General features: G+C 53.8%; 10 protein-coding genes and 1 long non-coding RNA gene across 13 annotated transcripts; 5 read left to right on the top strand and 6 right to left on the bottom strand.

Annotated features, from left to right (window-relative positions):
• Positions 1-521: 521 nt before the first annotated feature.
• MATN4 (matrilin 4) lies at positions 522-13,723 on the bottom strand. The gene is made up of 11 exons (XM_065754176.1): positions 13,696-13,723; positions 6,077-6,154; positions 4,512-5,081; positions 3,632-3,754; positions 3,329-3,451; positions 2,911-3,033; positions 2,694-2,816; positions 1,769-2,182; positions 1,408-1,560; positions 991-1,095; positions 522-734 (listed from the first exon to the last, which is right to left on the bottom strand). Exons 2-11 carry the CDS (start codon positions 6,147-6,149, stop codon positions 676-678), a joined length of 1,866 nt encoding a protein of 621 aa, XP_065610248.1. The 5' UTR covers positions 6,150-6,154; positions 13,696-13,723; the 3' UTR covers positions 522-675.
• Positions 7,982-20,697, top strand: RBPJL (recombination signal binding protein for immunoglobulin kappa J region like). The gene is made up of 12 exons (XM_065754175.1): positions 7,982-8,189; positions 13,673-13,739; positions 16,065-16,190; positions 17,262-17,332; positions 17,540-17,655; positions 18,284-18,458; positions 18,847-18,984; positions 19,125-19,234; positions 19,463-19,603; positions 19,790-19,945; positions 20,051-20,154; positions 20,329-20,697. The coding sequence occupies exons 1-12, from the start codon at positions 8,168-8,170 to the stop codon at positions 20,600-20,602; spliced, it is 1,500 nt and encodes a 499-aa protein (XP_065610247.1). The 5' UTR covers positions 7,982-8,167; the 3' UTR covers positions 20,603-20,697.
• Positions 20,698-26,529: 5,832 nt separating this feature from the next.
• Positions 26,530-41,075, bottom strand: SDC4 (syndecan 4). Its single transcript, XM_065754323.1, has 5 exons — positions 40,926-41,075; positions 29,285-29,426; positions 28,353-28,405; positions 27,935-28,118; positions 26,530-26,899 (listed from the first exon to the last, which is right to left on the bottom strand). Exons 1-5 carry the CDS (start codon positions 40,986-40,988, stop codon positions 26,748-26,750), a joined length of 594 nt encoding a protein of 197 aa, XP_065610395.1. The 5' UTR covers positions 40,989-41,075; the 3' UTR covers positions 26,530-26,747.
• Positions 41,076-45,068: 3,993 nt separating this feature from the next.
• SYS1 (SYS1 golgi trafficking protein) lies at positions 45,069-47,339 on the top strand. The gene is made up of 3 exons (XM_065754252.1): positions 45,069-45,230; positions 45,728-45,795; positions 46,481-47,339. Exons 1-3 carry the CDS (start codon positions 45,069-45,071, stop codon positions 46,719-46,721), a joined length of 471 nt encoding a protein of 156 aa, XP_065610324.1. The 3' UTR covers positions 46,722-47,339.
• A 3,894-nt stretch (positions 47,340-51,233) lies between these two features.
• LOC136060254 (neuritin-like) lies at positions 51,234-56,757 on the bottom strand. 2 transcript variants are annotated; one of them, XM_065754632.1, is made up of 4 exons: positions 56,718-56,757; positions 56,379-56,444; positions 54,139-54,289; positions 51,234-52,159 (listed from the first exon to the last, which is right to left on the bottom strand). In XM_065754632.1, exons 2-4 carry the CDS (start codon positions 56,383-56,385, stop codon positions 51,937-51,939), a joined length of 381 nt encoding a protein of 126 aa, XP_065610704.1. In that variant the 5' UTR covers positions 56,386-56,444; positions 56,718-56,757; the 3' UTR covers positions 51,234-51,936. The 2 variants fall into 2 exon arrangements, with proteins under 2 accessions (XP_065610704.1, XP_065610705.1); XM_065754633.1 differs by having other exon boundaries at positions 54,139-54,286.
• A 24-nt stretch (positions 56,758-56,781) lies between these two features.
• Positions 56,782-58,507, bottom strand: LOC136060253 (uncharacterized). Its single transcript, XR_010623338.1, has 3 exons — positions 58,004-58,507; positions 57,033-57,369; positions 56,782-56,903 (listed from the first exon to the last, which is right to left on the bottom strand). It is a non-coding gene; the product is annotated as an uncharacterized LOC136060253 (long non-coding RNA).
• A 682-nt stretch (positions 58,508-59,189) lies between these two features.
• On the top strand, positions 59,190-65,583 carry DBNDD2 (dysbindin domain containing 2). The gene is made up of 4 exons (XM_065754631.1): positions 59,190-59,287; positions 63,527-63,682; positions 64,129-64,272; positions 64,994-65,583. The coding sequence occupies exons 1-4, from the start codon at positions 59,245-59,247 to the stop codon at positions 65,197-65,199; spliced, it is 549 nt and encodes a 182-aa protein (XP_065610703.1). The 5' UTR covers positions 59,190-59,244; the 3' UTR covers positions 65,200-65,583.
• Positions 65,584-66,747: 1,164 nt separating this feature from the next.
• Positions 66,748-72,477, top strand: PIGT (phosphatidylinositol glycan anchor biosynthesis class T). The gene is made up of 12 exons (XM_065754130.1): positions 66,748-66,931; positions 67,121-67,298; positions 68,100-68,227; positions 69,257-69,357; positions 69,490-69,576; positions 69,885-69,972; positions 70,048-70,145; positions 70,367-70,532; positions 70,637-70,837; positions 71,303-71,468; positions 71,602-71,685; positions 71,993-72,477. The coding sequence occupies exons 1-12, from the start codon at positions 66,748-66,750 to the stop codon at positions 72,243-72,245; spliced, it is 1,734 nt and encodes a 577-aa protein (XP_065610202.1). The 3' UTR covers positions 72,246-72,477.
• Positions 72,478-73,292: 815 nt separating this feature from the next.
• On the top strand, positions 73,293-80,865 carry BLCAP (BLCAP apoptosis inducing factor). Of its 2 annotated transcripts, XM_065754326.1 has the most exons (3): positions 73,293-73,317; positions 73,422-73,476; positions 79,574-80,865. In XM_065754326.1, the coding sequence occupies exon 3, from the start codon at positions 79,642-79,644 to the stop codon at positions 79,903-79,905; it is 264 nt and encodes an 87-aa protein (XP_065610398.1). In that variant the 5' UTR covers positions 73,293-73,317; positions 73,422-73,476; positions 79,574-79,641; the 3' UTR covers positions 79,906-80,865. The 2 variants fall into 2 exon arrangements, with proteins under 2 accessions (XP_065610398.1, XP_065610396.1); XM_065754324.1 differs by lacking the exon at positions 73,293-73,317 and having other exon boundaries at positions 73,370-73,476.
• Positions 80,866-84,131: 3,266 nt separating this feature from the next.
• Positions 84,132-85,064, bottom strand: LOC136060156 (uncharacterized). The gene is given in 6 exon segments (XM_065754491.1): positions 84,132-84,589; positions 84,592-84,658; positions 84,661-84,872; positions 84,875-84,977; positions 84,980-85,028; positions 85,030-85,064. Coding segments are annotated over 6 exon segments (924 nt in total).
• Positions 85,065-85,163: 99 nt separating this feature from the next.
• SRC (SRC proto-oncogene, non-receptor tyrosine kinase) lies at positions 85,164-92,671 on the bottom strand. The gene is made up of 12 exons (XM_065754322.1): positions 92,604-92,671; positions 91,326-91,575; positions 91,081-91,180; positions 88,589-88,687; positions 88,009-88,112; positions 86,904-87,053; positions 86,455-86,610; positions 86,152-86,331; positions 86,000-86,076; positions 85,707-85,860; positions 85,457-85,588; positions 85,164-85,378 (listed from the first exon to the last, which is right to left on the bottom strand). Exons 2-12 carry the CDS (start codon positions 91,564-91,566, stop codon positions 85,170-85,172), a joined length of 1,602 nt encoding a protein of 533 aa, XP_065610394.1. The 5' UTR covers positions 91,567-91,575; positions 92,604-92,671; the 3' UTR covers positions 85,164-85,169.
• Between the last annotated feature and the right edge of the window lie 23,040 nt (positions 92,672-115,711).

Genomic DNA, 115,711 nt, shown 5'->3' with positions numbered 1-115,711 from the left:
TTAAAAATAGCACTACCCTGTTTTCACAATGAAATATATATATATATACACACACATAGATATTTATAGGGAGAATAATTACCATTTTTGCTACATGATTAAAAAAACAAAAAACAACCCAATAAAACAAGATAATGACCGATTCTGGAATAATTCTGCCCAAACGGGGACGAGGGGATCCTGCTGCCTGCTCTCCCATGGGCTGCATCCCCATGGCTGTGGGGTCGGGGAGCACACAGCCCACACACTGTCCCGCTGCACAGGCTCATCCTGCCCTCAGCAGCTCTCTGGGTGCTGCCATCACCTGATTTCCTCGTGCAAAGCAGCACAGGGAGCGGTGCAGGGGTTCCTGCCCATCCCAGCTGCATCAGGAGCTGTGTCAGGACTCCTTTTCCAAACCCTGCCCACCTTGTTCCAGACCAGTCAGGCTGGAGGGACGAGGCAACAGCAAAGTCTGAACCCATTTGCTTTGCAGCAGGGCTTTTGCTCGAGTTCTTATTCCCCTTTTTTTTTTTTTGTTTTTTTTTTTTTAAGATTTTTTTTTAAAACACACTCCACATCCCCTTGGGATTTTGTGATACAAGAACAAGCAACGATGCTTTACATAATCTATCAATTAACAATGCCACGTAGCTACCGTAGGTTCCCTCTGAGCCCTGTGGCCTGCTGCGAGCATCACTTCTTGAGGGCAATCTGCTTCTCCAGGGCTTCCAGTCTGACTGTCATCTGAGCAAGTGGGTGTGCTAAGAAAACTGCGAGCTGAGCAAAGAGTGAGAGATGTGCCCAAAGCAAGCATGGGGAGCATGGAGTGAGCCTTACCTGTGCCTGCTGGCCTCTCACCTTGGAGAACTCAGGTGGGGCTGAGCTCCCAGAACAGAGCCCATCCTCACTGCCAGCTCCCATGCCTCCTCCAGCTTGGATTTAGAAGCAGACACACCTCCCCCACCCCGCCACCCCCCACCATGAGCCCATACAGCACCCAAAGGATATTTCTCTCGGTCAGGCTCTGCAGGATGGCCACGGTGTTTGTCTGGAACTGCACCAGTGCCTCGCACTCGCATGGGCTGCGGATCTCCGTCTCCCCTCTGCCCTCCTCTGTGTTGGAAGGATTTGGGGATGCTCTGTGCACGCTCAGCAGGCCCTGCTCACACCCTCCCTGACACAAGCCCCTTATCCTTGCAGCCCTTTTGCATTAATCCCATCTTCAGCTTCTCTTCCAAATCCCTCCCTGAACCCCACTTCACTATTTACAACAGCGGGATGGGATCAGGGGAGGGTTACACCAGCCGTGGTGGCCCTGGGGCAGCACCCAGCTTAGGCTGGTGCCTCTGATTGCCGTTGCCAGCATCATCCTGATGGATGTGCCATGGGCTGACAACCTCTGTGGGCAGAGGCTGGGACACCCACCTGGGCAGATGTTGAGCTTGAAGTTCTCCACGAGGTGGGTCATGGTGGTGAAGTCCGCCGAGTAGGAGAAGTGCTGCTCCACTGGCTCAGAGGCAATGGCTCTCAGTTCTTCTTCCACTGCCTTGCCAACACCCACGGCAAACATGACAATACCTGCAGGGTAAGGATGGATCCTCAGCACTGTGCCAGGTGCCCTGCACCAAGCAATCCTAAGCCTGGAGCATGCAAAACCGAGCACATCATGGGAGGGGTTTCCACCACACATGGCAGGCACTGGGGCAGACAAAACCCATATCCCAGGAGCCACCCCCCCAAGGAACCATCCTTGGATGCCTGAAGCTCTGTGGGTTGGGCCCCTCACCTGACTCTTTAGCTCTCTGTGCCCACTCTGAGATGTCATCCTGGGAGCGTCCATCCGTGAAGACAAGCCCAATCCTGGGCACATTGTGGGAGAGCGGCCTGGCCCCTTCCAGTTCGGAGAAGCTGTGCTCTACCATGTGCTTGAGGGCCAGGCCTGTCATGGTGCCCTTCTCCATGTACTCCATCTTCATCACTGCTGCCTTGATCTCCTCTGCACTGTGGTACTTGTTGAGGGGGAACTCAGTGCGGACGCGGCTGGAGTACTGCACCAGCCCCACGCGTGTGCCATCAGGGGACACTTCCAGTAGATCCACTATGCGGTTCACAAACTGCTTCACCAGCTCGAAGTTCTGGGGCCGGACACTCTTGGAGCCATCAATCACCATCACGAGGTCGACGTGTCCAGCCCCGCACTCTGTGGGAATATGGGATGGTGAGATGGGACTGGCAGGATCCCACATGGGCTGGGGTGAGGTCTGGAGGTGCCCCAGGGCAGAGCAGAGGGGAGGATCACCTCCCTCACCCTTCTGGCCATAATCATTTCAATGCATCCCCGGGTACCACTGGCTTTCTTGGCCATAAGGGCATGCTGCTGGCTCACAGCCACCCTGTTGGCCACCAGGACGTGCAGGGCCTTCTCAGAGCTCCTTTCCAGCAGGAGAGGTCTGATGCGTGCAGTTATTCCTCCCCAGATGCAGGACCCTACACTTGCTCTTGCTTCACCTCATCAGGTTCCTGCCCACCCAACTCACCAACCTGTCCAGGTCTTGCTGAATGGCAGCACGGCCAAGTGGAGCATCCTCAACCTTTCCCCAAAACCCTGTTTGCTCTTTCTCTGATGACACAAGCCCTCATCCACCCATGCAGAGCCCCTCACAGTGGCCTAGTTCTGGGTAAACCCTTGTGGGGTGAAGCCCGGTACTCACTGCTGCACGTCTTTCCATCAGCCTGGAGCTGCTGACCCTCGGGGCACACGCAATGGAACGAGCCCTCACTGCTCACGCACTTGAACTCACAGCCGTGATCCACCCCGTTGCAGAGGTCAATGGCTGGGACACAAGGCAAGGGGGGGGGTGGTTATCACCATGCAGACGGGGCACACGGACACCCCGGCCGCGTCCCGCAGCCCCGTGCAGCACTCACCGCGGCAGGACTTGCCGTCGTGCTGCAGCACGAAGCCGTGGCGGCAGCGGCAGCGGTGCCCGGTGGGGATGCTCACACAGTCGTGCTGGCAGCTGTGGTTGCCGAAGCTGCAGTAATCAATCACTGGGGAGGGAAGGAATGGAAGGAATCAGAGAATCACAGTCATTAAGGGTGGAGGACTCCCAACCATCGAGCCCTGCCCGTGAGTGCTCCGGACTGTGTCCCTCAGTGCCACATCCATCTTTTGATTGAAAACCTGCAGGGATGGTGACCTCCCTGGGCAGCCTGTGCCAACACCTCACCGTTTCTCCTCATATCCAGCCTGAAAGGAGGCCCAGTGAGGGACTGAGCCACTCTTCCAAGCGAGGAGCAAAGGAGGAACAAAGGGAAGGAGCAAGGAGGGAGATTGGGACCTTACTTGTGCAGGTCCTCTTGTCCTGGTTGAGGTGGTACCCTGCGCGGCAGCGGCAGGAGTACGTCCCAAGGGCACTGATGCAGTGGTGCTCACAGCCGTGCCTGCCGTCAGCACACGCGTCGATGGCTGCGGGGAAGCAGATGCTGTCACCCTTCTGCCTCGGTGCCCCCCAGGAGACAAGAAAGGAAAATCCCAGAGTGCAGCCAACACCACCCTGCCCTCCCTGCACTCAAACACAGCCTGCTGCTGCTGGCCTCGTTGGGCCTGTTCACATGCAACTACCAGAGAATTAAAAAGGGGTTTTACTGGAACAGGTCCTTCCATCCGCGTTGAGCTGGTAGCCAGGGTGGCATTCACAGTAGAAAGAGCCAGGGGTGCTCACGCAGCTGTGCTGGCATCCGTGGTCCCTCTCCATGCACATGTCCACTCCTGCAAGGCAAAGAGGGCATCAGAGCCACCTCATGGGAGACACACAGGGCTGACTGCCATAACATGGACATGGACATGGACATGGGCAGCCTGCACAGGTTCTGAATGCCCTCGGCTTTCAGGTCACCCAAGCACTAGATCAGTGCTCAGTATTAATTAATAGTGTTGACAGCTTGAGCTAAATGAAAACTTGAGCTCAACTGGAACATGCTGTTTATCAGTGCAATGAAGCCCAGGCAGCTACATCTGCACAACCCCCAGCTGGGACATGGGCTCTGGGGCTGGGAGGCAATGGGCAAAGTGCTGCCAGCGAAGACCTGGAGCCACACAGCACACCCTCACCCACATGCCCATACCTGGTTAGCCCTGCCCATAACACAGGCCATGGCACAAGCAGCCTCCCCACTCCCAGCCGAGTGCTGCAGAGCAGTGACACGTTGATTTCATTAAGCACAGATGTACATGGGAAGATAGGAGGGTTTTGTAGGAGGAGATCCCGCTACAACCATGTCAAAAATGCAGTTGCCACTACATCCTGGCTTAGGGCAGAGCTATCAGGTGCAGGTGAGGACAAGAGTGTGCTTGCAACACTTTCAAAGCTTCTAATCCCACTCTAGCACAAGAAAGGTGTCCCAGGGGAGAGCTGCTGGACGAGGCTGCATGATGCCACCCAAAAACACCCATCACCAGGAGGTGACCTTCCAGCCCAGCAAGGAGCAGGCACAAGGGCCACCCCGTAGCTGTGGCTCTCACGCACCGCACAGCTTGTCCTGGAACTGCTTCCCAAACTGCTGGATCAGCTCAAAGGACTCCACCAGGAAGACGTGCTCCTCCAGCGGCGGCGAGGCCATGGCCCGCAGCGAGTTCATGTCTGCCCGCTGGATGCCCACGGCGTAGATCTCGATGCCGGCGTTCCGCGCCTGCGCGGCCACCTCGGAGACGCGGTCCTGGGGCCGCCCGTCCGTCACGATGATGGCGATGCGGGGGATTTTCTTGTGGGGCGGGCGGGCGCCCTCGGACGCGGTGAAGGCCACGTTCATGGCGTACTGGATGGCCAACCCCGTCATGGTGCCCTGGGCCAGCGGCACGATGCTGTTGATGGCTCTCTCCATCTCCGCCCGCGTGAAGAAGGTCTTGAGGGAGAAGATGTTCTGCACCTGGCTGGAGTACTGGATCACCCCCACGCGCGTGGCGTTGGGGCCCACGTCCAGGTTGCCGATGATGTCGATCATGAAGCGCCGCATGGTCTCGAACTCGAAGGGACGCACACTGCGGGAGCTGTCAATCACAAAGACGATGTCCAGGGGACCTGTCCTGCACTTCAGGGCTGCAAAGGGCAAGGAGATGTTTTAGCCTTGTGGTCGTCGGCAGCAATCTGAGGCATCCCATTTGGGGGGCCTTAGGGATCCTTATAGGGGAGGGAGACGGGGGATCTGGGCAGCCCGGCACCTTCGCACTGCCCAATAAACCTACGGAGGCTGCCTGGCAGAGTGGGAATGGGGACAACAGGAAAGGACACATGCAGTGACCCCATCCCCATGGGAAATGTCAGCGTCCCCTCATCCCCAATTGCTTCTGGTGCCCTGCTCCTGCAGAAACACCTTTGTCTGTCCAGATCTACCCTGGCAAGGCTTAGGCACAGGTTCAAGCAGTGGTGTTTTCACCTCTGCAACAATTCTTTTGTTCCTCCTGCAGCGTCAGCCTCCCAGTTTCTGGTTTTTACTGCACTTTGCCAGTTCCTGCCCAAACACAGGAACTTTTCTTCTTTTTTTTTAAGGGTAAAGAATGAGACAGTGAAAAGCCCTGCTACAGGCATGCACATGAGAGCACGGGGCCAAAGAGCCTCTCTTGGATACATGGGTGCAACTTCCAGTGCAAACCGGGAGTGTTTAGCAAGCAAAAAGCCAACGAACATATTTGGCTTGGCTAGTGCACAGCTGAGCCTGGGAGAATTTGGCTGTAACGGTGAGCAAACACTGCGCGTCCCATTGGGACGATGCCCAGCCCAGGGCTGTCAGCTCCGCTGCTCCCCCGTGCCCAGAGGTCCCTGAGACACGGCCACCTCCTCTCTCTCTCTGTGGTGCTGTTTTTGAAGCTGAAACTGATTTGGCCACCTCTGCCCATGGAGGATGGAGCCTGCCACACCCCGGATTTGCTTTGTCCCCCACATGTCCCCGCCTTCACGTTGCAGGTGGAACCCTGCATCCTCCTGGGGATGCCCCGGAGAGCACCGTGTCCCACCACGCCTTCCTCCGGGGACCTCGCTGCCCTGCCACACGCACTCCTCTCTGCTCCAGGCATTTCCCAGCCGCCGCAGCTCACCTGCGGGTTTCGGTCTGGCTTCCAGCGCCGTCAGGACGAGCAGGAGAAGCGCAGAGAGCGGCAGGAGCTTCATCGTTGCTGCGGGAGGAGGAGGAGATGTGCTGTCAGCGCTCAGCCCTCGGGCTCACAGCACCTGATGGCAAGCAGTGGGTGCCCGGGCACCGCCGACAAACCCAGACAGCGGCAGCAGCTATGGGAGCCGTCCCCAGGCTCACCGCGCAGGGACTCTTCAGCACAGCTACATTTCATTACAGCAGTGACAGTTTGCCAAGTGAAAAGCTCTGATTTTCTGCTCTGGGTGGAGCTGGCCACCGGACAAGCCTTATTTTCACTTGCAAACCATGCGGCTGGGATGTTCCGCCAAGCGCTCACTGAGCAGCCAGGGGACGAGGGGAGCCCCATGCTGAGAACAGACGCCCCGAAATTAAGTGCCAGCACAGACAAAACCCACTCAGAAGTGTCTCAGAGCCACTGGCAAAGATCATTTTCTCCAAAAAGCTCCACGAATGTATTCTGCAGATTGCTTCTGGGAGAGCAGAAAGCAAAAAAACTCCACGTGCACAGGTGGCAATGGCTCCTGTGCAAACATGTTTGAAGGGACGTGTGACCTTCAGCTCCTGGGTGAAGGATGGTGCATCTGAGGTGGGATAACTGAGCGATGGAGATTTTGACCAGCTGTCTGAAGGCACTGCTTGTGCTTTCCCCCCCTCCTGCCCATTTCTTGCTTTCAGGTTAGGTGCCAGCGCAGGTCAGAACACTCTGAAAGAAATGGCAAATGCTGCAGGCTGTCAAACAATGCAGCCCTGGTACAATGAGAGCAAAGGCACTGCTTGGGCACTGCTGGGATACTGTGGATCACTGGGGGACCCAGGAACCCCATCCCAGGTGGGAAAACCAATGGGAAACCCAATGGGCACAGGGAACACTGCAGATAGAGATGCTTCCCCTTCCGGAGACTGGGAGCAAGGCTTTTCCAGAAAGCACACTGGAAATTCACTTTATCAGTAGTTATTGGCTGCTATTTGTTTAGCCCCACGAGGTCTCAGTTGTAATTCATCACCAGGGTTTCCACTTAATTGCTGAGCGATTATACGCAGCCCTGAACCCGATGTGTTTGACAGCGGGGATGCTGATAACAGGCTGCACAGCTGTGTCCTAACGTAGTCCCTGGTGTTCACACCTGAAAAAATGACATTGAAGAAATCGGAAGGATAGAAACCAGCTACAAGGGAACCCAGAATATCAGTGTTGCTGTGCAAGACCTGTATTCACCTTTCACTCGGTGCTCCACAGGCTGGGTACTGCTGGTAGCACTCAGGTAAAGCCAAAGCCCCCTCCCAGCTTGGACAGGTCTCACTATTTATCTAGCAGATTCTTTACTGTGCAACACGTTATTTTTTTAGGAGACTGCACTCCCCAACCACAAAATGCTTTCGGGACAGTCGTGCCACCTACAACATTTCTGCAGACTGCTCTCCCTGCAATGGCAGGCTGGCACCCAGCCGTAGCTCACAGCATCCAGTGTGCTTCAAAGCCAGCACGGAGGGAGGAATGAGCTCCCGGGCCAGGAACCAAGGAGGAGAAAACCAGTCCACAACTGATCTATTTTTAACAGCATCTGAGTGTTGGATGAAGCCTTCATGCTCCCCGTGACCAGAGGGGCTGTGGGAGCAGCACGACATGATGGCACTGCTGTGCACCCAGCAGCAATAGGGTGTTGTGGGCAATCCTACACCCAGTGCAGCACCCAGCAGCAAGGCTGAGGGGAAGCACAGAGGGAGGTGGGTGGGAAGCGTGCGGCTGGCAGGCAGGTGCTGCGAGGCAAGGCAAACAGCACAGGGACCTTGAGATAACACCGGGCTATAAAGGAGAAAAGGGCCAGGGGGGTGGGGTGGGGAACAAGCAGTGCCGCAGTGTGACACCCCACAGCATTTCCCCATTTTTCAAAGCAACGCAAGGAGAAAGGCAGCCTGCAGCTCTTCCTCGCAGAAGGGGATGGGGTGACAAAGGGACGAGCCGCACGTAAGGGCTGGCAATGAGCCCAGCCTCACCTCGATCCCCCTCGTGCTGCAGGACAAGGAGAACCAAGGGATGGACCCCCAGAGGCAGGCAGGTAAGGTAGCCCCAAGGTGCTTCCCCCCCCCCCCCCCTCCCTCCCCCGGCACCCCTGCACAGAGCTCTTGCCAAGTGCTGAGCCTCGGGGAAAAAAACAGCCGCCTCAGGTTTCAGCCTGGCCTCCTTGGCAGCACGCTGCTGGCCGCAGGTTCACAGAAATGCTCAGAATATTCCCCTTCTGATTCATCCGTGCAGGTCGGACCTGGGCACATCCTGCCTCAGGCAGGGCAGGGAGCAGAGCTCTGTGCCCTCCTGGCTCCGGGATCGTGGCTCTCTCGGATGGTTTGCAGGGGGGATGAAGCTGGTGGAGAAAGTGGGGGTGAACGGCTCGGAAGAGAGCAGCACTTCCCAGCTTGGGGCAAATCCTGTCCGTGGGAGACCCCATGGTTCTGGGCCTCAGCTTGTTTTGAGGCACAAATCACATTTAAGATGAGCAGAATGGCAGTGGTGCACTGCTGCTGTGTGAGCTGCCAGACAGCAGCATCTATTTCTGTACTGGGAATTTTGGATGATGGCGGAGCAGCACTGGATGCAATGTCCCCACTACTCACAGGACTCTGTGCATCCTCCCTCATTCCATGTCCAATAACAGAGACCCAGTGAGGCAGCTTTGCAGGGCATAATTCAACTCCCATCTAGGTGTGTAAAGGAAATGCTAAGTCATGGCCTGAAGCAGTGATGGGAAGGCAAACACCTGGTGGGAAGGCAAAGCCAACCCAGGGGAGCTGAGGTGTATGCAATGCACCTGAGTGACTGAAGGGGTGGAGGCAGGATCCACCCCTTCCCAGACCTCATTTAAGGGTTGGCAGTGGAGGTAAGGGTGTCCTATTGGTGATCCTGATGTACCTGAGGTCTTCCAAGTGTAAGCAAATTCTTTTCCTTGTTTTTATGGCTGCTTTGTTTGAGCATGTCCTCACTTGCTGCAGTCTGGGACTTTGCTACTACACTGTTGCTGTGCTTTTCATTGTGTTGTGGGTTGTTAGTTGATAAAATGTTGATGAGGTCATAAAATGTGCTCAAGACAACACTACAAAGCTAGTTGGAGATAGAGGATACAGACATAGAGAGGCATCTGCCCTTGGCAGAGCCATCCTCTGGGTTCAAACCCTAAAAAACTGCCCAAAAAGTGCAGATGGAACATGGAAAGCAGAGAAGCATGCGTTGCCCCAGGCATGAAGGATGAAGAAGCAATGAGAACTTGCATCAGCCTGGAGACACCTCCTGATGTCAGGAGCAAACTCTGCTGACCCCTGGCATGTTGTGTGTATATTTGCAAGGCCCTCATGTGGTGCGGATGGCTGAGGCCCAGACTGGCCTTGGAGCTGCATCTGTGTTCTGCTGGAGGGCTGCCTGAAGGTTGGTTTCTCTTTCTTGCTGGAAGGAAGCCCAATTCCAAAGTGGAATAGGGTTTCATAGCTCCCTTCTTTGAAACACCTGTGCTTCTTTAGTGCATAGGACCCACAGAGCAATTCCCCTTATTTCCCAGCAGGGGAATCTGAGGCACAAAGGCAAATCCAAAGCCAGCTGCATTGCTCCCTGTGCTCTCACAGACCAGCCAGGTGCAGCCAAGGGATGCTGGGCTCCACACCTGCCCCCAGCCCATAGCTACCCATGCTGTGAATTACTAGGGACTGTTCTACAGCTGTGACCTTGCACTCAGCTCCAGCATCTCACACACCCTCCACTGGTGCCACAAAACCCTCGAGGGAGGAGAGCCCTGCAGCACTCAGAGCTTGGGAGTACCACCATGTCGAGACCAGAGAGAGAGTGTGAATTCCTACTCCCAAAGCAAGAGAGGATACAATCTTTTTTGTCCCTCTATAATGGCTGGCATGTGTGCTTGGGAAGAACCAAGGACGTGTGGGAGAACAAGAGCAGGCTCTTCCCAGGACATCACAGCACTCTCTGGTTACAGCACCGTGGCAGCTCCTCTGGGCCAAGTGCCACCTGGAAGGACACCTTGTTTGAAAGACAAGGCTATACTCAGCACGTCACAGTTTCAACCCCAACAGGAGCACAGGAACAGGAAAGCTTTGTTGGACGCTGGAGGGAGTTCCCTGAGAAGGCCAGTTCCCATTCTACAGGATCTGGCCAAGAGGATGACAGCAGGTGGTCACCCAGCCCTGCTGCTGCCAGCTATTTCAAGCAAATCTGGATGGTCCTCAGAATACTCCTAGATGTTGATGAAGAACGGTCACTGTGGAAAAAATCTGCCTTGCAGATTCTTTCAAAATCAAGTGCTTCTCTTCTAATGAGTCCCCAGAAGGCAGCTGAATTGAGTCTGGAGATTTCAGGCTTTGGAGGAGAGGAGGTCAGGGCCATCCAGAAGCTGAGACAGCAACCTATGGCCCAAATCCTCATTCTAGGAGGAAGGTGTTAGAGTGCATTTTTTTTTCCCCTAGAAATATGTGTGTTAGACCACAAAGGAAAGAGAAGTGTCCCAGAGCAGCTCATGGGCCGGCACAGAGTTTGTTGGTTGTGTTGTTTCAGCAGCTCAGCACATCTTTAAACAATGAGACCGTTTCTAGGAGAGTATGCACCTCCTGCATCTGCTGGAAGCCCTATCCCCAGCTGACCTGTGCAAGCTCCCAGGGCACAGACAACCACGGCTATTTCAGCCCCACAATCACGGATCCACTGCCTGACCTCCTTCTCTAAATCTTTATATCAGATTTCTCGCTCTGGAGACGTGACTCAATGTGTTGGCATAAGGCAGTATGCCAGAATGCTACTCATGTGCCTCTCCCCTTTATCCTACCCATCCTGCTAAGCGTTTAATTGAAATAGCAGAAAATGAGCAGTGCTTGGCTGCTGCAGAAAAGCAGGCAGAGACTGTGCAGCCCTCCTCAAGACAGAAAAGCAGTGTGGTTGAGATCTTGGTCTAGGTACTTTTCATGTTGGCAATCCCAAATGTAGTGTGGGGGAGCCCTTCCATGTAACTTCACAGCCACCAGTCTGATAGACTTGTCCCAGCTCTCTGCTGGGGCTAATGTCCCCCCAGGGCGGTGACATGCAGAGAGCAAGGGAAAGGCACAGGTAATTTTTCAGCCAAGACACAGATTCCTGCATGGTAGCTAACTCAGACCTGTTCCTGCTGTGGGCCGTGGGTCTACAGAGCTTAGATCAGGATCCTGTCACTATGGGATGGCAATCAGCCAGTGAAGCTGAGATAGGAAGGCTCAGTGCTTGTAGAGGAACTGAGGCACCACCACCTCTCTGCAGGGGACCACAGCAGATCCCTATGGAGCTGTGCACCAGGTTTGTGATGGATTCACACATGCAACTAAGGGGTTGCAAAGTGAGAAATCAAACTCTTGTGCTCAGCCTGGGCAGGAATGGGAACAGAAACCCAACTGCTAAGAATGCTACTTGATATCCGAAGCTGTATCTGTGCTGCAAACACTGACAGAGGGGCAATGTCTGTTCAGTGGAGCACTTATGGCAGTGTGGGCTGTGCCTCAGTGATCAATTTGCCTCTGTTTGGGCTCAAGGTGGAGAAAACATGAAGGCAGGAGGTACTGAGCAGTTGCAGGAGCCACTCAGCCTGCAGCATGGCTGGAGGAGCCTGTGGGGCGCATGGTACAAAGGAGACTTTTTCTGCAGGAGCAGCTGACTTTTATACATCTCTTTATGAGTGCCACTCAATCACTTCTGTAGCGATTTTCCAGGTTTATTCAGTGAAGGTAGGCCCCATCTGTAGCTCATGTGTGCTTATCACTGCCTCCCTCCATGTTTCAGCCCCATTCATCCAGCATTTGTAAATGGTGTTTTATGAGCACTGGATTTTGAATGAGGCAGGCACGCTGCTCGGAAAGCAGACAAAGGGGCCCCTATTGGAAACTTTTAAAATGTTCAAACAAAGGCTTCTCTTGAAAACCCTTAACCCCTCGTACCAACCTCAAGGGAAACACCATGCTATGAGTGCTTGGAGCACACGGGTCTCCTGTGACTGCCAGTTGCCTCCATCAGGAGACACTGTTGGCTGCATCTTCTGGTGGCTATCATCACCTACAGGAGTAATCCCCAAGCCCAACTTGCACTAATCCTGCAACATTTAGTTAATGCTTTAAGAGGAAAAAAAAGTTACAACTCCTGCAAAAATGAACAACAGCTTTCTTCCATTGGATGCAGCAGAACTCTGCTTTGATGGGAAGTGCCATTTTACTACAAGCACAATGGTCTCTTCTCATGCCTTCCAGATGGGAATTTGTCTTTCAGGCGAGCCCAGATTTATCCCAGGAGTTAACTCTGCTTTTTGCATTGCCAAATCCTGGTGGCAAATAGCAGGGCTGAGATCTGAGAGCAGATTTCTCCCCACACACAGGCTTTCTGCCTGGATCGGATGCCAATCTAATGATATTCCCCAAACAGATGGCAAGAATCTGCTTGTGGAATAAGCTTTCTACTTGTTACTGAGAGCCTCCAAGCTGGCTGCCTGCAATTGATGGCTCCTGTTCTCAGGAAAACAACAGATAAGGATGATTTTTTTTGTTATTGTTGGTATCAAGAGATATGCTACAAAGGGTCCCACAGGGAGGACCTCAGAGTAACTCTGTATGCAATCTGGGCTTGACAGAGGCAAAAATCCTGCGTGCTTACGTAGAAGAGGCAGAACTGTGAATGAGCTCCTGTCTTGGAGCCTGCTCCCCCCTCCACCAGTCCCACAAGAGGTGTGGGTTCCTTTCAAGTGGCAGAGCTTCACTTCCTCTCACCCACACCAGCTCCTGCCTGCAGGGCAATCCAGGAGCTCTGCACCCCTCACCCTGCAGCAGAACGAGGGGGAAGCCCCCGACAGAGCACATGCCATCACACTGCATTATGTGCTCGGATGGTTGCATGTCAGTGCAGAATACGCTGCTCTTCTGAACAAGTTTTCCCATGTAATTGCTTGTAGCAAATATGCCCAAAGCTATTTTTTTCCCCTGTGAAACAGTTGGAGTTATAAGGCAAAGGTGGGTGAGTGCTTGCATGGAGGTATTTATGGGTATGCACTAACACATTCGGGGTATCCACAAACCCACCTTTCCATGCAGAAACAGGGCAGAGCCAACTTCAGCCCCACTTTCAAGCTTATCTTTTGGCAGGATTTTGCTCTTCCAGTGCACAGTGTGCTTTGCCCAGGTGTACGAGAGCTTACTACTCACTGCTAAAAGAGATCCTTGCTGGTATAAGCAAGGACCTGCCCAAAAGCTGGGCACTGGTGAGCAGAGCAGGCAGAGGGCGAGCTGCGCTGCCCCGACAGCTGGGCACCAGCACACACTCCCCGTGTGCTCAGGTGGAACAACGAGGGCTGCATTGAAGAGGAGGAAAAGCACACAAGCAGCGGAGCTAAGGGAGCTCGATTTGGGGATAACTCAATACCAGAGGGCTCTCCCTTTGCCTTCCCCTCGTTCCGAGGGGGCGCACCCTACGCCTCCGCTCCTTTTCCCCCCTCCTCCTCGCAGCTCGGGGCTCACCCTCTCCCCTTAACCCTTCCCGTAGGTGCAGCGGAGCCCCTCACTCACCCGTTCCGGCCGCGGAGCCGCTCCCCGCCGCGCTGCTGGCTCAGGTACGTGCGGGGCTCAGCGCTACTGCGCGGCATTTAACGGGGCGGGGGGGGGCGGGGCGGCACGGCCCGGGGCAGCGCGGGAGGGGCTGAAGGACCCCCCTCACCCCCACCCTGCGACCGAGGAACGAAGGCAAGCCGGAGGTGGGCTCAGGTGGAAGTGCATCGCCAAAGGGTGGGTGGGCGCGGAGCTGCGTGGACTGCCGACAGGGTGAGGCTTGCTTGGTTGGATGTGTTTGTTTTTAATTCCCTTCTGTGCTTTGAGTCTCCCATCAACTTCAAGAAAATCGCCCGAGCACCGCGCGTCCTTTTTTCCCTTTGAGCCGCACTGAGCGGGGAGTTTGGGGAGCCGCTGGTGCCAGCAGCATCGAGGGATGTGCTGCGCTGGAGCATCACTCTCAGACACCTGGGAACAGAGCATCCCAGCCCCCCCACCTCTGCACTCACGTTACGTGGTGGTGGTGGGAGCCACCTTTAGTACGGCACTGGGCTTTGTGCTTTAACAGCACTTCCCTCCCTCTTTGTGCTAGCAGAAACGAGAGGCGGGGGACCCCACTGTATCACCCGCGTTATCGGAGCTGTCCGGCAGCGTTACCAAATGGGGCAGACGGGGACCATCCCTCCTGGGCTCCGGTCCCCCACGGAGCTTACCCGCCCTGCTCCTCTGTTTGCTGCTGGCGTGGTCAATAAATCCCCCAAGCCCAGAAAAGGCTGAATTTCACTTGTGTGTGCAGCGCCGAAAATATAGGATTTATAAATACCCGTGCATGTACGAGGGCTTGTGGGTTGGGCTGCTCTGGATTAAAGGAGGTATTGAAAAATGAGGGAAGCCAGAAACTGCAGGCTTCTCATTTCTGTGAATTCTAATGGCTTTTCCTTTTGCATAAACATCGTGTTAACCCGTACCCAGGAGCCCTGCAGGCATTTTCTCCCCTGCTCCATACAAAATATAGCCCAGATCTCTGAAATGGATGTGCTTTATGAGGACATTTGGTTTCTCTGACCACAGGAAAGAACAACGGCACTCTGTGGCAAGCTGCGGGGCAGCTGTGCTCTGAGCAAGGCATGCAGCAGCTCCTAGGCCCGGGGGGGGTGGGTAGAAAACTCAATCTGTGCACTTGAATTCAGTGTTAACTGTGCTTGAGGGTGGTGGTAAAGTTATTGTATGGACAGCACTTGACCCAAACACGAGGTGGTGTGATGGATTCCAGTCCTCAGAGTCGTTTACTTTCATTCTTAGCAGACCCAAAGAAACTGCACCCACTCCTGTAAGTACATCCAAAGCCCAAAGTGAGGGCAAGGCCAGGCTGTGCAGGGAGAGGAGCAGGCTCCCAAAAAGCAGCCTGGGGAGGGTTGTGGCCCGTGGAGCTGAGATGGAGTGCCCCGCTCCGCTCCCACATAATACCTAACTTTGTGTGTTGGATTCCCAGCTGAGAGCTCAGGCTCTGAAAAGGGGGCTTTGAGCATGAGTGGTGCTGCTAACACGACTCTGAACTAACACTGCACTACAATCAAAGCATTTCAATAATTTAATATAATAAATGTCAGAGGGAGTGAATGATTCCCTGTAAGAGGCTGTAGGTGCCAGAAGGAGCTGAGTGGGTAGCTACACCCATTAGCAATGGCCCTTTGACTTGCTGAGGGAAAATGTAAACCAGATGATGGACGCTGGGTGGTCGTCTCCACAGTCAGAGGAGTGAGCACTGCTCAGGAGTGTGTCACAGAGACAGCGTAGCCCCAAAAGTTGGGAGGCAACAGTTGCAGAGTAAGGACAAAGTAAAGAAAAAAAGCCAGTTTCTGGGTAATTCTTCTGACCACTAGACATCAAACTGCAGTCTGCTTACCTGTCTTTGGCGTGCACCTTCCCACTTGAAGCAGAAGGAAGGCAATTAGTGCAGAAGGGGCTCCAACAGGCGCTGTGCAGTCACCCAGCACTGTGCCTCTGCGCTACGCAGGATGGGAGGGAGCAGTGGTACCCGCACAAGCCTGGCCCTGCCCCAAGCTGTTGCTGCAAGAAGCTCTGCACAGCAGGATTTGCTTCTGGCCATGCTGTCAGCACACGTCTTAATTCACATTTTTTGGCCAATTTGCTGCCAAGTGTTCCCTGCCATTGCCTCACCTTGGTACGAGGCTGTTCTGTACCCTGCTAATGGGTGAAGCCACAGACAAAGCTCAGCCGAAGGGCTCTGGAGCAACATCTGTTTGCTCTGTGCAGGGTTGTGGGGCAGAAAACCCGACCTGGGCACAGGCTCTGCTCACCCCACAGCCCAGCAGAAGGCAGTGAGCAGCCCCAGCTGCACTGTGCTCAGCAGGACCTCTGTCTCGTAGGTCCAACCCTTACCAAGCTGACCTGCTGCGGGATGGTGTGCGGAGGTACCTGCAGCTGCCAGCAGAGCAGACGGTGCTCATCCTGCATGCCAAAGTCGCCCAGAAGTCGTATGGCAATGAGAAAAGGTAGGAGCCTGCTCCCCCTTCCCAAAGGAGACACACAGAGCTCAGCCTTGTGAGAGCCCTTTCACCAAAGCTGGTGTGGCAGTGATTTAGAATTATAGATTTAGCATATTCCCTTGCCATCCATTCATGATTTTTTTAGCATTCAAAGCTATTATTTCATCCTCGGTGTCTGAACAATGGGACACACCCTCCTCACTCTCACCGACCTGGAGCTGATGCTCCTCCTGGGCTGCTTCTTCCCAGCAAGGTGGGGGAGATGAGTAAAATGAGAGAAACCATTCAGATCTTGCCCTCTGAGCATGAAGCTGCAAAGAATAAGAGGAGAGGTTGGTGCTTCAAGGTCACACTGGGACTTTTCCATCAGTGGCCATAGTCTTCTAAAAGCTATTTTTTGAAAATCCTCCCCACATCGCAAGAGCACCTTGAGGTTCTGGCTTGAATCTCCAAAATTGCCACTCCTGAGCAGTGGCGTCAGCTGTGGCAATGGAGTATAATTAATCCTGCGTTAGTCCTTGTGATATAAATAATCCCCCCTTATTAGCTCTGCCTTTAAGCCTGAGCTGCCCCCAGGTTAAAGATGAAAGGTGCTGGGCTGGTTTCCTTCATGTCCCTGTGGCCCAGAGCTAGGGGAGGTCTGTTTAAGCAAACCAAGACCCCAGCACTTTAGGGCTCCAAAATACCGCCTCCCCATGCTGCTGGCATTTCACCTAGTATCAATAGAGAATGAATTTGCACCATTCACACGAGTGCAATGACAGTGGAAACCCAAATAAAACACAGGAAAATGGGTTTCCAAAACGGCGGGTATAGATTTATTTGCGTTGGTCTCCAAATCTGGCTGTGAATGCAAACTCTGTTCCCGAGCTGCTGAAGCTCCACATTCCAAGTGGGAAGAGCTCAGGGCTCAGCCTCTGTGGGGTTGGGCTGGGGGGGTTGTGTGGGACCCCCACGCCCTCCTGCTGCTCAGTCCCTGCACTGTACCCACCAGCAGCACCGAGACAGCTCTGGGGTCACCTATCTCTGCCAAGCACCTTCTCTGGGTGCAGTAAGGGTACCCTCTGGTCTCTGCAGGTTTTTTTGCCCCCCACCTTGTGTTTACCTGGGTGGGCCAGGATGGAAGTTAAAGCAGGAGCAGCTAACAGGTACATGCTGAGTGGCAGCCTTCCTTCCCTTTCCCTTTCCCTTTCCCTTTCCCTTTCCCTTTCCCTTTCCCTTTCCCTTTCCCTTTCCCTTTCCCTTTCCCTTTCCCTTTCCCTTTCCCTTTCCCTTTCCCTTTCCCTTTCCCTTTCCCTTTCCCTTTCCCTTTCCCTTTCCCTTTCCCTTTCCCTTTCCCTTCCCATTTCTCCCAGCCAGGGACATGGGTGAGGCAGGGCTCCGTGTGTGGGGGTACATGGGTCTGGACACCATGGGCAGCAGCCTGATGGAGACGCAGAAGCTCAGCTTCGAGGAGCAGCCAGATGCAAAGGTACAGTGCTTGCTGCCCGCTTCCCTCTTGCAGCACAGCTCCACAGCACTATTCCCACACATATCGCACAAAGAAAGCCCATTCCTTCTATTTGTAGGTAAACAGCAGAAGAAAACATCAACTGATCCTGAAGTTCAAGAGCTTGAGATGAGATCTGGCATCTTTTGATAGTGGGAAAAAGAAAGGTGTTGTCTGGGGTCCCCAAAGAGCACGGGGTCTGAGCTGGGCCAGAAACATTACAGAAAGGGCCTTTGTTTGCAGCACTGGAGCTGCTGTTACAGCATGGCCTATCAGCCATCCAGCCTGGATTTGGAAACCCAAACCTGGGGCAATCCCTCATGTGATGTGGGATAAATCACACATGAACATGAATTTCCATGAGGAATTCTCTGCCCCCAGTGTAAATAAAGCCACTGCTGATCCCCAGCTCTTCGCTGCACCTGTAATAACATCTCTGGTCATTTCCCCCTCTAAATGAACCTGGGGATCTTTCAAAGGGCACCATTATGTCCTGGCGGTACGCCGTGCTCGGGCTGGCAGTGAGGAGAGTGAGGAAGTTCAGAGGGACCAGGTCCATCCCTGCTGCCCCCAGCCCATGCCCAGCAGCCATCCCTTCTGCCCTCTGCAGGGGTTTGGCTGTGCCAAGGCTCTGTACATCTCAGATGCTGATAAGCGCAAGCATTTCCGCCTGGTCCTGAAGCTCTTCTTCAGCAATGGGCAGGAGATTGGCACCTTCCACAGCAAGCTGATCAAGGTCATCTCCAAGCCCTCACAGAAGAAGCAGTCACTGAAGAACACGGACCGTGTGTATGGGGTTTGCTCTGCCATGGAGAAAGCAGGCGTGGGGTTGGCAGGGTTGGTTGGGATGGGATGAGTTGGGGTGGCATGAGGGTGGGATGAGGTGAGTTGGAGCACTGAATGTTCACAGCTTGACTCCAAAGGGTGTCAAGGCAAATTCAGAGCCCATGGGTATTCTCAAAAGAGGATGCACTTGGGCAGAGATTATGTCTGCTTCCAAAGGGTTGACCTACTGCAATGTATTGTGCCCTGATGCCATACAGAGAATGGCAGCTGGGAAGCACTGGATCCTGACGTGCTGGTCACACTGGGACCCAGGACTTGTCCTGTCCAGCTGCACCAAGAGCAGCAGGGCTGTGGTTCCAGCCCTAACCCAGCCACCTTCCCCCACAGTGTGCATCTCCTCGGGCTCCAAGGTGTCCCTCTTCAACCGCCTGCGCTCACAGACCGTCAGCACCCGCTACCTGTCCGTGGAGGGGGGAGCCTTCATCGCCAGCGCCAGGCAGTGGGCAGCTTTCACCCTCCACCTGGGTAAGGAGCTGTCCCCGGGCTGCCTCCATCCGACCTTAGCTCTCCCATCCTTTGAAGTCAGTTCCTGGAGTCAGAAGGACTAGGAGTAGCCGGGGGGCACTGCTTGTGGTGGTGACTCTGCCTCTCTCCTTCCTGCAAAGCTGATGAGCGCTGTACCCAAAGTGAGTTCCCCCTGCGGGAAGGGTACATCCGCTATGGCTCTGTGGTCCAGCTCATCTGCACGGCCACCGGCATCACCCTGCCGCCCCTGGTAAGGCTCCACCCCCATGGGGCTGGGTGGGATGGGTCTGAGTGATGGGCACTCCCAGGGATGCTGCTGCGCTGCTGTTCCCCTGAGCTTAGAGGCTCACAGAGGGCCATGTGGGCACTGTCCCTTTTCTTTCTCCTCCTTTGCACGGGGCCGTGAAGCTCCGCATCTATGGGGAAATGGGTGGGGGCATGGCACTCCCCAGCCCTCTGCTGACCATCCACTTTGCAGATCATTCGGAAGGTGAGCAAACAGTATGCCATGCTGGACGTGGACGAGCCCATCTCCCAGCTCCACAAATGTGCCTTCCAGTTCCAGGGCAGCGACCGCATGTACCTGTGTCTGTCCACAGAGAAAGTCATCCAGTTCCAGGTACAGGGGATCAAACACCCCCGAGCGCTCCATGTCCTCTCTCTGAGCTCCTCTGCTTTGCTCCTCACAAAACTTTTTTGCAAAGGTCTCCACTGGGGACTTCCTGGGACTGAATGCCAGGTGTCGTGACACTGGTCACCCTCTGTCCCCACCACGATGCATTCAGTGCTGTGATGCTCTCTGCAGGCATCGCCCTGCCCAAAGGAAGCCAACCGGGAGCTGCTGAACGACGGCTCCTGCTGGACCATCATCGGCACCGAGACGGTGGAGTACAGCTTCAGTGAGAGCCTGGCCTGTGCCCGCGAGCCTGTCAGCCCTGTGCCACTCATCACAGCCCTGCAGGTAGGCATGGTCCATCGCTGACCCCTGGCACCTCTGCTTGGCTTCCCCTGGCTTGGGACATGGGGAGGGAATGCCCTGTGCCCGCCGTGGCTCTGCCCCATGCAGCTCAGTGGCGGAGGGGACGTGGCCATGCTGGAGGTGCAGGGGGAGTATTTCCACGCACACCTCAAGGTCTGGTTCGGGGACGTGGAAGCAGAAACGATGTACAGGTGAGGGGGCAGGGGAGCGGCTCTGGGTTTGGGCATGGCCTGGGGAACTTGGGCTGGTGACAAGTGGGCAGAGAGGAACAGAACCACGGGACAAGAAGGGAGGATGGCCCTTGGCCCCATCTCTGTCATTACGACCCCTTCAGGTGAACTCTTGTTTTACTCCCCTGCTCCCAGGAGCCCCAAATCCCTGGTGTGCGTTGTCCCCGACGTCTCTGCCTTTGGCAGTGACTGGAGATGGCTGCGGTACCCCATCACCATCCCGCTCCTGCTGGTCAGAGATGATGGCCTCATCTACTCCAGCTCATTCACCTTCACCTACACCCCAGAGCAGAGCTTCCTCCCGGGGCAGCAGCTCCCGGCCGACGTCCCGCAGGACTCGGACACGCTGCTCAACAGCATCCACCAGGAGTTCACCAGGACCAACTTCCACCTCTTCATGCAGAGTTAGTGAGCCGGGCAGGCAGCATTCATTGCCAGCAGCCCCGGGGACAGCAGTGTCCCTGGGCCGTGCCCAAGAGTCCCCCGTACACCTGCTGTGTTGTGACATGCTGTCTCTCTAGCAGTAGAGATCTCACATGACAGCACCAATAAATCACACTGCAAGGACTCTACCAATTCAGTGCTGCTTTACTTGCCCTTGAGTTTTATCTCCTGTGATGGCACAGGGTATTCCCTTGCCCCCAGTGCTCCTTGTCCATATGCCTAAAGTCCATAAGGGATGGGGATGGTGAATGAATGAAAATTGTTACTGATCTACACAAGAAATCCCTGCACCACTTCTGTGCTTTTCATCGAATAGAATCTTTACAGTTGGAAGAGATCTCTAATTAAGATCATCTACTCCAATCATCCACTTAGCACCCATGCTGCCCTCTGACCACGTCCCTCAGTGTCACCTCCCCACGGTTCTTGAACACCTCCGCTGTCCCCACTGCCTCCCTGGGCAGTCTGTGCCAGTGCATCACCATCTTTCAGAGAAGTAATTTTCCCTGATACCTGAATCTCCCCTGGTGCAATGTGAGGCCCTCACCTCTCATCCTATCAGTGATGAGGAGCACATTTCCAGCAGATGAATATCAGCACCAGATTATTGTTATTTTTATCCCTGTTAGAGGCCCAAATGGAGTTGTTGCAGAAGGGGAAAAGGGGAGGTGAGAGCTGAGAGCACCTTCAAAAACAGAAGAAAATCAACCCTGGCTCTCTCCGAGCTCTGGGAGAAGAAGGAGTGCGGCTGCCGCCACCTAGCGAGCCGCAGCCGGGCTGGGTGCGATCCGTGCCGCCCGCATCCCCCCAGGTACAGCCCTGGCCACAGAGCTGTGGATGGGGCCGCGAAGTGCCTAGAAAACCTCTGCTGACTTTACCCACAAATAGCCCAGCAGGGTGGAGGGAGGAAGAGCTACAGCAGGGCCAAAAGAAGAGGAGCTGAGCGATGCTGAGGCATTGCAAAACTAGCTGTCCAGAGCCCACCGTGCCCCAGTGCCAGCAGCTCCGGGCTCTCAGCCCTGCCCGTGCAGACAGAGCCCGTGGAAAGTTGGGATCTGACTTATTTGCTTTGCTGTAAAACAGGAGAAGTTTAAAACAAACTCTCTCCTGGCACTCCCTGGACTCCCTGCAGTGCGGGAAGACCGGACCACCATTGGTGTCCATCAGCTCTGTGTCAGGGCACCCTGAGAGCCCAGCCCTGCTGGCCTGGGGTGTCTGGGTGGGAGCCGAGCTCTGCAGGGCAGTGCTGGAAGAGAAGCAGCATTGGGAGGGCTTCAACCCAACAGGACTATGCCCAGCTCCCTACACGAAGGGGAGGTGCTGGCACGGTGAGGATGGCGGGGAGCAGGGATGTCAGTGTGGGCTGAGTGACAAAACAAAAAGAAAATTTTTACTGCTTTGACATTTCAACACAGTTGAATGCACATGTGCTCCCAGAGAAGTGCCTGGCCCTGGGAGCTGGGCTGGGGCTGCAAATTTCTGAGCCAGACTCCACCTGCCCCATTGCAGTCACCACCCCATGAAAAAGCAGGCTCAGTGCAGGGGCAGGGAGAGATTTGCTCCGTGATTTCTGCAGTGAGGATGGACAGACCCCAGAGGACCCAGCCAGGGTTTGTCTCAGCACCATCACCAACGCAGACCCCCATCCCTTCACATCCCACTGAGGGCCGGCACAGGGCTGTGCATGCAGGCAGCTCCAGGGCTGTGCTGGGGGGAGTGGGCAGCTCTGAAGGGCTCTTTGTTCCCCGGTGTAATTATACCTGAGCAGGGAATAGGAACGTGCTGAAAACTCCTCACCGGGCGTTGCAGCAGGGAGACGCACTGCTCAGCCCAACACTGGCACCATTGTTTGCCCCATGCTCTGCGGGGCCGCCGTCCCACCTCGGCCCCCTGCTGCCCTGCCTTTCCTCCAAATAATCAGGAGGTGATTAAAAACCAGCCCTTTCCCCTCGGCAATGTCAATATTGGGACAAACGCCCTGAAACTTCCTCCTGGGAAGGGGATGCTGTGGGGCAGAGGGCTGCACTCGGGGGTGAGTGGTGTTTCTGTACTGGGAGCACCCTGCTCCATGGAGTCAGCTGAAGCCTGGGGGCTGTAGAGACCCCCAGCACCCCCAGCCCTCATGACAGCCCAGCTCTGTCTTTGTGATGAGGCTTCGCCTCTTCCCAAGGCTGCTGGAAGGAGAGCCAGAGCTCACAGCCCTGGGTGAAGGCTCAATGGGAGAAGAGGGGCTTTGACACAAATGGATTTGGAAGATGAACCAGCAAGAAGCCTGGCAGCACTGCTGGTCATGGTGGCTTTGGAGACCCAACTGCATCACATCTCCATGACAGTGCAGTGCTGTACACACAGCATGTACCTGACACTCCTCGGTACGATTGAATCCACATTATTAAATTGACTCTATTTCCAGTACAAATGTGTCTTTTCCCACCTACACATTTCCCAAGCCGTTGGCATTTTAGCAGAGAAATCCACACCTGCCTCTTCTGCTTTCCCTGTCCCTGGTCTGACCCCAAAGCTGCTCCTGGGATGCTCAGCAAAGCCAAGATCAGGCTGACAGGGTGGGAGCCACAGCTGCACCACACTGCCCTTTTGGTGCCTTCCATGGGGAAACAACACTTCTGTGCAGGTCCTGGTCACCTTTCAGAGCAGATCTATAGTCCTGCCATTGAGATAGCCCTGCCATGAGCTTTGGCATGCCATAGCTGATGCTTTGCTGATGTTTATCCCTCTGCTGAGCCCTTCCCACCACGCACACAACTCCAGGCAGACTGGCTGGTAAGCACTTATCCATTACGACGATCTGGGAGCTCTCTGCATCCACAGGTCTGAGGCTGTTACCTTCTGGGGCTCAAAGCTTTATCTAGAGTGATTTTCTTGCAGTGCAATGAGAAAAGAAAAAAAAGAGGGGAGAAGAGGAAGGGGAAAGGGGGTGAAAAGGGTAAATAAGGAAAAGAAAGAAAAAAGTGGAAAAAGGAGAAAAAAAAGAGGAAAAAAAGAGAAAAGAAAACGAAAAAAAAAAGAGAGAGAGAGAGAAAAAAAAGGGAAAAACAAAGAAAAAGCAAATGCTGCGGGGTGCGCGCGGTGCCGGGAGGGGGCAGCAGCCACAAAGAGGAGCGGAGCCCGGGAGAGCCCCGGGGGGGTAATGGGGGTCACCGGGCCCGGGTCGGACCACCGCGGAGGACCCCATCTAAAGCGTCCCATCCCGCAGAGGACAACGGCCGCAGCAGAGGGCGGCAGTGCCCATCCGGTCCTGTGCTCAGCTCTAACTCCAAAGAGGGTTTGGGGGTTCTGGTGTAGAAGCAGAGCTGTGCCAGGAGGAAATGAGACCGAGTGACAGTCGGGGTCGGAGCTGGGGGAGTCAGCAAAGGGCGGTGGGCAGGGAGGAGCAACCGAAATGAAGCCCTGGGGAAAGGAAGAGCAAACAAATGCAGTGCCGAGGAGCAAGGCCAAGAGTCCATCCCAGCTGCTGCAGGCACGAGAACAGAGAGGACACGGGCACACATCACCAAGTCTGGACAGACAGCGGCTGCCAGGAGCCCAGCAACACCCACAGCCCCGACCCCAGGATGGGAACACTGCTCCCAACAACTCAGAGGGGGAGATCCTAGCAGGGAGAGACAGATTTTCTCAAGGACAGTAATCCATTTAAACACAGCACTTCTTTGGAGACTGAGCACTCATCCCTTAGGAGCACCAAAGTGCCAGGGTAGAGGGGCTAGAGAAGCCACAGCCTCTTCCAGGGCTTGCCAAAGAACTGCTCTGGGTTGAGGTGGAACAAAGGCACCTGCTCCCACCTGGAGGCCACACTGGATCCACACTGTTTGACTGAATATTTGACTGAATACCTCAGCATCAGTTTGCTCCAGAAGTGCATCCCTGCTGCTCCTACAGGAGCTGCTCACACAGGGCAGGGAGGATAGTGACAAAGCCCCTCTGAGCTGCAGGTCACCACCACACCACTCCCAGCACGCCTCTCCCTCTGGTAAACCAAGGAGTTACACACACGAGCTCTGTTATCCGGCTCCCAAAAGTAATCCCAGATCAGAAACAGTCCAAGAAGCCAATTTTAGAAAGTATCAGTTTATTTGTGGAAAAAAAATAGAAGTCAGTGAACAGTGGAAAATCCCCGAGAGCAGTTACATGAGAGAATCTAAATACCCAGAGAAGCAGACAGTTTCTGCCTTCCTGGCAGTGCTATCCATGGCAGTGAGTCCTACCTCTCCTCCCCACCCTACAGTGAACTCCGCATAGATTCTGGAGCACCCCAGAGCCCACAGCTTCCAAAAACACGCATGCTGGACCCAAGTGATGGGGACAGCCTGGAGGAGGACCCTTGGGAAAGTCCTCCCACGCTCACATCAACACATCACTGCTCGCTGCCCCAGCACAGCACTGAGGAGCTGCCTCCATCAGCTGTAGCCCCACTTCTTTGTGCTATTGCCTCTAAGAATCCATCCACAAGCCTCAAACAAAGTCCCGCTCTGAAGGCTTGAGGAGCTGTTTGGATCCCCCATCAGCTTCATGCTGCCTAGCCAGGTCAGGTCTCAAACCACACCAAACAGCTGCAATCCCACAACAGCATCAATCCCACAACAGCATCCCAAAGCACAGAGATGGGACACACATTGCACCCCCGCTGGGGATCGCTCTGAGAGGTAGGAGCTACATACAGGGTGTGCAATGGATGAACCACAGCTGGGAGCTGCCACCCAGGCAGCCCTGCATGCCAGGCCAAACAGCAGTACAAAATGGACCACGCCTCACACACAGCAAGGCTGCTGCAGTTACCTCCAGCCTCCACACTGCTAGCTGTATATTTCTCAGTAAAAATATAATATAGAGCTCTATAGGACTGATTATAATATATTACAGGCAAGAAATACTGATCTTCCCCCTACTTCAATCATATAATGAATTCAAATTTGCATACAGATTAATTCCAAAAGTTATTGCCTTGAATTTATAATTAAAATTCACAGAATAAAGCTTAAATAGTTTGCACAGACTCATTATATTAGCGTTTTACATTAAAAGGGATAAAAGTCACCAGATGCAAAGAGCAGCCATCTCAGAAACTATAAATAATTCTATTTAAAAAAATAATAATTAAAAAAAAATCAAAACCTACATTACAGGATAACCATAAATATCTTTACCATCTACAGTAGCTGCTACAGAAGCAGAAGAAACCTGCAACACACTGTAGCTTAGTGCTGCAGCCCAGAACATGGATCATAAAACATCTCCAGAGATATGCCCAAAGGAAACACAAAGGGATTGAAAAAATAAATCTGAGGAAATTAAAAAAGTAGATTTTTTTTTTATTATTTCAAAACAATTTCTACAAAACTTTTATATAAACATTCCGCTATCCTCCTCAACATTGTTATAAAAATCCTACAGGCAATCCTAAAAACAAAAACAAAAAAAAAGAGTGAAGGCAAGGAAAGGGCGTCACCATAGCCAAGAGAAAGGGCTGTCCTGATTGCATGGAGCACTGACCCCTGCCTGGGGCACACAGGACGAGACAGAAGTCTCCTGGGGAAGGCATTCCCATCGGCCCTTATGGCATTGGGGGATTTAGAGCCCCCCAGGCCCTCTACTCCCCAGTAAGGCAACGTGATTGGTAGTGTAAGACATTCATAAATAGTTCTTCACAAAAACGCTTCACATCGACAGCCTGCTGCAAGATGTCTATTAGCAAGGTTTACAAAAAAAAGCCATCTTCTATAGAAGCAGCCAATCTGAGCACAGCACGCTGGCTGCAAACACATGGTGTTTGCTTCCATACAGTCTGTTTTGTATTTATACACCCTCTATAAAAACAAGCAGAAAGTTTGGCATCTTTATTGCTTTTACACTAGCTTTAGAAAAAAAAACAAAAATACACTGAGTTTTTTCCCCCCAGACTCTTTGTATTTCATTGGGCCCTTGTTTAGCTGAGTAGGATGGGAAGGGGCACATAGAAAGTTTGGTGACCCCCCCCCCAAAGTCACTTTGAAATCCAATCCAAAAAGACTGTTTGTTCAGCACGTCTCGTTGGAGGGCACAGTGTTTCCATGCAGTCCATTTGTCCCTCGCGGGGCGCACAGCGTCGCTGAGCTTTAAGCATAGAACTCGTTTGTAGGGGCTTTCTTGTAGATGGGTTTCTTCCCAAGGTCGTAGCTGCCTTCATCCTTCTTCTTCATGCGATACACTAAGAGGAGGATCAGGAAGACAGCAAACAGGAGGCCAACTGCTCCTCCTGCGATGAGAGCTGGAGGGGGAAAGGAAACACGGAATTCAGTCTGAACTCAGAGCCAACTCCAAGTTGTTAGGCTGCAAAGATCCATCAGCAGCACCAGTCCCCATAGCCACGTGCAGAGCCAGCTTTGCACCACAGGTACTGACATCGTCAGCCACAGAAGATGTTATTGGAAAAAAGGCAGAAACTGATTTTCATCTAACTGTAAACTAATCACATCCCACACCAGACTGGGTTAATCTTCCAGTTACGTGCTAAAAAGGACTCCTGATAAGAAGGCAGCCTCCCTGCTCGGAGGCAAAGAGTCATATCCCAATGCACTGACAGCATCAGTTCCAGGAAGGTGGCACAGCCTTCATGTGAATGAGCTGTTAATTGCCTGTGTGAGCACACTCTGGAGACTCCGTACATCTATTATACACCTCCCCACCATCACCAGTAAGGTTTTCCCTTCTCCTTCAATCAACCAATGACCAGGAGGAAGGATGGCTGCGTACCAACACAATGTGCCAAGGTCTGTGCTCAGACCATCACACTCAGCACAGCACAAAGCATGCCTTGAGACAGACCTGGCCCACATGCTACCTAGATTTGTAACTAGGTTCTGCTACCTAGATTTGTAACAGCTTACTAGGTGCTCACATACCTTACAGGAGCTGTTGTGTCCCTGAAAGGGCTCAGGAAACACAAGCCTTGGGCAGAGGTTAGAAGGACAACGCCAGTGTTTGATTTAGAAATTTATGACATTGTTGATCATGGGTAGATACGCCTCTGGCTGGGGCTGGCAGTGCATGGCAGCTGTCACATGACTTGTGGCACTTGTTTAAGCCAACAGTCAGGTGACAGGCTCCAAAACAAGCTATTTACCCAGCAGGGCGAGCAATAGGCTCTTCTGCCATAGACAGACTGGCTACAGGCAGTCACAGTGGTAATGCAGCTCACTCCCCTCGTCAGAAGGGAACTGCTCCCCAGAGAACAATGCAAGCCATTTTGATTTACCATGTGAATAATTTATGGCTAGAGTTTAAGAACAATGTGAATTATTACCTGTGAGAACTTCTGTTCTCTCAAAGATGCTGCTGTTGGCTGTGCTTGCCATGGAGATCTTGTTGGACGGGTTCTCTTCAACAGGTGAAGCTTTGTCTGGAATGATTTCATTGTCCAGCATAGTGTTTTTCTTCTCACCTTCTATCTTTCTCTCTCTATCTCCAGGGATATAATTGTCAGATATCTGCAGAGAACAGACAGACCACGCCCGTCAGCAAGCAGCACCCAGCCTACCTGCAGCTGAAAGTAGGAGGGTGTGCAAGGAAAGGAAAGTTTGCTTAGTGCTTTATAGGTATGCTGCTCCTGCTCATGCAGGTAGATTCGTCTCGATGCCTCATCTTGAAGGGGGAAGGGTATTCAGAAAGCTGCAGAGGCAGGACAGAGTGGCTTAAAAAAAACCTGCAAAGGCAATACCTACCGCAGGAGTATCCACTGTGGTCGGGTACATGGCATCTTCAGAATCTGAATAGTCTGCAGAAGAAGGGAAGAAGAGCACGCTAAGTTTTCTTCACATTATAAGCTGCTTCTCCTCAACTCAACACTTCCAGCAGCTGGAGCCTAACTAGGACTGTAGTTCTCTCCCAGAAATAGTTCCTTTTTATCTACTAGAGCATCTGTCAATTAAGGGTTTTGATTGCACAAGACCAAAAGATGCAAACCCAAGAGCAGCACCTCATGCACAGCAGAGATCTTAAGTCGTATCCATGGGACCCCGCTGCAGATTATCTGGAGTTGCTCTGCCAAGCAGGTCTGTCACAGCTTGCTGAGCTAATGCCAAGGGAGAGCAAAGCTCTCACCACCCACCCCTAGAGGATAGCTTGCTAAACCTCTAGTCACCAGATCTGCCCAAACATGTCAGGTACTGATTTCAGGACTTGTTCTTTTCCATTTAGAGAACAAATACTCTCATATAGGGGACAAGGAGCTGCTGAAACTGGTTTGGGCAGGGAGCTTTGCATGTCACAGAGTTCACTTGCACACCAGTTAGTCCCTTAGTGTCTCAGCTGAGGCCAAACAAGGTAAGCTTTAAGCCTTTTAACACTGCCTCAAGATTAGAATTTTATTTATTTATTTGTTAAGTCTCTCCCAAGTGCTCTGCAGCTCTACAGAGGAGGGTGCAGTGCCTTCCTGCGTGCAGTGAGACACGTTTGGCTGAACTCCATCTGTCCTGCCCGAGTGATTCAACATCACAGTACAGTCACTTTCACTGTTCCCCTCTGTGAGTGCCTCTAAGCCACAGGGCTCTCTTATCTTTGCCTGACATGCTGCAGTTCCCTCTGGAGCTCTGGCTGTACCCCTACTCGGTCATTCCATGGCTGCTGGCACAGGGTTACACACCTCCCCACTCACCTCCAGAACCAGACGTGTCATCTATATCCAACTCATCAGAAGCTAAGTGAACTGTGAATTCACCAATGTCTTCATCATCAGGCAGGTCTCCGGAGCCGGGGTAGTCAAGCCATCGTGCATCCATGGTCTCTGTTTCTCTCACCTGGGGACAGGGGTGGATAAGAGTTAAGTAAGTTTCAGGCAACTGTTCAGAAGAGTTTCAGAAAAGATCAGCAGTTCAGGACTTGTGCTGAGCACACCGTTTCCATCACAAGAACATTAAATGCTGGACTTCCTCTCCAACATGAGCATTATCTTCACTGGAAGCAGCTGAATTCCCCTAGAATTTCTCAGAACAGAAGTGAGAAATCATAGAGGGGAATTTCCTGAGGGCTGCAGATTCAGGAGGTTCACCCAACAACCACGGGATGAAAACAACGCAACAGGATCTTGGTCAGGAGTTTGTAGCAAAAGTATTTGGGAAAAAACAATGCCTTCAGTTTGTCATAAAGGGGGATTTGGAAGAACTTTCTGTTCTGAGAGAAAAAGCCTGGCACCTATCTATAGGTCAGGGTTTGTTTGGTTTTTGTTTTCTTTCTTTTATTTTTTTTTTTTTTTTGCACAGCACTGAAGCTCCCCATTGAGGCAATTCATTGCTTCCCGCACTGGGAACAAGCCTATTTTATTACCCAAGGGTTAAAACTGGTCTGTCAGTTCCCCTGAATTGCAGTGCAATTCAGTGTGATGTTCAAGAGCATTTGCTATCAACAATGACCTGCCCTAAGGAAGAGCTTCCTCTGCCTCACCTAGTGAAACATGTACAAGCAAAAGAGTCTATGAAATGAAGTCCAGGATCCGAGGCTCTAACTGCAGACACACATTAGCAAAACTGCAGTGCAGAAGGGCAGCCTGCCCAGCTTGCAGAGCAGCCAGGCCAGAAGAGCCACTCAGAAAATCAGCTGTTTGGCCACAGCAGCAATTTAGACACCAGAACTGATTTGCACTTGGGTCCTGACGGAGCCACAAGCCCAAACCTCCTGCCCTCGCCAGGGTTGTGCAATTTCCCCAAAGCACTGCTCCCATCCCAGGAGCCTGGGGCCAGGTGAGGGTCCTGCAGATGCAGTTCCATTGCCCAACACCAGCCCACAGATTCCAGCTCAGCTGCCTCCAATTCCACAGCCATGAAGTCACTGGCATGGCTGGGACTTAACCCCTTCCCCGAAGGCAAGGAGCACAACGCAGGCAGACAGGTCCCATAGCTGAGGGCTAGGCTGTCACATTGTTTTTTGTGCTGTCCCCACAGAAATGCTGGGCATGCACTTCTTCAGCATCTCTGTGGTTGAAGTCCTGGAGGTTTATCCCAGGAGAGCATTTTTAAACAGCCACAACACGCACGTGTTTTCCCCACAGCTCTTCAAACCTGAGGGCTTTTCTAAAAGTACATTTTGTGAGCCTAACTGGGGGTGGGAGAGCAGAGACCGTGGGCAGCTGGATCCCAGTGTCAGCCCCCCAGCTCTGCTGCTTTGCTAGGACAGACTCCAGGGCTCAGAGCAGCCTTCCTGCCAGCCCAGCTAGGTATGACATGTCCTCTCGCCCAGCAGTGACACCATCTGACAAACTGTGCCCACTATTGATTTTAGAGGTGAATGCTAACAATCCATCACAAGCCATGTGTCAGCTTCCTCTGCCCACAGCCCCAGCCCAGATTTCCCTCCCATTAGCGTATTTGTTTTGCCACAAATAAGGCCCTGTGGTGAAAGCAGGATGCTTCTCATCCTGCACGAGGAGCAGTGGCTACTCGAGGTGCTTTTCATTAGCTTATTGTGGTATCTTTGGTTTCCCCTGTAACTCTGCTGGACGACAACCAACTGAACAGGGCAGGAAGCACTGAGCTCAGCTCTCTTAGAGCCCTGCTTCTCTCTGCCTCAGCTGGCACGTAGCAATGGGAAGGGGCCTGGGGAGGAAGGACAGCTGGGAAGAAATCCTCCTGCCTCCTGGAACCAGACGTTCCCAACATTGTTGATCACTTGCTCCAAGGCAAATTCATCTCAAGATACATGAAATCCAGCCAAAACCCAACCTGCCACAGGAACTGCTGCCAGCACACAGCCATGATCCCATTACAGCTCATGGCCATCCCATTGAGGTACAGGGAAGAAGAACTCCAGTTTGCCTGAGCTAGGACAGCGGGGCCAAGAGCACGTTTGCTGTGGGTCTGCTCAAGCAGGCTGCCAGGTCAGATAGCCAGGCTGAGCCACACCCCATGCCAGCTCACACCACTGTGAATCACAGTGGTTAAAAGCATGTCCTGGCCAGAGTGGCTCAAGGAAAGCCACATTCAGGCCACCATGAGGCTGGACCGCAGACCGGCCTTATCAGATCAGTCCAGGCATGAGCAAAGCCATGGCAGCCAGCCACAGTGATTAGTAGTACTGTGGAATGCACCAGGTTCGTCTATCAGCAAGCCCTATTTAAATCAGGAGAGACAGCGTTTACAAGCCAGAGGACACAACAAGGAAATTACTGACTCAAAGCATAAGCGAGATTACAGGGGAGCATTCCCCGAACTCACTCTTCATCATCCTCTTGAGCAAGGGCAGGGAAGTTCCTGGAAGCCAGGAGAGGTCCTCGAAGCCCACAGAAAGCTTTTCTTGTGGGCAGGAAGTCTCATTCGCACAGCTTCACCACAAAGCACAGGAAGCTGGAGGGCTGCCGGGCACCTGCCCTGCTCTGCGTGTGCCCTCCAGGCACTGGGACATGCTCTCCCAGGGAGCAGGATCCTGAGCTGGACCGTGGCAGCTCAAGAAGAGCTACAGTGGGTACAGCATGTGCAGCAGGCACATTCCTTGCATACACACCTGGGAGAGGGCACAAGGTGCTTTCACAGATTTGAAAGCAGAGGCTCAGGGCTCCTTCAAGTGCCACAGGGTGCCCTGTGGAACTGCTCAGGAAGTGATGCTCCTTTCTGATAGGGAAGGCTCAGTCCTCCCTAAAACCACAGCATCCCCCAAGCTGCCAGGCCACAGAGCACATGGGACAGCAGCAGGCAGCTCATGCCAAGCCATTTCATGTGTTCAGCTGAACACCCACTGCAGCTGCCAGTTGGAGAAGGGCACAGGCACTGCTCAGAGTCCTGCTGTCTGAGGCTGGAGACCCACTGGGAGCAGCACACTGGTTGCTGGGCCAGCCCATGTTGGTCCTGCAGCCAAAACCAAGCCCTGCTACTGACATGCTTCTTTCCAGGAGATGTCTGAGCACCACTGCAGGAGGCTGCCTCCAGGATTTCTTCCTCATGCTTAGCAGCTCTGATCCCCAGTAAGCACTGAGGGGATTAGCCAATGTGCTAGGGATGGAGCAGCTTTTCCTGCCTGCCACTGGCAAAATAAGTTTATGCCCTGCTAGACATCAGGCACGTGAACTGCAGACACCATCCCTGGAAAAGCCAGCACGGAGACCTCACGTGAGCCCAGGTCAGAATGCACAGCCAGACACGGATGTGCACTGTGTGCCCTGTAGGAGCACAGCTGGCACGCAGACAGGGCTGTAGCACCCAGCTCACCACCATCCCCCTAAAGCAGCAGCACCCATCTGCTGAGGCAGCAGGCAGATCTCTGCCCCATGGGCAGTTCCCCCAGCTGCTGGCTACTTCTGGGAAATACCAAACCCAGGCAGTTGCCTATACCAGCCCACACATCCTCACCACAACTTTCACAAAATCAAGCATTCTGGGGCAGGAACGAGGCTCTTCAGACACTCAACAGCTTTTATGCTGCTCACTGTCTCTGATCAAACACACCAAGGGTTCAACTAAAGGCTTCTTCCAAGGGCCTCCACCAGCAAGCTGCACAGGGAGCAGACCTGCAGAGACCCACGCATGTGGAGCACAGGGAGCTCTTTATCTCCTTTACAACTCCACAACAACGGCCTGGAGGTCTGTGCATGTCCCTTCCCAGCACTGTGTACACACATCCAGGAGTAAACAGGAGCAAGGTGAAAGTCAGCTTTCCTAGACAAAAGCATGTGGAGCTGTGCCAGCCTTGGAGGCTGCAAATGGAGTGGCTGAGGTGCAGACCTGTTAACTCTTCACAGCCTGCTGGGACAGATAAACCTAAGGTTCTCCTGTGGCTTTTTCTGGGTACAAGAGGATGGCAATATTAACTTCCTCATTACACTTCAATGGCCAGGGCTGAGGAACAGCATCTCAGACAACCTTATAAATCCATGAGGTGAGCCCCAGGTGCACACAGGTATGTATGTGTTAGTCAGGACTGAGTCTCCAGTCAAGCAGACCTATGGAAAACTCTCATGTTGAGGGGAGACAGCCACATAAAAGAAACCATCAGGGTTTTAACTTAAAATGGAAGTTATTCAAGGCAGAAGCAGCTCTTTCCAGATCCCAGATAGGTAAGGCAAGAGCATATAAAGCTATGTAATCTTGATCAGTAGCACAGACAAGGAGCAGCACCTTGCTCAGTAAGGCACAGCAGGAGGAACACGTGGGCTGACAAAGTGTCACTCGTTTAAAGTCATTAGGAGGAACACCTCCAGCTCCTGCTGGTAGTGCCACAAGTAGGTGCTGGTAGTGCCACAAGTGCCACAAGCAGGTAGGTACCTGGCCACCCCAGCCCAGCAGACCTTGTGCTACATAGGCCGAGAAGAGCAGCACGTGCCCAGCTCACACGCAGCCCAGCCCGTGTCCCCCTGCCTGCACACCCCCCCGTGATTCTTTAAGCCATACTGCAGCAAGGAGCTCTCCCAGGGCTCACGCTGCAGCCAAGCTATAATCCCTGTGCCGATGACTCCCTAATCCTGGGCTCTGCAGTGTGACCTGCTCTATGGAGTGATCCCTTCCATGCAATAGGGTTGAGCCCTCCTGGGCTCCGCAGGGATGAGGAGCTTGCTAAGTAGGCTTTCCTGCACATACCGAGTCAAATGTGAGCTGCCTTGTTCTGCTCACACACAGCTACTCTCTCCTCAAACCACACTGAAGCAGCAAACAGGAGGACGGACAGATTACAAAGGAATGAATTCTTGTTTAACTGCTCTTGCCTGATTATCAGCCAAGAGCAAAGCCATAAAGATGGTGTCCTCTGCCAGCCAGGCACATGCTAGGAACTGTTTACTGCAACAGTGGCAAAATAACTGCTCGAAAGACTCGGTGCCCACAGAGCCAGGGCAGCAGGGTGGGCAGGAGGCAGCTGCTTGCCTCCAGCCAGAGACAACAGAGCTCAGCAGGACTGCAGATGGCTGTGTGTCAATCACTTGCCCTGAAGCAAATAAAGATAAAGTTCAGAGGAAAACTGCAAGAGGGGAAAGCCAGAGCTCATGTGACCTGAAGAGGAAAACAACTGCAACCAGAGCCATGCTGAGCCCCTGAGGTTCTCCTGGTCAGGGACAGGAATGCAAATCTAGTTCAAATGGGGTTTTATACCGTTGCAAATCTGATTGTAAGTAGTTCATGTACTCCAGTACTGAGGTCTCAGTTCAGGAGAAATCTATCCAAGGCTAAAACGGGTGTTTGTTTTTAGGACTCTCAACTCACTCCCAGTTGCCTACTCAAACACACGAAGCTCCTCTTGGATCCCTGGCCAGGGGGTAGAAAAATCAGAAAGGTTGTAAAGGCTCCAGCACATCAGCTTCACAAGCTTGGGATACTTTGTATATCACACTTCCCCCTCTCCCAGGGCGAGGCCTGCCCTCGCTGCCCTTCCCTAGAATACAACACCCAGTATTTCCCAACACACGTGCAAGCAGAATTTCCACTCAGCAAGAAGCGTGTGACATGCATCTTCAGGCCCTTTGCAGTCCCTCATGCCAGCACGTTAGCAGACTAAGCCGGGCAGACACAGACTTCAAAGGCTCAGGAGCACTGAGCCTTTCCCAGGCAGCTATCAGCTTGTTTGTGCAGCCAAGATTCCCAGCGCTCTGCCCTACAAATGCCTCCATCCCACCACCCATTTTAATCTAATCAGAAGTAGTAGCCCAAAGATTTCAGCTGAGCCCAGGCTGACAAGCTCTGCCTGCACAGTGGGGCTATTTCGGGTTGTGCTGTTGGCAAAGCTGCCAGCCAAGCAGCACACAGCAGAGGAAGCTATCAGTCTGAAAGCACTCAGGATGAAGGAGTGGGACCACTCTGCTATCAGGCTATACCTATGTAAGCATTTGTATGAACAATAAATGTCAACAGCAGGGATTTTCCCTTGTTAAATGCTGTGGTAGGGACTTGTGGTGCGTGGAGATTGTTGTTGTTGTGTTGTTTTGTTTCTTTAACTACAGCCACTGCTGGCTGCTCAGAGGTGGCCCTGGCTTTGGGCCAGCGTGCAGCCAGCAGTGCTGGTGCAGACCACGCAGCCCATCCTGCATCACTACAGAGACCCCTCTGCTCCCAGCAGCGCTCCCTTCTTGCAGAGCTCCGTGCTCCAGGCCCTGTTTCCTGCTCTCTGCAGGGCAGCTGGCAGCATCTTCCCAGCACTCCCTCACCACTCATCACAGCCAGGAGCAGAGGGACCAAGTAATTGCTTTGCTCCCTCTTTCCTCAGCTCTGTGAAGCTTGCACCCAACCAGACGAGCAAGTCATTTAGTAACCAACACACGGTACCAGCTCCTCATACTCAGCCTCAGGAAATTTGGAATTAGCGCCAAGAACAGCCCGCACATAAACAGCCTCCTGCAACAGCCTGGCTCCAGAGTCTGCTCGGTACTGTGGACTTGTAATAAATATTTATCTCACAGGGAACAGGGCCTTCAGAGCCAAAGCTCCTGACATCAGTACTAGCTCCATGTATTTCCATCTGAGGAAGGCGGCCACTAGAAGCTTCTTTGCACTTGCAGGGTGAATCCAGCTCCCCAGAGAAGCAGCTCTGCCACTCTCCTTGCACCACACCAGCCAGGATCCCTCTCCCCACACACAGGAGCCTCACCATTCCCACCTCCCCATTGCTCTCAAGCAAAACCAGACTTGAGACTCATCGAGATCCCCAGCCACTGAGCAATTCAGGTTGTTTTGCAGGGAGTCCAAGGCAGGCATTTTCCCAGTGCAGTCATTAAGTCAGCTCTTTTTATTGCCACAGTTCAACTGTAACTGCAGACAAAGGGCAGGATGCAGGGTCAGCCTTCCAGCAAGGTAAACAAGGCAGGGCCACAGCACTTCGTCTTTGGGGTTTTACAGCAGACAGGTAGCACAGTTCCGCTCACACTGCAACAGAGACACCTCTTCCTCAGCAGCCAAGGCAGGGCAACATCAGAAGGGAAAAATCCTTCCCAAGACTGAATTTGTTTGACCAACAGAATACAATTTGTTTAAGCATGAAGAAACCTGGGTTTTGCTACATGACACTGGCTGCTTGGGTAACGTAGTACGTGCCTAGCAGTCTCCTTCCCACCCCAAGGAGTGTCTCACTGACATTTTAATTAACAGCTTTGATTTTTCAGTTATCCCAATGATTTGTCTAACAAGAACCACTTGGTGCTTTGTAAGCAGAGTCTCAGTCTCAAAGGACTCATGGATACAACCAACACGAGCATGTATTTCTAGCAAAAACAAGGCTTTTACAGTAAGGGAATTTTTGAAGTCAGTCAGCCTTTAGAAATCAAGAATGATTGAGCTATGCCTTATGTGCCTCCCCCTCCTACGCTGACATTTTCTCTAGATTCAGAATTCAGCTCTTAGCCTCCTCTTTACATCTTCCCACTCCTCTGCCTTGCTGTGAACACTTTCGGTCACTTCAGATAACATTGCCCCCCTCTCCCCACCTAGCTGTATGTGCCTGCAAAGATGGCACCCACTGAGCTGCCAGAGCAAGTTAGCAGCTGCTTGAGACAACGCAGGTTTCTCAGAAGCCTTCGCCAACACGAAGTCAGCTAGTGGAGGCAGTAACACGGCAGAGAGCAACAGCTTTTTACCCACTGGAGCAGCAAACAGACAGAGATGGGAAGCAGCAGTCAGACAGCACAGCCTGGCTGCTGAGCAGCACCAGCTCTGAGTTTGCCAGTCTCCTTCCCCCATGAGGGACCCAGCACTGTTCCCCTGTGCCAAGCAAGTCTGAGTCACTACGCTGGGGCCAGGGCAGAGCCGTTACTCACACAGTGACAGCAGTCTCAGGGAGCTGAGTGCCAGAAACCCTGAGTCACACGTTGCTGCAGGGATGGCAGCACACAGCAGAGCTGGACCGAGGTACCATTACCGGCCAACTGAGTATGCGATTAAAGAACAGAAATAGAAATTCAAACTAATCCAGAAGTGCAGCCCTAACAGATCATCACCACGGGACCTTTCAAAGCCCCTCAGCGCAGTAGCTCATTGCATGCCAACTCCAACCAGGCTGCTCTGTCTACCCAGAGCCACCAAGCCCAGCTTCATCACAACAGCCTCATTCTATTGCAGATCATTTGAATCCTTAATCTGAAGTGTTTGCATTCCACCCAGTCTCAACAGTCACACACTCTCCACAACAGCAGCCCAGAGGTCAGATGTGCTGGATCTGTCCGGTTTTAGTGCTTCAGCTGCTTTAGCTTCACATCCGAAGCAACAAAAGCAGCAGGACCACTCTGTCGTCATAGGGCATCAAGGAACAATCTGTACTGAGCTGAGGGGAGAATTCAGCTGCAAGGATTTAAGAGCAATCTGGAAAGGATAAATCTTAACTCGAGAGCAAAGGAGTGCTTCAAAGGATGGATGCTCCATTTTTATCTAGCTTAAGTGCTAAGTGGGGAGTCCTGAGCCATCAGCCAGCCAGAATGCTTCCAGAGTATTTCCCAGCAATGGGAGTCAGAAGGGAAGAATTCTGCTGAAGTCTGCAGTCTGAGCAGCCTCCAGCCTCATGGAAGAGGTGGGACAAGTGCATCAGGAACACAATGGGCTGCTCCAGGAACACCAGGGCAGGGGGACATTGGGTGCCACTGGAAGCATGGTGAGAACAGGGAATAGCCTCCTGACCCCAAACATTCGGGCACACAAGGCAACAGCAAAGGTTCAGAGAGGAAGGGAAAGGTGAAGATGCATAGGAAAAAACATTTCCACAGCTGTTGGACTAGATACAGACCTTAGCAGGACCTTGAAATGAGGCAGCAGCAGGAGGGGCAGGAAAGCAAGCAGTCACATTGTCTAACAGCCATAACTTCAGAGAGCCAACGAGCCTCAAAGTTCAGCCTCAAATCCCCATCCCACCAGCCATTCCCAACAAGGTACAAGGCACTGGAGAGCATGCTGTCTTCCACACCTTCCAGGCATTCATCATGACAACCAGCTCTAGGTTTGGTCACCAAAGTCCATAGGCTCCCTCCCTTCAGGAGCGAGGGACATCACCTCCCACCTCCAATCCTGCTGCTCTCCATTTTAGGGAGGCCAAAGCCAGGATTTGTTGTAGAAGTTCAGCTACCCCGTGGGCTTGCCAAGCCATACAGTAAAATAAAGTAAAACCCACAGATAGCTGTTTCTTGATTTGATTGGGAGGGACAGATGAGAAACTGGGCAAAGAGCAGAAAGAACAGGCCTGGGGGATCAATGGCAGCAGGACAAGCCAAACCGGTTTTAACATTAATAATGCTGTACTACTTTCCAAACATGGCTATCATCAACAAGACACCAGCTTTGCCAATCAGAAGGCCTCCAAGCATGATTACCTTAAACTAGAAACGGAGCCCACAGCCAGCACAGGGCCTCCCCCTCTCCCTGCATGCTCCTCAGCCAGCAGCTTTAAGGATGGATTTCTGCTCAGCTGCACTGCTGGCGATGCACGGGGCCCAGCATTGTGTTTGTGCAAACTTTCTGCTTTCTCTGAGGCAGCAAGGAAGGACAGCTGCACCTTGCAGCCCATTCTCACTGCTGAGCTCACAGCAAAAGCAGTGCTCTTCAGTAGCATTAACAGCAGGAGCAGCCCAAGTCTGCAGCAAAGACACTACTGATGGGAGTACCCTTGCCTCCCCGCACGCTGCCAGGGGACAGCTATATGCCAGAAAGGTAGTCTGAGCGCTGCAATGCCTCCCTGCCCCTCCTCAGCTCCACTCATCCCATACCTTAACTGCACTGCTGGCTTTCCACCTGTCTCCCCAAAGCCCCTTGGACACCCAGCACAGCCCTACCTGGGCAGCCTTTGCTCCCTAAAGCACTTGCCAAGGGAGGGCTGAGGAGCACAGGCAGCTGCCAGGCTCCAGCTGGAAACCCCCCACCCCAGCAGGGATGATGTCCTCAGCCACCCACCACCCCGGCACCAACGTCACACTCGGGCACTTTGCTCGCAGTCCCCACCCTTTTACACATCCAGGATTGCTTCACACCAGCAAATCCCATCCACGCCAACAGGCTGCATGAGGGGAAAGGAGCCAAAGCATTTCTGTTTGTACAGGCTCAGGGAAACATTCAGGCACCAAATCACTCTCAAAAGCCATCCTCTTACGTAAGCACAAGAAACACAATCCCTGTCTTGTGAAGAAACAGCTACCTGCCTTCACCCTGCCCGCACAGAAGGCGCAGAGCCGCACGCTGTGCAGCCCTGCACGTTTTGGCAGGGCTATAAAAATGAAGAGGAGGAGCAGCGGCAGCACTCTCCCAAACCTTGTCATCCTGTCTCCTCCCTGGCAGCCTGAAACACAAACTGTTTGTTTGCACAAGGCTCTGGAGTAGGTCAGCACTGCTGCTGGAGCACGCAGCCCGCCTGACGCAGCCTAGGAGGCACTGACAAGCACCCCATATGGCTCTGCGTAAGGATCTACAGAATCCATCTGTTGAAAATTTGTTGTCTTCGCAGAAATTCGATGCTCGCAGTCCACTCCGTTCCCCAGGGACACCAAATTGCATTTCATACCAAACATGGTCAACGCAGCTTCCAGATGCTGCCTGCCCCAAAAGTTTGCCCTGCTGGTTTGGGCCAGTTCTTGGAGGAGCGGTTCACGTGCTTAAGAGCAGGGATAAAGGCACCAGATTAGAGCAAAGTGGATTGGGGTTGGTTGGCCTCAGCAGAGAGCAGCTGACAGTGGCTGCTGACGCTCTGTGGGACGTTCCTAGTCCACGACCAGCAGCCTCCCACCCTGCCCCCACTGGAAAGCAGTGCCAGTGCTGATCTGCACGCCCAGGTCTACACGGACCACAGCGACGTGGATAACTAAACCTAGTTTTGAGATCCTTACAGTTATGTTAACACCAGCAACTCCTTCAAACAGACACAGAGATCCACTGTGACTGCACTATCAGGAAGAGGGACACAAACACAAAAACGAACAGGGAAGGCAGACCCAAAACCTCTGCTTCACCGGGAGCAGCACACATGTACTCAGCTTGAAGGGTCTGAGCTCCTTTATTTCACTTCCTCGCGTTTGAGGAAAGTCTAACGTTATCCATTCATCCCCTTAGAAAAGCGAGGATGGTCTGAGAGCCACGGGGACACCAGGAACCAGCACAGCCGCGTTCCGGTACGCCAGGAACGCACACCCAGGTGCAGCAACGCACCGCACACCTAAACCACCATAAACCGGCAATAAAAGAGGGATCAAAGGCCGTGACTCCATAACCAGCAGTTGGAGATCAAAGCCGTAATGGAGAGCGGCTCGTTTGTACGACTCACCCCGCGCTAATTCCAGCGCAGCCGACCGGGGGAAGGCAGGAGGGGCGAGCGGGGGGGAGGAGGAGCGGCACGGGGCTGCGGGCACCGGGGGACGCGGCACTCACCGACTCAGCGGCGGCAGCGGCCAGCAGGAGGCCGAGCAGGAGCGCGGTGCGGGGCAGCGGCATGGCCGGGCGGGACGAGGCGGTGCGGGGACGCTGAATCGGAACGGATCCCGGAGCCCGAAGCGGACGGCAGCGGCTCTGCCCGCTCTGCGCTGCAGGGCTGCTTATAGCCGCGGTGCGGCCCCGCGAGGGCGGAGCGTCCGCCCCGCACCGCCCCGCAGGGAATGCCCGCGGCCCACGCCGGGAGAAGGGGGGAAGCGGAGCGATGTGCGCTGCGTGCCCGTTCCCGGCTGGAGCTGTCAGCGGCTGCCGAGCAGTGAGGGAGGGATGAGGGCCGGTGCGGAGGTGCGGAGAAAAGGGGAAAGAGAAGACGGGAGGGGGACGAGGAGAGAGTAGACAGGGGTAGGGGGGGAGAAGAAAGAGAAGGGGGAAAAGTGAACGTGTCAGTTTGGTTTTCGCAGCATTCCAAAAGCGAGGGTGTTGCGCTCGCGGAAAGCGGAGGGGCTTTTCCTGCGCGGCTCTCGCTGTGTCACGAAGCGCTGCGTTACGTCACGCGGTTCAGTTTGGAGGTGGAAAATGAAACTGCTCCGTCTCTTTTCTGGGTAAGTGGAAAGCGTAAAAAAACCACGCGGCCAAAAAATAAAATAAAAAATAAAAAACCCACCATCTTCAGCACGGTGTAAGTGTTTCAAGTGGCTTATTTGTGTTTTTGTTGTTCTGTTTTGTTTTGCCATTTATTTGCCCCATCACAAGTGCTTGTTTGTGTCTGTTGACAGCACTCGTTTCTGCCCTTCCATAGCCCGGGGTGCATCTGAACAAGCACACTGTGTGTCCCTTGTCCCCATGCCTTGTTTGCTGCAGTCACATTGCACTGCACTTGAGCTTCACCTTACTAATAAGGCACTAGATTTGGTTCTCGGCTCATTCCAACTCTGCTAAGCTAACCCATGAGACAATGTAGCTGCTCCCTGTCCCACCTTTACATGCTAATGAGTCATAGAATCAAAGATACATTAGGTTGGAAAGGACCTACAAGATCATCCTGTCCAACCATCCTCCTATCACCATCCCTACCCACTAAGCTACTCAAACAAAGCAATCTCTCAGGTGAAGCAGCCTTTCCAACTGCTCTTGGGAAGACACAAGTACGAAGGGTGCAAGCAGAGGCCAAGAGGGCTCATCAGTTTGTGTCAGCACTGTGCCTGCAGCTGCGGCTGTGCTGGCAGGAGATTCTTCTCACAGCTTCATCCCAGCTGGCACCATATGAACTGACAAGGAGTGCTGCTCTGAGCTTGGTAAAACAAAATCTGAAGAGGGCACTCCTCTAGGTGTAGGAAGCAGGCTGGAGGCAACGGTGGAGTTTCCTTGAATACTAGCCCCTGTGCCCAGCAATTTCTCACTAAACCTCTACTCTGCAGCACACAGGGCCACCAGGACTATGAGGGAGGGCTGCTGGCTGTCAGCTGGATCACTGCCCTTCCATATCACACCCACTTCACCACACAGTAGCTCATGGAAGAGCAGGCAGGGAGCCCTGCTGCAGTCAGCCTCCAGCTCTGGGCTCCTGCACAGCTGGGCAGCAGAAGGTGGAGGGGAACAAGAGCACATGGCACGGGTTGATGTGCATGACATCTGCTAGACAGGAGATAGCCTCAGCAGCACAAGGTGGACAGAAGCAGGGCAGCTCTCCCTAACCTTCTGCGTGACTCCTACACTTGTGTGCTTGTGGCCACAGTCCTTCTACCCCCTTTCTAAGTAAGGCAGTAACCACAAAGGTGCTTTCAAAACCAGCTGTCTGTATTGTGGCTACAAACACTGCTGACTTTCCTGCCTATTTCCTCTAGATACAAGCACAATAGGCACTACACTTCCCGGTTATTATATACCTCAACACTGCTACAAAATCCCTCCATGTGGCACAAAACATCATCAGGAAATTTTGATCATGCTGAGCTTCCCTGCTTCAACAGAATGGGCAGGGCATTGTCCATCATAGCCACACCTGTGTGCATAATCCTGCAAACAAAGTGACAGGAATCTTGGGCTTCTGGAAACAGAAGGGAAAATTAAACTCAATCAGAATGTACTTTCCAGCCTTGATACAAATTTACATAATGCCACCGATGGCATTTTCACAGTGCATCTTGTAGATCCACCCCTCTACCACACACACACACAAACTTTCTGCCACGTTGTCCCAAAAGCAATTATCAGAGAGGAAATGCAGCCACAGAAATCATAACGTGGTTTTTCAAAACCATGACATAACATAGGCGGCTTCATTTTGCCCTTCAAATGTCTCCTCTGAAAACAATGACTTTCTCCTCTCTGGAACAACACAGAAAAATCGTGGGTATATGACATTTACAGAGAGTGACAGCACAAATGGACCCAGACAGAGAAATGCACAGCTGACATGCACTTATTTGAAACCCCACTACATGCACTGAACCTCATATTTGTTCTGGGCAGTGAACGTTCACATTCAAGGTGTATCAGTTCCCTTCTACAGCCAAAATTACAGTTGGCAGAGAATAATGTAGGCTGGCCTCGACTGCTCCTAACCCAGTGTTCCATACCCAACTCTCACCCTGAAAATAAAAACATCTGCTGATTCCCAACACGTGATCCAAACATACTGGAGGTAGCATGCAGTGTCCAACTATAGTTCATTTGAAGGGTGAGACAGCTCTTTAAAAAAGGACACTTAATCAGAAGCCAGGCAAACAACATGTGCTGTGGTGCTCTAGAAGGCATGATCTCTGTTTCAACATCCTTTTCCCTTCTAACACATCTTCCCTCTACAGCTGGCTCCAGCTTTCATTTCAACTAAGAAGAAAAAAAGGGAAATTGAAGAGATACTTATTTTCCCCCAAACATTTCCCTTTCAGGTTCACCTTAACCCTTCCCACAGGGAGGGGATGTGAGGCAAGGCTCCCCTTAGTGAGAATGTCCTCTGCTTCAAGAGGAGGACATGGTTCTCTAAGCAGGGGCAGCAGGAAAGGAGGATGAGCTGGACCAGGGAGTGCAGATGGACAAACACGACCACACAACGTGCTATTGCCAAGCCAGCCAGGAAACGTCTTCACGTTCATGAGATGGAGTGCAACTGAGCCCCGGGACTGAGCACAAACCTTTGCCACAGCACTCTGCTGCCTCTGAGCTGTTACGTTCCCTGTGCAAGAGGCAGTCAGAACCCACGTCTGACATCACTGCCACCTTCAATTACGGGGCAGCAACCAAGCAGGGAGGAGACTCGAGTTTGGAAGGAATTCAGGCCGGTACTTCCCAGAACACCATCTCCTATCTTGTGATTGCAGGGACTAATGGGTAAAGCAGAAACACTGTTGCTGACGACTGTGGTGTGGAAAGACACCCAGAAATTATACCAACAGCCCTGCCAGGATTTCTGTTCATGAGCTTGGAGTTTTAGTCAGCTATGACTAAACAACTCTCATTTTTGCTGGCAGAGGAAATTCAGTCCTACGAAGCTTCAAAAAGAAATAAGGAAGTGGAGGTAAGTACCAAAGCGAGGGCTTGCACTTCTCAGAGATGCAAGCGCAGCAGATTTCAGGAAAGGAAACCAATTTCTACTAAGAGTTAACAGAGGAAGTGTCGAGTCTCACAATCCATGCTCAGCAGCGTGCTGCCAGCGGGCAGCCTTGAGCGGCCCCGGGATTTTCCCACGTTCATTTCTGCCCTCAGCGCGCCGGTAAGCTTCGGCAGAGCCCAGTTCTCTGAAGGCCGAAGTCAGAGCGCGGCGGACACAGCCCACAGCCTTGTGCAATCCCGGCGAGGAGCATCAGCTCTGGGAACAGGGAAGGAAACGCGCCCAGCACGCATCAGCACGGTGACACCCACAGCGCGAGGGAGGAAAAGCACGCAGCGAGGCAGGCTGCGGAACCTCCCAGACCGGGAAACGGAGCGGAACGTCAGCAGAGAACGGCACAGATCGTAATCCGAGTCCCCGCAGCCGGAAATACTCCACAGCCACGGCGGGGCTCGCCTCCCACCGCCCGCAGCTGAACCGCGCCGCCGCAGTGGAGGACCGCACATCCGCCGCCCCGCGAGGGGGCGCTGTGCCGTTCCAGGGCCGTCGCTCCTGAAGGCGTTTCCGCTTCCGCTTCCGCCGCGCTACGGGCGATGGCGGGGCAGTTCCGCAGCTACGTGTGGGACCCGGCGCTGATCGTGGCGCAGATGGTGCTGATGCAGGCCGCCTACTACAGCTCGCTCGGGCTCTGGCTCGCCCTCCTCGGGGCCCTCAGCAGCACCGGGCCCTCCCTCCACCAGATCTTCAGTGACGAGGTGAGGATGCGGGCGGTGGGCCCCGCGCAGCGCCAGGCCCTGTCCGTGTGTCTGTGCGTCCGTGTGCGCGCTTCCCGCCTCGCGGACGGGCCCGTGCGGGGCTGTGTGTGGCCGGCCCGGTGCCGAGGCAGCGCGTCCCTCAGTGTCCCGATGGCATCTGGCTGTGTGAGTGGGACCCTTGCGCGGAGGCGGCCCCTCCAGTGCCCACTCGCTGCAGGGCAGTTGGACTAGATGACTTTTAAAGGTCCCTCTCAACTCAAACGGTTCTGTGATAGAGGTGAGCCCACTCTGTGCATGTACCCTTCACCTCAGGGTCTCTTGGTGTGCAGCCAGCAGCTCTTTCTGTACAGGTGTCCCAGAGAGACAGACCTCCTAGGAGGAGTGCTGTAACTGCTCAGGTTCACTCTAGAGGCTGTAATCTGTGCAGGGCAGTGCTGTCCTGTCCAGGCCCTGCACTGTGATTTGTGCTGTGGTTTCTTACTAATAATGCTGTGTAGATTCTAGGCTTCTCGACTCCGCCTGGGAGGCTCTCCATGATGGCTTTCGTCCTCAATGCACTCACCTGGTAAGTCAGCAACTAGCCACAGCACGCATAGCACTTCTGTCATCCTAACGGTTCTGGTGTCTTGAGCTTGCTCTTTCGTAACTCTGAACTTTAAGAGAATTCAGCATAGTTCACTGTCTCTCCCAAAACATCTGCTGGAAGCCCAGTGCCTGGAGAGCAAGTCTGCTGAGGTCAGGTTATTCCCTGTTCTTGTCTGGAGAGGAGCACAGGTGGGAACTGCTGACTCCAAATGTGACTTTCTAGATACTGGATAAGACATTTTGTCTAGATACTGGATAAGACTGTGACTTTCTAGATACTGGATAAGACATTTTACTTTGCTGTCTCAGTAAGAGATTTTACCAAAAGTTAGAATTAATGAGTCTTAACAAACAGTGATCTATAAACAATAATGTATTTTGCACCTGCCACTGTGCAAGGATTACTGGGGGAGATAGCACAGAGAGACAGTCAGGCTTTTTAAACTGAAAGCTTATTTCCCTGCCATCATGTAATCAAAATGCTGTAAGCCATTTAAATCTTGTGGCAGCATCTGTGAGGATGGTGAGAGACATCCTATCCCTAAAACGGCCAAGAAGTTTTGAAACAGATGAATAAGCAACACCAGTAACTCGTGTTAGCTCTTACTGTATCCCCTTGTCCATGGGCATAGTGCAGTTTGTTCATTTGTGTCTTTACTTTGCAGTGCTCTGGGCTTGCTGTACTTTATCCGGCGAGGAAAACAGTGCTTGGATTTCACAGTCACGGTTCATTTCTTCCATCTTCTGGGCTGCTGGATTTATAACTCGCACTTTCCCTCAACTCTGACGTGGTGGCTGGTGCACATCGTGTGCACAGCACTGATGGCTGCAATTGGGGAGTACCTCTGCATGAGGATAGAACTTAGGGAAATCCCTCTCAATTCTGCTCCCAAATCCAATGTATAACTTGCTCTGGCAACGACATGCTGCACTGCATCATTGTTTCCAGCACAAGTACATCTAATGCCTGAAAGTCATCACTGAAGAAGCACAGCAGGTCTGTTGAGACTTTTTTTTTTAAAGACTGTGTGAGTGTGAGCATCTCCTCTGTCATCATCAGACAACAGAGGAGGAGAAGATGTTTATTTTATTAACACTAAGCATTTAATGACTGTATGGCAAGTGTGCTCTTGAACTCTTCACTCTTGAGACTGTTAAAAGCCAGGTAGCAAAACTTCACAAGGAGGAGCATCTGGAATTTAATAAATGTGAAAGGTCCCTGAATGGGTGCTGCAGTGGTCAGCTCGTTGTGCAGGAGCTGGCACTGTGAGCACTGTGGCTGGGAGCTGCTGTGTCTGGGCTGACACTTTTTTGTGCTTTGGTTGGAAGAAAAATGTCAAGGAAGTGAATGGGTGGGGTAAGAAAGAAAGCAGTTGTACTTACCTGAATCACCAGCTGAGACCCTAAAAACCTTGTAACGTTAGATGGGGTTGTTTGCTCTTTCTATGTTTAATACATAGAGATGTCAGACAGCAGTTTGCTGAAGAAACCTTTTGTAATAATAAAAGTATTATGTTGCTGTGAGCCTGTTACCGTTCTCCTGGGAAGCTGAGCACTTCAATAAAGCACCATGAATGTCTGTATCATGGCAACAGAGGAGGATGCATCCAGAGAACACAGTACGTAGGCTGCCCCGTTTAGGGGACATAAAACTTCCTGCAGTAAATATCCAGTACCTCTCCTCTGTAATCAAGGCATCTTTGAGTGCTGTCTAGAGAAATCAGCCAACGTACTGCTCGCTGCAGGAGGAGTGTCAGCAGTCCAGGGACTCAGTCCTAGGCTGGAGGTGTCTCAGGTAAGCTTGCAAAGGTTTCCAAGAGCTGTTCATATTTGCCTGGTTCTTAGTTCTGACTTGAAAAACAAACCAAAAAACAGTAACAGCAGATCTAATCTATCTGAGATGATGTTTATTCAAGCGAGAAACTGCTACTTGTTTCTCAGAGTGACAGGATGTGCTTTCATTTAGAGGCTGTCCCATAAGCTCACCCACGGGGCAGGCACGAACATCAGCCTCACTGCATTGGGGCCGAGCAGATCCTTCGGGTCCCACAGCCTGCACAAACAGATGTGCATCCTGCAGGGTGGCCACTGAGGGGCGTTGGGTTTGCAAGAACCTGAAAGGGGGCAAAGCAAGTTCTGAAGGAGGGATTCCTCCTGTGCAGCGAGTGGTAACTTGCTTTTGCACGTTAATGTTTGCAAATGTTAATTTGTGCAAATTACTTGCTAATTTGGCTCGTTGAGAATTGGTGGGATGATTTGAGTTGCAGATGAGAAACTGTTTGAAGTTGCTCTTTTGACTTTTGTTACTGGGGGAACTATATTTCAATTCCTGCTTTCATATTCTATGAATTTGGGCAGGTTGACATCCCAGTGCTTCAGATACTTGGCAGGTTTGCTGCAGAGAAGGAGGGGTTGCTGCCAACGTGTTCTTAGGCAGTGCTTCTCATGGTCTGAGATTTCCCCAGGACCTTTTCCTGACCAAAATCCCTTTAAGCCCAATTTTTGTGCTATCACATGCATAGAAGCAGTCTTTCAGAGGAAGAAGTTAATCCAAGTTCAGATGTCATTTGTTACTGCTTCCCCCCTGTCTCTGCTGTGCATTCAGCCAGCTTTTCATCCCTGCTCCAAGCCTTCTGGTTTCTCGTGTCTGGGAATACTTGCTTTCCTTCCAGCCACGTCCAGCCTAGACACAAAGCAGCACTTGGGCTTCCAGTAGGTGCCAGTATCTCCTTCTGAAAAGAGATGTGCGTGCAGGATTGGGATCGGGGCACAGCAGAGGGCATGCTTTGCCTTGGGGCTGCCAAACCCCATCTGGGTATTAGTTGTATTTTAAGGCCCTTTCAGAGTCATTTTGCCCTCTCCTGCTGTTTGCTGTTGGTACTGAGGGGGAACATCTCTGGGAACAGGCAGAAGAAGGAAAGTCACAGCACTCCCATTTCTTAAAGCAAAATGGACAGCTGATCCTGGGATTGTTGTGAGATTGTATTAAAGAGATGCTTCCTCTGTCCTCCTGGAAGAGCAAGGATGAAAACTTCGGACAAAGGAATGCTTCCTTACTTTCTGAATGCATAAGATAGGCTTTGACTGCCTCAACAGCCACCCTTGCAGGGGGGTGTCAAGTTCTGGTGCAGCTGGAGATCCTTAGGCAGAACAGGGCCAAGAGAAGAGTCCTTGGTGCACCTGAATTTAACACTGAGGCTGTGGGATATCCAGCACTCTGCACTGCATTAGCATGAAGCATGCTACTGGAGTAGAAAGACTTTTAAGTCTGCTCCCTTTAAGAATTTAATCTGAATAGTGCCTTTTTTCCTTTAAAACAAAGGAAACTTACTGTACTTGTCCAAGTTACAGGGGAAGTTGTGCTAAAAGTTACACACACTGAGAAGGGAACTTCTGCAATTCATCACTCGCATATTATGAGACCAAGTTTTCACTTGCATACATTCAGTCAGGTCTTACCAGCACCTTTGGCTTTAAGAATTCCTGCTGCTCCACACCTGATTAATGGCAGATGGTCTTTATGTCTTAATGAATCCTTTTTTCATGTGTGCAGCAGAGTTGAAGTATTTGCTCCCAGGGAAGATTTACCCTAACACGAGCTCTTCTCAGAGACAGCAGTCACATCAGCTAGTCGTCCGCATCCAAGGATTTGCAAATGATGACTTCTGCTCAGACTTTCACATTCCCCTTCCCCAAAGCCACCCGAAAGTTGAACATTTTAAGAGAAGATGCCAAATTCAGAGAGAAGCCAAGGAAGGGAAATGTTGAGAGCTGTGCTTTGTTTCCCTAGAGGCATTAAACACCAATTTGAAACAAAGATCAGGTACATGATCTGGGTACAAAACACTCTGGCCTTGGATACCCACCTGCTCACCATTCCCCCACTGTGAACCCCGAACAGAAGAGGAGGCAACAGAGGGAATGGGGAACAGCACTGAACAGCTGTCAGCAGTTTATGGGCAGGTTCAGCCCGGTTCTGTGATGATTGGTGTGGGGGACCCACGCCCCAGGAAAGGAGAAGGGGGAAAGGAGGAAGGGAGATGGGCCTAGAAATGAAACAGCAGCAACGATCTGAGGACAAAAGCTAATTTACTAAATAAGATATTGGAAAGCAAAATAACACAATATAACACGATATAATTGGAATTGAGGCTCACGAATCAAATAAAATGAGCAAGAGAGAGTGTCTGATAAACCGAACGCTAACGCTGAGACGGCAGCGAGCACCCACTGCTGAGTGGGTCCCAAAGGAAAGAGAGCGTCCCATGACTGCAGACAGTTTTTATCTTTCCCTCTGAGCCTAAACACGTAAAAGTGCAAAGCATCACACAGTCCTCTGGAGAATGTAGTTCTTCTCTTCTGAGACAGGTATACCCAGCACTATCAATGATCCATGGAGCTGGAGCTTTAACTCTTAATACACTACATGAAGTTATGATGTGGAATACCAATACCAAAAATCATAAAACCATGACAACAGCACATGCTGTTGTTGGTTCTCCTTCCTGCTCTGCTCCAACACAGCACAGTGGTTCAGTGCAGGCTCTGCAGAGCTCTGCCTCATCTCTTCTCCACTACATGTTGTCAGACATTGTGCCAGAGATGCTGAGTACAAGAATAACTGTCGCCTGCTGAGGGCCTGGGTTCAACCTTGTTCTGGAGTGCTGTGTGAACACTGCTGCTCCTCCCCATCTTATTTCTTGGAATTTGCCTCCATTCATTCCATTCTGCAGCTGCAGGAATTGAATGGGTAAAGGAGAAAGTAGTAAGAGAAAGCATGAGTGCCAGGAGAGGAACGTGAGTGGTCATTAAAAAGCCTTGAACCACTATTCCTGTCCTGAAAACAAAGCAGGTTCCCTGATAAGTGGCCAGTCTGAGAGCAGCCAGAGTGATGTATGACATATTTAGGTAAGTCAGACTGAAAATACCCTGAGAGTTAAACACAGACATTTCAAATCTGATGAAAGACAGATGGTTCTCTTAATTAGAGCATGAAGTTCACAGCCACATCCAGCTGATGAGCACTAATACAGAGCATGATGAAAACCAGCTCCTTCCCCATTCAGCAGTGGCAGCACTCTATGAGGCATGAACTGAAAGCAGTAGAAAAAGCAAGGAAGACTCACAGTGCTTCCTCTTAGTGAGGCATGGCCGCAGGTTGGGCCACTCTGGGTCCCTGGCTCCTTTTCCCTACCCAGTAAGGCAGGGCAGAGCTTTGTTAGCATCCCTACACACTGCATTGCATTCCCAGTATCTGAGTATTTTGTAGCATACCCAAAATTGCATCCAAGCACCTCTCTACTGCAGATACTTTTTGTGCTTGTACTGAAGCAGCAAAACTAACAATGCTCTGAGTTGCAAAGGAGGTGAGAAGAGACTGCACTACAAAGGAGACAGGACAAATGGCTTCAACCTCTGTGACAGAATTTAATACTCTGCAATTACACACAGTCACCCACAGAGCTGCTTTACAAGTACTATTGGGGAAAACTTTAAAGCAAAAGAGTTACCATAAAAAGGTTTTGTTATGGTTGCTTTACATCTTCTCCCCCCCAGAGATATTTTGCCTTTACATTTCCTCAGAAAAATGGTTTACACATAACACAGGAGTTACTCGGGAGCCCCGATGTGTGCTAGGAAAGAGGTCATGCACCTGAGACTATTCTTTAGTGGGGTTTTCAGTGTGTCCTCAAAGAAAGAAGGCCATCACCTCTGTGCTCTTTGCGGGATGTACACCACCCCCTGCACCTCACACATTTTCAGCACCCAAATAAAAAACTGTGGGAACAGGCAGCTGAACAAACAGGCTTTCATCCAACGGCCGTGGAAGAGTCCAAAAAGAATCTGGTGTTCGTGACACACTTGCCATTTTCCCCCAAATCCTCTGCAGACAGAGCTCTGCTTGTGCCTTGACACCAAAGGGGACAAGTGCTGTCCCAAATCACAGAGAAACACCAAAACCCACTAGATGCTGCTGAACTCTTATGGGTCTCATAGTCATGGGACAGAGCTGAGAGTTTGCTGAGCACCGTGCTCCTCAAAGGTCTGGAAAAGCAAACGATCAGAAAGGAGCCCCAGCGTGCTGCCAGCACCTTTGCTGTGGTACTTATGGAGCTGAGGTCTATAAGTTCAGCCAAGTGATGATGAGAGGGATGCTGAGGACTGACACGTTGGGAACACAGGGCCAGGCAAAGCTTTGGGCTGTGCTGGGGCTGCAGAGGTCGAACAGACTGCCTTGGAATTTGATCTTTTGGGACTCCTTCCTTAGCATCTCCCAGATGGCTGCTGCTTCCTGGCACTCCCAGAGTGCCGTCAGGGCACACACATGAAATTCATCCCAGTACCTGCAGCAGAGAACAACACTGTTAGACCCTTTGCTGTATGACAGCACAGTGCAGCAGGCAGTGTCTTGCTGCCCCTGCAAACATCTGCAGCCTCAATATTTTGTGTCAGTTATCTAGCCCAGGGAGCAGCCCAACAGCAAACACCCGCTCTGTTAAGAGGTGCGGCACCCCAACAAGGCTTCCACGTAAGGCCTAAATGGGCGCTGTGCTGGCACACTCCAGCACCAGCCTTGGGCTATGCCTACCCCTCAGCTTCTACTTACCTTTGCTGAGAAGGCCCGCTGGCTCTGGAGAGGCTGCCTTTGAGCTGTTCCCAATGAGCTCTCTGCCCTCAGCTGCTAGATGAGCTCTAGATGAGCTCCAGATGCCCCCAGGTGAGGACAGCAGACACCAGGCTCAGCTGTGCCTCCTTGCCTTGCACCAAGAGGACTGGAGAAGGCATCTCTGCCCGATTGAGTTTGGTATGCTGCCTCGTGGAAGTTTGTTTAGGTTATTTTGGTTACAGAGCATTTGAGGCTAGCAGAGCACTTGACTCAATGCCAGACCCAAAGGCTGATGTAGTGCTGCCCTGTGCTGGGGAGGAGATGATGACATCCTGGGAGGTTGCTGTGTGAACAGCAGCACGACTGCATGTCCCAGCACAGCTGAACTCACAGGCGAGGTCTCTGCTTTGTAGATGGAAACCCACAAAATAAACCAGCAGGAGCCTGAAAGTCTCAGCGAGCGCCATGGCCTGTGCTGAGCTCTGGGGCCGCAGTCCTGCTGACTCCTCCAGCTGGCACAGCTCTCCAGCACCTGCAAGCAAGACCTCAGCATGGTTTGCCAGGGTGGTTTGAACTTGTGGTTTCTCTCAAAATGGACAGATAAGGCTCCAAGCCATGCTTGCTGCTAACCTTCCCCAGGTCTTTCTCCCAAAAGAAGAGCAGTGACTCTGCCCCTCTCCCACCAGGCTTACATCCCAGCCCAGCAGCAGAGCACAGACCCCAGCACCAGAACAGGGCAGCCTGTTTTTGTCTAAGCGCTCTGCACTGGAATTGGCCCCTTCCTCCAGACGTGCAGATGAGAGCTCTTTATTTAGTTTTCTTACCAAGCTTGCGTCAGAATGCCAGCTGTGATCAAGTTCATTAAACAGAGTCACCGTGGCAGAATAAATATCCTGAGATAAGGAGAAAGCCTCCTGCCAGCTGAGGTAGGGGATCAGCCTGGTGTAAAAGATGGCAGGGAAGCAGCACCCAGCCCACTTCTGCTTTCAGTCAGGGATGGCATGTCGCAGTGTTTCACCCCACTCAGCCCCCCATGCTCAGCTGCTGGGCTGTGGTCACAGCTCTTAGGGAAATGAGATGCCCACACTGCTGGCACAATGCTCTCAGCTCCACTTCCACCCCTAAACCATGCTCCCAGAAAGGGAACCACGATGCTGGGGAGGCAGATGGCAGCTGAGGAAGGATGCGGTTAAAGGCCAGTTGTTCAGAAATAGTTCCTGGCAGGAAACTGGGACGTCATCGCCTTTTTCCTCTGGTCACAGCAGGCTTGTCACCCACTGTCACTGCTCCACCAGGGCAAGAAGTGGGCTGTCCATGGAGGTCCTGAGTCCCCTGCCCCACTGGGAAGATCCCTTCCTCCATCCCTCTTATTTAGCCTCCCTGTCCAAAGCCCCCTCCTACATATTTACTTGCCCTGGAGATGGGAATTTCAGCAGAGAGGAATCAGCCCCCAGCAGCCAGATACAGCACACACTGCACTGCATGCCCCGCTGCTCCCAACACCAAGAACCCACATGCTCAGAGACGTGTTACTGAGCAGTTCCCATTGCATCCCAGCGTCCTGCCACCTCCCGGGGTGGCTGCGTACCCTGAGCAGGTTTGTCTGTGTAAATAGGGGAAGAAAGAGCAGGACGCAGCCAGCTCCCATCTGCTCGGTGCCTAGCAAGAGGGCAGGCAAATAAATGTGAAAGCAACGGTTCACACGGCCATACTCACCCACAGACCCTGCGCAGCCCCTGCAGTTCCATGCTGTCCTCCTCCCCATACGTGGCCATGCTCTCTCCCAGCTTCAGGACGCAGTCAGAGACCCTTCGGTACACGTTGGCGCAGGCGGTGCCCGATGGCAGCAGCATGGCCAGGTGCCCTGCTGGCACCAAGGGGTTGACATGAGCATGGGACCTCTGGGGACAGCACCCACCTCCTCCCTGCGGTGGCACAGGCAAGGGATCCCAGCACCCAGACATCCCAGACAGCAGCACAGGATGTTTCCCATGCCCGTATCTCCTGAGCCCGGAGCTGGCAGCATCTCCCTGTCTCTCATACTCAGACCCCAACCCAAATCCCATCCCCATCCTTACCCAGCGCCACGAGCAACACAGCCATGCCCCACTGCCGCTCCATGGCACTGCCTGCACTCCAGCCCTGGTGCCCCCATGGCCTGCAGGATCCCCGCCCACCTCTGTGAGGAGGGCAGCCAGCTCTGGCCACAGCTAATTAGTGGAGTTGGCCATGGTTAATTAACGAGGAGGCTGAGCCACTGCTAATGAGTGCCCACAGGCAGCCCAGTTCTCATATTCCACAGCACAGCCCATCCCCTGCTAAGCTTCCCGGACTCCTGCAACCCCGCTGCTTTCCACAAACTGCTGTCCAGCCCTGCTCCTTCCTAGGATTCCCAGCCTCGTGCAATCCCGTCCCAATCCCTAGTAGTGCAGCCCCAACACTGTGCGATCCGAGTGCCATCTGCTGGACCAGCCCCAGCGTGCAGTGTCTGTGCAGAGCCGAAAGCCACTGTCAGAGCAGGCTGCAGCTCCCACGTGTTACCCCAAATGTGCACGTTGGAGGGCCCTCCAACAGTGGAAATCTGGGCACAGTGAGGGTTGCCCCGGTGCTGCTCTGAGAGCTGTGGGGCTGCAGCCACATTTGTGGGCTGTGCTTTGAGCCCCCCTGGGTAACCCAACGCATCGTGTTGAACAAAGCCTGAAGTGTATGCGGCTTCAAAGCTTTTGACTTTAGCACCTCCAGCTATAAAATGTTCTCTGTTGACTCCGGCACCAGCAGCTCCCATTGCTGTAATATCCCTAAGGGGATTACATGGTACTGTACATCTTTACAGCCCGATCCTGGCTTTTGTCCAATGAGTCACTCTTTGGTTACCCCAGCCCAGATGGGAGCAGCAGGCTTCTGGCACTATGACAGCATCACTCTGGGGGCTGGTGGTGTCTGAGCACCATGGGGGTGTGCACAGCGTGTCCTGGGGTGCCTGGAGGAGAGACCTCCACCCCTCCGTACACATCTATCCCTGTACCTGGGGGGTGCTGCTCTGGCACCCCTAAAGCAGCTCTGAGGCAGTCAGTCAGTGTCGGTAAAGGCACAGGTCCCTCCCTTTATTCACAGAACGGCTGAGTGCAACACACCACAGTTCTGGCAGCTCTCCTCCAGCTCCTCAGGCAGCCCTGAAAAGTGAAACCAGAGGCTGAGGAGCCGTGCTGGGGCTGGGGGAGACGGCCCCAGGGCAGTGCTCATACCGATGGTGTGCACCGGATGGTGAGCGTGTGCTCCAGGCTCACTCCGCAGGAGCGGGTGCAGCAGGGCTTGACCCTGCGCAGGGCTGAAGGGCGGCACAGCACTTTGGGGGCCGGCATGTGGAAGCGCTGGGGCAGGGTCCCCCGTACTCCTGCTTGCCCTCCGCAGCTGCTGGTGGTGCTCCTGTCTCCGGGTGCATTGGTGTATCCATGGTGCTGCTGGTTGAGCTGGTCTCGGGGCTGCCTGCAGCTTTCTCTTTCTCTGGCAGGTGGTGACATTCCCGAAGACCAGACCAAAAAGCATCCTGCATCAGTGTGGGTCGTGGCTCAGCGCACCCCATGGGCTGTCCCTGTCTGCAGACCTCCGTGAATTAAGGCTGAAAGCAGTGCCCCCCCTGCACCAACCCAAACCGCCTCTAATTCACACTCCTGGGCTTTATCCCTTTCCCAGAAGAGCAGCAGTGCTGGGCCATGGGCTCTGCACCCCCACCTACCAGGGGAGCAGTGATGTGATGCTGGGCAGTCCCTGTGCCCTGAGTGAGCGCCAGCACCGCACGGCCATCGCATGCAGCTGCTGCACTCTGCAGTTCGTACTCCTCAGCAGCCGAAGCAGCGCCAGTGACTTCAGTGCCTGTGGGGCAGGAGGGCAGGGGTAGGGGTCAGCACCCATCCTGTGCCCTGCAGCCCCCACAGGGATGCCGTGGGGGCCCTTACTTTCCATAGGTGTCTTTTCTGCTCCATGGTACACAGCAGGCAGGGTTTGTCATTCATGTCTCCAGCCTGAGAGGGGGAGAGAACGGCGATGGGTCAGTGTTAAGGTTAGGGTGGCACCAAGTTCATCCCACCTGGGTGCCCTGGACTCCTCTGGGGATGCAGCACTCCAAGCAGAGGTTCTTAATTTGAGCAAGGGATGGGCAACTCAGTGGGGGATTCTCCCAGCCCACGGTGTTGCCAAAAGCACATGGAGACCCCAACCCCTCTGATGAGGTCCCTTCCCTGTGACGTCCCCATGGTGGTGGCTCAGCAAGTGCAGTGTCATGCCATAGGCTGTACCTCCTGGGGTGTAGATGGCATCATTTTGGGGCCTCAGATGGTAACACAAGACCTTGGGGAGAGGTGCTGGGGGGCTGCTGTCAGCACTGCTGGAGGCCACAGGGTCATGGGCTGTGACCTCACACATCTGTGACACCAGAACTCTGGTCCCAGAATCAAGGTGTCCAAAAAGAACAGGGGACAGCCCTATGATAGAGGAGATGGATCAATGGAGAGAAGACTCAGTGGGAGATCAGTTCAGTGCAGGAAGAGCTCATTGAGGGTACAGGGATGAAACGGCTCAATGGAGAACAGCAGCAGGGTGCTTGTCCTTACCCTGCATGGTGGGAAGGCTCTTCCTCTGCGGTCCTTCTGGACAGCAGCATCTGCACCAGCCCCACACCATCCCCAGCCCTGAGCCAAGCATCCCCTGGCTCCCTGGGGCTGAGGCTGCGTGGTGACATCAGGATGACAAGACCAGTGCTGCAGGGCTCGCAGCGAGCCATGCATTCAGCCAACTCTGGCAGTCCATCCAATGTCCGTGGCTCCGATCTGAGCGCCTGTGCAGCTGTCCCTGCCAGCTGGCTTGAATGGAAATGCAACACATGCTGGTGTGGGAGGAAGTGCAGGGCTATGGCTGAAGCGATCATCCCTGAGGGGAAGTCTGTAGGTCCTGTGGGAGTGAAAAGAGTAAAAAAAGTAGAAAGGAAACCCTCCAACCCAAACACACAGTGTGGTTACTGATGTGAGCAGCCACCCCATGCCCTGTGGCTCTGCCAGCTCTGTGCCACCAGCCAGACATGGGGACATCTGCATGCCATGGACCTGGGGAGGCAGGGACGCAGCACCAGGTCAGAGCTCCCTGGGGCCACCAAACCTGAGGTCATCGGTGTCCCCTTGGGGCACAGCCAAGGTGCCAGACATGGCCCTGCTCCCCTCGCAACTGAGGGAGCCTCGTTTCTCAGCAGCTGCATTCCTACAACTGTGTTTATGGCTTTGCTGTCTCCCCGCTGTCCCGGACTAAAATCTCCCTTTTAAGGAGCCCAGGGAACGCGGCTGCCGCAGCTTCGCAGGCTGCTCCCTCACAATTTATTGCCTCAGAAAAAAAGCCTTGCCTTGTTTTTCTCTTTGCTCCGCAATTTACTGAACGAGCCAAGCTGCGCTTCACTGCCAGCACTGCTTGTGAGGATTATGATCGATTTTCCCCACGGAATGATTCACCTGCCTAGCACCAGCTCACCTTTCGCTGAGCAGCTGCTCCCTCCCCAGCTCCATCCTCGCCTCCCGCCCCGCACGCCCTGACTCACCTCCTGTTTGCTGCAAACCTGTAATAGAAGGGAGAAACCTGACCGGGAGCGGCAGGAGGAACGAGTCACGTTGCATTTTCCCCTGATGACGAACACGCTTTGATGATGGGTACCCCCGGGGACTTTTGGCAGGAGCTGAGCTCTGCGTCCTGGAAAGAAGATGTGTCATTCCCTACCTGGGCCAGGGATCTGATCTCCTGAGGACACCTCGCAGGGACCTGGGCATTGCGGTTAGGCTGAGTGCTGGTGACACAGGACAGTGCCATGAGCCTGCCCCAGCGGCACAAGTGGGGCAGGGATGCTCCATCCCTGTGGGTATCCATCAGAGGTTTGTTCTCAGGGCTTCCTACCTCGAGTGGGAACTCTCTGTCACCTTCAGTGTCCCCTCTTGCCCTTTGGCCAGGGGCAGTCACACTTGGCCACGAGTGAGAATCATTTCGTGGGGCCTTATGCCAATTTAATTGGAATAAAACGAGTGCCCTGCTGAGCGGCAGAGCTTGTGCTGGAGAGATGAGATGACTCAGGCTGCGGGTGGCTGATATCACAGCTCCCAGCCAGGCAGGACAGAGCATGGGGGTGCCCGCATGTGGGGTCCCTCGGTGCTGTGCCCAGAGTGGGGACGTGGGGGACACAGAGCCCCGGGGACCTCGGGGTGCTGCGAGGAATCCTGGGCCAGGGAGCGGCCTCAGTGCATCGCGGTGGGAAGCGGTGCCAGCGGGTGCAGACATCGCACATAGCACAGAGCTGAGCTCATTCTCTGGCCCTACCCGGCGAGGGTCAGCGCGGACGGCTGGCGGGGTGGGCAGGGACCCACATGCACAGCTCACCCCTCGTCACCGGCATCACCTGCACGAGGTGACACCGGCAGCTGTGGGAAGCACGGGCAACAGGTCCCCAGCTCAGCCCAGCTTCAGCAAGCGGGGCAGACAGCAAAAGCAACAGAAGGATGCAAACAACGCCTAGCGATTCCGTTCAGCCAGATTAAAACGGAAAACAACTATGCATTATAAAAGGACGCAGAGGGCACAGCGCGCATCCTCGGCCCTTGCAACGGGGGCTCCGCACGGGAACCGGACCCGCAAAGACCCCGCCGCGCTCCGGCACCCACTCACAGCCCCGAGCCCCGCGCACCGCCCGTTCGCTGGCACCGCCCCGCAGCACCGAGCACCGCCCCGCAGCGCGGCCATGGGCGAGCGGCGGCCCCGCGCTGAAGCCGGCCCGGGCTCAGCAGCCGCCGCCGTATGTCGGGCGCCGGGGCTCGGAGCCGCAGCCGGCGGCTGCCCGGTGAGTGCTGGGCGAGGCGGAGCGCGGGGGAGCGCTCGGAGGGAGGGGGAGTGGGATCGGGAGGGTGGGACCCCTCCCCGCTGCCGTGCAAGGTGCTGTCGGGGCTGCTTGTCAAGCTGCGATGTTCCCCACCTTTCACCCCCCCCCTCCCCCCCCTTCCCCGAAGCCCTACCGCTCCAAATCCTGGCTCGCCCCACTGCTCCAGCCTGCTCATCCAGCTCTTTTGGAAGTGGAAAGCCCCAAGATGGGGATGCGCAGTGGGGGCACCTGCTTGGGCAGCAGTTTTGCTCAGTGACCTGTTGGCCAAAGGACTGGAGCAGGGGTGGCTGTCCCTAATCCCCCCCCCCCCCCCCCCCGGCGCACCAGGTGCCCCCGCACCAGCAGGGTTGAAGGGGAGAAGAGAGCGAGCAGAGCAAAGCACACACAAAGGCGTTGGAGCCGTGCCCCTGCCCGCTGCCCGCACACCGTGCTGCCCTCCCGGAGCCTTCATCCTCCCGCGGCCGCAGGAATTGAATCAGGGCCCCGTAAATAGCAGGGTCTTATGACACTGCCTCTGCTGGGGAGAAGAGCTCTGGGCGGCGAGGATATTTTTAGTGCTGAGACGCAGGGGATTTGGAGATGGCTTGGAGGAGTGCAGGCGATGAAACCGCCGCACAGAGGGGTTATGGAGGAGGGGTTATGGAGTGCCGTGTCCTCCCCGTCTCATCCCCCGTCGCTTTTCCCAGCAAACGGCTCTGCCAAAACCACCGCTTCCCTCGTGCTCTTGTGCTGCATTTCCTCTTACCAAGGCAGTGGTTATTTTTTGCTTTGCTGTAACACGAGGTCAGGAAAGCTGACTAAGAAGGGACTGTGCAGGCAATTCACACTCAGGCGGCCACAGTGTCCGAGTGTCCCATCTCCACGTGCCTGACCCTGCACGCTTACCCACAGCAATCCCAGCTTTCCCCTCCGGCTGCTTCTCCCAAGGCTGATAGAGCACAGAGCCCTTGGGACTCACCCTTGCCCTGCTGTGTTTCTGCTGGGGCAGGGCTGATGAGAAAAGGCCCATGATCTCTGCAGGGTGTCCTGGAGGATACCAAGGCAGCCAAGGAGCTGCATCCTCCCTGCTCCAGTCCCCCTGTGTCCTGCACACCGGGCAGCTGGGGGTGTCCCAGACCTCTTTGGGGGTGCAGGGTCAGGGTTTGGTCCTGGGCAAGTGCAGGAAGAAGGGCTGAGGGAGCTGAGCCAGGCTGCTCCCACTCCTTTGTTCTGTAGGGAACTGGGAACTGGCCTGTGCTTGGCGTGACCCCTCATCTGAACTCCCCACCGCTCCTTTTTTTCCCCCACTTAAAAAAATAATCTCAGCTCCTTAGAAATTTCTGTGAGGAACTGAAGAGCTGAAGAAAAGGCTGTCCCCACCCCCTTTTGGCCTTGTGCCTCTACTAACAAGCCTTCTCCTAGCCCGAAATACACCCCCTTCTATTCACCACACCGGGGGTATGGGGGGGGGAGGGTTGGTACTGAGATCCTGCGAGGAGAAATGCAAAACGCAGCCAGGCAATGGCAGCGTGCTCTGCTCCCAACCTCCCACCTCTCAGCCGCTGCTCCCTCGGACCTCACCCCATGCCAGCAGCATCCCAGGAGCTGCCAGCAGCATCCCAGGAGCTGTCCCATCCCTCCCGCAGCCCAGCGAGCCGTGAGAGCCGGAAGGATCTGCGTGCAGCGGGGTGCTCCCGGTTCAGCCATCGGGGAGGGCATGGCTGTGCATGCAGATAAGCCTCTGGTCTCTTCGCTGAGGGGCTGTAGTAATAACCATGACAATGGTAATGAAAGCCAGGCCACCAGCAGGTACTGACAAACCCCCCGCGGAGCACAGGGGCCGCATTGTGCGTGTGAACGGGTGGGAACATGCCAGCGGGATGAGACAATCCCCACGCTGACAGCCCCGGGAGCATGACCGGCCGTCACATGGGGAAGGGCAGCAGCACGGAACGCTGCTCTCCTTTATGTCTCCAGCCAGGGTTGCCGAGGAGCAGCTACACCAGTGGGGCTGTTTGCTCCCCGCGTGCCCAGAAGAGCCCTGGGAGGTGGGGAAGGATCCGTCCCCGACTCTCACCGCGGTCACGGGTCAGGCAGGGCTGAGCGGCGCAGCTGCCGTGCTGTGTACATAATAGCAGCTCAGTGCTCGTGCCCAGCACCCCAGCGAGAGCTCGAAAACAAGTTCATAAAGAAACAGGTCCTGCTCATTCTTCCCACGAGAGAAATCCCGGCGTGCCTTCCCTGTGCACCACAGGAATGCTGCCACCAGCACCTGTCCTGGCTGTCCCCACTGCGCCCTTGTCCCATGTATGAGTCACGTGCTGGGGTGAGAAGGTGAGCGGCAGGGATCAGCCAAGCTCACGGCACTACAGGCAGCACCTGCTGGCATTTGGTTCATGTTGTATTTGCACTGCAGGAGGATTTAGGAACCCTCCATCTTACCTTGAAATGAGGGTACCTTTGGGAAGATGCTGTGCAGAGAGCTGGTCCATACCTGCAAACTGGGAGCCTGAAATAAAGCAGTGAGGTGGACAGGTGAGGGATTACCTCTTTCTGCCAAGTATAAAGCCAGCACAGTCCAAGCCCCCTGCAGCAGCGTGATGGGCTTCCCCATCCCAGGCTGTCTGCTACAGATGGGGCACAGCTGGGCTGGCTGTGCTTGGCAGAGACAGGACAGGGCGGGCTCCAACAGCTGTGTAGGATCAGCTCTGTAATTAGTGCCATGGTCAGCCACTCCATTCCTTGTCCCTGTCTCCCTTGCTCTTTGCTTAGTCCTACTGCAGGTGGCAAGGCAAAAACCTCCATTGTGCTCCTTGGAGCAGCAGCACTGGGCTGCAGCTATGAAAGCTTAACCTGAACTGTGCTTTTGCCATCACAGCTGTCAGCCTGGGCTCTGCACTTGTATGGGTGTCAGGTCTGACACAGCAAAGCAAAGGCCCCTTCAGGCAGCCAGGATTGCTGCCCTGGGCATTGCCTTGCTGAGAACCATAGCTGCTTCCAGAAAGCTTGTGGTGACCAGACCCGAGTGCTCTGTGCTGCAGGCAGAACGTGGTTCTGATGATGCACTGGAGAATGGCATACACAAGGCACAGAAGCCCTAAAAGAGTTCTGAGATGATGTGACATTTATCCCCAGAACAGCACACCAGGCCCACCACCTCTCTCCAGTCTGGGTCCTGTGCCACTAAGTGTTGCTGCCAGACAGGGAGGGGATGCTGGGTGCTGCCTGCTGCTTGGTTCCCTTCACCCCACCCCGAGGAGTTTGGGCTGTGCTCAGACAGAGCAGGGGATGTTTGTTTGGTTTCCTTAGTTACTGCACTGCCTGCTCCAGTAATCACATTTTCCTTGTGCTGGCTGGGCCAAGAGCTGCAGGGAGGAAATCTGGAACAACTGAGGTCAAACACCAGCCTGGGAACAGGCAGGGCCACTGGCCATGGCTCATCTGTGGCATTTGGGTCCTTGCCATCGTGGGTACCCAACCCGAAAGGCATGTACCAGGTCCTGGGATGCAGCAACAACTCCCTGCTCCTTTCCTTCAACAACTGCCCAAGGGCTTCTTCACTCTGTGTGAGCCAGGGACACAGGCACCGGTGCTGAACTGCGTGAGGAATTACAGGAATGAAAATGTTTGTGCAGGGAGAAGCCAAGCTGGCTGTGCAAGTAGAGGATGTGAGTCGGGGAGCCTGTGAGTGTGGGCGTGGCTGTATTTATGGTGGCAGCAGTGGCAGCGGGGGTGGCAGTGGGGGTGAGCGTGTGCAGGGGTGACAAGGCTGCTAATGCCTTTTATTCCTCATGCATTCCTCAGCCCAGGAAGCCTGGAGCACTAACATTGGATTCTTGTCCCAGGGAGTTTCCCCTGCATGTTAGTGTTTGCAGACAATACTGGTTTAGCAAGAAAGATGAATTTTAAGCATGTGCTTGAGATGACTGATCTCACATCAACACCCTTTACCCCATGATAATTTACTTCAGCAGCAGTGAAAGCAGCATACTTGCTCCTGGCTTCCCAACACTCAGAAGTGAGAGGCGAGGCTCCAGCACAGCAAGTGCTGGTGGCACTGCCACTTGAGCATGTAACATCCATTCATGGTGACCAGATCAATGTGCACCAGCAAAGCAGAGCAGAGACAATCACCCCCGCAGGGCACAGCAGTGCTGAGCGAGCAGGCACGGGCAGAAGGGCTTGTCAGCCTGGCCTGACCCTCCTCACCTTCCTCCCCAGACATGGAGCCAGGGCAGCGCAGCCTGGATGCAGAGCAGATGCAGCAGCAGCAGCAGTTGAAACTACGGGAGAGACAGAAGTTCTTTGAGGAGGTTTTCCAGCATGAAGTGGATTTCTTCTTCCCTGTGTCTCACCTGCAGCTGGAGCATCGGAGACGTAAGTGCTGTGGGCAGTGGTGTGCTTCAGGCACAGGTTAGAGATGGTGGGATGTCCCCAGTTTAAAGGCAGCTGGAGACATGCATGTCCCACACGGATACAGGGCCACACATGCTGTGTGTGGGTGTGCATCCAGATTACTCACTCCACTGAACAAAGGCCCTGAACTGGGGTACCCAGGCTGGCTGCCAGCATAGTCACTGGCTCCTCCAGACAGCAGTTTGGATCTGGAGCAGGGACTGTAGTGACAACAGGGTTTTCCAGGGGATGTTTTAAGCAAACGTGATTCTCACGTGGACCTCTTACCAGCAGGGACAATTTGGTTCTCCACTGCAAGGCTGGCCTCCCACTTTGGGGTTCTTTCTGAAGTCCATGGGCCAGACAGGCTATTGGTGCCCTTTGCCTGACACTAGCACTCACCTTTTTGCTGACCTCTGTCTCTGCAGCCCCCTTGGGGAGCATTTCCTCCATGGAGGTGAATGTGGACGTGCTGGAGCAGATGGACATGATGGACCTGTCAGACCAGGACACTGTGGATGTGTTTCTGGCCTGTGGGACAGAAGAGAGCAGCGTTTCTGGGCCCCTGACAGGTATGAGCAGTGTGAGCCCTTTGTGGTTGAGACTGGGAGCTCTTCCTGCCTGCAGTATCTCCACCAGCTTCTTCTTCAGCCCTGTCCACCCTGACCTGTCCCAGTGCTCTGTGTACATATGTACATATGCACGTATTCTCCATACAAAGACAGTCACTGGGGACTGAAAGATTGGCAAGACCTCACCCTGGGCTGTTCCATGCCACTATCCACCTCCACAGCCCAGAGGTGTAGACCCTGTGAATATATTGCACTGCAGAAGATAGGAGAGACCTGGCACAGACAGCTCTATGAACCAGCAGCAGAGTTGGGTTTAAGTCCCACAGGGAAAGCCCCGCATGCCAACATCTTCCTACCTACGCACATATACTGCAGCGAGTCACCAGGGCCAAGGCAGACATCTCCCCAGCACATCCTGTGACTGCAGCTGATGGCCTCACACAGCATGGCTCTGAGCCGTGCTTCACACGGGACGGGGAAGGCTCTGCTACCAAAATTGGGAAGGAATGCAAGGCACAGCCTGGAGCCAAGCTAGGGGGGGTGAGATGGGGAGCAGCTACAGCAGCCACACAGCTCCCACTGCACCTCGAAGTGGGGTGAAGGAGAAAATATAGCCTACAGAGGAATAATGTGTGTGTGCTGGGGGGCTATCTTTAAGTTCTGGGGGGAAGAAGCCTCCAGAAGCCTATTTTTTTCCTTCTCTTACCTCTCTCATCTCCAGGAGCAGATGCCAGCCAGTGCCAAGAGGAAATCACCCTGCAAGTGCCCAATGCAGCTGAGACCAAGTCACGCATTTCCTCCACGTCCTCTGTCTCCACGGATCCCAACAGCCTGGACACCAGTGAGGAGGGGGCTGAGACCCCTGTCGTGCAGTCAGATGAGGAGGACCTGCAGGAGGACAGTCCTAAAGAGCTAGCAAGAAGCTAGCAGCCAGCTCTGCCCTGCTCCCAGCCTCTTCTGGATGGACCTGCCAGCATGGAGGAAGGAAAGCTGCTGGCACTCAGTAAACTCCATCCTGAACTGCTGCCTTGCAGGAGAGGAGAAATGGTTTTCTCCTCCTCTCCTTCTGCAGGTTCTCCTGGCATCCAAGGGAGAAGCAAAGGGGTATTGTAGGCTCCCAAAATTAACTCTTCAGGCTTTGCTGCTAACACTCCTTGCTTCATTCCCCCCAGACTCTCAGCATCCCACAGCCCCACCATTCCCAGAAACCATCCCCTGTGATCCCAGCTCCCATGATCCCACTGACAAGCATCCCATCCAGGCAAGCATTTAACTAAGACGTACAGAGAAATAACACTCCTATCTAACCAAGCAGTGGGTGTGTGTGTTATTGGGAGATAACAGCACTGGTGTGAAGGTTATGTGAGGACTGCGGGAGGAAAAGAGGTATAAAACTAGTGCGCTGGGAGTGCAACTTGGGAGCAAACTAATGCAGTTCTCCTGCTACACATCCCAGCTCCAACACAGGGAGAAGTCATGCATGCAGGAAACAGGCAGTACAGACCTCTGCTTGCTCTGCAAAGCAGGTTGTGTGTTGATGGGCAGGTCACCGTGCAGTACTGCGTCTGAGGGAAGCAGACAGAGGCTACAGCATGGCACAGCTGACCTCAAGAGGTCTGCCAGTGACCTGTAACTACCGGGATGATTTCCCATGCAAACTGGCTGACTTAGTCCATCAGTACACACAGCATCAGCTGCTGTTGCCCCTCCAGCACAGTACAGGAGTGCCATCCTGGCTGGAGGCTGCTTTGGAGGAGTGCAAGAGGAGCCATTGCAGTGGAGCCCTGTTGCAGCTTGCCTCACTGGCTTCCCGTGAGCCAGGACAAGCAGGGCCTACCACCTCTATGAGCAGCTGCAAGCCAGGAAAGCACTGTCACTGCCCCAGCTGCGTCAGCAGAGCCACAGTCACCCCATGAGGGAAAGAGACTGGAGAGAAGCAACACAGACTTGAGAACGCTGTGTACTCAGTTATTCCCCAGGGGAAAGTTCCTGCCACTCTGCAGGCAGGCAGCCCTGCACAGCAAGCACTGCATCTCTGGGCACGAGGAGCTCCATCACAGCCCGGTCCCAACACCGTCACAGTGCAGCCTTCCTCCTGAGATTAGCAGGTGTGAGCAGTGTGCAGCCGGATGTGCCAACACCCAAAGGAATCCACTGCCTGCAGAACAGCCACACCACAGGGAGAGAGGGAGAAGAGAAAGTGGAGGGGTATTCTGAGGACAGGGCTGGGACGAGAGGGCAGCCCTGGGCGTGGAGGATTGTACTCGCAGAGCCCACGCACGGCAGGAGCAAGGAAACCTTTCAGAGGAGAACCGTGTCTCCTGCCGCGGGGGCCATACGGATGCTCTCGCTGCTGGAGCCGGCACCAGCTCACTGCCCTGTCCCGGCCACGCACGACACGACTGCACCGCACCGACCCACACGCGACCCCGTGGAGACACCGGAAGCGGAAGTGGATGGGCGGGGCGGGCGGCCATGCAGGCGGCGGGGCTGGCGCTGCTGCTGGCGGCGGGGCTGGGGCTGGGGCTGGGGCTGGGGCGGGGGGCTCCGCGGGGCGTGCTGCGGGAGGAGCTGCTGCTGCGGCCGCTGCCCGTGGGGGACGTGGCCGCCGTTTTCCAGTTCCGCACGCGCTGGGACGCCGACCTGCAGCAGGGGGCAGGTAGGGCGGCGCGGTGACGTCGGAGATGCGGGCGTGACGTCACGCGGGAGGGCGTGCGACGTGACACGTGACGTGGTGACGTCACACGGGGTCGAGGGGCGCTTGGTGCTGCTGCCGTCGGGCGTGGTGGCACGGGAACGGGGGTGCGATTACAGGGGCGATGACGTCACGGCACTCACGGCCCCGCAGTCTCTCACTACAGGCTCTTCCCGAAGGCGCTGGGGCAGCTGGTGGCGGCACACGGCGTGAGGGAGCTGCACCTTGCTCTCACGCAGGGCTACTGGAGTACCCAGAGCTGGGGGCAGCCGTCCCTGGCGGCCCCTACTGGCGCTGAGCTCTGGGTCTGGTTCCAGGATACTGTCCCTGAGTACGTACTTCCAGCAACACTGCACCTATGGGAGCGTAGCCTGGGTCGGGTGGGCTGCAGGGCTGCAGCTGGCAGGGGAGGGCAGCACATGTGTCCCTGCAGCATGGTGTCCATCCCACCCATAGCCTTCTCTCCTCAAAGGCCCTGCTTGCTGCGGCTCACCTTCAGCTAGAAAGAGTTTGTCATCAGCTGGAGTGAAGGGCCTATAAGAGAGGAGTGGCTATAAGGAGAAGCAGAGTGGACCTGTGCTCAGTCTGAACGGCAGAGTGGTGCAGAGAGAGAAGGCTCTTTTTCATTCAAGGGACAATTCCCTCTTGTCTGTGTGATGACAGAGCTTTGGCTGTGGTGGCAGGGTTACACCCAAGCTCTCACCCATGAGTCACTTCCTTTGACTCCCATACACTATCTGCCACCATTCCCTGTCACACATTCTCTCTAGCTTGGCTCCAGCAGCTCAGTGTGGGTTCGCAGAACTCTCTCTGTCCTGCCCCCAGCCCTGCCAGCCCACTGAAAGCTGTCTGAGGGTGCCCCATCCACACACCACCACTTGCTCCCTGCTCCCTCAGCTTGTCTCCTTGCATATCACCCACTCCCAGCCCAGGGACTGCCCTTGAACTAAACACCCAGATCTTGTGTGTTAGAACAAAGCACTGGTAGGGCTGGAAAGTGAGTGACCAACAACCTGAAAGCTCCTGAGAGCCAGTGTGGTCACTGCAGTATGTTACTGAATGTTACTGAATTACACCTGTTATTCTGAGGCTCCAAGCTAATGAGTAATCTTTGGTGTCTGTTCTCACGCAGTGTTGACAAAGCCTGGAAAGAACTGAGTAACATCCTCTCAGGAATATTCTGTGCTTCTCTCAACTTCATTGACTCCACCAACACAGTCACCCCAACAGCGTCCTTCAAACCCCTGGGTGTAGCCAATGGTGAGCCTGACCCATGCATGTCCAAAGGGCTGGCTTTGTGCTCTGGCTCATGTCCCTAGCCTTAGTTCTACTACCCCTGTGCCACTCTGGGGCAGCTGGGTACAGGTCCTGCGAGGACTTCTGCACTAGCAGTGTTTTTTCCTGAGTTGATGTCACTGTGATGAGATATCCCTAGAAAGGGAAATCCTGTGTCCATGAGCAAATACCAGAGAGCCTGGTGCTGTGCTAGCTTGCTCAGGAGAACAAGTGTTCCCACAGTTTCCTGTCAGCTAACCTTACTCCAACAGCTGAATACAGACATGTACAGTGGGGATTGTTAACCTGCCTGAAGCATTTCCTCTCCCTACTATTGAAGCTTATGTTTGTGCAGAGGAAACACACTAGAAATATATGGCAGATGCTTGCAAGTCTTGAACTATCTCTGAAAAGTGTTTTAGAAAGCACCCAGTGTGAACTGTGAGATTTAAGGCACTCTGAAAAGAAATCTGCAAAGAGGTTTGCTTACTTAATCTTTCCAAGTTGCTGTGAATAAGTAGCATCTATTCCTGATGGACATTGTGGCATTTTAAACACATTCAGAGAGTGCTGGGCTCTGGGGTACACTAGAGAATGGAACTGCTTCTGCAGTAGAACCATTGAAACATTAAGGTTGGAAAAGACCTCTGAGATCATCTGGTCCAACTGTCCACCTACCACTGATACTGCCCACTAAACTGTGTCTCTAAGTACTACAGTTACACTTTCCTTAAACACCTCAGAGATGGGGACTCCACCACTTCCCAGTGCAACCTGTTCCAATACCTCATCACTCCTTCAGAAAAGAAATTCTTCCTAATAACCAATCTGAACCTCCCCTAGCACAACTCGAGGCCATTTTCTCTTGTCCTATTGCTGTTCCATGGCAGAAGAGGCCGTCCCCCCCGCACTCCTTTCAGGGAGTTGTGAAGGCCTGAGGGAGACATTTTTGCTCTCTACTTCTCCAGGCTAAACAGTCCCAGACTGTTAACTCTCCTCTTCCACTCTCCACAGGGACAGATCACCGTTTCCTGCGATATGCTGTCCTGCCCAGGGAGGTGGTCTGCACAGAGAACCTCACACCTTGGAAGAAGCTGCTGCCATGTGGCTCAAAGGTAGTGGTGAATTTGCTGCTGCATTGGGCTACACTGTGTGGAGCTAGGTGCAGTCCGGTAATGTGGACAAGGAATTCTCAAAGCCTTGCAGAGAGCAGGCCACAGACTGAGTTTTTCCTCTTCCCCTTGCAGGCTGGCCTGGCTGTGCTGCTCAAGGCTGAGAGGTTGTTCCACAGCAGCTACCACTCACAGGCAGTGCACATCCGCCCCATCTGCCGGGTAAGCATCAAGCTCAGTGGCTCCTTCCTTTTCCTCTTTCCTTGTTCCAGCAGCTGGGCAGAGCAGGGTGGCAGTTCAGTGCTCTACGGAAGCTTTTCCCAGTGCTAAGTTTAGGCAGCTCTGTCACCCCCAAGGGAAAACCAGTAGTCTTGCTGTGACTCTGCATGACACGATTTTGCCCATCTCCCCTGCAGTATCTCACACTGTTTTTCTGGTGCCATGTGTGTCCTGATGGGACTCTTACTGTCCTTCTATAGTTCAAATTCCTTCCTTTCCAGAAGGTGTGATCAGAGCTGTCTCTTCCACAGGATGCTTCCTGCCTGGCTGTTTCCTGGGAGCTCAGGCAGACCCTCACTGTGGTCTTTGACAGCTTTACCAGTGGCCAAGGAAAGAAAGGTAAGCTTAGCACCACTGTGCTGTGCTTCCTACAGCCCACCTCATGCCACCTGTCACTGGCTTTGCCTCCCACAGATTGGTCCCTGTTTAAGATGTTCTCTCGCACCCTTACTGATGCGTGTCCTCTGGCATCAGAGAGCAAAGTTTACGTTGACATCTCTCCTAAGAACAAGGTAAGAGCCATGGATGAGGGAGCACCCTACTGTCTCACTTCAGAGGCATTGGAGAATCCTTGTTTCTTGCATCGGGGACTGGGTGCAAGGGTCAGCAAGCATGCTGAACTTGTCGTTGGGTGGGAAAGCTCAGGGCTGGCTACTTCTGAGTGAGGCTTTGCCCAGCACTGCGATTTATTTCAAGGGGCACTTTTCTTTTCGTGGTCCACTTGCTTTCTCAGGAAAAAGAGTTACTGGAAGTGACCCCCACGCCAACATCTGTACACGAAGCAATTGTCCAAGGAGACAAGACAACCTATGCAGTCTATGACTTGCTCAGCCCAGTACTCTTCAATACATCTCGTAGCCTCAACGTGCAACTGAAGTGGAAGCGGCCTGAAGACAGCTGTGAGTGATCACAATGTTATCCCCTCTGCACTGCTGGCCAGGGCTCCAGGCCCCAAAGCACCTGTCATCAGCCTCTCATTCCTCTTTCCTTTTCCTTTATGCAGCAGAACTGTCAACACCCATACTGCACGCTCAGCGCTATGTAAGTGGATACGGGCTGCAGACTGGAGAAATCATCACCCTCATCTACAACACTCACCCGTACCGTGCTTTCCCTGTGATCCTGCTGGAGACTGTGCCATGGTATCTGCGACTTTATGTGCACACTCTGACTATCATAACTAAGGGGAAAGAAAACAAGCCAAGTAAGTAGACCTTTCTGGCAGCATATGCCATATGAATCCCTTGGCGTAAGCAGCACATTCCAGAGATAGTTTAGTTCCCTCCCTTGGACCCAGCAATAACTGGGGAGTAGGCCTGAGAAATGAGTCACATGGATGGTGTTTCATAATCCAGTAGGATGCTGAACCAAAGCAAATTGATTTGGGCAGTAAAGGAATCTTAATTTAAAATTGTTGACTGGATCCTATTTTACATTATTACCTTTATTTTTTCAACATTGACTTTCATGGGTCATCACTGCTGAAGACTAGCCAGATTGAGCTTTAACACATGCTTTTTGTTACCTGTGCATCTTCACTTGCCCAGAAAAACCCTTCCCAGAACAGGGGAAGCAAAATTACCCACCTTGTGGAGATCTCTGAGCAGTGTGAGGCTGGCCATGCACCTCCCCCTCCCCCTATATCACTGATGGATGTCTTTGGGGCTAGGTTATATTCACTACCAGCCAGCCCAGGACCGGAAACGACCTCACCTCCTGGAAATGCTGATTCAGCTTCCAGCCAATTCCGCTACCAAGATTACAATCCAGTTTGAGAGGGCCTTAATGAAATGGACAGAGTACACACCTGACCCTAATCATGGCTTCTACGTCAGGTAAAGACATCTCTCAGCTCTGTGTTCCTTTCTGGGCTATGAGTAGCACTTGCTGCCTGGGTCTCTGAGGGTGGGAAGAACTTTGTTCTCTTTACTGGCAGGGCTGACAACAATTTATCTTTTGTCTTGTTAGTTCATCTGTACTTAGTGCCCTGGTGCCCAGTGTCATTGCAATGAAGGATGTGGATGTGGAGGAGAGCCCACTCTTCATGTCGCTGTGAGTGTGCCTTTCTGCTGGGGAGAGGGAGTGTGCTGCAGGCCTGCTGCAGCTGTCATCTCATCTGAGCTTCACCAGCCTACGAAACCTCACAGGTCCTGGAGGGTGTTTGTGAGGGAGGCAACTACAAGAAGCAACTGCCGGCGTAGGTCCCCACAGCCTCTTCTGTGATCTCCTATGGGATTCAGAGGTCCTGGGGAGAGCCTGACTCTAGGGGCTGCAAGCACCTCGAGAGCCACACAGCCCCAGGGCTGGACAGCACGAAGTCTGTGTTGTGCAGGCTGACTCTTCCACTTCTCCTTTTCAGGCTTCCTTCCTCTGATGGCTCCAGCTATTTTTTGCGCCTGTACACGGAGACACTGCTGGTGAATTTGCCAACACCAGATTTCAGCATGCCCTACAATGTCATTTGCCTGACGTGCACCGTGGTGGCAGTGTGCTACGGCTCCTTCTACAACCTGCTAACTAGGACATTCCACGTGGAGGAGCCCAGCCGTGGAGGGCTGGCCAAGCAGCTGGCCAACATCATCCGCAGGCTCAGGGGAGTGCCGCCCATCTGAGAGCCCGGGGCAGAGCCCTGGGAGGAGCAGAGCCCTGCTGCCTCCTGCCTTTGCTGCCTGCATCCCTCTCCTGGGTCCTACAAGGTGAGGGATCGTTTCTGTAATTAAGGTGGGAAGCTGCTCTAAGCTGATTAACTACTGAACTGCACTTGTACAGGGTTGGGAAATGTGTTAAGTATTCTGTTCAGGAGAAGGGTAACTTATGTGCTGGGAATTGTGCTGAAAGTAAACTTGAGCTGTTTTGTACCTTTGTGCTGCTCCTCATTGGGTTCATTTCTTGACACCACAGGCAGAGGGAGCCCCAGATGTGCTGGGGCTGTAGCACAGTGCTGCATTCAGCGGGAGCAGATGCAGAGAGGCTGTGGAGCAGCATAGTTATTGGAGGTGGTGCCACCTGCTCTGCCACAGTGCCACATTTCAGTGCCCTCCTTCCGTCCTGCAGCACAGCTGAGCCACTTTGCAAGCAAACAAACTGCCTGCTTGTCCCCTCCTTCACCCCGAGGGCTTCCTTCCCATCTCAGAGCATCGAGAGCATCACTTGGTGGATTTTGAACCGCTCCCCCAGTGCTGCAGCACACAATACCTCTCTGCTCCCCCCAGTCTGCAGCGCCCAGCAGCACAGCGCACGCTTCAGCTTGACCGCCGTTGGCACCCTGCAGCAGGACAGGTGCTGCAGCACGGCTTAGGAAAGTACCTCTATCAAAGCACAAGATCTGCGGTACAACGCCAATGTACCTCTCACGGACGCGCAGCGGCTCAGCTCAACCGCGGGAGCCATGCGCGCGTGTGACAACACAGCGCATGCGCAGTGTCCTCCGTTCGCTCGTCCACTCGCCGCGCATGCGCAGCGCTCTCTGCTCACGCGCAGTGCTCTCTGTTCAACCGTCCATCCGCCGCGCATGCGCAGCGCTCTCTGCTCACGCGCAGTGCTCTCTGTTCAACCGTCCATCCGCCGCGCATGCGCAGTGCACGCTCCGCGCGGCGCCGCCTGACGGAGCAGGCGTTGTGCCTCCGCCGCCGCGTGAGCGCGGCCCGCGGCGGAGCTGTTCCGGGGCGGCGGGGCCGGGCCGGGGTAGGCGGGGAGGGAGGGAGGAGTGGGCCCTTGGGCGGGCGGCGGCGGCGGCGGCGGCGGCGGCGCGGATCTGAAGCCGCCTCTCCCCTTCTGTCCCTCCGCAGGGCGCGGCGTGTGGAGGCGGCCCGGGATGGCGGCGTGAGGCGGCGGCACCGCGCCGTGAGTACGGGCTCGGGCCCCGTGTGGGGGAGGGGAGGCGCTGCCGGCGGAGCGCGGCGCCGGAAGCGGCCGTCCGAGGGCGGGAGGGGTGGCGGGGAGCACCGTGACCGCGGCGGCCTCGGGCCGCAGCCGCGCGTTGAGCTTGTGGCCATCGGCGCTGCCCTTCGCTTCCCCCGCCGCTCCCTTCTCAGCCCCGCTCTCAGCCGTCCCTCACGGCTCGGGCAGCCCCCAGCAGCCCCCAGCCCTGCCGTCCACCGCACGTAGAGGCCACCCGGCCCCGTGCCCTCCGGCGGGACGCTGCGAGCCAGCCCCAAGGAGACGGGACAATAAGTTGTGGGGTAGGAGCGCTGCTCGCCGTGTCCTGAGCGCGGTACGATGCGATCGTAGGCTAGAACGCAGTTGTACAATCACCAGCGTTGGAGAAGACCTCCCAGAGCATCCAGTCCAACCTACCACCTCACTAAGTACCACATCTTAGCAGTGTGACACCTGAAGCTCCCAAATGCAGCTCACTACACGGAACTCTTCATGAGTCTGACGCCAAAACGTAACCAATTGTGCAAGTGCTGTCCCAGGGGAATAGCTTCTGTCTTTCTAACCTGTGTGTCACAGCTCCCCAGAGCCCACTCTGGTTTTGCCTTATTTGCTATGGAGAAGTCTGACCCGTCAGGCTGTAAGTACACATCATGATACCAGAGACACAAAAAGTACTGAGGTGATCCAAATGAACAGTAATGATCTTTGGGAACTTGGAATAAATGATTGTTGGCAGTTAAGTAAAGGCCAAGGAGATAGAAAATAACGACCAATGATAATTAAATTAGTACAAAGGAAAATAGCAGTACTTGGCTGTTGTTGATACTTGTTTCTACCATAGAGCTAACTGACTTAAGGTTCTGCTCTTCTGATTTCCCGCTTTGAGAAACAGTCTTGCTGCCCTCTCTCTCATGTCCAGAGGTTTATCAGCCCTTTGTTGGCTTTAATAGTGCTGCTGTCCAAGCAGAACGGTCAGTGCAGTGACTGCACGCTGATCCATTCTGCAGTAGAGTAACAAAGCTCTGAGGGCGGCCCTGGAAACGGTAACAAGTGTCTTTCCATGAAAGGAGAATTGCTTTGAATTGTCTCTAGCTTGAGAAACCAGAACACTTTGTAACCCCTGAGGCTTGATTTATCAAGGATTTGCTGCTCTTTTGGAAAGCCTGTGCAGTTATATTGCGCCATTTCTGAGTCTCCACTGAGTGTTCCCTGAACTTATCAAAGAATGGCGTAAGGCTTTTGCCAGAAATGGAAAGCTCACTTTTTCCAGCTGAGTCATACTGGCAGATAAACTAGAAAGAAAACAAAAAACAATTCCAAAAACCCACAGAAAAACAGTTGGAATTACTAGAATAAAAGCTGACATGAAATCTCTGATACTACAGATAGATCTTAAAAGTTTGAACAGTTATGGTTCTTGGTTGTTCTGTATGTCTGCTTTTACGAGATAGGATGAATAACTGGAAAGCTACACTACTGTTGTTTTTCTTAGCTGAAAATAAATTTAGGAGTAGTCACTTGACAGCTCTTTCACCTCTCTCCCCCTGGTGCTTTGGATACTGTGTGTTTAGCAGCTGTTTTGGACAGACTGCATAGTATTTGAGAGTTGGTTTTAAGCACATGCTGGCAGCAGGGAGCTCTGCCCACACATATAACTTAAGGTTGCATGGCTGCAGCAAGGTTCTGGATTTGAACTGTTTTAAGCAAACTCTGCTATAGGTGAGCATTATGCACAACAAACTCGGTACACAACCCTGAGGCTTGCTTTTAAGTATACACACACTTTAACTTGGGAGATTTTTATCTAGACATGTGGCTTTTAGCTCCCAAGCAGGAACATGAGCTCCTGGGAGAGGGGTAAATGAACTGTTTAAGGAATTAAGATGTTCTTGAGAAAGAGCGATGTGTGTAAAACTTGCTGGGTATCAACACCTCTCAGCCTCACAGTTGCTGGATCAGCTTGTAGGGTACTAAGCTCCCCCCATGGATTTAATACAGAAAGTAAATGATCCACTGCAAAACACTAGACTCGTGCTGGGCTACTCGCCTCTGACTTGTCCTAATTAAAGCTTTGTTTTTCTTTCTGGGTGGGAAAGGTGTGCCAGTACACTTGCATAGGAATCTGAAAGTCCTCCCTATAAACATGCCAACAGGAGCTGCTGGATTTGAATGGTCTTGGGAGAGAGGGAGGATGAGAGAAGGAAGGACTCTGGACGCAGTGGAAACTGATTAATAGGCATGTGAAAAAGCGTCAGTGTTTGCTTACTAATGAAGTGTGCAGGGAACTTCCCCACACTGCTGGAGCAGGTAGGGAGGAGGCTGCAGCAGCACCTGGAGATCAGAGGGGAGCCCAGAGTGCTGGCCATGGGGAGAGCAGCAGGAGCATCACGTGCTGTGCTGCCGAGGGGGCTGAAGCAAGTTGGTGTGGCTCTGATTGCTGCTGAGGAGCCTGAGGTGGTGTGTGAAGAGGAACTGATGGTAAACTCAGTGGCGGCCAAGTCAGATGACTTGAGCACTCCTGAGGATAGCAGGACAGCAGACTGCTAAAGAATGAGATGAGTCACACAGGCAGGGGAAAACAAGAGCAACTGGTTGAGGGAAAGCAGGGCGCTGCTGAGAAACAGGGAGCTGGTAGAAATGCTGTGGGATGACAGGTAATTATTTGTTCTGGGAGCAGTAATCTTTTGCTTGGATCATGAGGAGGGGACAAAGAGAGGTAGGGAATGTCTCATTTGCAAGTTTCACCAGCAGACTGTTGCTTGAGGATCTAGGCAGATCCGCATAATCTGCATGCTGTTACAGCTTCAAGAAGGGACTTCCTATCCTGGGCACTAAGGAGAGTGATACTAACCTGTTCAGTAAAGAGCTGACAATGAGAGGCAGGAAACCCTCAGCAGGATGAGGATTGTTAGCTTGGAAAGAGAGCTTTATCCCACTGCCAGCACCATAAAGGACTGCACTGAAGAGTGGGGAGAAGTATGTGTCTTAATTGTGGAAAATCCCACGAGGAATACAGGGGTGTGAAAGTTTCAAGTAGCAGTTACCTTATCTAGGATCAGCTGTGGGATCACATAGACAGTGTTTTTTCAGCCTTTAACCAGCATATAGTTAAGAGGCACAGGAAAGTAAGAGCAAACCTGACTACAAACAGAGAACTACCTGTTCAAACATCTGCATTTGTCAGAAGTGTAGGAGTTCTGCAGATTGAAGGGCATTTACATAAAACTTCATGGTACAAAAAGACACTACAAAGTGTTTCATTATTCTGCAGAGTTGGCTCTTCCAGGAAGTACCAGTATTTACAATTGTTTAACCTGGTCTGAGACCCGTGTCTGTAGGAAGTCTGCCAGTGTGAGGAGGCCAGACCATGGAGTTAAATGCAGCTACATCTTACATTTTGGTTACCCTCTTTAACTGAAGTCACTTGTGAAGTTTGGGAGCCAGCACCTCAGTAGCTATACATGATATTGTTAACACGAGATATTTATAACTTAAGTCCTAGGAGATTCTAGAGCTCATTCTCTTCTGACAGATGCCTCTTCTAGGTTGGTTTTCTTACCTGTTTCTTTACTTTAGAAAAAGTTTCTTAACTTTAGAAAACCCAAAGCAGTTGTCTGTAGGCACTCAAAACGAAACTTTTAAGAATGGGTGACCTGAAGACTGCAGCACATGTCCAGCAACAGCATCCACACTGATGTGATTTCAGGTCTGGATTTAGCAGAAGTGATGTTTATGTTGCAGTTTGCAGTGTGTTCAAGGCCCTTGGGAAAGAGACCATGGGAATCTAAGGAGAGAATGCTCAGAGGGATGACTGGAGATTGTTGATTTAGTACAGCTTAGTTGTATTCAAGGCAGTGTGGTCTCAGCCTAAGCAGGACAGGATGGAAAAGATGGGGTAGTGGGGGTTCGCCTACCTGTCCAAATCTCCATTAAATCTTTTCTCTGAATAATTCCCAGTTAAGAAGTTACCTGATGATTCAGCAGTACTTTTTCCTCCAGAAGCAGCTAACTGATCACAGAGGACAGCAGACAGCATGTTCTGCTATGGAATGAGTAATCCTTGCTCCCAATTCACAGATGAGGAAAACTGGCATGGGACTAGACTTGCCCTCGAAGATGTGAGGAGATGAGCTGCATAAGATAGGACCAGCACTGAGATTTTATTCCTTCAACTTTACTTTAGCCATATTGCAGTGTAAAGTAACTAACTTCTTCCCTGTTCCTGTGGCTGCCTAATTGAATCCCAGCTGTCCTCTCTGCAGGAGAACACTCTCTTGCAGGACAGCCAGCACTACATACTTCCCCCAAACACTCTTAATCTGTTTGCCCTGGAGATTTTGGCCTGCACTCTTTTTCACTAACATTAAAATAGATCCTGCTGCTAGGTACACAGTGGATGGCAGCATGCTTCCTGCTCCTGACACCAGAGCTGGCTGGTACCAAGGAGCTCACTAAGCTGGAAGACACTGGTCTGACCTCAGTGGGGGTTTGGAAGAGAATCATATGTGGTTTTCTCTTGGCTCTTCTGTGCTTTCCCTCATTCCCTCTCCCTTTGCCAGGAGATCCCTTCTTCTGCCAACAGGAGCCAGAGGAATGCACTGTTTGTTTACTTTCTCACTCTTTCATCCTTCTAACCTTCCCACACCCCCCAGCTCTAATCCAAACAGGCTCAGCTCAGCCCTTCATCCTTCTGACAGTACTGCTCAGCTGAATATTTTCAGATAAAAGGATTGCTAGAAAAAAAGCTTATTGTGACCAGGGTCTGCATGGCTGGAGCAAGGCTGTGGCTTTCCTCTTGCCTTTCCTTCTCTGCCTTGCCTCACAGCTGCTTCGTTCAGTTGGCTGCACGTCACCATGACCTGCCATAGGATAACAGAGAAGAGCCACTTCCCAAGCTCCACTCTCTTTCAACACTCCCCCTTGTATAGTTTTTCCTTTCTAGGGTAGTAAGCTAGGTGTCTGCACATACCCTGTTCTCATTCTTTCCTTCCATCATAAACAGAAGGAAATCTTGTCTGTTATTTTCCCCAAGAGTATCTGTATCTTCTAGTGTTTAATGCTGCTATCCTAGACTGCTGGACTCTGTTCTTTCATCCTCTTTCAACAGTTCTTAGGGTATTTTAATATCTCTAAAGCCCTCTAAAATTCTTGAAAGAATATGTTTGAACTGAATTGCTTAGAAATAAAAACCAAAACAGTGCAGTGTAGTCGATGTAGTTGCTAAAGATAGAAGCGTATTTCCTGGACTTCTGGAGTGCTGCCATCCCTGGTTACCAGCCCTTGAAGCTTTCTGTTTCCACAAGGGTTTATAATAATCCAAGTGAGGAAATCCTGTGTTTACTGCACTTAAGAAAATTGCCATTTTGAGATTGTCCTCTCTGATTCATTTGCATACTTTGTCTTATCTGACTTGAGCTGATTGGCAAGGATTATAAATCCCTTAAGCAGGGACTGTCCTCCCCTTTGTTTTGCAGCACAGATGCTGGCAGGGCTTTCCTGGGCAGCTACATATCTAGATTATTTTTTTCTTTTGCTGTTTTGCTGGAAGGTGTCAGAACGGGTCAGTGCCTGAGGAGGAAGCAGTTCGTGTCCTTAACACTTCCTATAAGCGTGGCTAAGCACCAAACCTGCCATTTTTTCCTTCCTTTGTACCACCTATGAGTTCTGTCCCTCAGCTGCCTGCTTTTCCATCACTTTTAGCCTTTGGGCAGCCTCAGATAAATACATGTGTAGGAAGGGCTGCAGCTTGTTTTCTTTTCTGTTGTCACCCCTTCCACCTTTCTATTCCTGCACTATGCTAAAGAAAAGCATCAACTGTTCACCAGGGTAAAAGCCTAAGAAACAGAGCACAAAGGGATATACTGTGTAGCTGTAGAGAATCACATCCCCAGCAGTGGGCTTCAGCAAGCAGAGTTTCCATCAGCTCTGAGACACACCAGAGTTTAGTACTAGGAGCTGAAGCATCAGCATAAAGTGCTTGGGAACGGGTGAGGTGTAGAAGAGCTCCTGTCAGTGTGTTTGCTGAGTGTTCTTGACTGTCTTTTCAACTTCTCCCTTCCAGGACAGCCCACCTGAGGAGCTGCTGGAGACAGGAGCACCCAGCTGCTAACGCCCTGCCAGCCAGACACCATGTACTGCCTTCAGTGGTTGCTGCCTGTCCTGCTCATCCCCAAGCCCCTTAACCCAGCACTGTGGTTCAGTCACTCGATGTTCATGGGCTTCTACCTGCTCAGTTTCCTCCTGGAACGGAAACCTTGCACGATTTGTGCCTTGGTCTTCTTGGCAGCTCTGTTCCTCATCTGCTACAGCTGCTGGGGGAACTGCTTCTTGTATCACTGCACAGGATCCCAGTTGCCAGAATCAGCTCACGATCCCAGTGTAGTGGGCACCTAGGAAACTATTTAATTTTCCAGTTTGCTGACAGCTCTGGTTTTGCTTTTAAAAAGGGGGGAGGGGGGTCTATGGAGGAGGGCAGGGGTGTGTTAGGCATGTGATTGAAGTAAAAACAGCCTGTTTCCTGAAGTGTGTGTGTGGACTAGAGTGGTCAGTTTCTGACCAGCCCTCCCACTCTGTGAAATTTGACTTGTTTACTGTGTGAACTCTGGCAGCGCCTCCTGCTTTTTTACGAGCAGAAATCTTTTTTTCCTTCCCATATCACTGGGAATGGACACCAGCCCTCCTACCTGAGATCTGGTGGAGGAAAGAGCTGTTGCCCTCTGTCTGACTGTTGCACGGTGGTGGAGTTGTGTGTCACTCCCTTGTTGGCCACGGTGGTCTAACACTGCTTCTGCTCAAGTAGCTCCAGGATCCTCTCCATCCTTCTGTTTGTGGGGAGCCAGCCTTCCCACCTTGCTGATGGAGGGGCAGCTCTACAGCTCTCAGATGCACTTGGCCAAAAGCTGCTGGAGCCAGAGGCAGTTGAGTCATCTCCTCCTGCTCAGCCTGCCAAAGAGATGTGTGCACTGCCCAAGTGCTTTCTGAACTACTAATGCTCCAGCATCATAGCCTGAAAGCCTGAGTTGTGCTGCTGCTTTTATAAAGCCTCACAGGCAGCACAGACTGCCTCTTCCCCGCCAGATCTCCAGGGTTTGCTGAATTATTGACTGTGACAAGATGTGGGGTTTGCAGAATCACTGTGAACCTCGCCCAAGGAAGATTAACAGTGGCCCAGAAGTCTGCGTGGGCAGGGTGGGAGGAGACCCTGAGGAGGAGGCACGGCATGAAGCAGTGATGGACAAATGACTTTCAATGACTGATCTCAGGCTGAGGGTGGCAGAAGGTGCTGATGCTATGGCTTGGTGATGGAAGCACCGGGTCCTCCTCGGGCCTCTCCCTGGCTCCCCTGGGTGGTGGTAGGTGTGCAGAGCTTCATCCTGCACACACTGCTCTCCGTAGCAGAGGCTCTTACTGAGCCTTCCCCGGGGCAGCAGCTTGCTTGTGACAAGCTGCAGAGGTGAGCACAGAGCATTGGCTGCCACGTCAGAGGGTTCCCTCATTTGCCATCTGTTCATCTTTGGTCTCAGTTTGAGCACAGCAGTGGCTGCTGCTGTCCCAGGGAAATTCAGGCTATGAAACTGTAAAACTTCTAGAGTATTGTTTGTTCATTGCACAGCTGTTCAAAGCGTTTAATAAAGCTTTATAAACTTTGGTCTACGGACTGCTGCCCGCCCTGATGCGGCCGCTGTTGGTCACAGATGCCTTAGCCCAGCGGCACTGCAGCTCAGTAATGCCACAGCGTGTAGCAGGGGGCAGAGCCCAGCGCTGACTCACTGCTTAACCTGGCCCAGCAGGAAGCTCCTGGCTGCACCCCATGACAAGAGTCCTCTCCTTTCCTTACAGCTTAAGGAGCCACAGCCCAGAGCTGCAAGCCTGCTGACCCCCACGGCAGCGGGGAAGCGTTCCCTGCAGACACACGCACTGTGAGCCCATCCCACGCTGCCCAGCGCTGCGTCGTGTCAGCCCTGCCCTGCCACAGCTCTGCACGGTGCCCTGCTGGGACCAAAACCAACCTCTGCCCTCACTCCTGGCCCAGTCTGGGCTGGAAAGCATCCAAGGCGTACCAAGTGTTTGTGCATTGAGAAGCACCATCAGGCTGAGGGGAAGCCCTGCAGCTCTCAGCAGTTACAGGAGGGAAAGGAACCAGCCGTGCAGTTGGAGCACTCGGAGCAGCTTTCAAGTTCTGTTTATTTAAGCTGGAAGGATTGTTTTATTTAAGCCAAACGCGCTCATCTCTTTTAAGAGCTCGTCTTAGTTGCTAACTAACCAAGCCGCAATTTAAATAAATCCTAGCCACGAAGCCAGACAGTTGGGGTGAGAGCAAGCCCTGCCTACACCCATCAGCCTGAGCCAGGACGTGGCTCCAGGTGCGAGGCCTGGCGTGGGGAATGTGGCACTTCAAAAGGGGGACAGGGGCGACAGCAGAGATCTCGACCTGGCGCTAAGAAGCGTGCTTCTCGAGGCGCTCCCGCCCCAGTCGCACTTATGAGCCCTTTGATGTGCACAAAGCCTTCGTGGAGCGCTATCTGACGCTTCGGAGCTCAGATACCATCTTCATTTTAAAGATGGGAAATGAAAGTGACTCCATCACGGTCAGACAGACAGCCCAAGGTAGAGCCGGGATCGCATCCCATGCTAATGCCCTGATCCCCAGCTCATCCTCTCTATAAAGGGACCGTGAAAAACCAGCCTGCAACGGCAGAACAGGTCAAACCCGACAGCGCATCTAAAGCATCATCACAGCTTGTGCTGGCGTGCTGCAGCCCGGACAGAGCCCATACGAGTGCAGTGCCTGCTCCAGCTGCACAGCAGCTCACACAGCTCCCCAAGAGCTGCCCCAGCAGGAGGGCAGCATGGCTCCAGCTCTGCGCACGGCGCCGTGCGCTGATGAGGGGCTCAGCAGCACAGTGCCAGCTCCTATGGTGCCCAGGCTCTGCCCAGAAGGGATCTGGCGGAGAACATCTCATCACCTTGCTTTGTAATAAAGTGTCCATCTGCCTTGTGTTCCCCAGTTGCAGGAGCCTCAAGCAGTCCCTTTGCCTTCCCATCATAACGAGGTCATTTTCTAGGTCACCCAACTGAGCAGCGGCACGGCAGGGTCAGGAGAGGAGAGCCACAACAGCCCTGAAACACTCTGCACCGAAGGCCCTTCTGTTGGGTTTGGGCTACAGGAGAGACCCCAGGCTCAGGCCAAGACTCACTCCAGGGCACTGCAGCCCACACAGTGGGTCAGGGCTGCTCCCTGCACAATCAGTGCAAGAAGATACACGGGTGGGGGCTCCTACATCCCAACCCCGGCTCTACAGAACCCCTGCTCCACTGCAGGGACAGACCCGAGGCTGCAGCAGCCCCAGGGGAAAACCACCCTGTCCCACCCATCACACACAGACTGAGGCACTCACCAACCAGAGATACCCTCTCCATCACTTAATTGCTTTAGCAAGAAGTGATCACGAAGCACTGAACACTTGAGATGATGGAATCAGCTCATCAGCCCTCGGAGACAGAGCAGCACTCAGGGCACCACAACCAGCACGGGTCACCGAAGCTCAGCCACAGCCCCACTCTCTGGGGGCCTATTCCCACAAATCAATTACTTCATCACCAATGGAGGGATTCCAATCAGCGCCCACTAATTACCCTAATGAAGTGAACCTGCTCCCTGCCAGCTCACTGAACAACAGCTGAAGGAGGCTGCAATCAGCACAGACAGGAGTGTGCCAGGGCAGATGCATGTGGGACAAGAGCTGTGCGTCCCCCATAGTTCCCCTCACACCCCTGGCTGACATCTCCCCCCCCCAGCTCAACCCTGAAGTCCACACATGGGGCCATACACCCTCTGGTGATGCCAAGAGGCCCTCGTTCACCATACACACCCCACAGCGATCTGTTTGAGTGAGGTCTGTTTGTCTTTAATTATCAAATTGCAAAGTATTTACAACGACATCATCAGTTTCAAAGCATCTCCACCCCCCACCACACATGGACATGAAAAGAAAAAAAAAGGAAAAAGAAAAGCTAAATATTTCTTACTTTGACACTGAAAGAGGCAGAGGGGGGAGGGGCAGCTGGGGGGAGAGAGATCCACACGTCCTCTGCATAGTGAGTGGGACATGTTACAAAATGCTTTAAAAAATGGCACCAGCGGAAGGGAACTTCTCACACGGGGCTGCTTTGTGCCAAAGAGCATCAGTGGGAGGGGGGGAACCCCCTGCAGCTCACCAGCTTCAGCAATACCAGCACTTCAGGGTATGGCACAGGGGCTCTGTGGAGCACGGGAGGGCTGGCAGTCCCCAGCCCCGTTCCGTGCTACAGCAAACCAAAGGTAGTGCATCCATGCGTGGGTTTGCCTTCCCTCTCCCCAGCTCTTGGCTCACGCCTGGCTTCTGCCCGTCCCCTCGTGCCACCCTCAGAGCTTTCTCCTGGGGATGTGGATGCTGTGCACGCTGTGCGGTGACGGCAAACAAACATCACAGGACACAGAGGTTAAAAGGCTGTGACCCCCAGGGTGCAGCAGGCCCTGCACCAAGGCAGGCACAGAGCGAAGGGCTCTGAATCCCACCACGAATACAGAAATCCATGGAAACAGTCCTCCAGGCCAAAGGGGGAATCCCTCCGTACCGTTAAGAGCCCCTTCGTACTGAGTCCACTATTAAAACGGAGCGACCGACGGAGATCTCGGGTAATAAATAAGAGGCTGGGGAGCAAACAGGAGGCAGCAGCGGCTCAGCTCCGCTCCCTGGAGGCGTTTTTGGCACCGGGTGATAGATGAGAGGTCCAGGACACGGGCGGTGATGGTGTGACGAGGGGGGACAGACGAGGACAGATGTTGGTACCACAGGAGGAACACGACAGCACATGCAGCTTGGGCAGTACGGGAGGTGCTGGAGCGCTATGTACAGGGCAGGCACCCAACAGGAGCAGCTGCGGGCACCAGGCAGTGCATGGATCACTCCGACCTCCAACGTGTGGTGCTGGGAGCGAGCAGGGAGCAGCTGGATCTGCAAACAGCTCCCGGTGGCTCCGTGCTCCCTGATACGGGGATGGCAGCAGCAGCAGGGGGGAAGGTGGCTAGAAACACAGCAGTGCTGCAAGACAAGTAATTCCCCAAAACACTGAGCCCTGCGCCCGAGGATGGGCGGGTGCTGGAGGAAGAGAGACCGCCAGCCTCCACAGTACATCCCAATGCCTGCTCTACAGCTGCACCCGATGCAAAGCGGTGCCTTCCCCATTGCCAAATGTTCTGCAAACAGCCTCGGGTGGACCGGAGAGAAGTGGGTGGGTGAACGGGTGATGAAATTTGTGCTGATTTAAAAAAGGGGGTGCAGGAGGTGTGGGGCAGTGTGCCTGAGGCGGGAGGGGCTGTCCCCCAGTTTCCCTGGCCACCGCAGGAAGAGAGACCCAAAAGCCGTGGCTGTGCCAGGAGCTGCCCTGCTGCCCCACTCACCCTCTGAGCCCCAGCCCCGCTGGTGGCAGTGCCCGGGGCTCCTCTTGCCGCCTCATTAAGTGTGGCCCAGCAGTTTTAATGAGCAACAGGGCACCCGGCACCTCCCCATGCTACGTCCTACTCTGGAGCAGCTCCCCAAAACGCGGCCCCTCTGCACGGAACTGGCCCTCTGTGCCCCACAGTGAGGCCTCTGGTGCCAGGACGAGCTCCAGGCCTATAGGTTCTCTCCAGGCTGGTACTGGGGCTCTGTCGAGGTGAAGTAGTCCTCCAGGAAGGCCTGCAGGTACTCAAAGGTGGGCCGTTCCTCAGGGTCCTTCCGCCAGCACTGGCACATGAGGTCGTGCAGTGATTCGGGGCACTCGGGCGGGCAGGGCATGCGGTAGCCCCGCTCCACTTGGTCCAGTACTTCCCTGTTGACCATCCCTGCAGAGAGAAAGGCAGCAGGGCTGGGTCACACACTGCAACCAGCCCAGGAAGGGGGGGATTGGTGCCAGTTCTCACCTGGGTACGGCACCCGACCCTTGGTGGTCAGCTCGGTCAGCAGAATGCCAAAGGACCAGACGTCTGACTTGATGGTGAACCGGCCATACAGGGCTGCCTCAGGAGCCGTCCACTTGATGGGGAACTTGGCACCTGGGAGGGGAGGCACTGTGAGGGGATGCTTCCCCTCCACAGCCCGAGACCCCCAAGCTCAGGGCCTGGGGCACTGAACCACCCATCTCTAGCCCCACTACCCAGGCCCTGCTCACACCTTGCCGCGCCGTGTACTCATTGTCCTCAATGAGGCGTGCCAGCCCAAAGTCAGCCACCTTGCACACCAGGTTCTCTCCCACCAGGATGTTGGCTGCCCGCAGGTCTCGGTGCACGTAGTTCATCCTCTCCACGTAAGCCATGCCGGATGCAATCTGCGGGGCGGAGTGTGGAGAGTGGGCTTTGCAGGGGACACAAGCACCTCCCCCGGGTGGGGATGGCTCCACAGCCAGACCCGATCCAGCTGATGGGAGTTGGGGTGTGGGAGGGAAGGGAAGCAAAGCAAGAACCCACCTGAGCAGCCATATCGACGAGCTGTGGCAGCCGCAGGTACTTGCCCATCTCTCCCTTCAAGAAGTCCAGGAGGCTTCCTGCGAGGGAGACAACAGTCACCACACAACGGGCAGAACAGAGCCCAGGCCACCCAGCTGCCCTCCCGTGCTCACCTTTGCTCATGTACTCGGTGACGATGTAGATGGGCTCCTCTGATACCACTGCGTAGAGCTGAACCAGCTTCTCATGTCGGAGCTTCTTCATCACCTGGGCTTCCTGCAGGAAGGCCTCTGGGGACATGGTGCCGGGCTTCAGAGTCTTTATGGCCACTCTGGTGGTGCCGTTCCAGGTCCCTGCAGCACAAGACACATTTATGGGGTTGTGTTCCCCATCTGCTGCCCCACTGCTGCAGATGATGACACTGCTTCAGCAGTGGCTGTGGCACTGGGGGTCAGTGGGCCCTGAGCTGTCCTTACCCATCCAGACCTCTCCGAAGCAGCCCTGCCCCAGCTTCACCTCCAGCCGCAGCGATTCCCGGGGGATTTCCCACGCGTCCTTGGCGAGTCCTTGTGTCTGGGGCTTGGATGTGGGGCAGACGTTGGTCAGGCGGTGGCACAAGCCGTCGGCGTGCTCTGGCACAGCAGGGATAACACGAGTGACACTCTGGCATTTGGTTGCACGATGTCCTCCTTGCACAACACCTTGAACACCCACACTCAGACTCCTTCCCCTCTTTCTGAAACCCAAGCTGTGTTTCACGAGGGTCTGCCCTGCGCCACATCCACACATCTCCAACACTTCCATGGATGAGGTTTCCACCACTACCACCTCTCCACCAACAAACTCTCCCCAATACCCAACCCAAAACTCCCCTGGCATCACCCAGACCCCAAGGGACGTGGGCTGGGGCTCTGGCCATACGCACTGGAGTAGTAGGCCACCAGCTGCTGCAGGCTGCCGAACTGTGTGCGCGAGGTGATGTAGAAGCCGCCGCTGTCCAGCTTGCGGATCTTGTAGTGCTTCACATTGAGCCCCTTGGCGTTGTCAAAGTCGGAGACGGAGAGGCAATAGGCACCTGAGGGCACAACCCAGTGGCTCAGGGGCTGCACAGGGTCCCCACAGGGGTGGATGCAGCGGGAGCAGGCTGCTGGTTTTATCCCCCCAAAAGCACCTCTCATCCATCACTTACACCCAGTGCCACAGGCAAGCAGCACCATAAGGTGCAGGGAGCAAGGTGGCAGTAACTGGGGGATGCTGAAGCAGGGGTGTAGGGAGGGATGGGGGAGCTGCAGAGCTGGTTGTCCCCTCCTACATCCCACTGTGGGCATCACTTCCAGAGCTTGCCCCTGCTGTGCCCAGACAGCTGCAAGAGTGCACGTCTGGGGCCACAGAGAGGGAAAGCTGCTGAATGAACTGCTTCCAATGGAATAAAGTGAACAGTTCCAAGCTCAAAGTGTCAGAAAAGAGCATCAGGGAATTTTTCCCAAAGGGGCATCTGGAGTCACACTAAAGCATGTTTCCAGGTAACAAACAGCATCCTCAGCCAGCCGAGCTCTTGAGATCAAACTTGCACATTTGGGAGGAAGAAAGCAAGGATTGAGAGTCATTACACTTGAAAGAAGGTCCTAAAATTCCATCAGTGCCTCTGCCTCATTGCTCGCAAGTGAGATTTTGCCATTACACAGAAGCCAAGAAAAAACAAAACTCATGTGCCTGGGGACAAAAAGAATGCAGAGAAAAGCCCAGGAGAGGACAGTGTTGTTTCCAACACTTCAAATCTGGGCAAAACAGTGGGGAAACCATTAGTGGGTGAAACCAGGACGACAGGCATGGGACACCACTGCTTCCAGCTCGGACAATGGGACAAGAACACAGTGGAAAGGGGACATCTATAAAAGCAAAACATGAGTGGGGTGAACGCCGCACAGGCAGCTCATCTGCTTTGGATCAACTAAGGGAGGGGGACCCTGCAGGGCTGCTCCCCGCAGCTCTGGAGGAGGAAGGAGAGGAAGAAGGGATGCTGGGGTCACCTTTTGTCGTCTCGCTCTCCCGAACCAGGAAGGTTCCCCGGGGGTTTTCGGGGTTGAGCAGCAGCCGCTCGGACTCCCGACGAGTGATCTTCCCGAAGTACCACCTGCAGGAGCAAGCAGCAGCAGGCTCAGCCTCACCGAGCAGGGCCCCGCTCAGCACCCTCGCTCCGAACGCTCCCCAAAACACGGGCAGCCCGAGGCCGCCTGGCTCTCGTGCTTTTGTCATCGCAGGCAGCTGTGTGACTTCTGCTTTCCATAAGCAATGGTCACTCTGTGTCACCGGGGCCCTAATCTGCAAACACAGAGTTTGCAGTTTCTCTGTGCCCGGAGGGGAGGCCACACAACCGTGTGCTGTGCAAACACACAGAGCTCCGTGTGCCTCGAGGAAAGGCAGAAAATGCCTAACAGGGTTAGAAACAAACCAAACCAACCAACCAAACAAAAAACAGCAACAAATAAAAACAACAGGCAGATGTCCTTTAGGCTTTGCCCGGAAGGAGAGGGACAGCAGAGAGGGAAAAGTGCTCAGTGAGAGTTTTTGTCATTGTTTGTTTCAGAACCATCTAAAAATGGCAATTACTCTTCAGCCTGGATGGAGTCTGAGGGCGCGACATAGTTACTGGGGATGTAGCCCGTCTGTCCTGTAGTGAGGGAATGAGCCAGCCACCAGTCACCTTCCCTGCAAGAGAACCAAAACACACTCAGTGTGAAGCCCAAGAACCCACAGCACCCCGGGTCGGGCCCTGTCCCACCTCTGTGCAGTGTCCCCACGTCCCCAGAGGAAATGTGGGACGGGGACAAGCAGAGCCCAGCCCGGGGGGACAGCAGTGAGCAGCGCCCGCACCCAGCCCGCAGCAGGACCCGCTCCCTGCAGAGACCCCAAGGAGGGCAGCAGTGATCCCCATCGGCCCCAAATCCTTTAGGGGCTCCCCAGGATGAGCAGCATCTCCATGGTGCTGGTTGCCCACTAAGGGAGGGTGTCCTTGCTGGAGAGCTAGTGAGGCAAATACCTTTGGAGCCATCTGAATTTGAGCCGGGTCTGCCTGGAGACGCATTGGGAATCCCAGCAAGCAGATAAGCAACAGGCAAAGGGGGAGGGAGGGGAAATGGGAGAAAAGCAACAGAACGATGGCAGTGATTAAAAAAGGCGCCAGGAGAAACAAAAGAAGGCAGAATTTGTTAAACACAGACTGCAGAAAAGCAACAAAAGGGAGAAAATAAATAAGCAATGGAGAGGGGTGGAACACCGGATCCAGCAGGCACAGGGCAGCCTGCTGCCACGGGGAGGGGAATAAGAGCTGCCCTATGGCAAAGCCCAGCTATGGGGCAGTGGGTTCAACCCCTCTGCAACACAGATGTGTTCCAGTGCTGCCCCCAGGCCCTGGGGCTGACTGGATCGGGCTGCAGGGTGCAGGAGCCTTCGCCCGCTGCACTCCATGCCCTCCCCATCACACCCTGCAGGCTGCTGGGCAGGAAAGGACAATGAATGGACCCCAGGAGGCAGCTTCCCCTTCCAGGCAGGCAGCAGGGGGTTCCTCCATCACCGCCGTGTCCTCAGCCATCAAAGACAGCCGTCTCAGTTGTTCTGCCGCCCGGGAGATGGGGCTGCAGGGAAACAGCAGCTCTGAGAACAGTGGGGTGACAACCAGAGGGCTGCGGAAGGATGGAGCAGCAGAGCTGCAGCCCAGAACCTCACTGTGTGCCCGGGACAGGGGCAGGAGCTGCCTGGGCTCTGTTCCCACGGGGCTGCAGTGAACGTCTGCTGGGAAGTGGCCAGATCCTGACTCGCAGCTCTGCTCTGAATGGCCACCATCCGGGAATTTGGCAAAACAAACTATTCTAAAAACGTCGCAGTGGGGGGAGAAAAATCATCATCGACATCAAAGCATTTCAATAATTCCCTGCACAACTCTACCCAAAACACCCTATTAGATCAATGCTGCCTGCCAGCTGGCCGGGAAGGGACCTGCTCCTGCTGGGAGCAGCGCTGCAAGTCTTTCCTGCACTGGGTGGGTGTGTTTGGCCATCAGGGAGGGGAAAGTCGCTGCTGGGCTCTGGCAGGGTGCAGAGCAGGGAGCTGCACACCCAGCCTAGTACAGCAGCTGGGAAGCACCAAACACCCCACACGAAAGCTTTCTGTGCCCTGCACGCAGCACATCCCAAACTACATGAACCTATGAACCTACATGGATCAAGGGGATCGCCGTTAACAAATGGTGAACAAGGACCCAAAGGAAAATGCATTGCTGGGACACTGCAGCAGTGCTCCCTGAGAACAGCCCCTCACCCTTCTGCTCGTTGTAGAGCTGCAGGGCTGTGCTGGGACGTGCTGTGCATCCGGACTGAGCACGACAGCACTGCATCACTCGCCAGCCTGGCCTCTGCCCCACACTGTGCATCCTGCATTGGATGGACGTGCCCTTACGAGTGGGATGGAGAGCAAAGAGCCCCAGGCTCTATGGAAGGATCCCAATCCACAGAGTGACTCAAAAACGACAAAACAAAAAGAGGAAACGAAAAAAAAAAAAGCAAAAATAAATGCAAAAAAAAAATAAAAAAGACCAGGAAGGAGCAGAAACCCAAATGAACCAGGACTGGAGAGGGGTGAAATGGACAGGTGGGGTGCAGCTCTCAGCAGGCAGGCTTTCACCAGGAAGGTCATTAACAGTAATCATAACCCGCAATACACACCTGACGTCCACTTTTCTCCTACATGAAAGCATGGCATGCAGAGAGAAAAAAACACAGTCAGGAGAGAAGCTGAGATCAGAGGCACCGCAGAAGCATGGAAAGAAGCACCTGAGGTGGAGGAGATGTGTCCAGGCTGATGAGAGGCAGCTGAGTGCTGATGGGGACAGGGGACCTGGGCTGGGGGACCCAAGCTGCCCACAGGATGAGGAAAGGACTGAGAAGCAGGTGCCAGGAGGACAGGGGAGCAGGGAGGGCAGCCTGATGTCTTCAGACATGTCACTGGGAGAGGTGGCCTTGAGCAAGGTTGGGCTTGGGGACCCCCAGAGCCCCCAGAAGGGGTGAAGCTGACGCAGAGTGTGCTGGGGTTGCAGGGACACTCACGTGTTGTTGACAATCTGCAGGCGTTCTCCTTTCTTGAAGGACAAGTCTGTTTCAGTCCGGGACTCGTAGTCATAGAGAGCCACAAAGGTGGTGACACCACCTGCAACACGGATCGCTCAGGGCAGGCTGCACACCACGTGTCCCACATCCCACCGCCCCCCCCCAGTGGAAGAACCCATTGCCACCACAGGGAGCTGCAACCCCACCCCACCCCACAGCCCATGGGCACCCCATGCTGCACTGACCAGCCAGCGCCCCGGCACGCTGCGGTGACGTGACGGTGTCGGAGGTGTTGAAGCCCCCAAAGAGCTTGGGCTCGGTGGCCACGGTCCCAAAGGAGCGGCTGGGGGTGCGGTGTGTGTCGGGGGCTGCTGTCTTGTTGGGGGTCTGCGAGGCTGGGAACCCCCCGTGGTGGGCACTGTCGGGCGGCTCCAGGCTGCGCCGGCGCTGGCTGGGGTCCTTGGGCTTGCTCTTGCTGCTCCCCATGGTGGTGGGCTGAGGGAGACAGAGATGTGCGTGTGCAGAAGGTGTTTAATAATGATCCTAACAGCCCAGCAAAAAAGAAAAAGAGGACAGCTGAGTGGCAGAGCTGCTGCAACACGCTGCTCCTGGTGCCCCAAAGCCTTTCCTGCACGCCGTCAGCCCTGCAGCATCTGTGCAGCCACGCTTCCGTGCACAAAAGGGTTTCTGCCAGGTCACGGGTGGGACGCAGACAAACACAGGCAAGACCCAGACAAATATGCACAGGCTGGGATTCCTCCACACTCACAGAACCCACAGCTGCACTTAAATGCTGAGGATGCTCAAGTGAAGCCCAAAGCTCGCAGCAAAGCAAGCCCTTGGAAAAACTGAGCGGGAGAAACTTCAATCAGGAGCAGTTTAAGGCAGTTAGCAGCCAAAGACCAAGGGATCGCTGCTTTATATATAGTCCTGCCTTCCCTTCCACTCAAGATCACGCTCTATAAATACCTCCAAGGTAATGATATAAATGAAGGAAGGGAATTATTTGCAGTCTCCAAAGATGGCAGGATACACAGCAGTGTCCTGAAGCTACGGAAGGGAATATTTAGGCTAGATCACACATGGCAGGATGGAGAAGGGAGGTGGAGAATCTAATAAGAAAACCCAGGAGGGCAGGAGCTGCGGGGAAAGCAGGTCTTTGGGAAGAAGGAAAGCCCCCTTCTGTAACACAATCCACCCCCACCCCCCCTCACCTCCACGGGGTTCAGTGTGGCCATGGGCTCATGACAGCACACGTGGCTGTGAGCAAGGAGCAGCTTCCCCCAGCGTGGCACTTCCCCAAGCAGCGAGCACCGGGGTGGGCAGTGTCACCCTCCCAACCCCAGCCCAGAGCACAACGAAACAACTGGAGTGCAAAAGCAGCCGTGGCCAGCAGCGATGGGATTTGTGTGCAATGCTATTGTGTGTGCACTGTGCCGTGGTGTGCTTGGAGGTGCACACCCAGCTCACCCGGTGCTGTGGTGGGCACACGAGCAGGTGGGGACCCCCCCGGCCATCCTTACCTGCACGTCCCAGCTACTGCCTGGCCACGGTGCTGTGTGGGGCCACCAGCAGAGTCAGCTCAGCTCCTGCAGTGCACAGACAGTCAGACAGACGGGTGTCAGTAGTTCCTTCCCCACTGCTCTCACCCGCTGTGGCTGCTGTGCCCACCCTCCTCCTCCTCCTCCTGTTTGCCCACCCAGCAATCCCACAGCGTGGGGCTGGAGGCTCTGATCTCTCATGTGTGAAGGGGACAATTCTCTGCTCCACTTCATCACTCCCACCCGGCGCGGGGTGAGGGGGCAGCGGGGGCAGCCCCAGGCGGTGTGCAGTGCTGGGAAGGCAGGGGGACACGTGGCTGCCGGGGCACCCCGACCTCCTGTGGGGTTTTCAATTCTTTCCCAATGTTGGAAAAGCAAGCCAGCTTCTCTGGATGCACCACAGGGCATTTCCAGCCCCAGTGCTCCACGTTGGATGGCTGCAGGGACACACAGACCTTGTCACCGGGGCTGTGAGCCGCCCTCTCCATCCCCAACAGCGCAGATGTGCCGTGCCACAGTGCACACACACAGTCCTGGGGCACTTCACGCCGCTGCTCCAGGCTCCCTCCATCCCCAGTGGGCTGCATGGGGCACGCAGAGCAGAGCAGAGCCGTGCAGGGGCTGCAGCACATATCCAGCACCTCCAGCCGGGCACTGTGCTGAGGACATGCCACGCCGCGGGTTTGTTTTGACATCCTTTCCTTCCTCCCTCCCCCCCCCACCACCCCAAGCCAATAAGTTTGGTGGCTATTTTTAGCGTGTTTGATGAGGATAACGAGCAGCAGCTGACTGACAGCTCTTTACGACTTGAATGGTTTGTAATTTGTACTTGTCTAACATTCGCCAGCAATAATTGCACAGCGGGAGGGAAGGTGGGGGAGGCTGCAGCCCCAACCCCAGGGCTGCAGCACACACAAATACAGCTGCAACGCGGCTGCACGTGGTCCCCGCGTCCCCGGCGCTCTCACGGCGGCACCATGGGAGCATCCCTGGGGTGACAAAGTGCTCCAGTCCCAAGGGGACGCTCAGTGCTGAGCTTTGCACACAGGCTCAGCCCGGCCCCCTATTCCCCCCTACAAATACCGAGCTGCACATCCCTGCCCAGGGTACAGCAGCCAGAGGAACCCCAGCCAGGGGCCGCCCAGCGCTCCCTCCTCCCAAAGCAACTCCCAAGGCGCACTGAGCTGCGCAGCTCAGCTCCCATCACATCACAGCTGCACTGCCCACCGGCACCGACGGCCCCAGGATTTCTGCCCCCCACCCCCAGAATTACAGGCACAAAGGCAGGGGGTGGGAAAAGATGGCACCTGTGCCCTACCTCGTCGGGATGCTCTGGGAAAGCAGCAGCGGGGGAAGCGGCTGCTCAGGGTCATCCGTCTCCTGCAGACAGGCTGCGTGCTGCGCCGGGCAGCTCAAGGATACAACCAGACTTGTAAGAGCCGTGCTGACAGCAGGGCTGGCAGTATGGGGGGGGAGGGCACGAGCCTATCTTATTTCATCCCCCCCCCCCCCCGCCCCCCAAAGACGCCAACAAAAGACACTGATTGAGGAGCAGACGAAACACAGAAATTCCACATTTGCTGCTTTCTGTGTGTCAGGAGCAGAGACCTTGGGAGAATCTGCGACACGCTGGGGCCCAGCCAGACAGCAAGCCTTGGGGGGGGGGATCTGCCGACATGGCATGTCCTTGGGCTGCTGGTGGGTGCCCAGCAGGCGGGATGGGAAGAGAGATCCAGGACTCTGCTGGATGACCAGCACGGGGACACCACGCAGTGCCTCACCACCAGGTTTAAACACCCCCCTCCCAACACAGTGTTTCCTCCCTTCCCTGCAGCACGGCTGCAGGGAGACCTCCGCTGGCCCTGCCTGTAGGAGCTGTGCATGAACACCAGCCTGGTTTGCGGCACAGAGAGCATCGTTCTGGACATAAGGAGCAGGACGAGGGGCCGGCACAGCCTGAGGTTTCCGTCCATGCTCCGTCAGCTCACACAGCGCAGCACGATGAATGACTGCACCTGTCTGCTGCCAGACTGACAAATGGAGCGGGCAGTGCACGGGCAGACAGAGCCATGGTGTGGTGCAGGGCTGAGCCCGTGGCACCAGGGACAGCAGAACAGGGTGGGAATGCGGCCCCAAGCCCTCGTGCACAGCAGGTGTCCCTACAGATGGGGGTGGGGATGGGTTGGTGCGAGGCACAGTGTGCACGTGAGGGTCACCATGGGGTGATGCCACCGAGCCATGTTTCATCAGCAACCCATACAGCAGTGGGACACACACTTCGTACAAGGACAGCATCCCAAAGGCACCTGGACCTGCACATCCCTGCCCATCCCTCCATCCCTCCCCAGGACAGATCTGTGCAGGGCCATGGTGAAGGCGCAGTGCAGCTGTGTGCTCCTGGCAGATGTAATGCGCGGCCGCTCCCATCTCACCCCATCAGCTCCTGTTACGTTTAAACACATCTCAATTAAAGCTTCACAGCCTAATCTGGCAGGGGCCGGTGGGTCATGAAAAGGCAAAGGATAATTAAATGAACCATCCAAATTCACCCCCCCAAGCACATGGGAGTCACTTTCAGGAGCAATGCAGAACACCTCCAAAAAGACGTGTTGAAACAGGAGTTGCAAAGAGCAAAAGAAACTCTGAGCAGCACAGACACAGGCTCGGGATGTTCATCAGGCCAAGAAACCCAGAACCACTGAAAAGACCTCCAGGGCACCTATATTGGGGCTCCCCCAGCTGTGCATGGAACAAGCACATGGGTCCTGCAAACCTGTCCTGAGTTCTGCTTGCACATAGACGTTGCCAACCCAGTCCCAGTCAGCACTTCCCAAACACACATGAAGCCCTTGGCATGCATTAACCTGGAGCATGCCTCCCCAACACAGCTGGTGAGGGCATGGCTCTCCTCTGCCCGGCCCAGGAGAGGCAAACAGAGGGAATGTCTCCCCGTGCCCCGGTGCCTGTGGGGCTGGGAAGCACTGACGTGGAGCAGGGCCAGCACCGAACCGAGCCACGGGGTGACACAGCCTCCTGACCTCAAGAAGACACTTCTCAATACCACCCCCAGGGCACGCTGACCACCCATGGGCTCCCCACTAATTCTCATGTTCAGAGCAGCCCAGAGCATGAAGCTGTGCATTTCAGTTCCCCATTCCTGCAGCAATCTCTCCCACTTCCAGGACAGCTGGGGAAAACGGAGCTCACTTCTGCTTTCTGCATGGAGAGATCTGCCAGGGCGATGCAGGGACGGTCACAGTGCCCAGCCCCTGTGGGGCAGGAGCATGCTGGCAGCAAAGGGCTGACACGGGTGATGGATGCAACCTGAGTGGTGCCACCCTCCCATGTGCACAGCAATTTCACAGCCCCGAGCGAGGCCGGCAGCTCCATGGGCAGCAGGAGGAAGGGCCGGGGAACACGTGGCAGACAGAAAAGCTCCAGATATGAGCAAGTCGCAGCCACCCCGGCCACGCTGGCGTCACTGCTGAAACATTTCCCCCGCTCAGAACCAGCCCAGCCAGTCCGGCAGGGAGCTGCCCGGCTTCCCCAGCTGCAGCCCTGGGGCACAGACCCCCAGGGGGCCCCGCAGGACCCCTGCGGCACACAGCCCTCCAACACACACCCAGAGCTGCAACAGCTGCGCTCACAGAGTGGGGCCAGCAATCGGTTCCCTCCCTGCCCCACTGCTGGATGGGGGCCTGCAGGCACAGCTCTGGGCTCAGCTGGTCCCACGGTCTCTGTGGACTTCAGAGCAATCTGTCACCAAAACAAAGCTCAGGATACAGCAGAAACTCAGCTCAGTGAAAGCAGGGGTCTGGAGGGGCGAGCTGAGATCACACAGACCCCATCCACGTCCCTGTGCCCGTACAGCCGCTCTGGATGCCGTGGCTGCAGCCCGGCTGATGCAGGCAGTGCAGGATGCTCAGAGCCAGGCAAGGTGCAGCACACACTGCTACAAACAGCCCCAGCTGATGCAAAACAAAGGAAAACGCTGAGCTGGTGGCTTTCAGCCCCGCCGCTCCTGGCTACACATGCATCCCAGCCCGCACTGCTCACTCAGGTGCCCAGAACCCACTAGGTACTGGGATTCACTGACACGGATGAGCTGCAGGCACACACAGACCTTCCAGATCTCAGCAGTGCTCCCACACCCCATCCCAACGCGCTGAGCCTGTCCACCCTGTGAGCTTCCAACGCAGCCCCCCGCCCCACCCCATGTGCTGACCAGCACCAGCACCAGCGGGATTTGGGCTGTCCCATCCCATCCCCCAGCACAGCACAGCACAGCTTGCACTCACCCCATCCCACAGACACCGGCTCAGCATCCCCACTCATGAGGACACGACCTCGCACCCCGCAGGGAGCAGCAGGGCTGCAGTGCTCCCTTATCTCTCAGCAGCCACTGCCAGGGGAAGGAAAGGGCCCGGCCGAGCAGGGAGGGACTCCGAAAGCTGCTGCCACTGTTCTTCTTTTCCATTTTGCAGAAGTCCTCCAGCGAACGGTTCCGCCCTGGGAACATCCAGACCCACGAGGCGCTGCAGCACCACGGTTCCATAAGGGATGGGGAAACTGCAGCCAGGCCCGGGTGATGTGTGGGAGTGGGGAGCCCATGTGGCTGTGGGCACAGCCCAGTGCTGCCAGCCCACTGTGCCCAGTGACACCGGGCTTTGCGGATGGGGAAAGGCAGAGGAGTGAGACTGTGTTATTGCCGGGTGCTGCAGTTCCCCATTTTCCTCTCCAAACCCTTCACCCACGCAGCCAGACCTCGAGACATGACCCCTCGCGTTACACCATGGATATTCCAGCTCCTTCACTGCATCTCTGCACAGCACAGCCATCCTGGGGCTGGGGGCAGCCCTCACTAAGGTCTGTAGCAAAGCCACCAGCCAGACCCTACTTCCCCAGGGCTTCTCCTCCCTGTATCTCTACCACTGCTGTCATCCCCTCCACATCCCTGGCATCACTTTGCTCCCTGCACGTCCCCAGTGCTCCGAGCTCCGCGCCCAGGAGGGCAGCGAGGAGATCCGTAGCCTGGAGGGAAGTCAGAGCAAGGCACAGATTTACAGGTCCTGCTTCCTGGCCCACGTTCAAACCACATGAAATCTGTTTCAAGGTTTTCTTTTCACCCCGTGCATGTGCAGAGGTGCAAAGCGGTGCCACTTCCCTCGCACCAAGGTCACGGCACCAGAGCAGGGGTGCACCAAGCACAGCCACAGCCCACACCGACCAGCTCCTTTTTCCCACTGCTGAGCAAACCATCACACCGTGCTCGAGGGAGCTGACCCGCACTGCTCGGCCACGCTTCCAACAGGGCTCAGCTGGGAAGCTCTGAGGAAGTGAGGTCAGCTGGGAAACGGTTCCCAGAGATAAAGGGCCAAGTTAGAAACCACGCTGCAGAACGGTCGGCACGGGAAGCAATAGTGCTGCAGATAACCCCTGGTGCTTCCCCTGCCATGCCCGGAGCAGCACGGGGCAGGAGTGATGCGTGGCTGTGCTTCCCCTTAGGCACGTGGGCTGCGTGCTCCAGCCCAGGGCTTGCTGCAACCCCTTCTCTGTCCAGACGTGGCACGTGCTTGCTGGTCATTAAAACATGCCATTGTGAGCCAAGCCTTGAGCCCACGTCCCCTCTGTGCCAGCAGTGCATGCAGCAGAACCTCTGCGTGTGAGACACTGCAAATCGCAGCTCCTTCCCCTCGCTGTGCTGGGACAGACCCACCTGGGTCATTTTCCGCCACTCGAGGACAAAGCCATTCAAGAACAGAGGTATCATTAGGGCACCTCCATCACACCGGGAGCACTGCAAGGCCACCGACAGTCCAAACAGGGAACGTCACACCTCCCTTTGCTGTGCCAGCCCATAAGCAACCCCAGCTCCAGAATCAGCAGGCTGCATTTTGGGGAAGCTCCTGAGCATGAGGTGCTCGGACAAGCCCCCGCCCCGGCTCAGAGCTCAGGAACGGGGACAGTTGTTGGTGTGCTACGCCGAGGTGCCCTTCTCTGCAGAGGGAGCCGGCTCACGGTGGCACAGCCCTCCCGTGGGAGCCTCATCTCACGCCGAGCAGCAGAGGTTTGTCCACGGGCCGTTCCCCGAGCCGGCACGAAGCGGCACAAACAAGCGGCAGCAGGCGGGGATCCGCCCACAGAAACGTGGAGGGAGCAACAGCACCGCACTGCTCCGAAGCACGAGGTCACCAGCGTCCCCCCGCGTGTCCCCATCACATCCCCCGGGGACAGGGGTGAGCATCAGCACGGGAGGAGGAAAAACGCCGAACTGAGTCTTTTGTTGCCACTTCCCTCAGCTTGCTTTGCATCCGAGGCTGTTGGATCGGTGCTGTCCCGTTCCCGGCGCCCAAACACGAGCACACCGGGCACTCTACGGGATCTGAACGCCACCGGGCGGGGGAACATCACCCACGGGAGCTGCTTCCCGTACCCCCACACCTCCCGGGCAGCAGAGGGACGGGACAGGCAGGAGGAGAGCGGGGCCGAGCCGGGAACCGAGCGCACTGCACGGGGTCACGCTCCCGAGGGGAGAAAGTCCACGCAGGCCCCAGCTTGGCTCAGGCAAATCCCACGGAGCTACCCACGGCGGGGACACGCACAGCAGCCAGGCTGCTCCGGGGAAACCTCCCGGGTGCGGCCCCTCCTCGGCATCGCGGGGCTCTGCAGCCACCCCCTGCCCCCCCCCCCGGGGTCGAGGACACGGCGAGCACCGACGAGCGAACATCGAGAGGGGAAACGGAGCGGGAGACATCAAAGCAGGGGGGCGATGAATATTTCATGCCCTGGCCTACATACAGCCCGGCTCTCCCCGCCCCGCGCTCCCGGGGGTCCCCCGCAGCCCCCGATCAAAACAAAGGGGAGTGCGGGCAGGCGGGGCCGGATCCCTCTGCTCCCCCCTCCTCCCACCCGGCGGCCCCGGGACCCCCGCGCAACCCTCCGCCGGACCCCGCAGCACCGCGCGGGGCATCCCCGGAGCCCCCCCCCCCGCAACCCCCGCCGCCGCCACACGGGCATCCTCCACCGCCGGACCCCACGCACCCCACGCTCACCTCCCGCGTGCGCGCAGCGCGGGGCCGCAGCCCGCCGCTCCCCTCCAGGGCTCGGCCGCGGCTTTGTCTCCGTGCCGGGGGCGCGGCCGCCGCCCCCCGCAGCCGCTCCGGGTGCCCGCACCGCGGGCCGGGCCGGGCCGGGCGCTCAGGGCTGCGCTGCCGGCAGCATCGCACAGCAGCGCGGATCCGGAGCGCCGCTCCCCCGGCCCCGCTCAGCCCTTCTCCGTGGTGTGTGTGTGTGTGTGTGTGTGTGTGTGTGTGTGTGCGTGTGTGTGTGTAAAGGGGGGGGGGGAACAACCCACAGGGAGGAAAAAAAAATCGGAATATGGCAGCAGTAAACCGGAAACGGCTTATAGGAAAAAAAAAAAAAAAAAAGAAAAAGAAAAAAGCCGAGCCCCTCCCCTCTTTTTTTTTTTTTTTTTTTTTTTTTTTTTTTTTTTAAGGGAGAAGGCTCCGGGCACCGCGGGGTGCGGAGCGACATCGGGGCCGCCCCCGCCCGCGGCTCTGCCGGCACACCCCGTCCCGGAGCCGTCCGGTCGCGGCGGGGCCACGCGTGGGAGCGCGACCGCCCGGCTCCGAGCATCCCGGAGCGGGGCCGCGGGTTGACGTGGCCGCCGGGGTCCGTCGAGGGGAGAGCAGTGATTTTCAGCGGGCTCTGAACCCGGCTGCTTCGCGGTTCGTTTTATTTAGCGGCTGTGGCACGCAGCGGATAGCTGCTTTGCCGCGGGCTCTGCGCCCGAGCCCGTCCGGGGGCTGCATTCCCCACTGATCTCTAGGAGGAGACAAAACTTGAGTGTAGGGGAAAAAAATCAGGGAAAGAAGAGCGCCTCGTGGGCCTCTCCATGGAGCCACGGACGGCATGGGGTACTTGTCACGAACACGAGCGGGATTCAGGCTCGACGGGCACCCTGCTGCGTGCCCTCCTGCGTCCCATGGGCTGATCTGCGGGGGGGACGGGGTGAAGCGGCCGCTCCTCTCGCCCTGGCTCTGCCTGCACGCGTCCCCCGTCCCTGCCCACTCCTCCTGCTGCCCCTCGCACCCACCCGAGCTCGGGCTTCTGGAAACTCCAACGCTTCAGCATCGGTGTGGGAAGTGAACAGGTTTCAGGGAGCTATCCGGCGCAGCTTTCTGTTTGCAGTCCCCACCCCTCCCCCGGCTCATTTGAGTTATTAAAAAAATATTTCCCGTGACACTGCCGAGGGCCAACAAATCCGTGAGTCACCAGGAGTCGTGCACACGCCGATCTGTCCCCACCGGCCAGCACATCACGGGGGCCCTTCCTGCCAGGAGCAGCCTGATACGTGCTCCCCGGCTGATTTGGAGGCAGCAGCAGCAGCCCCACACTGCAGCTCGGTGTCCACGGAGGGTCTTTGGGGGGCTGTTAATTGTACAGGGCATTGCAGGACACGGGTGCTGCACCGACACCGGCTGCCCCAGCCCCGCAGCCCTCCTGCAGGCAGCACAGCCCCGGGCACCACACCGGGCTCAGCCCCCGCCCCGAGGAGCTGCTGGAGGCGACAGCCCCCGCAGGATCCGGGCCCAGACCTAAGATGCAATCACCACTTAGAAATATTTGAATTTTGTTTTCCTCCTCTGCTGCAGACAGCCCTACAATCCTGTGTCTCATCTCAGGAGCGCTGCTTGCTGGCAGCAGCAGAAGGCAGTGCCGTGTAGCACGCTGTGCAGAGCCCACCACGCAGCCTCGTGGAAGGAGGAAGATGCCAACAGCACCGATTTAAAACGGCAAAGTGATGCTCTCTGCAACCAGCCAAGCCCTCCTCTTCCAGGCTGTGGGGGGAGGGGGTGGGGGGGGTGCAGAGGCTGAAACTGGAAGTGAAAAGCAGGTGCTTTCCAGTTCAGTCACTCTCACTGAGTACTTCTCTCGGCTCACTTGTGTCAGCACGTCCCCATTTCTTGTTATAAGTGCACAGGTATTTTTTGTGTTTGTTTTTGTTGACCTTTTAAGCAAGTTTCACCAGGAGAAATCAGAATAACTGCCCGTGGCTTTCCCCCGTCGGGCATGCTGCACGCAGACAGTGTGTTGCAATGCCCGGTGACACCGGTGCTGCCACGTTTCTCCCCGTGGAGCCCCGAGGCTCAGTCCCACAGCCACGTAGTGCTGGGGAGCCCCCAGCCCTACAGCTGCAGCCCCAGTGCCCCATGAAATGTGGAATGGTTGGGTTGGAATGGACCTTGAAGATCACTGAGCTCCCACCCCTGCCCTGGGATGGCTGCCCTCCACCAGGCCTTGGCCACATCCACGGAGTGGATATCTGTGACTTCTCCAGATAAACCATTCAGAGCTGTTCACAAGCCCCATCCAACTGCTCCACGGGGCCCCAAAACTCTTCCTGCAAAGTGAGCGGGGCCCTTCGGGGTCCAGCGCTCATTCTGAGTCCTGACCTCCTCAGCCCAGCTGTGGATTTACAACAAAACAGCCATTCATCTCCTGCCAGCTTTATTTTTAAGCATCCCTTTGGCGAGCGTACATAAGTCTTGTTCCACAGATTCCGTTCCTGAGGCGAGCTGTGCTTTGCTCGCTGCAAATTCCAACTGTATTTGGAGGAATTATTGCTATGAATAACACAATGGTTGTGTGTGAGTTGTGGACAGACGCAGCAGCAGCCCTTTGCTCTGATCTTTTCGGGAGCTCAAGCAGCTTTTTGGTAACCCCACCTGCAGCCAGTGAGGCGTGCAGCCAGGAGCTGCACCCAGCAGTCCTCACAGGGATCCTCCAGCTCAGGAATTCCGTGTTTCCATCATTTTACAATCACTGAGCTTGGCAGACTTGCAAAGAATGTGTGACATCAGTGATCAGAGCGGCTGGCTTCAGGAACCTGTGGTTATGAGCTTAGGGCTGGTTTAGGTTTGCCAAGGGGGAACTAAAGCTGGGATCCTTCTCTCCATGCTCAAGGCACCTCGCACAGCAGCGTGATCTGTGGGTGGCAGGTGGGCTGCACCCAGGCTGTGCAGGAACTTGCTGGGTCCTGCTCCAGCTGCCTTCATCCTGGGCTGCTTCCTCTCCTTTTTCTTCTATCAGTCCATCACTAGCAGTAAAACTTGGCTGCAAGGGCTGAAGAATTGCAATGGACATCAGAAACAACCAGGGGTGCAGTGGCAGAAAGGCCATGAGTTGGGAAGACCAACAATAAAAAGATGGGAAAAGCAGCTGGATTTCAAGGGAGGGACGTGAAGCCAACCAGTCCATTGCGTTGCAACTGCCAGCCCAAGCAAGGGATGTTCTGACCACGTACTGCTCTGATCCCATTAATGAAAGCCACAGAACAGCCCCACAAACTTAGAAAAACTGCTCAAAGCCACAAGCTACCAGGAACCAGAGGAGAAGAGCAGGACCTCGGCCCTGCAGTCACTGTCAGTTTAAGAAACGCTGAGGCTAACACTGGTTAGTGTCTTTATCTCTTGCAGGACAGCCCCAGGTAAATCATCCCTTCTGGTTTAAGGAGGATGAGGAGGGTCAGATTCCTTCAGAGCACCAAATCTGGCGGCCAACCTCATCATCAAACAAGCTGCCGGGCTCCAAACGCCGGCACTCTCCATTCATCATCCCACTTCCTCGCTGCAGTCTGATGCCTTGTGAGATTCAGAAGCAAACAACATCAATACAGTCGTCCTGGTCCCTGCAGGCAGTGCGTTGTGAGCAGCAGAGCAATCCTGGGAGAACTAGCAGGGCACCCTGCAGGAGAGGCAGCCACCTTCCCCTCCTTCAGCCTCATTGCTTTCTCCTCAAGTCTCCCCACACGGAGCCTTGACCTCCTTGGCATCCAGGCACTGAAGGGCTCTTTTCATATTCTTTGCTGCAGGCTGGGAAATAATCTTGGCTTCAAGATTCTGCCAGGGGAGTGAGAGGCAAGTGCTGATCCTCTTCACACATGGCCTCGGCTCCAGGCAACACCACCAGAGCATCTCCGGAGCAGAGAGAAGCACGTGTATGAGAATGAAAGTAAATTAGGTCTGAGCGGGATTAACAGGGATTTAATTGAACTTTGTGAATTGGGGCTCGGGTCACGAGCTGCTTATTAGCCTGTCCCCAGGCTGGAGGAGCACAGGGATGCCCCGTGAGCAGGACAGCTCGTGGGGTGGTGATGGCCACAGCACTCAAAATGAGAGTGGCCAGAGAGGGAGATGTGCTTGAGCACAATCAAAAATAAAACTGCCTGAGAGAGATGCTTGGGAATTCAAGGACTCGCTGCAGCCTTTCTTTTCTTTCCTCTTCTGGGTGATGGGGAAACCAAGCAATACAGGCCATAGCTTGCCCAGCTCCCTGCTCCAGCTACACACACCAAGGAGCAGGATGAACTCACCGGTGTCTCAAAGACTGAAGGAGCTGAAAGGCTTCTCCTTTGTGGGCTGCTTTCATGAGCAGGCCACTGATGTCCCCATGTTCCTATGTTCTGAGAGCTCTGGCAGCTTTCATAGTAAACACACACAGAGGCAGCACAAATTTTAAATAAAGTTACTTTTGTTTTTATTTTAAATGAAGGTATTTTGGTCATATTTAATATATACTTCAACAGAAAATAAAATACATGGGATACTGGAGATTGCCAAAGACATGCTGTAAGTTCAGCTAACAAACATTCTGAAACAGGTACAGAGCTGTTAGGAACCAACTGCAAAGAGAGCACAAGCCCACCTGCCCCCCACAGAAAGGAATTGCACTTAGCAGTGAGTCCAATCATCCTGAGCTCAGATAGAAGGAGCAACCTGCTGCCTGAGGTCACAACCACACAGGGCTCATCGCCCAGCAGCTCCTGTTTGTATTCTGGGTAATGTGTGCACGACTCTTTCAGTCATGGTACTTCTGCTAGAGGAAAGCAACAGAGCCCACCTCCAGGGATCGTGCAGGACAGAGTTACAACTTTCATCCTCAGTCACAGAAACTCACAGCACAACATTGGTCTCTGTTGTTGGCATGGGAAATTTTTCTCATGTTCCTTTGTCCTGACATTTCCAAGCAACTTTGGAGTGCTTTTGTCTCACGTGCTTTCTTCTGTTCTCCTCGTGCTGCCCACCTGTCTCATCCACCAACGGCAAAGGAGAGGAGCAAACATGGCCCTTCTCAAACTGATGGTTTCAGCAAATGTGCCGTTAGGTTTCTGGCACAGGACAGATGCAGCACAGCACTGCTACCATACCTGGGCTCACAATGCATCTGGCAACCAAGGACAGCAGTCTATGTATGCAAAAGGATGGCAGACTTGCAGCCCTGCCACAGAACCCTTTCCTTCAAAGCCACTCCGAGCCCTGGGGTGCCTAACACAGCAGGTTCTCCTCCCATTGACTCACTCCTGATCAAACAAACCAAGATGTGAGCTGGCATCAGGAAGCTCGAGATGTCTTACAGAGACTCTGTGGCTACAACACCACCTCCCTCTCCTGTCTGGCCATATTTCAATCTAATACTACATCATCCCTGGCCCTGAGGAGTCAGACTCTGAAGGAACAGAGTGTATACATCTCTTGCCATATATGAAGTGCTGCATATGTGAAGTCCCCTTTGCTTGGAACACATCAGAAGCCCTTTCCTTCCAGCTTCCTTAGTTCCTCTCCACTGTCCATGAAAGGGAAAGCGAGGGGATGCCTTGCTGGACATCACTGACCAACAGACAGCTGCCTGTGGTGCCACCTCCAAGGAAGCACTGCAGGTGACCCTACTGTCCTTTGTGGTTTATTGGTCAAGCCCTTATTGTCTCTTTCTGCTTTCTCTCTTGGTTTTTATGCATCTGTGCACCACTAGCCTTTGTTTACTTCACTGCCTCCAAAGTCTGGGACTCAAAACTGTCCGAGTCCTACAAGAATCAATTCAGAAACAGCCAGGAAACTTTTTAACAACTTGCTGACAGCTCGCTTTGGGAATCTGTGTGAAAGCAAAACTAAGTAAGTGCTGGGTATGTCTGCTGGAAGGCATCTATATCAGACCGAGTCTACTTTTAATGAGACTTGAGCAGCACCATCCCTGATTTTTCTGTGTGTTTTTGGATGAGTGTGAGTTCATGCACAGCTTGTTACCACAGAGGTCATTATAAGCTTCAGTGTCTCAAACAGGCTTTGGAGAAAAAAGCACCCCAATTTTAACAGCAGGACAAAAAGCAACACTAAATGGAAATTATTCAAACTGGAAAAAGGAAACGACATCACAGGATCACCAGCGTATGTGGAAACATTCAAAAGGTATTTCTGCAAAATGTTCACCCTTCTCACGTGGAGGACAAAAGGTAATCCTCAAAACAGCAGTCAGAATGCCACGTTCAGAGCCTTTACACCAAGACCAAAACCCAGGGAGGGCACTGAAGGCAAAGCTCTCTTCACCTGGGCTAACAAGGAAACCTCAGGTATAGAGCCTGTTTCCTTCAGGGGAGATGACAGATAATGTTTCAGCCATGGGAAATAGAGTCAAGTTATCTTGTAAAGACATGAGGGAACAGTGCCAGTCTCACTTGAGAAAGCACATACACACAGATTGCCTCCTTTCATTAAATGCATTTGAGTATAAATATTGACTTAGCATCTTGGGTTGTATCAGTCAGAGCTTGCCAACTGAAAAAGGACACACAAAAAACGGCAGTGCAAGACGTGCTAGCTTCAAGCTTCCAACACAGAGCTCCAGATAACGGAGGGGGAGGCACGCATCTGACAGTATCCTTTTAATCGAAGACTTCTGTTCAATCACCTCTCAAGTCACTGGCCTATTACGGTTCACATCTGCATGGCTTTGCATGGAAAGAGAGTTGGCTGGCTTTCCAAAGGCTGTAATCTGTGCATGGGGAGCTGACAGGCTCTGGAGAAACAGAGCAACATGCAGCTATTGCTCAGGTTTGCAGCGTGGTGCTGCTGAGAAGTGAACACTGCTGCCTTCTAACGTTCAAACCATGGTAGTTTCCGAAGCCTCCAAAACAAAGACGCTACTCTGCACTCTACATGGACCCAAGCATCATTCCCAAGACCAAGAGGGATAGTCTCTCTTGTATATTGTCATGTAAATTCAGCACATGGACAGCAAATCAAGGGGACAGCATATAGAAAAAGAAAATAAAAGGTAGAACATATGAACAACCTCAACAGTAACAAGCCTGTCAGTGTTATTGCTTTAATTGGAAGGATGGTGGTCAGTTTCCTCATGTCAAACTAAGATGCCACTCTCCTCAACTTTCAAGAACAGGCTATTCAATATTTCACATAGATTTTCTAAAGGAAATGATGGGCTTTGATGGTTGCAAAGGAACAGAGCAGTGTCACAGCATCAGGACCCGCAGTCGCATGCTTTGCCTCTCTGCAGACCATCCCACTGTGATTCAATTTAAAGTGAAGGGAAGATGCCATCAAAGTCCTGCAGTTCACATCACCTTTTCACTTTAAGCTTCTCCTGAACAAACTGAATGTGTGGGTTTGGCTGCCAGTACTGGAAACCACCTTCCTGACATTAGGGAGCAGCAGAAACTCCACCTGTATCTCGTTTCCATAAATCCTATGCAACCAAGAGTCTGAAGTCATTTCCTGCAAGGCAATCTCTGCAAAGGGGACACTCTGCCTGGCAGTTCATAGGGCACATCAGCAGCAGGATGATGAGCTTGGACCTAAAGGCTTCCTGCATGCCATCAGGATCAGCATGCACAGAAAAGGAGGCACAGAACAAACTAAGGCATTGTCATCAATGCTGGGGCAGACTACCATAGGCAACAGCTACAAACATTCTCTCCCATCCTATTTTTTGTGCATTAATGTTATAAATTTCCACATTCCTCTGTATGTACTCACAGCCTTGCTGCCAGATGCTGTACAACACCAACTACAGAAATAAAACACCTAAAAAGTAGATCTGTTGAAGGCAGAGGAATGAGCTGTGCTTAAACAACACTGCTTTAGCTCACGGCTCCAGGCTGGCATACCTACCTTGCAATGATCACTCAGGAAGTTTGTGACACAATTATGTATTGCTCTCCTGAGTCCCAACTTAATTTTTCAGCCACATGGACTCTGTCCCTTGATACTCTGCAACGTAAAAGTCACAAGATGGAAAATCAATTAATATTAATCAGATGTCATCAGACCTCTGTTAAGGCAGCTGTACTCATTTCTTTGGATGATAATTCAGGTGTGTGCTTACCTACGTGCTTACTGAATGAGTACTGTTTCCTTCCAGTTGATAGTTAAAATATGAACAGCAACCTATGCCTAACTCTAAAACTAAACACTAAAATCAACAACAAAACCAGGGACTGAGACCTTATTCCTACAGGGCTAAGGTGGGACTTGGGGCCCGCAGAACTTGGCTCTGGAGGAGGCTCTATGGGGGAGCAACCAGGTGGAGGAGGAGCAGATGTTAAGCAATGCCACCCAGCTAATGCTGAGGGGGGGAGGGGGGCTGTGTAGTGGGTATGGAGCTGAGCAACTGGACCAGTGATGGTGGAACTGTGGCCACGACAATGTGGGGTCTGGCACGGTGGTGTGGTGCCAGGCCAGCTGTGCCACAGGCAGATCCACCTCCGTAGGTTCATCTGGAAGCAGATCCACCTCCATTGGTTTAATCCTGATTAAATTCACAACCTGCACACAAAGCTGGAATGTCCACAGGGCTGTGCAGGCTCGCAGATCCTCCACAGGGACCCAAAGACTTAGATCCACATCAACAAAGCAGGCAGAAATGGGAGGTGCTCCTGACTGCTTGCACTTTCAGATCTCCCTCTCTCCCTCCCTCCAATCTACTAAGGCAGCTGTTCCCAAGCAACAAACTGAATCACAGAAAACGTCAGCACTGTCCTGGTAAGGGAAATCCAGATGAAGTACATCTTTACAAACCTCCAATCATGCCCACTCCCTCAAGCAAACAGAGCACAAAGGTGTGTTGCTTTGTTCTTCACCTGGAGTTTTCTCAGTACAAATCCCTACAGATAGTCCTCATTCATACACCTGAAATACCAACACGCAAAAACAAATCAGAAGAGGGAACGGAGACATAACACAATGAAAACACAAAACCCCCTCCTCGGGTCCTGTAAGTCACCCTTCCTTTTCCCACTTCACTTCTGTTTTGGGCCACGTGAGCAGCACCGACAGCTCTCATGTCGGCTGCCAGCAGCCACCAGGGCCACGTTCCCCTCTGCCAGAAGCTCAGAGGTGTCACAGCAATCTGCCTTTGCATTCTGCACGAAGACCACCTGTTCTGCTGATATCAGCACAAAAAAAAACCCCAAACATTCCCACTCCAAAAAGGCTCCCAAACACCAAGTTAGCTACTGGCAAACAAAGGGACGTCTTCCTGCAGCACAGCCACAGAATGTGGGGGGGAAGAGGAGTGCTCAGGCTCTGCCTCGAGGCTTCACAGCCTGACACCACGCGAAGATGACGCTGTTGCCATCCGTGGTGCAGGATCAGGCGCTGCCCGGGAGCCGCCCCGCGCCATGATGCGGCACCCAGAGCCCCCGCCAGGCCGCGGAGCGCGTCTGCAACTCGGGACGCGCCTCTGCCGGGACCAACTCCTCCCGAGGGCCCCTCGATGCCCCCGGACCGGGACCCGATCCCGTCCGGAGGACACAGCCCGCTCCTCCCTACCCCGCACCACGCTGCGGCGCCGCCATGCCGCGCTGCTCCGGAAGTGCTCTCCGCCGGCCGGAAGCACTTCCTGCCCCGCCCCTAGCAACCGCCTGCGGCGTCGCGTTGCTAAGGGCGGCCGAGTGGGCGGCTCGGGGCCTGGGAAGGTGGGGGGGAGCGGCTGCAGGATTCCCGCCGGATGGCCCCGGAACCATGGGACTTTTCCTTTACCCATTCCCCTTTCCCCCGTTTTCCTTTTCTCTTTCTCCTTCCTTTTCCTTTTCCTTTTCCTTTTCCTTTTCCTTTTCCTTTTCCTTTTCCTTTTCCTTTTCCTTTTCCTTTTCCTTTTCCTTTTCCTTTCCCTTTTCCTTTCCCTTTCCCTTTCCCTTTCCCATTTTCTCTTTCCCTTTCCCTTTCCCTTTCCCTTTCCCTTTCCCTTTCCCTTTCCCTTTCCCTTTCCCTTTCCCTTTCCCTTTCCCTTTCCCTTTCCCTTTCCCTTTCCCTTTCCCTTTCCCTTTCCCTTTCCCTTTCCCTTTCCCTTTCCCTTTCCCTTTCCCTTTCCCTTTCCCTTTCCCTTTCCCTTTCCCTTTCCCTTTCCCTCCCTCCCTCCCTCCCTCCCTCCCTCCCTCCCTCCCTCCCTCCTTCCTCCTCTCTTTCTCTCTTTTCCCTCTTTCTTTCCCTCTTCTTTCCCTTTCCATCCCCTTTTTTTTCCTGCCCTCACTCAGTATCCAGCTCTGACATGGAGATGCCTCAAGAAGACCACCTCCACAGGCACTAAATGCCTTATGCTGCGTTTCACTGCTCTGTGCTGTTGAAAGACTCGGAGTTCTTTTGCCCTTTCCTAACCCTACAGTATCAGCAGTGCCCAGCTGCTTTTGCTGCAGAGCCTTATTGTCTGACAGTTTGAAGACATGGAGGAAAACCTCAGCAGCTGCTTATCTACCTAGGAAGTACGGTGTAGCATTTGTAATATGACTATTTTCTTGTCTCTTACCAACCCCTTGAATCACAGAATTGTAGGGGTTGGAAGGGTCCTCTAGAGATCATTGAGTCCAACCCCTCTGCCAAAGCAGCTCGCTTCAGCAGGTTGCTCAGGTAGATGTCCAGTGGGTATTAACTAAAACAATTTTTAATGTTTTGAGCAATTTCAAGCCTTTAAGCTTTTGTTTGTTTGTTTCAAATGTGTAAGATTTTACAGACAACTGGAGAAGGCACATGGTTGTGAGTTACAGAGGACAAAGACATTTCACACAGTGTTTCTTGTGGCATAATTATTACAGAAAAACAATTGCCAGTGCTTTCCCTACACGGGATGGCTACAGGATAAAGCCAGAGCTCAGGAATGGCAGTAAGTCCTGTCACCATCCAAGCACAGCCCATGGAGGACATAAAAGCACAGAGGATAGAGAAGTAACTCTTGTGAATGTGAATGCCAGGAGAGATCCCACTAGTTTGGTTAACACAGCCAGGTTAAACTATTCCCAGTGCAATGAACTGGGTGGTGCCATTATCCACTTACACCTCCTCATGGTTTGAAAGTTGCAGGCCAAGGGGAAAGTACACGCTTACACTGCAAACAGTACTGTACACGTTCCAGGTTAAAGCTCTTCCTTTCTCCCAACAAAAATGGCACTACCTATTTTAAGAAGAAATAAGCAACTGAAATTTGCAGCTTTCATACAGCTCCTACCCATTCCCTCCACCACCATCTGCCCTCAGATCATCTAACCTCCTGGCAGCAATGCCAGGATCCGTGCAAGAGATGCAGCCTTTGGGCTGCAAGCAGGTGGTGCCATTAGCCTGCTCTGGCTGCACGCCTTCCACCTGCAGCACACCGAGCTGTGCTCCTGGGCTGATTTTGAAAGGATCAAAAGGACAGCTATTTGAAGGTGTAGGCTGGGTGAATTACTTTCCGAAGCCCATGAGATTTGCGTGGGTTTCAAAGCTAACATTGATTCAACAAGCAGAAATGGCAATTGTGTCAGCACACAATTCTAAGCAGACAGAGCTCAGATGTGAAGCCTTCCTCAGAATTCAAATCATCCTCAGCTTTTTTTTTACCTAACTTTCTTCTGTAGTTTGCATTGCAGTATTCCTTCCATGTCTCATTAGCACACACTGCACATGCACCATAACCTTGTGCACCAACACATCTCTTCATCCTCAGGTTGTATATAGTTCAGGCAGGAAAAAATGAATCTAACCACTTTTGTGTTTTTTTCAGTCCTTACTAGGAACAAGGCCTTCCTCTCCATAAACTGTTTTACATTTTTTGGTAGCAGCAGTACATCTTACTCAAACCCTGATTTGTTTTTTTTTTCATCAGAAGCTTTTAGAGCAGTGATGCCTCTGGGGAGGCATCATCAGCAGAGGGACCTCAGTGTGACTGAGCACCACAAACCAGGGATGGGGTAGGACTAATGCCAGCTCTCCTCGTTCCCTGACTTTGGCTGTCCTGTGCCACATAGCCTCCCAGACAAGGCTTCTTTCCAAAGTGAAATGTGAGTGGAAGACCGAAAGATGCAGTCACTGCTGGCATCTGAGCTGTTTACCAGTGAGGAAGAGGAAGGAGCTGGTATTTAGAGCTAGAAGTTCAGGAGCCAGTAACTCTCAGCTGACTGTCTGGGTGAAAGTCCTGCCACTTCACTTGGGCAGTGCTGAAATGCTCCTGCTGCTCTACAAGGAGATAAACAGAGCCAGACAGGTACTGGCTCTATAAATGGTTTGCACCCACAGAGCACATCAGGCCTCCTGACAGATACGTATCCTGCAGGCTGGTGCCATTTGTTCCATTGTTCGGTGATACGGTAATGTCTGAAGATTAAGTAGGCTTTTCAAGCAGGCTTTCAACTCTCTGAGACAGCCCTTTCTAATAGCACATCCTCGTACGTTTTGAATTAGGGATTTATTTTGTCTATTTTTAATCTGATCCCTTGCTTCAGACTCATTCTCATAGTGCAAACTGTGATCTCATCCAGAAGGACCTTTTCCAGGAGATAATTTTGATAATTGTTTGTATTTAGGTTCCTACCAATTTGAATTCCTCAAGGGAAAATTCTTCCCAGGAAATCTACTGGTATTCAAAGGGTCAGCTTTGGAGGCTCTGAAGAGTCAAATCCCAGCACTTCATCCTTCCAGGCTGGAGAATATAAGTCTTAGCAGTGCAAGTCTTAGCAGTTTTGAGTTCTCCATTTCTTCCTTAGAAGTAACCGTAAGTCTGGTCAAACCTTGTCTTTTTCATCTCATTTTGTTTGCGTTCTTTCCACAGAACTTATTGCATTTTTGCAAAGAACTTTGGAACAAAAAGTACTGTGTCTGCACAAATAATGGACAACATATTAAATGACTGATGGTCAACTTAATCAGTGTCTGCTGTGTGGAAAAAGACATTTGAACTAAAACGTGTACCACCCTACCTCTAAGGAGGCAAAGTTACATCTTCTGTCTAACTCTTCATCTTCTCAGTCCGCTGCATCTAACGTAACATTAGGGCACTTGTGATAAACTGGTCAGCACCATGCCTCTCAAGTGAATGAAAACCACAGGAAACAGTCGTGTGTGGCTCTGAGAGGGCTGGGGGCCAACCCCCCCCACCTGTGACAATTTAGAGAAGTGCAGAATCACTTTTGACAGCTAAGAACTGGGGATGATTTTCTTTTTTTGGTCATTTGATGGGTTCCTTGTTACTGTCATTACTTTCAGCCTCCCAAGGTGAGTAGGACCATTTCACATGCTGCTCAGCTTATGTGGAGCTGTGTGCCGTGCACCTGGAACAGACAGGGGTGATTTTTTAAAGCATGGCATGGAGACTGGAGGAGGTGAAGCTAAGAGGAAATCAATACCTGAGAAATTGCTGTAGGATCCTAACACTGTGTCCTGCATCAGCAAAGGACCAGCAGTGAAATATAACTACCTGTCCTGTGCCCAGGGAGGTCACATCTACACAGATATGACTCCAAAATCCAGAAGCAGGTACCTGTGGTGGCCTGCACTCTGTTGCTTTGCACCAATGTAGGCTTAGGTAAACAGGCAGCTATGCACTGTGGGTCCTGGGGAGGCACCAAGGCTTTGAACAAAACCAAGACAGGAAATCCTGGGGACAGAACAGTTGCTCTGTTTATGCTGTTTAGGAACTCCTAAGCTGTTTCTACTCAATGGAGCCTAAAGGGCTTCTAGAAATTCCTACTGCCTCCCACAATTGAACTGGTCGTGAAGAGCTTTTGGTTGTGAGGCCTTTTTGGGTCCAGCTGTGTGTGACGGGAACCCAGCCCGGCAGAACAGGGAAACCCCTACCACCATGGAGATTTCTACACAGCCTTCTTTGACAGCAGCTCACTTGAGATATAAATGCAGATCACAGCCCTCATCATCCAAGCTGGGCAGCAGGCAGCTATAAACAAGTCAATTATCAACTGATTCCCCTTGATCTGAGAGATTTTGCCCTGTATCTTACAGCAGGCCAGGCAGATAGGGGATGAGCTCAGAAACAAGCTATAGGATAAAATCTTGGAACAGCATCAGCTCTCAACTGGTTTAACAGTGTGGTCTGATTCATCTGTGCTGCCAGTGCAGCACCAAGACAGTGGAAGCAAAATAAGTCATGCTGAAAAATTGATGCAATTGGCCTCACACATGAGAGAACGTGAACAGATTGCTTCAAAGATACTAACAAAAATCCCTCTCCATTTGCACAGCTGCATGCACCAGTACAGCAGTTTGGAAAACCCCACTCTGTGCTATCCAGGAATACCTTTCTCCAGTGTGCAGCATAAGGATGGTGCACATCTGCCTGCCTGATCTTACAGCAGATCCTCTCCCTATGGGCAGGCTGATGCCACTTCTCACAGCCGCAAAGGAAGCAGCAGTTCTCGCTTCTCTGTTTTGTTTCTGAATTACATCAGAAGTCCTGTGCTCAGCTGCCCACTCTCTGCCTGCTGAGACCACATGGACAGTGCTCCAAGAAGCAAGCCACAATCATAATGCTGACTGCTCTGCAAGAGGAAAAGGGGCAGTGGAGTTGGACCAACACTGAGCACTTGGATCTCCTGCACACTCCAGATGCATTGCCCTTCCCTGAGCTTGGCCTCTGCCAGCAGCAGCTGTGCTGAATGCTAGGTGGCAGTGTCCTGCCGTAGGCAGTGAGTCACACACTGCTGACACTTCAGCCCAGCACCAAGGCATGCAAGCCCCAAGATGGGAAGGTCTGCATCTCCATCAATTCTGGGCAACATGAAGCGAGCACTGAAAACAGGCAGAACTCATGTTTTCACCTCCTCTGAATGGTCCCAGCCTTCATGACATCCCAGCTACGTGCCCTCTTTAATGGGGGTTTCATTCCTTGCCCCATGACAGCAGCTGCCAGCACGCAGCACCCCAGGGAAGACCTCTGCCTTTTGGCAGAGCACACAACCAGAGCAGGGCTCCCCAGCTGCCGTGAGCATGATGTGAACCTGCCGTGTTTGTGAGGGACTGAAGCATGAACTGCCCCGCTGGTGCTAGCAGATGTGAGCAACAAAGGGGAAGGAGGAAAACACTGATAATCAAAGAAAACGAAAATAGCAAAGAGATAACCCCCCCCCCCCCCCGAGCAGGCAGTGTGGGGAAGTATTAATGGCTAACTCTCCTTTATTGTTGGGTAGGAGGAAGAAATGCAATCGCAAAGGGAAAGATAAGTTTACTAAGCAAAGCAAATTGGTCATTCATTCTGCCAGGTTATCACTGTTGTTCTTTGCTTTTCCCTCTTTGAATGGTAAAAAGAAAACACACAACCCTAAAACCATAGCCATTCCCCCACCCCTTAACCTCCCAGCAAACGCAAAGAAGAGGATGCTAAACACAGCCTTTGAAACCCAGGAGGATAATTGATGCTCTGACGCGCAGAAGCCCACAGGACTCCCGGGGAGCACAGGTATAAGAGGAGGAGCACACCTCCCGGGAGCCAGAGGACAGCTGGGGGCAGGTCCCAGTGTGCTCCCTGCTCACTGGGGTCCTGGGGTCGGTGCAGGGGACGGCTCCACAGTGCTCACCAGCAGAGGAGAAGTTGTGTTTGCGACAGGGGAACCCCTGAGCAGGAGCTGATCCAGAAGGGCTCGTTCTTAGGGAACGGTAAGTACAGGTCTCTGCATGTGGGCTTAACAGGATAATTCCTATTTGGAAATAGGGGGCAATTAAACTGCACTGAAATGCAATCAGAGCTGGCAGTAGTAATTAGCTTTGCTGATACAATATCCTCCGTATCATATGGGATTCTTTTGTAACAAGCTAGAGAGGGAAACGGTAACTGAACTATAGGATAAGTGCAAACCTGTACAGTAAGAACACAGGTGAGCCCTGTGAAACTAGCAGGCATTCACTAAATGAAGCAGAGATTTCTTCTTTTGCTCTACCTGTGCAAATTCCCTTTACCACAAAAAATGAATGCTGTTCTATTCACCAATCAGCAAAATCGTGTTTGTGCCAAAATGAGGTGTGAGCAGGAATGCAACGGCG

This window comes from Cyrtonyx montezumae, unplaced genomic scaffold (genome assembly GCF_038088225.1).
Source record: "Cyrtonyx montezumae isolate F1298 unplaced genomic scaffold, pur_monq_1.0 scaffold_9, whole genome shotgun sequence".
Classification (NCBI taxonomy): domain Eukaryota; kingdom Metazoa; phylum Chordata; class Aves; order Galliformes; family Odontophoridae; genus Cyrtonyx; species Cyrtonyx montezumae.
Note: the sequence above shows the minus strand (reverse complement) of the source record. Positions and strands in the feature narration are given on the sequence as shown.

Excerpts from the sequence above, each read along its gene's own strand:
- MATN4 (XM_065754176.1), bottom strand. The coding sequence starts at position 6,149 with ATGAAGCTCCTGCCGCTCTCTGCGCTTCTCCTGCTCGTCCTGACGGCG. Across the intron at positions 2,817-2,910 it reads CGACGGCAAGTCCTGCCGCG|CCATTGACCTCTGCAACGGG; the intron begins GTGAGTGCTGCA and ends CTTGTGTCCCAG. Across the intron at positions 735-990 it reads GCAGAGCCTGACCGAGAGAA|TTGCTCAGATGACAGTCAGA; the intron begins ATATCCTTTGGG and ends TAGCACACCCAC.
- RBPJL (XM_065754175.1), top strand. The coding sequence starts at position 8,168 with ATGGACCCCCAGAGGCAGGCAG. Across the intron at positions 16,191-17,261 it reads TCGTATGGCAATGAGAAAAG|GTTTTTTTGCCCCCCACCTT; the intron begins GTAGGAGCCTGC and ends TGGTCTCTGCAG. Across the intron at positions 18,459-18,846 it reads GTCACTGAAGAACACGGACC|TGTGCATCTCCTCGGGCTCC; the intron begins GTGTGTATGGGG and ends CTTCCCCCACAG.
- SDC4 (XM_065754323.1), bottom strand. The coding sequence starts at position 40,988 with ATGCCGCTGCCCCGCACCGCGCTCCTGCTCGGCCTCCTGCTGGCCGCT. Across the intron at positions 28,406-29,284 it reads TGACACGTCTGGTTCTGGAG|ACTATTCAGATTCTGAAGAT; the intron begins GTGAGTGGGGAG and ends CTTCTTCTGCAG. Across the intron at positions 28,119-28,352 it reads CCACAGTGGATACTCCTGCG|ATATCTGACAATTATATCCC; the intron begins GTAGGTATTGCC and ends TGTTCTCTGCAG.
- SYS1 (XM_065754252.1), top strand. The coding sequence starts at position 45,069 with ATGGCGGGGCAGTTCCGCAGCTACGTGTGGGACCCGGCGCTGATCGTG. Across the intron at positions 45,231-45,727 it reads ACCAGATCTTCAGTGACGAG|ATTCTAGGCTTCTCGACTCC; the intron begins GTGAGGATGCGG and ends AATGCTGTGTAG. Across the intron at positions 45,796-46,480 it reads GTCCTCAATGCACTCACCTG|TGCTCTGGGCTTGCTGTACT; the intron begins GTAAGTCAGCAA and ends TTTACTTTGCAG.
- LOC136060254 (XM_065754632.1), bottom strand. Across the intron at positions 52,160-54,138 it reads GGGCTGCGCAGGGTCTGTGG|GTACTGGGATGAATTTCATG; the intron begins GTGAGTATGGCC and ends TCTCTGCTGCAG.
- DBNDD2 (XM_065754631.1), top strand. The coding sequence starts at position 59,245 with ATGTCGGGCGCCGGGGCTCGGAGCCGCAGCCGGCGGCTGCCCG. Across the intron at positions 59,288-63,526 it reads CCGCAGCCGGCGGCTGCCCG|ACATGGAGCCAGGGCAGCGC; the intron begins GTGAGTGCTGGG and ends CTTCCTCCCCAG. Across the intron at positions 63,683-64,128 it reads GCAGCTGGAGCATCGGAGAC|CCCCCTTGGGGAGCATTTCC; the intron begins GTAAGTGCTGTG and ends CTGTCTCTGCAG.
- PIGT (XM_065754130.1), top strand. The coding sequence starts at position 66,748 with ATGCAGGCGGCGGGGCTGGCGCTGCTGCTGGCGGCGGGGCTGGGGCTG. Across the intron at positions 69,358-69,489 it reads TGCTGCCATGTGGCTCAAAG|GCTGGCCTGGCTGTGCTGCT; the intron begins GTAGTGGTGAAT and ends TTCCCCTTGCAG. Across the intron at positions 69,577-69,884 it reads ACATCCGCCCCATCTGCCGG|GATGCTTCCTGCCTGGCTGT; the intron begins GTAAGCATCAAG and ends TCTCTTCCACAG.
- BLCAP (XM_065754326.1), top strand. The coding sequence starts at position 79,642 with ATGTACTGCCTTCAGTGGTTGCTGCCTGTCCTGCTCATCCCCAAGCCC.
- SRC (XM_065754322.1), bottom strand. The coding sequence starts at position 91,566 with ATGGGGAGCAGCAAGAGCAAGCCCAAGGACCCCAGCCAGCGCCGGCGC. Across the intron at positions 86,332-86,454 it reads CTTCGGAGAGGTCTGGATGG|GGACCTGGAACGGCACCACC; the intron begins GTAAGGACAGCT and ends CTTGTGCTGCAG. Across the intron at positions 86,077-86,151 it reads CACCGAGTACATGAGCAAAG|GAAGCCTCCTGGACTTCTTG; the intron begins GTGAGCACGGGA and ends TCTCCCTCGCAG.